Source organism: Muntiacus reevesi, chromosome 4 (assembly GCF_963930625.1).
Source record: "Muntiacus reevesi chromosome 4, mMunRee1.1, whole genome shotgun sequence".
In the NCBI taxonomy this organism is placed as follows: Eukaryota; Metazoa; Chordata; class Mammalia; order Artiodactyla; family Cervidae; genus Muntiacus; species Muntiacus reevesi.
In genome coordinates, this window is record NC_089252.1 from 493,854 (window position 1) to 631,950 (window position 138,097).

Consider the following 138,097-nt stretch of genomic DNA (forward strand, 5'->3'; position numbering starts at 1 on the left):
GACCGCGCCTGGGAACCTGGGAGCCTGGGAGGCTGGGGGCATGGGGTCCGCAGCACCCTAGCCCGCGCCTGGGAGCCTGGGAGCCTGGGGTACGCAGCACACTAGCAGCGCCTGGGAGCCTGGGAGCCTGGGAGCCTGGGAGGCTGGGGGCCTGGGGTCCGCAGCACCCTAGCCCGCGCCTGGGAGCCTGGGAGCCTAGGGCCCTCAGTTCCCGAGCCCGCGCCTGGGAGCCTGGGAGCCTGGGAGCCTGGGGTCCGCAGCACCCGAGCCCGCGCCTGGGAGCCTGGGAGCCTGGGGTCCGCAGGACCTGAGCCCGCGCCTGGTTGCCTTTGAACCTGGGGGAAGCAGCTCCCGGGCCTGCACTCGAAGCCAGGGAGATGCAGCTCACGAGCCCGCGCCTGGGAGCCTGGGAGCCTGGGAGCCTGGGGTCTGGGGTCCGCAGCACCCTAGACCACGCCTGTGAGCCTGGGAGCCTGGGAGCCTGGGGTCCGCAGCACCTGAGCCGGCGCCTGGGAGCCTGGGAGCCTGCGAGCTTGGGATCCGCACCACCCTACCCCGCGCCTAGGAGCCTGGGAGCCTGGGAGCCTGGGGCCCTCAGCTCCCGAGCCCGCGCCTGGGAGCCTGGGAGCCTGGGAGCCTGGGGCCCTCAGCTCCCGAGCCCGCGCTTGGGAGCCTGGGGTCCGCAGCACACGAGCCCGCGCCTGGGAGCCTGGGAGCCTGGGAGCCTGGGAGGCTGGGGGCCTGGGGTCCGCAGCACCCTAGCCCGCGCCTGGGAGCCTGGGAGCCTGGGACCCTCAGCTCCCGAGCCCGCGCCTGGGAGCCTGGGAGCCTGGGAGCCTGGGAGCCTGGGGTCCGCAGCACCCGAGCCCGCGCCTGGGAGCCTGGGAGCCTGGGAGCCTGGGAGTCTGGGGTCCGCAGCACCATAGACCGCGCCTGGGAACCTGGGAGCCTGGGAGGCTGGGGGCATGGGGTCCGCAGCACCCTAGCCCGCGCCTGGGAGCCTGGGAGCCTGGGGTACGCAGCACACTAGCAGCGCCTGGGAGCCTGGGAGCCTGGGAGCCTGGGAGGCTGGGGGCATGGGGTCCGCAGCACCCTAGCCAGCGCCTGGGAGCCTGGGAGCCTGGGATCCGCAGCACCCTAGCCAGCGCCTGCGAGTCTGGGAGCCTGGGGCCCTCAGCTCCCGAGCCCGCGCCTTGGAGCCTGGGAGCCTGGGAGCCTGGGGTCCGCAGCACCCGAGCCCGCGCCTGGGAGCCTGGGAGCCTGGGAGCCTGGGAGTCTGGGGTCCGCAGCACCATAGCAGCGCCTGGGAGCCTGGGAGCCTGGGAGCTTGGGAGCCTGGGGTACGCAGGACCTGAGCCCGCGCCTGGGAGCCTGGGAGCCTGGGAGCCTGGGGCCTTCAGCTCCCGAGCCCGCGCTTGGGAGCCTCGTGTCCGCAGCACACGAACCCGCGCCTGGGAGCCTGGGAGCCTGGGGTCCGCAGCACCATAGCAGGGCCTGGGAGCCTGGGAGCCTGGGAGCTTGGGAGCCTTGGGTACGCAGGACCTGAGCCCGCGCCTGGGAGCCTGGGAGCATGGGAGCCTGGGGCCTTCAGCTACCGAGCCCGCGCTTGGGAGCCTCGTGTCCGCAGCACACGAGCCCGCGCCTGGGAGCCTGGGAGCCTGGGAGCCTGGGAGCCTGGGGCCTTTAGCTCCCGAGCCCGCGCTTGGGAGCCTCGGGTCCGCAGCACCCTATCCCGCGCCTGGGAGCCTGGGAGCCTGGGAGGCTGGGGGCCTGGGGCCCTCAGCTCCAGAGCCCGCGCTTGGGAGCCTGGGGTCCGCAGCACACGAGCCCGCGCCTGGGAGACTGGGAGCCTGGGAGCCTGGGAGACTGGGAGGCTGGGGGCCTGGGGTCCGAAGCACCCTAGCCCGCGCCTGGAAGCCTGGGAGCCTGGGGCCCTCAGCTCCCGAGCCCGCGCCTGGGACCCTGGGAGCCTGGGAGCCTGTGGTCCGCTCCACCCGAGCCCGCGCCTGGGAGCCTGGGAGCCTGGGATCCTGGGAGTCTGGGGTCCACAACACGATAGACCGCGCCAGGGAGCCTGGGAGCCTGGGAGGCTGGGGGCCTGGGGTCCGCAGCACCCTAGCCCGCGCCTGGGAGCCTGGGAGCCTGGGGTCCGCAGCACCCTAGCAGCGCCTGGGAGCTGGGAGCCTGGGAGCCTGGGAGTCTGGGGTCCGCAGCACCATAGACCGCGCCTGGGAGCCTGGGAGCCTGGGAGGCTGGGGGCCTGGGGTCCGCAGCACCCTAGCCCGCGCCTGGGAGCCTGGGAGCCTGGGGTCCGCAGCACCCTAGCAGCGCCTGGGAACCTGGGAGCCTGGGAGCTTGGGAGCCTGGGGTCAGCAGAACCTGAGCCCGCGCCTGGGAGCCTGGGAGCCTGGGAGCCTGGGGCCCTCAGCTCCCGAGCCCGCGCTTGGGAGCCTAGGGTCCGCAGCACACGAGCCCGCGCCTGGGAGCCTGGGAGCCTGGGGACCTGGGGTCCGCAGCACCCTATCCCGCGCCTGGGAGCCTGGGAGCCTGGGAGGCTGGGGGCCTGGGGGCCTGGGGCCCTCAGCTCCCGAGCCCGCGCTTGGGAGCCTGGGGTCCGCAGCACACGAGCCCGCGCCTGGGAGCCTGGGAGCCTGGGAGTCTGGGGTCCGCAGCACCATAGACCGCGACTGGGATTCTGGGAGACTGGGAGGCTGGGTGCCTGGGGTCCGCAGCACCCTAGCCCGCGCCTGGGAGCCTGGGAGCCTGGGAGTCTGGGGTCCGCAGCACCATAGACCGCGACTGGGATTCTGGGAGACTGGGAGGCTGGGTGCCTGGGGTCCGCAGCACCCTAGCCCGCGCCTGGGAGCCTGGGAGCCTGGGGTCCGCAGCACCCTAGCAGCGGTGGGAGCCTGGGAGCCTGGGAGCCTGGGAGGCTGGGGGCCTGGGGCCCTCATCTCCCGAGCCCGCGCTTGGGAGTCTGGGGTCCGCAGCACACGAGCCCGCGCCTGGGAGCCTGGGAGGCTGGGGGCCTGGGGTCCGCAGCACCCTAGCCCGCGCCTGGGAGCCTGGGAGCCTGGGGCCCTCAGCTCCCGAGCCCGCGCCTGGGAGCCTGGGAGCCTGGGAGCCTGGGGTCCGCAGCACCCGAGCCCGCGCCTGGGAGCCTGGGAGCCTGGAGTCCGCAGGACCTGAGCCCGCGCCTGGTTGCCTTTGAACCTGGGGGAGGCAGCTCCCGGGCCTGCACTCGAAGCCAGGGAGATGCAGCTCACGAGCCCGCGCCTGGGAGCCTGGGGTCCGCAGCACCCTAGCCCGCGCCTGGGAGCCTGGGAGCCTGGGGTCCGCAGCACCCTATCAGCGCCTGGGAGCCTGGGAGCCTGGGAGCCTGGGAGTCTGGGGTCCGCAGCACCATAGACCGCGCCTGGGAGCCTGGGAGCCTGGGAGGCTGGGGGCCTGGGGTCCGCAGCACCCTAGCCCGCGGCTGGGAGCCTGGGAGCCTGGGGTCCGCAGCACCCTAGCAGCGCCTGGGAGCCTGTGAGCCTGGGAGCTTGGGAGCCTGGGGTCCTCAGCACATGAGCCCGCGCCTGGGAGCCTGGGAGCCTGGGAGTCTGGGGTCCGCAGCACCCGAGCCCGCGCCTGGGAGCCTGGGAGCCAGGGAGCCTGGGGTCCGAAGCACCCTAGCCCGTGCCTGGTAACCTGGGAGCCTGGGAGCCTGGGGTCCGCAGCACCCTAGCCCGTGCCTGGGAGCCTGGGAGCCTGGGAGCCTGGGGCCCTCAGCTCCCGAGCCGGCGCCTGCGAGCCTGGGAGCCTGGGAGCCTGGAAGCCTGGGGTCCGCAGCACCTTAGCCCGCGCCTGGGAGCCTGGGAGCCTGGGAGCCAGGGGTCCGAAGCACCCTAGCCCGTGCCTGGTAACCTGGGAGCCTGGGAGCCTGGGGTCCGCAGCACCCTAGCAGCGCCTGGGAGCCTGGGAACCTGGGAGCTTGGGAGCCTGGGGTCCGCAGCACACGAGCACGCGCCTGGGAGCCTGGGAGCCTGCGGGCACAATCTCCCGAGAACGCACCTGTTAGCCTATGAGCCTTGGGGTCCCAGCTCACAAGCACGCGCTTGGGAGCCTGGGGCACGCATCTCCCGAGCAAACGCACGGGAGGGCGGATACTGGTTTTCAGCAGCTTTCGATCTTCGCCTGGGAGCCTGGGAGCCTGGAAGCCTGGGGTCCTCAGCACACGAGCCCGCGCCTGGGATCCTGGGAGCCTGGGAGCATGGGGTCGGCAGCACCCTAGCAGCGCCTGGGAGCCTGGGAGCCTGGATTCTGGGGTCCGCAGCACCCTAAACCACGCCTGGGAGCCTGGGAGGTTGGGAGGCTGGGGCCTGGGGTCCGCAGCACCCTAGCCCGCGCCTGAGAGCCTGGGAGCTTGGGAGCCTGGGGTACGCAGCACCCTAGCCCGCGCCTGGGAGCCTGGGAGCCTGGGAGCCTGGGGTCCGCAGCACCTGAGCACGCGCCTGGGAGCCTGGGAGCCTGGGATCCCGGGGTCCGCACCACACTACCCCGCGCCTAGGAGCCTGGGAGACTGGGAGCCTGGGGCCCTCAGCTCCCGAGCCCGCGCCTGGGAGCCTGGGAGCCTGGGAGCCTGGGGGCCTGGGGTCCGCAGCACCCTAGCCCGCACCTGGGAGCCTGGGAGCCTGGGGTCCGCAGCACCCTAGCAGCGCATGGGAGCCTGGGAGCCTGGGAGCTTGGGAGCCTGGGGTCCGCAGGACCTGAGCCCGGGCCTGGGAGCCTGGGACCCTGGGAGCCTGGGAGCCTGGGGTCCGCAGCACCCGAGCCCGCAGCTGGGAGCCTGGGAGCCTGGGAGGCTGGGAGCCTGGGGGCCTGGGGCCCCAAGCTCCCGAGCCCGCGCTTGGGAGCCTGGGGTCCGCAGCACACGAGCCCGCGCCTGGGAGCCTGAGAGTCTAGGAGCCTGGGAGTCTGTGGTCCGCAGCACCATAGACCGCGCCTGGGAGCATGGGAGCCTGGGAGGCTGGGGGCCTGGCGTCCACAGCACCCTAGCCCGCGCCTCGGAGCCTGGGAGCCTGGGGTCCGCAGCACCCTAGCAGCGCCTGGGAGCCTGGGAGCCTGGGAGCTTGGGAGCCTGCGGTCCGCAGGACCTGAGCCCGCGCCTGGGAGCCTGGAAGCCTGGGAGACTGGGGCCCTCAGCTCCCGAGCCCGCGCGTGGGAGCCTGGGGTCCGCAGCACACGAGCCCGCGCCTGGGAGCCTGGGAGCCTGGGAGCCTGGGAGGCTGGGGGCCTGGGGTCCGCAGGACCTGAGCCCGCGCATGGGAGCCTGGGAGCCTGGGAGCCTGGGAGCCTGGGGTCCGCAGCACCCGAGCCCGCGCCTGGGAGCCTGGGAGCCTGGGGTCCGCAGCACCCGAGCCTGCGCATGGGAGCCTGGGAACCTGGAAGCCTGGGAGCCTGTGGTCCGCAGCACCCTAGCCCGCGCCTGGGAGCCTGGGAGCCTGGGAGCCTGGGAGTCTGGGGTCCGCAGCACCATAGACCGCGCCTGGGAGCCTGGGAGCCTGGGAGGCTGGGTGCCTGGGGTCCGCAGCACCCTAGCCCGCGCCTGGGAGCCTGGGAGCCTGGGGTCCGCAGCACCCTAGCAGCGCCTGGAGCCTGGGAGCCTGGGAGCCTGGGAGTCTGGGGTCCGCAGCACCATAGACCGCGCCTGGGAGCCTGGGAGCCTGGGAGGCTGGGGGCATGGGGTCCGCAGCACCCTAGCCCGCGTCTGGGACCCTGGGGTCCGCAGCACCATAGCAGCGCCTGGGAGCCTGGGAGCCTGGGAGCTTGGGAGCCTGGGGTACGCAGGACCTGAGCCCGCGCCTGGGAGCCTGGGAGACTGGGAGCCTGGGGCCTTCAGCTCCCGAGCCCGCGCTTGGGAGCCTCGTGTCCGCAGCACACGAGCCCGCCCCTGGAGCCTGGGAGCCTGGGAGCCTGGGAGCCTGGGGCCTTTAGCTCCCGAGCCCGCGCTTGGGAGCCTCGGGTCCGCAGCACCCTATCCCGCGCCTGGGAGCCTGGGAGCCTGGGAGGCTGGGGGCCTGGGGCCCTCAGCTCCAGAGCCCGCGCTTGGGAGCCTGGGGTCCGCAGCACACGAGCCCGCGCCTGGGAGACTGGGAGCCTGGGAGCCTGGGAGACTGGGAGGCTGGGGGCCTGGGGTCCGAAGCACCCTAGCCCGCGCCTGGAAGCCTGGGAGCCTGGGGCCCTCAGCTCCCGAGCCCGCGCCTGGGACCCTGGGAGCCTGGGAGCCTGTGGTCCGCACCACCCGAGCCCGCGCCTGGGAGCCTGGGAGCCTGGGAGCCTGGGAGTCTGGGGTCCGCAACACGATAGACCGCGCCAGGGAGCCTGGGAGCCTGGGAGGTTGGGGGCCTGGGGTCCGCAGCACCCTAGCCCGCGCCTGGGAGCCTGGGAGCCTGGGGTCCGCAGCACCGTAGCAGCGCCTGGGAGCTGGGAGCCTGGGAGCCTGGGAGTCTGGGGTCCGCAGCACCATAGACCGCGCCTGGGAGCCTGGGAGCCTGGGAGGCTGGGGGCCTGGGGTCCGCAGCACCCTAGCCCGCGCCTGGGAGCCTGGGAGCCTGGGGTCCGCAGCACCCTAGCAGCGCATGGGAGCCTGGGAGCCTGGGAGCTTGGGAGCCTGGGGTCCGCAGAACCTGAGCCCGCGCCTGGGAGCCTGGGAGCCTGGGAGCCTGGGGCCCTCAGCTCCCGAGCCCGCGCCTGGGAGCCTGGGAGCCTGGGAGCCTGGGGTCCGCAGCACCCGAGCCCGCGCCTGGGAGCCTGGGAGCCTGGGATCCTGGGGCCGCAGCTCCGGAACCCGCGCCTGGTTGCCTTTGAACCTGGGGGAGGCAGCTCCCGGGCCTGCACTCGAAGCCAGGGAGATGCAGCTCACGAGCCAGCGCATGGGAGCCTGGGGTGCGCAGCACACGAGCCCGCGCCTGGGAGCCTGTGAAGACCAGCTCACGATCCCGCGCCTGGTTGCCTGTGAGCCTTGGGGTCCCAGCTCACGTGCACGCGCCTGGGAGCCTGGGGTGCGCAGCACACGAGCACGCGCCTGGGAGCCTGTGAGCCTGCGGGCACAATCTCCCGAGAACGCACCTGTTAGCCTATGAGCCTTGGGGTCCCAGCTCACGAGCACGCGCTTGGGAGCCTGGGGCACGCATCTCCCGAGCAAACGCACGGGAGGCCGGATACTGGTTTTCAGCAGCTTTCGATCTTCGCCTGGGAGCCTGGGAGCCTGGAAGCCTGGGGTCCTCAGCACACGAGCCCGCGCCTGGGATCCTGGGAGCCTGGGAGCATGGGGTCGGCAGCACCCTAGCAGCGCCTGGGAGCCTGGGAGCCTGGGTTCTGGGGTCCGCAGCACCCTAGACCACGCCTGGGAGCCTGGGAGGTTGGGAGGCTGGGGCCTGGGGTCCGCAGCACCCTAGCCCGCGCCTGAGAGCCTGGGAGCTTGGGAGCCTGGGGTACGCAGCACCCTAGCCCGCGCCTGGGAGCCTGGGAGCCTGGGAGCCTGGGGTCCGCAGCACCTGAGCCCGCGCCTGGGAGCCTGGGAGCCTGGGAGCCTGGGGTCCGCACAACACTACCCCGCGCCTAGGAGCCTGGGAGACTGGGAGCCTGGGGCCCTCAGCTCCCGAGCCCGCGCCTGGGAGCCTGGGAGCCTGGGAGCCTAGGGGCCTGGGGTCCGCAGCACCCTAGCCCGCGCCTGGGAGCCTGGGAGCCTGGGGTCCGCAGCACCCTAGCAGCGCCTGGGAGCCTGGGAGCCTGGGAGCTTGGGAGCCTGGGGTCCGCAGGACCTGAGCCCGCGCCTGGGACCCTGGGAGCCTGGGAGCCTGGGAGCTTGGAAGCCTGGGGTCCGCAGCACCCGAGCCCGCGGCTGGGAGCCTGGGAGCCTGGGAGGCTGGGAGCCTGGGGGCCTGGGGCCCCAAGCTCCCGAGCCCGCGCTTGGGAGCCTGGGGTCCGCAGCACACGAGCCCGCGCCTGGGAGCCTGGGAGTCTAGGAGCCTGGGAGTCTGTGGTCCGCAGCACCATAGACCGCGCCTGGGAGCCTGGGAGCCTGGGAGGCTGGGGGCCTGGGGTCCGCAGCACCCTAGCAGCGCCTGGGAGCCTGGGAGCCTGGGAGCTTGGGAGCCTGGGGTCCGCAGGACCTGAGCCCGCGCCTGGGAGCCTGGGAGCCTGGAAGCCTGGGGCCCTCAGCTCCCGAGCCCGCGCTTGGGAGCCTGGGGTCCGCAGCACACGAGCCCGCGCCTGGGAGCCTGGGAGCCTGGGAGCCTGGGAGGCTGGGGGCCTGGGGTCCGCAGCACCCTAGCCCGCGCCTGGGAGCCTGGGAGCCTGGGGTCCTCAGCTCCCGAGCCCGCGCCTGGGAGCCTGGGAGCCTGGGGTCCGCAGCACACGAGCCCGCGCCTGGGAGCCTGGGAGCCTGGGAGTTTGGGGTCCGCAGCACCATAGACCGCGCCTGGGAGCCTGGGAGCCTGGGAGGCTGGGGGCCTGGGGTCCGCAGCACTCTAGCCCGCGCCTGGGATCCTGGGAGCCTGGGGTCCGCAGCACCCTAGCAGCGCCTGGGAGCCTGGGAGCCTGGGAGCCTGGGAGTCTGGGGTCCGCAGCACCATAGACCGCGCCTGGGAGCCTGGGAGCCTGGGAGGCTGGGGGCCTGGGGTCCGCAGCACCCTAGCCCGCGCCTGGGAGCCTTGGAGCCTGGGAGGCTGGGGGCCTGGGGCCCTCAGCTCGCGAGCCCGCGCTTGGGAGCCTGGGGTTCGCAGCACACGAGCCCGCGCCTGGGAGCCTGGGAGCCTGGGAGTCTGGGGTCCGCAGCACCCTAGCCCGCGCCTGGGAGCCTGAGAGCCTGGGAGCCTGGGGTACGCAGCACCCTAGCCCGCGCCTGGGAGCCTGGGAGCCTGGGAGCCTGGGGGCCTGGGGTCCGCAGCCTGCTAGCCCGCGCCTGGGAGCCTGGGAGCCTGGGAGCCTGTGACCCAGGGGTCCGAAGCACCCTAGCCCGCGCCTGGGAGCCTGGGAGCCTGGGAGCCTGGGAGCCTGGGGTCCGCAGCACCCTAGCAGCGCCTGGGAGCCTGGGAGCCTGGGAGCTTGGGAGCCTCGGGTCCGCAGGACCTGAGCCCGCGCCTGGGAGCCTGGGAGCCTGGGATCCTGGGGCCGCAGCTCCGGAACCCGCGCCTGGTTGCCTTTGAACCTGGGGGAGGCAGCTCCCGGGCCTGCACTCGAAGCCAGGGAGATGCAGCTCACGAGCACGCGCCTGGAAGCCTGGGGTCCGCAGCACCCTAGCCCGCGCCTGGGAGCCTGGGAGCCTGGGGTCCGCAGCACCCTAGCAGCGCCTGGGAGCCTGGGAGCCTGGGAGCCTGGGAGTCTGGGGTCCGCAGCACCATAGACCGCGCCTGGGAGCCTGGGAGCCTGGGAGGCTGGGGGCCTGGGGTCCGCAGCACCCTAGCCCGTGCCTGGGAGCCTGGGAGCCTGGGGTCCGCAGCACCCTAGCAGCGCCTGGGAGCCTGGGAGCCTGGGGCCCTCAGCTCCCGATCCCGCGCCTGGGAGCCTGGGAGCCTGGGAGCCTGGGAGCCTGGGGTCCGCAGGACCTGAGCCCGCGCCTGGTTGCCTTAAAACCTGGGGGAGGCAGCTCCCGGGCCTGCACTCGAAGCCAGGGAGATGCAGCTCACGAGCCCGCGCTTGGGAGCCTGGGGTCCCCAGCACCCAAGCCCGCGCCTAGGAGCCTGGGAGGCTGGGGGTCTGGGGCCCTCAGCTCCCGAGCCCGCGCCTGGGAGCCTGGGAGCCTGGGAGGCTGGGGGCCTGGGGTCCACAGCACCCTATCCCGCGCCTGGGAGCCTGGGAGCCTGGGAGGCTGGGGGCCTGGGGTCCGCAGCACCCTAGCCCGCGCTGGGAGCCTGGGAGCCTGGAGTCCGCAGCACCCTAGCAGCGCCTGGGAGCCTGGGAGCCTGGGACCTTGGCAGCCTGGGGTCCGCAGGACCTGAGCCCGCGCCTGGGAGCCTGGTAGCCTGGGAGCCTGGGGCCGCAGCTCCGGAACCCGCGTCTGGTTGCCTTTGAACCTGGGGGAGGCAGCTCCCGGGCCTGCACTCGAAGCCAGGGAGATGCAGCTCACGAGCCAGCGCCTGGAAGGCTGGGGTCCGCAGCACTCAAGCCCGAGTCTAGGAGCCTGGGAGCCTGGGAGCCTGGGATCTGGGGTCCGCAGCACCCTAGACCACGCCTGGGAGCCAGGGAGCTTGGGAGGCTGGGGGCCTGGGGTCCCCACACCCTAGCCCGCGCCTGGGAGCCTGGGAGCCTGGGAGCCTGGGGTCCGCAGCACCCAGGCCCGCGCCTGGGATCCTGGGAGCCTGGGAGCCTGGGGTCCGCAGCAACTGAGCCCGCGCCTGGGAGCCTGGGAGCCTGGGAGCCTGGGGTCCGCACCACCCTACCCCGCGCCTAGGAGCCTGGGAGCCTGGGAGCCTGGGGCCCTCAGCTCCGGAGCCCGCGCCTGGGAGCCAGGGAGCCTGGGAGCCTGGGGCCCTGGGGTCCGCAGCACCCTATCCCGCGCCTGGGAGCCTGGGAGCCTGGGAGCATGGGGTCGGCAGCACCCTAGCAGCGCCTGGGAGCCTGGCAGCCTGGGAGCCTGGGAGCCTGGGGTCCGCAGGACCTGAGCCCGCGCCTGGGAGCCTGGGAGCCTGGGAGCCTGGGGCCGCAGCTCCCGAACCCGCGCCTGGTTGCCTTTGAACTTGGGGGAGGCAGCTCCCGGGCCTGCACTCGAAGCCAGGGAGATGCAGCTCACGAGCCCGCGCCTGGGAGCCTGGGGTCCGCAGCACCCTAGCAGCGCCTGGGAGCCTGGGAGCCTGGGAGCCTGGGAGCCTGGGGTCTGGGGTCCGCAGCACCCTAGACCACGCCTGGGAGCCTGGGAGCTTGGGAGGCTGGGGGCCTGGGGTACGCAGCACCCTAGCCCGCGCCTGGGAGCCTGGGAGCCTGGGAGCCTGGGGAACGCAGCACCCTAGCCCGCGCCTGGGAGCCTGGGAGCCTGGGGTACGCAGCACCTGAGCCCGCGCCTGGGAGCCTGTGAGCCTGGGAGCCTGGGGTCCGCACCACCCTACCCCGCGCCTAGGACCCTGGGAGCCTGGGAGCCTGGGGTCCGCAGCACCCTATCCCGCGCCTGGGAGACGGGGAGCCTGGGAGCCTGGGAGCCTGGGGGCCTGGGGTCCGCAGCACTCTATCCCGCGCCTGTGAGCCTGGGAGCCTAGGAGGCTGGGGGCCTGGGGTCCGCAGCACCCGAGCCCGCGCCTGGGAGCCTGGGAGCCTGGGGCCCTCAGGTCCCGAGCCCGCGCCTGGGAGCCTGGGAGCCTGGGAGCCTGGGAGCCTGGGGTCCGCAGCACCCGAGCCCGCGCCTGAGAGCCTGGGAGCCTGGGGCCCTCAGGTCCCGAGCCCGCGCCTGGGAGCCTGGGAGCCTGGGAGCCTGGGAGCCTGGGGTCCGCAGCACCCGAGCCCGCGCCTGGGAGCCTGGGAGCCTGGGAGTTTGGGGTCCGCAGCACCATAGACCGCGCCTGGGAGCCTGGGAGCCTGGGAGGCTGGGGGCCTGGGGTCCGCAGCACCCTAGCCCGCGCCTGGGATCCTGGGAGACTGGGGTCCGCAGCACCCTAGCAGCGCCTGGGAGCCTGGGAGCCTGGGAGCTTTGGAGCCTGGGGTCCGCAGGACCTGAGCCCGCGCCTGGGAGCCTGGGAGCCTGGGAGCCTGGGAGCCTGGGGCCGTCAGCTCCCGAGCACGCGCTTGGGAGCCTGGGGTCCGCAGCACACGAGCCCGAGCCTGGAAGCCTGGGAGCCTGGGAGTCTGGGGTCCGCAGCACCATAGACCGCGCCTGGGATCCTGGGAGCCTGGGAGGCTGGGGGCCTGGGGTCCGCAGCACCCTTCCCCGCGCCTGTGAGCCTGGGAGCCTGGGGTCCGCAGCACCCTAGCAGCGCCTGGGAACCTGGGAGCCTGGGAGCCTGGGAGGCTGGGGGCCTGTGGCCCTCAGCTCCCGAGCCCGCGCTTGGGAGCCTGGGGTCCGCAGCACACGAGCCCGCGCCTGGGAGCCTGGGAGCCTGGGAGGCTGGGGGCCTGGGGTCCGTAGCACCCTAGCCCGCGCCTGGGAGCCTGGGAGCCTGGGGCCCTCAGCTCCCGAGCCCGCGCCTGGGAGCCTGGGAGCCTGGGAGCCTGGGGTTCGCAGGACCTGAGCCCGTGCCTGGTTGCCTTTGAACCTGGGGGAGGCAGCTCCCGGGCCTGCACTCGAAGCCAGGGAGATGCAGCTCACGAGCACGCGCCTGGAAGCCTGGGGTCCGCAGCACCCTAGCCCGCGCCTGGGAGCCTGGGAGGCAGGGGGCCTGGGGTCCGCAGCACCCTAGCCCGCGCCTGGGATCCTGGGAGTCTGGGGTCCGCAGCACCCTAGCAGCGCCTGGGAGCCTGGGAGCCTGGGAGCCTGGGGCCCCAGCTCCCGAGCCTGCGCATGAGAGCCTGTGAGCCTGGGGCCGCAGCTCCCGAGCAAACGCCCGGAAACCGGGTGACTGGTTTACAGCAGCTCTGGAATCTTCGCCTGGAAGCCTGGGAGTCTGGGGCCTCATCTCCCGAGCTCGCGCCTGGTAGCCTGAAGCCTGGGGGCCACAGCTCCCGAACCCGCGCCTGGTTGCTTTGAACCTGGGGGAGGCAGCTCCCGAGCCCGCGCCTGGGAGCCTGGGAGACTGGGAGCCTGGGAGTCTGGGAGACTGGGTCCCTCAGCTCCCGAGCAAACGCCCGGGAGCCTGGAAACTGGTTTACAGCAGCTCTCGTCTCTTCGCCTGGGAGCCTGAGAGTCTGGGGCCCTCAGCTCCCGAGCCCGCGCTTGGGAGCCTGGGGTACGCAGCACACTAGCCCGCGCCTGGGAGCCTGGGAGCCTGGGAGTCTGGGGTCCGCAGCACCCGAGCCCGCGCCTGGGAGCCTGGGGTCCGCAGCACACGAGCCCGCGCCTGGGAGCCTGGGAGCCTAGGAGCCTGGGAGGCTGGGGGCCTGGGGTCCGCAGCACCCGAGCCCGCGCCTGGGAGCCTGGGAGCCTGGGAGCCTGGGGCCCTCAGCTCCCGAGCCCGCGCCTGGGAGCCTGGGAGCCTGGGAGCCTGAGAGTCTGGGGTCCGCAGCACAATAGACCGCGCCTGGGAGCCTGGGAGCCTGGGAGGCTGGGGGCCTGGGGTCCGCAGCACCCTAGCCCGCGCCTGGGAGCCTGGGAGCCTGGGGTCCGCAGCACCCTAGCAGCGCCTGGGAGCCTGGGAGCCTGGGAGCTTGGGAGCCTGGGGTCCGCAGGACCTGAGCCCGCGCCTAGGAGCCTGGGAGCCTGGGTGCCTGGGGCCCTCAGCTCCCGAGCCCGCGCTTGGGATCCTGGGGTCCGCAGCACACGAGCCCGCGCCTGGGAGCCTGGGAGCCTGGGAGCCTGGGAGCCTGGGAGGCTGGGGGCCTGGGGTCCGCAGCACCCTAGCCCGCGCCTGGGAGCCTGGGAGCCTGGGGCCCTCAGCTCCCGAGCGCGCGCCTGGGAGCCTGGGAGACTGGGAGCCTGGGAGCCTGGGGTCCGCAGCACCCGAGCCCGCGCCTGGGAGCCTGGGAGCCTGGGAGCCTGGGAGTCTGGGGTCCGCAGCACCATAGACCGCGCCTGGGAGCCTGGGAGCCTGGGAGGCTGGGGGCATGGGGTCCGCAGCACCCTAGCCCGCGCCTGGGAGCCTGGGAGCCTGGGGTACGCAGCACCCTAGCAGCGCCTGGGAGCCTGGGAGCCTGGAGCCTGGGAGTCTGGGGTCTGCAGCACAATAGACCGCGCCTGAGAGCCTGGGAACCTGGGAGGCTGGGGGCCTTGGGTCCGCAGCACCCTAGCCCGCGCCTGGGAGCCTGGGAGCCTGGGGTCCGCAGCACCCTAGCAGCGCCTGGGAACCTGGGAGCCTGGGAGCTTGGGAGCCTGGGGTCCGCAGGACCTGAGCCCGCGCCTGGGAGCCTGGGAGCCTGGGTGCTTGGGAGCCTGGGGCCCTCAGCTCCCGAGCCCGCGCTTGGGAGCCTGGGGTCCGCAGCACACGAGCCCGCGCCTGGGAGCCTGGGAGCCTGGGGACCTGGGGTCCGCAGCACCCTATCCCGAGCCTGGGAGCCTGGGAGCCTCGGTTGCTGGGGGCCTGGGGCCCTCAGCTCCCGAGCCCGCGCTTGGGAGCCTGGGGTCCGCAGCACACGAGCCCGCGCCTGGGAGCCTGGGAGCCTGGGAGGCTGGGGGCCTGGGGTCCGCAGCACACTAGCCCGCGCCAGGGAGCCTGGGAGCCTGGGATCCTGGGGCCGCAGCTCGGGAACCCGCGCCTGGTTGCCTTTGAACCTGGGGGAGGCAGCTCCCTGGCCTGCACTCGAAGCCAGGGAGATGCAGCTCACGAGCCAGCGCCTGGGAGCCTGGGGTGCGCAGCACACGAGCCCGCGCCTGGGAGCCTGTGAAGCCCAGCCCCCGATCCCGCGCCTGGTAGCCTGTGAGCCTTAGGTTCCCAGCTCACGTGCACGCGCCTGGGAGCCTGGGGTGCGCAGCACACGAGCACGCGCCTGGGAGCCTGTGAGCCTGCGGGCACAATCTCCCGAGAACGCACCTGTTAGCCTATGAGCCTTGGGGTCCCAGCTCACGAGCACGCGCTTGGGAGCCTGGGGCACGCATCTCCCGAGCAAACGCACGGGAGGCCGGATACTGGTTTTGAGCAGCTTTCGATCTTCGCCTGGGAGCCTGGGAGCCTGGGAGCCTGGGATCCTCAGCACACGAGCCCGCGCCTGGGAGCCTGGGAGCCTGGGTTCTGGGGTGCGCAGCACCCTAGACCACGCCTGGGAGCCTGGGAGTTTGGGAGGCTGGGGGCCTGGGGTCCGCAGCACCCTAGCCCGCGCCTGGGAGCCTGGGAGCCTGGGGTACGCAGCACCCTAGCCCGCGCCTGGGAGCCTGGGAGCCTGGGAGCCTGGGGTCCGCAGCACCTGAGCCGGCGCCTGGGAGCCTGGGAGCCTGGGGTCCGCACCACCCTACCCCGCGCCTAGGAGCCTGGGAGCCTGGGAGCCTGGGGCCCTCAGCTCCCGAGCCCGCGCCTGGGAGCATGGGAGCCTGGGAGCCTGGGGGCCTGGGGTCCGCAGCACCGTATCACGCGCCTGGGAGCCTGGGAGGATGGGGGCCTGGGGACCTCAGATCCCGAGCCCGCGCCTGGGAGCCTGGGAGCCTGGGAGCCTGGGGGCCTGGGGTCCGCAGCACCCTATCCCGCGCCTGGGAGCCTGGGAGCCTGGGAGCCTGGGAGTCTGGGGTCCGCAGCACAATAGACCGCGCCTGGGAGCCTGGCAGCCTGGGAGGCTAGGGGCCTGGCGTCCGCAGCACCCTAGCCCGCGCCTGGGAGCCTGGGAGCCTGGGGTCCGTAGCATCCTAGCAGCGCCTGGGCGCCTGGGAGCCTGGGAGCCTGGGGCCCTCAGCTCCCGAGCCCGCGCTTGGGAGCCTGGGGTCCGCAGCACACGAGCCCGCGCCTGGGAGCCTGGGAGACTGGGAGTCTGTGTTCCGCAGCTCCCGAGCCCGCGCCTGGGAGCATGGGAGCCTGGGAGCATGGGGTACGCAGCACCCTAGCCCGCGCCTGGGAGCCTGGGAGCCTGGGAGCCTGGGGCCCTCAGCTCCCGAGCCCGCGCCTGCGAGCCTGGGAGCCTGGGAGCTTGGGGGCCTGGGGTCCGCAGCACCCTAGCCCGTGCCTGGGAGCCTGGGAGCCTGGGAGACTGGTGTCCGCAGCACCCTAGCAGCGCCTGGGAGACTGGGAGCCTGGGAGCTTGGGAGCCTGGGGTCCGCAGGACCTGAGCCCGCGCATGGGAGCCTGGGAGCCTGGGAGCCTGGGAGCCTGGGAGCCTGGGAGGCTGGGGGCCTGGGGCCATCAGCTCCCGAGCCCGCGCTTGGGAGCCTGGGGTCCGCTGCACACGAGCACGCGCCTGGGAGCCTGGGAGCCTGGGAGGCTGGGAGCCTGGGGTCCGCAGCACCCTAGCCCGCGCCTGGGAGCCTGGGAGCCTAGGGCCCTCAGTTCCCGAGCCCGCGCCTGGGAGCCTGGGAGCCTGGGAGCCTGGGAGCCTGGGGTCCGCAGCACCCGAGCCCGCGCCTGGGAGCCTGGGAGCCTGGGAGCCTGGGAGCCTGGGGTCCGCAGGACCTGAGCCCGCGCCTGGTTGCCTTTGAACCTGGGGGAAGCAGCTCCCGGGCCTGCACTCGAAGCCAGGGAGATGCAGCTCACGAACCCGCGCCTGGGAGCCTGGGGTCCCCAGCACCCAAGCCCGCGCCTAGGAGCCTGGGAGCCTGGGAGCCTGGGGTCTGGGGTCCGCAGCACCCTAGACCACGCCTGGGAGCCTGGGAGCCTGGGAGCCTGGGGTCCGCAGCACTTGAGCCGGCGCCTGGGAGCCTGGGAGCCTGGGAGCTTGGGATCCGCAGCACCCTACCCCACGCCTAGGAGCCTGGGAGCCTGGGAGCCTGGGGCCCTCAGCTCCCGAGCCCGCGCCTGGGAGCCTGGGAGCCTGGGAGCCTAGTGGCCTGGGGTCCGCAGCACCCTATCCCGCGCCTGGGAGCTTGGGAGCCTGGGAGGCTGGGGGCCTGGGGCCCTCAGCTCCCGAGCCCGCGCTCGGGAGCCTGGGGTCCGCAGCACACGAGCCCGCGCCTGAGAGCCTGGGAGCCTGGGAGGCTGGGGGCCTGGGGTCCGCAGCACCCTAGCCCGCGCCTGGGAGCCTGGGAGCCTGGGATCCTGGGGCCGCAGCTCCGGAACCCGCGCCTGGTTGCCTTTGAACCTGGGGGAGTCAGCTCCCGGGCCTGCACTCGAAGCCAGAGAGATGCAGCTCACAAGCCAGCGCCTGGGAGCCTCGGGTCCGCAGCACCCGAGCCCGCGCCTGGGAGCATGGGGTCCGCAGCACCCGAGCCCGCGCCTGGGAGCCTGGGAGCCTGGGAGCCTGGGGGCCTGGGGTCCGCAGCACCCTATCCCGCGCCTGGGAGCCTGGGAGCCTGGGAGTCTGGGGTCCGCAGCACAATAGACCGCGCCTGGGAGCCTGGGAGGCTGGGGGCCTGGGGTCCGCAGCACCCTAGCCCGCGCCTGGGAGCCTGGGAGCCTGGGGTCCGCAGCACCCTAGCAGCGCCTGGGAGCCTGGGAGCCTGGGAGCTTGGGAGCCTGGGGTCCGCAGGACCTGAGCCCGCGCCTAGGAGCCTGGGAGCCTGGGAGCCTGGGGCCCTCAGCTCCCGCGCCCGCGCTTGGGAGCCTGGGGTCCGCAGCACACGAGCCCGCGCCTGGGAGCCTGGGAGCCTGGGAGCCTGGGAGCCTGGGAGGCTGGGGGCCTGGGGTCCGCAGCACCCTAGCCCGCGCCTGGGAGCCTGGGAGCCTGGGGCCCTCAGCTCCCGAACCCGCGCCTGGGAGCCTGGGAGCCTGGGAGCCTGGGAGCCTGGGAGTCTGGGGTCCGCAGCACCATAGACCGCGCCTGGGAGCCTGGGAGCCTGGGAGGCTGGGGGCATGGGGTCCGCAGCACCCTAGCAGCGCCTGGGAGCCTGGGAGCCTGGGAGCTTGGGAGCCTGGGGTACGCAGGACCTGAGCCCGCGCCTGGGAGCCTGGGAGCCTGGGAGCCTGGGGCCCTCAGCTCCCGAGCCCGTGCTTGGGAGCCTGGGGTCCGCAGCACACGAGCCCGCGCCTTGGAGCCTGGGAGCCTGGGAGTCTGGGGTCCGCAGCACCCTAGCCCGCGCCTGGGAGCCTGGGAGCCTGGGAGCCTGGGGTACGCAGCACCCTAGCCCGCGCCTGGGAGCCTGGGAGCCTGGGAGCCTGGGGGCCTGGGGTCCGCAGCCTGCTAGCCCGCGCCTGGGAGCCTGGGAGCCTGGGAGCCTGTGACCCAGGGGTCCGAAGCACCCTAGCCCGCGCCTGGGAGCCTGGGAGCCTGGGAGCCTGGGAGCCTGGGGTCCGCAGCACCCTAGCAGCACCTGGGAGCCTGGGAGCCTGGGAGCTTGGGAGCCTCGGGTCCGCAGGACCTGAGCCCGCGCCTGGGAGCCTGGGAGCCTGGGATCCTGGGGCCGCAGCTCCGGAACCCGCGCCTGGTTGCCTTTGAACCTGGGGGAGGCAGCTCCCGGGCCTGCACTCGAAGCCAGGGAGATGCAGCTCACGAGCACGCGCCTGGAAGCCTGGGGTCCGCAGCACCCTAGCCCGCGCCTGGGAGCCTGGGAGCCTGGGGTCCGCAGCACCCTAGCAGCGCCTGGGAGCCTGGGAGCCTGGGAGCCTGGGAGTCTGGGGTCCGCAGCACCATAGACCGCGCCTGGGAGCCTGGGAGCCTGGGAGGCTGGGGGCCTGGGGTCCGCAGCACCCTAGCCCGTGCCTGGGAGCCTGGGAGCCTGGGGTCCGCAGCACCCTAGCAGCGCCTGGGAGCCTGGGAGCCTGGGGCCCTCAGCTCCCGATCCCGCGCCTGGGAGCTTGGGAGCCTGGGAGCCTGGGAGCCTGGGGTCCGCAGGACCTGAGCCCGCGCCTGGTTGCCTTAAAACCTGGGGGAGGCAGCTCCCGGGCCTGCACTCGAAGCCAGGGAGATGCAGCTCACGAGCCCGCGCCTGGGAGCCTGGGGTCCCCAGCACCCAAGCCCGCGCCTAGGAGCCTGGGAGGCTGGGGGTCTGGGGCCCTCAGCTCCCGAGCCCGCGCCTGGGAGCCTGGGAGCCTGGGAGGCTGGGGGCCTGGGGTCCACAGCACCCTATCCCGCGCCTGGGAGCCTGGGAGCCTGGGAGGCTGGGGGCCTGGGGTCCGCAGCACCCTAGCCCGCGCTGGGAGCCTGGGAGCCTGGGGTCCGCAGCACCCTAGCAGCGCCTGGGAGCCTGGGAGCCTGGGACCTTGGCAGCCTGGGGTCCGCAGGACCTGAGCCCGCGCCTGGGAGCCTGGTAGCCTGGGAGCCTGGGGCCGCAGCTCCGGAACCCGCGTCTGGTTGCCTTTGAACCTGGGGGAGGCAGCTCCCGGGCCTGCACTCGAAGCCAGGGAGATGCAGCTCACGAGCCAGCGCCTGGAAGGCTGGGGTCCGCAGCACTCAAGCCCGAGTCTAGGAGCCTGGGAGCCTGGGAGCCTGGGATCTGGGGTCCGCAGCACCCTAGACCACGCCTGGGAGCCAGGGAGCTTGGGAGGCTGGGGGCCTGGGGTCCCCACACCCTAGCCCGCGCCTGGGAGCCTGGGAGCCTGGGGTCCGCAGCACCCTAGCCCGCGCCTGGGATCCTGGGAGCCTGGGAGCCTGGGGTCCGCAGCAACTGAGCCCGCGCCTGGGAGCCTGGGAGCCTGGGAGCCTGGGGTCCGCACCACCCTACCCCGCGCCTAGGAGCCTGGGAGCCTGGGAGCCTGGGGCCCTCAGCTCCGGAGCCCGCGCCTGGGAGCCAGGGAGCCTGGGAGCCTGGGGCCCTGGGGTCCGCAGCACCCTATCCCGCGCCTGGGAGCCTGGGAGCCTGGGAGCATGGGGTCGGCAGCACCCTAGCAGCGCCTGGGAGCCTGGCAGCCTGGGAGCCTGGGAGCCTGGGGTCCGCAGGACCTGAGCCCGCGCCTGGGAGCCTGGGAGCCTGGGAGCCTGGGGCCGCAGCTCCCGAACCCGCGCCTGGTTGCCTTTGAACTTGGGGGAGGCAGCTCCCGGGCCTGCACTCGAAGCCAGGGAGATGCAGCTCACGAGCCCGCGCCTGGGAGCCTGGGGTCCGCAGCACCCTAGCAGCGCCTGGGAGCCTGGGAGCCTGGGAGCCTGGGAGCCTGGGGTCTGGGGTCCGCAGCACCCTAGACCACGCCTGGGAGCCTGGGAGCTTGGGAGGCTGGGGGCCTGGGGTACGCAGCACCCTAGCCCGCGCCTGGGAGCCTGGGAGCCTGGGAGCCTGGGGAACGCAGCACCCTAGCCCGCGCCTGGGAGCCTGGGAGCCTGGGGTACGCAGCACCTGAGCCCGCGCCTGGGAGCCTGTGAGCCTGGGAGCCTGGGGTCCGCACCACCCTACCCCGCGCCTAGGACCCTGGGAGCCTGGGAGCCTGGGGTCCGCAGCACCCTATCCCGCGCCTGGGAGACGGGGAGCCTGGGAGCCTGGGAGCCTGGGGGCCTGGGGTCCGCAGCACTCTATCCCGCGCCTGTGAGCCTGGGAGCCTAGGAGGCTGGGGGCCTGGGGTCCGCAGCACCCGAGCCCGCGCCTGGGAGCCTGGGAGCCTGGGGCCCTCAGGTCCCGAGCCCGCGCCTGGGAGCCTGGGAGCCTGGGAGCCTGGGAGCCTGGGGTCCGCAGCACCCGAGCCCGCGCCTGGGAGCCTGGGAGCCTGGGGCCCTCAGGTCCCGAGCCCGCGCCTGGGAGCCTGGGAGCCTGGGAGCCTGGGAGCCTGGGAGTTTGGGGTCCGCAGCACCCTAGCCCGCGCCTGGGAGCCTGGGAGTTTGGGGTCCGCAGCACCCTAGCCCGCGCCTGGGAGCCTGGGAGCCTGGGGTACGCAGCACCTGAGCCCGCGCCTGGGAGCCTGTGAGCCTGGGAGCCTGGGGTCCGCACCACCCTACCCCGCGCCTAGGACCCTGGGAGCCTGGGACCCTGGGGTCCGCAGCACCCTATCCCGCGCCTGGGAGACGGGGAGCCTGGGAGCCTGGGAGCCTGGGGGCCTGGGAGCCTGGGAGCCTTTGGGCCTGGGGTCCGCAGCACTCTATCCCGCGCCTGTGAGCCTGGGAGCCTAGGAGGCTGGGGGCCTGGGGTCCGCAGCAACCGAGCCCGCGCCTGGGAGCCTGGGAGCCTGGGGCCCTCAGGTCCCGAGCCCGCGCCTGGGAGCCTGGGAGCCTGGGAGCCTGGGAGCCTGGGGTCCGCAGCACCCGAGCCCGCGCCTGGGAGCCTGGGAGCCTGGGAGTTTGGGGTCCGCAGCACCATAGACCGCGCCTGGGAGCCTGGGAGCCTGGGAGGCTGGGGGCCTGGGGTCCGCAGCACCCTAGCCCGCGCCTGGGATCCTGGGAGACTGGGGTCCGCAGCACCCTAGCAGCGCCTGGGAGCCTGGGAGCCTGGGAGCTTTGGAGCCTGGGGTCCCCAGGACCTGAGCCCGCGCCTGGGAGCCTGGGAGCCTGGGAGCCTGGGAGCCTGGGGCCGTCAGCTCCCGAGCACGCGCTTGGGAGCCTGGGGTCCGCAGCACACGAGCCCGAGCCTGGGAGCCTGGGAGCCTGGGAGTCTGGGGTCCGCAGCACCATAGACCGCGCCTGGGATCCTGGGAGCCTGGGAGGCTGGGGGCCTGGGGTCCGCAGCACCCTTCCCCGCGCCTGTGAGCCTGGGAGCCTGGGGTCCGCAGCACCCTAGCAGCGCCTGGGAACCTGGGAGCCTGGGAGCCTGGGAGGCTGGGGGCCTGTGGCCCTCAGCTCCCGAGCCCGCGCTTGGGAGCCTGGGGTCCGCAGCACACGAGCCCGCGCCTGGGAGCCTGGGAGCCTGGGAGGCTGGGGGCCTGGGGTCCGTAGCACCCTAGCCCGCGCCTGGGAGCCTGGGAGCCTGGGGCCCTCAGCTCCCGAGCCCGCGCCTGGGAGCCTGGGAGCCTGGGAGCCTGGGGTCCGCAGCACCCGAGCCCGCGCCTGGGAGCCTGGGAGCCTGGGGTTCGCAGGACCTGAGCCCGTGTCTGGTTGCCTTTGAACCTGGGGTAGGCAGCTCCCGGGCCTGCACTCGAAGCCAGGGAGATGCAGCTCACGAGCACGCGCCTGGAAGCCTGGGGTCCGCAGCACCCTAGCCCGCGCCTGATAGCCTGGGAGGCTGGGGGCCTGGGGTCCGCAGCACCCTAGCCCGCGCCTGGGATCCTGGGAGTCTGGGGTCCGCAGCACCCTAGCAGCGCCTGGGAGCCTGGGAGCCTGGGAGCCTGGGGCCCCAGCTCCCGAGCCTGCGCATGAGAGCCTGTGAGCCTGGGGCCGCAGCTCCCGAGCAAACGCCCGGAAACCGGGTGACTGGTTTACAGCAGCTCTGGAATCTTCGCCTGGAAGCCTGGGAGTCTGGGGCCTCATCTCCCGAGCTCGCGCCTGGTAGCCTGAAGCCTGGGGGCCACAGCTCCCGAACCCGCGCCTGGTTGCTTTGAACCTGGGGGAGGCAGCTCCCGAGCCCGCGCCTGGGAGCCTGGGAGACTGGGAGCCTGGGAGTCTGGGAGACTGGGTCCCTCAGCTCCCGAGCAAACGCCCGGGAGCCTGGAAACTGGTTTACAGCAGCTCTCGTCTCTTCGCCTGGGAGCCTGAGAGTCTGGGGCCCTCAGCCCCCGAGCCCGCGCTTGGGAGCCTGGGGTACGCAGCACACGAGCCCGCGCCTGGGAGCCTGGGAGCCTGGGAGTCTGGGGTCCGCAGCACCCGAGCCCGCGCCTGGGAGCCTGGGGTCCGCAGCACACGAGCCCGCGCCTGGGAGCCTGGGAGCCTAGGAGCCTGGGAGGCTGGGGGCCTGGGGTCCGCAGCACCCGAGCCCGCGCCTGGGAGCCTGGGAGCCTGGGAGCCTGGGGCCCTCAGCTCCCGAGCCCGCGCCTGGGAGCCTGGGAGCCTGGGAGCCTGAGAGTCTGGGGTCCGCAGCACAATAGACCGCGCCTGGGAGCCTGGGAGCCTGGGAGGCTGGGGGCCTGGGGTCCGCAGCACCCTAGCCCGCGCCTGGGAGCCTGGGAGCCTGGGGTCCGCAGCACCCTAGCAGCGCCTGGGAGCCTGGGAGCCTGGGAGCTTGGGAGCCTGGGGTCCGCAGGACCTGAGCCCGCGCCTAGGAGCCTGGGAGCCTGGGTGCCTGGGGCCCTCAGCTCCCGAGCCCGCGCTTGGGAGCCTGGGGTCCGCAGCACACGAGCCCGCGCCTGGGAGCCTGGGAGCCTGGGAGCCTGGGAGGCTGGGGGCCTGGGGTCCGCAGCACCCGAGCCCGCGCCTGGGAGCCTGGGAGCCTGGGGCCCTCAGCTCCCGAGCGCGCGCCTGGGAGCCTGGGAGACTGGGAGCCTGGGAGCCTGGGGTCCGCAGCACCCGAGCCCGCGCCTGGGAGCCTGGGAGCCTGGGAGCCTGGGAGTCTGGGGTCCGCAGCACCATAGACCGCGCCTGGGAGCCTGGGAGACTGGGAGGCTGGGGGCATGGGGTCCGCAGCACCCTAGCCCGCGCCTGGGAGCCTGGGGTACGCAGCACCCTAGCAGCGCCTGGGAGCCTGGGAGCCTGGAGCCTGGGAGTCTGGGGTCTGCAGCACAATAGACCGCGACTGAGAGCCTGGGAACCTGGGAGGCTGGGGGCCTTGGGTCCGCAGCACCCTAGCCCGCGCCTGGGAGCCTGGGAGCCTGGGGTCCGCAGCACCCTAGCAGCGCCTGGGAACCTGGGAGCCTGGGAGCTTGGGAGCCTGGGGTCCGCAGGACCTGAGCCCGCGCCTGGGAGCCTGGGAGCCTGGGTGCTTGGGAGCCTGGGGCCCTCAGCTCCCGAGCGCGCGCTTGGGAGCCTGGGGTCCGCAGCACACGAGCCCGCGCCTGGGAGCCTGGGAGCCTGGGGACCTGGGGTCCGCAGCACCCTATCCCGAGCCTGGGAGCCTGGGAGCCTCGGTTGCTGGGGGCCTGGGGCCCTCAGCTCCCGAGCCCGCGCTTGGGAGCCTGGGGTCCGCAGCACACGAGCCCGCGCCTGGGAGCCTGGGAGCCTGGGAGGCTGGGGGCCTGGGGTCCGCAGCACCCTAGCCCGCGCCAGGGAGCCTGGGAGCCTGGGATCCTGGGGCCGCAGCTCGGGAACCCGCGCCTGGTTGCCTTTGAACCTGGGGGAGGCAGCTCCCTGGCCTGCACTCGAAGCCAGGGAGATGCAGCTCACGAGCCAGCGCCTGGGAGCCTGGGGTGCGCAGCACACGAGCCCGCGCCTGGGAGCCTGTGAAGCCCAGCCCCCGATCCCGCGCCTGGTAGCCTGTGAGCCTTGGGTTCCCAGCTCACGTGCACGCGCCTGGGAGCCTGGGGTGCGCAGCACACGAGCACGCGCCTGGGAGCCTGTGAGCCTGCGGGCACAATCTCCCGAGAACGCACCTGTTAGCCTATGAGCCTTGGGGTCCCAGCTCACGAGCACGCGCTTGGGAGCCTGGGGCACGCATCTCCCGAGCAAACGCACGGGAGGCCGGATACTGGTTTTGAGCAGCTTTCGATCTTCGCCTGGGAGCCTGGGAGCCTGGGAGCCTGGGATCCTCAGCACACGAGCCCGCGCCTGGGAGCCTGGGAGCCTGGGTTCTGGGGTCCGCAGCACCCTAGACCACGCCTGGGAGCCTGGGAGTTTGGGAGGCTGGGGGCCTGGGGTCCGCAGCACCCTAGCCCGCGCCTGGGAGCCTGGGAGCCTGGGGTACGCAGCACCCTAGCCCGCGCCTGGGAGCCTGGGAGCCTGGGAGCCTGGGGTCCGCAGCACCTGAGCCGGCGCCTGGGAGCCTGGGAGCCTGGGAGCCTGGGGTCCGCACCACCCTACCCCGCGCCTAGGAGCCTGGGAGCCTGGGAGCCTGGGGCCCTCAGCTCCCGAGCCCGCGCCTGGGAGCATGGGAGCCTGGGAGCCTGGGGGCCTGGGGTCCGCAGCACCGGATCACGCGCCTGGGAGCCTGGGAGGATGGGGGCCTGGGGACCTCAGATCCCGAGCCCGCGCCTGGGAGCCTGGGAGCCTGGGGGCCTGGGGTCCGCAGCACCCTATCCCGCGCCTGGGACCCTGGGAGCCTGGGAGCCTGGGAGTCTGGGGTCCGCAGCACAATAGACCGCGCCTGGGAGCCTGGGAGCCTGGGAGGCTAGGGGCCTGGCGTCCGCAGCACCCTAGCCCGCGCCTGGGAGCCTGAGAGCCTGGGGTCCGTAGCACCCTAGCAGCGCCTGGGCGCCTGGGAGCCTGGGAGCCTGGGGCCCTCAGCTCCCGAGCCCGCGCTTGGGAGCCTGGGGTCCGCAGCACACGAGCCCGCGCCTGGGAGCCTGGGAGACTGGGAGTCTGGGTTCCGCAGCTCCCGAGCCCGCGCCTGGGAGCATGGGAGCCTGGGAGCATGGGGTACGCAGCACCCTAGCCCGCGCCTGGGAGCCTGGGAGCCTGGGAGCCTGGGGCCCTCAGCTCCCGAGCCCGCGCCTGCGAGCCTGGGAGCCTGGGAGCTTGGGGGCCTGGGGTCCGCAGCACCCTAGCCCGTGCCTGGGAGCCTGGGAGCCTGGGAGACTGGTGTCCGCAGCACCCTAGCAGCGCCTGGGAGACTGGGAGCCTGGGAGCTTGGGAGCCTGGGGTCCGCAGGACCTGAGCCCGCGCATGGGAGCCTGGGAGCCTGGGAGCCTGGGAGCCTGGGAGCCTGGGAGGCTGGGGGCCTGGGGCCATCAGCTCCCGAGCCCGCGCTTGGGAGCCTGGGGTCCGCTGCACACGAGCACGCGCCTGGGAGCCTGGGAGCCTGGGAGGCTGGGGGCCTGGGGTCCGCAGCACCCTAGCCCGCGCCTGGGAGCCTGGGAGCCTAGGGCCCTCAGTTCCCGAGCCCGCGCCTGGGAGCCTGGGAGCCTGGGAGCCTGGGAGCCTGGGGTCCGCAGCACCCGAGCCCGCGCCTGGGAGCCTGGGAGCCTGGGAGCCTGGGAGCCTGGGGTCCGCAGGACCTGAGCCCGCGCCTGGTTGCCTTTGAACCTGGGGGAAGCAGCTCCCGGGCCTGCACTCGAAGCCAGGGAGATGCAGCTCACGAACCCGCGCCTGGGAGCCTGGGGTCCCCAGCACCCAAGCCCGCGCCTAGGAGCCTGGGAGCCTGGGAGCCTGGGGTCTGGGGTCCGCAGCACCTGAGCCGGCGCCTGGGAGCCTGGGAGCCTGGGAGCTTGGGATCCGCAGCACCCTACCCCACGCCTAGGAGCCTGGGAGCCTGGGAGCCTGGGGCCCTCAGCTCCCGAGCCCGCGCCTGGGAGCCTGGGAGCCTGGGAGCCTAGTGGCCTGGGGTCCGCAGCACCCTATCCCGCGCCTGGGAGCCTGGGAGCCTGGGAGGCTGGGGGCCTGGGGCCCTCAGCTCCCGAGCCCGCGCTCGGGAGCCTGGGGTCCGCAGCACACGAGCCCGCGCCTGGGAGCCTGGGAGCCTGGGAGGCTGGGGGCCTGGGGTCCGCAGCACCCTAGCCCGCGCCTGGGAGCCTGGGAGCCTGGGATCCTGGGGCCGCAGCTCCGGAACCCGCGCCTGGTTGCCTTTGAACCTGGGGGAGTCAGCTCCCGGGCCTGCACTCGAAGCCAGAGAGATGCAGCTCACAAGCCAGCGCCTGGGAGCCTCGGGTACGCAGCACCCGAGCCCGCGCCTGGGAGCATGGGGTCCGCAGCACCCGAGCCCGCGCCTGGGAGCCTGGGAGCCTGGGAGCCTGGGGGCCTGGGGTCCGCAGCACCCTATCCCGCGCCTGGGAGCCTGGGAGCCTGGGAGTCTGGGGTCCGCAGCACAATAGACCGCGCCTGGGAGCCTGGGAGGCTGGGGGCCTGGGGTCCGCAGCACCCTAGCCCGCGCCTGGGAGCCTGGGAGCCTGGGGTCCGCAGCACCCTAGCAGCGCCTGGGAGCCTGGGAGCCTGGGAGCTTGGGAGCCTGGGGTCCGCAGGACCTGAGCCCGCGCCTAGGAGCCTGGGAGCCTGGGAGCCTGGGGCCCTCAGCTCCCGCGCCCGCGCTTGGGAGCCTGGGGTCCGCAGCACACGAGCCCGCGCCTGGGAGCCTGGGAGCCTGGGAGCCTGGGAGCCTGGGAGGCTGGGGGCCTGGGGTCCGCAGCACCCTAGCCCGCGCCTGGGAGCCTGGGAGCCTGGGGCCCTCAGCTCCCGAGCCCGCGCCTGGGAGCCTGGGAGCCTGAGAGCCTGGGAGCCTGGGGTCCGCAGCACCCGAGCCCGCGCCTGGGAGCCTGGGAGCCTGGGAGCCTGGGAGTCTGGGGTCCGCAGCACCATAGACCGCGCCTGGGAGCCTGGGAGCCTGGGAGGCTGGGGGCATGGGGTCCGCAGCACCCAAGCCCGCGCCTGGGATCCTGGGAGCCTGGGGTACGCAGCACCCAAGCAGCGCCTGGGAGCCTGGGAGCCTGGAGCCTGGGAGTCTGGGGTCTGCAGCACAATAGACCGCGCCTGGGAGCCTGGGAACCTGGGAGGCTGGGGGCCTTGGGTCCGCAGCACCCTAGCCCGCGCCTGGGAGCCTGGGAGCCTGGGGTCCGCAGCACCCTAGCAGCGCCTGGGAACCTGGGAGCCTGGGAGCTTGGGAGCCTGGGGTCCGCAGGACCTGAGCCCGCGCCTGGGAGCCTGGGAGCCTGGGTGCTTGGGAGCCTGGGGCCCTCAGCTCCCGAGCCCGCGCTTGGGAGCCTGGGGTCCGCAGCACACGAGCCCGCGCCTGGGAGCCTGGGAGCCTGGGGACCTGGGGTCCGCAGCACCCTATCCCGCGCCTGGGAGCCTGGGAGGCTGGGGGCCTGGGGCCCTCAGCTCCCGAGCCCGCGCTTGGGAGCCTGGGGTCCGCAGCACACGAGCCCGCGCCTGGGAGCCTGGGAGCCTGGGAGGCTGGGGGCCTGGGGTCCGCAGCACCCGAGCCCGCGCCAGGGAGCCTGGGAGCCTGGGATCCTGGGGCCGCAGCTCGGGAACCCGCGCCTGGTTGCCTTTGAACCTGGGGGAGGCAGCTCCCTGGCCTGCACTCGAAGCCAGGGAGATGCAGCTCACGAGCCAGCGCCTGGGAGCCTGGGGTGCGCAGCACACGAGCCCGCGCCTGGGAGCCTGTGAAGCCCAGCCCCCGATCCCGCGCCTGGTAGCCTGTGAGCCTTGGGTTCCCAGCTCACGTGCACGCGCCTGGGAGCCTGGGGTGCGCAGCACACGAGCACGCGCCTGGGAGCCTGTGAGCCTGCGGGCACAATCTCCCGAGAACGCACCTGTTAGCCTATGAGCCTTGGGGTCCCAGCTCACGAGCACGCGCTTGGGAGCCTGGGGCACGCATCTCCCGAGCAAACGCACGGGAGGCCGGATACTTGTTTTGAGCAGCTTTCGATCTTCGCCTGGGAGCCTGGGAGCCTGGGATCCTCAGCACACGAGCCCGCGCCTGGGAGCCTGGGAGCCTGGGTTCTGGGGTCCGCAGCACCCTAGACCACGCCTGGGAGCCTGGGAGTTTGGGAGGCTGGGGGCCTGGGGTCCGCAGCACCCTAGCCCGCGCCTGGGAGCCTGGGAGCCTGGGGTACGCAGCACCCTAGCCCGCGACTGGGAGCCTGGGAGCCTGGGAGCCTGGGGTCCGCAGCACCTGAGCCGGCGCCTGGGAGCCTGGGAGCCTGGGAGCCTGGGGTCCGCACCACCCTACCACGCGCCTAGGAGCCTGGGAGCCTGGGAGCCTGGGGCCCTCAGCTCCCGAGCCCGCGCCTGGGAGCATGGGAGCCTGGGAGCCTGGGGGCCTGGGGTCCGCAGCACCGTATCACGCGCCTGGGAGCCTGGGAGGATGGGGGCCTGGGGCCCTCAGATCCCGAGCCCGCGCCTGGGAGCCTGGGAGCCTGGGAGCCTGGGGGCCTGGGGTCCGCAGCACCCTATCCCGCGCATGGGAGCCTGGGAGCCTGGGAGGCTGGGGGCCTGGGGCCCTCAGCTCCCGAGCCCGCGCCTGGGAACCTGGGAGCCTGGGAGCCTGGGGGCCTGGGGTCCGCAGCACCCTATCCCGCGCCTGGGAGCCTGGGAGCCTGGGAGCCTGGGAGCCTGGGAGTCTGGGGTCCGCAGCACAATAGACCGCGCCTGGGAGCCTGGGAGCCTGGGAGGCTGGGGGCCTGGCGTCCGCAGCACCCTAGCCCGCGCCTGGGAGCCTGGGAGCATGGGGTCCGCAGCACCCTAGCAGCGCCTGGGAGCCTGGGAGCCTGGGAGCTTGGGAGCCTGGGGTCCGCAGGACCTGAGCTCGCGCCTGGGCGCCTGGGAGCCTGGGAGCCTGGGGACCTCAGCTCCCGAGCCCGCGCTTGGGAGCCTGGGGTCCGCAGCACACGAGCCCGCGCCTGGGAGCCTGGGAGACTGGGAGTCTGGGGTCCGCAGCTCCCGAGCCCGCGCCTGGGAGCCTGGGAGCCTGGGAGCCTGGGAGCCTGGGAGGCTGGGGGCCTGGGATCCGCAGCACCCTAGCCAGCGCCTGCGAGCCTGGGAGCCTGGGGCCCTCAGCTCCCGAGCCCGCGCCTTGGAGCCTGGGAGCCTGGGAGCCTGGGGTCCGCAGCACCCGAGCCCGCGCCTGGGAGCCTGGGAGCCTGGGAGCCTGGGAGTCTGGGGTCCGCAGCACCATAGACCGCGCCTGGGAGCCTGGGAGCCTGGGAGGCTGGGGGCCTGGGGTCCGCAGCACCCTAGCCCGCGCCTGGGAGCCTGGGAGCCTGGGATCCGCAGCACCCTAGCAGCGCCTGGGAGCCTGGGAGCCTGGGAGCTTGGGAGCCTGGGGTTCGCAGGACCTGAGCCCGCGCATGGGAGCCTGGGAGCCTGGGAGCCTGGGAGCCTGGGGCCCTCAGCTCCCGAGCCGGCGCTTGGGAGCCTGGGGTCCGCAGCACACGAGCCCGAGCCTGGGAGCCTGGGAGCTTGTGGACCTGGGGTCCGCAGCACCCTATCCCGCGCCTGGGAGCCTGGGAGCCTGGGAGGCTGGGGGCCTGGGGCCCTCAGCACCCGAGGCCGCGCTTGGGAGCCTGGGGTCCGCAGCACACGAGCCCGCGCCTGGGAGCCTGGGAGCCTGGGAGTCTGGGGTCCGCAGCACCATAGACCGCGCCTGGGATCCTGGGAGCCTGGGAGGCTGGGGGCCTGGGGTCCGCAGCACCCTAGCCCGCGCCTGGGAGCCTGGGAGCCTGGGGTCCGCAGCACCCTAGCAGCGCCTGGGAGAATGGGAGCCTGGGAGCCTGGGAGGCTGGGGGCCTGGGGCCCTCAGCGCCCGAGACCGCGCTTGGGAGCCTGGGGTCCGCAGCACACGAGCCCGCGCCTGGGAGCCTGGGAGCCTGGGAGGCTGGGGGCCTGGGGTCCGCAGCACCCTAGCAGCGCCTGGGAGCCTGGGAGCCTGGGAGCCTGGGAGTCTGGGGTCCGCAGCACCATAGAACGCGCCTGGGAGCCTGGGAGCCTGGGAGGCTGGGGGCCTGGGGTCCGCAGCACCCTAGCAGCGCCTGGGAGCCTGGGAGCCTGGGAGTCTGGGGTTCGCAGCACCATAGACCGCGCCTGGGAGCCTGGGAGCCTGGGAGGCTGGGGGCATGGGGTCCGCAGCACCCTAGCCCGCGCCTGGGAGCCTGGGAGCCTGGGGTCCGCAGCACCCTAGCAGCGCCTGGGTGCCTGGGAGCCTGGGAGGCTGGGGGCCTGGGGCCATCAGCTCCCGAGCCCGCGCTTGGGAGCTTGGGGTCCGCAGCACCCTAGCAGCACCTGGGAGCCTGGGAGCCTGAAGCTTGGGAGCCTGGTGTCCGCAGCACCCGAGCCCGCGCCTGGGAGCCTGGGAGCCTGGGAGGCTGGGAGCCTGGGGGCCTGGGGCCCCCAGCTCCCGAGGCCGCGCTTGGGAGCCTGGGGTCCGCAGCACACGAGCCCGCGCCTGGGAGCCTGGGAGTCTGGGAGCCTGGGAGTCTGTGGTCCGCAGCACCATAGACCGCGCCTGGGAGCCTGGGAGGCTGGGGGCCTGGGGTCCACAGCACCCTAACCCGCGCCTGGGAACCTGGGAGCCTGGGGTCCGCAGCACCCTAGCAGCGCCTGGGAGCCTGGGAGCCTGGGAGCTTGGGAGCCTGCGGTCCGCAGGACCTGAGCCCGCGCCTGGGAGCCTGGGAGCCTGGGAGCCTGGGAGCCTGGGGCCCTCAGCTCCCGAGCCCGCGCTTGGGAGCCTGGGGTCCGTAGCACACGAGCCCGCGCCTGGGAGCCTGGGAGCCTGGGAGCCTGGGAGCCTGGGAGGCTGGGGGCCTGGGATCCGCAGCACCCTAGCCAGCGCCTGCGAGCCTGGGAGCCTGGGGCCCTCAGCTCCCGAGCCCGCGCCTTGGAGCCTGGGAGCCTGGGAGCCTGGGGTCCGCAGCACCCGAGCCCGCGCCTGGGAGCCTGGGAGCCTGGGAGCCTGGGAGTCTGGGGTCCGCAGCACCATAGACCGCGCCTGGGAGCCTGGGAGCCTGGGAGGCTGGGGGCCTGGGGTCCGCAGCACCCTAGCCCGCGCCTGGGAGCCTGGGAGCCTGGGATCCGCAGCACCCTAGCAGCGCCTGGGAGCCTGGGAGCCTGGGAGCTTGGGAGCCTGGGGTTCGCAGGACCTGAGCCCGCGCATGGGAGCCTGGGAGCCTGGGAGCCTGGGAGCCTGGGGCCCTCAGCTCCCGAGCCGGCGCTTGGGAGCCTGGGGTCCGCAGCACACGAGCCCGAGCCTGGGAGCCTGGGAACTTGTGGACCTGGGGTCCGCAGCACCCTATCCCGCGCCTGGGAGCCTGGGAGCCTGGGAGGCTGGGGGCCTGGGGCCCTCAGCACCCGAGGCCGCGCTTGGGAGCCTGGGGTCCGCAGCACACGAGCCCGCGCCTGGGAGCCTGGGAGCCTGGGAGTCTGGGGTCCGCAGCACCATAGACCGCGCCTGGGATCCTGGGAGCCTGGGAGGCTGGGGGCCTGGGGTCCGCAGCACCCTAGCCCGCGCCTGGGAGCCTGGGAGCCTGGGGTCCGCAGCACCCTAGCAGCGCCTGGGAGAATGGGAGCCTGGGAGCCTGGGAGGCTGGGGGCCTGGGGCCCTCAGCGCCCGAGACCGCGCTTGGGAGCCTGGGGTCCGCAGCACACGAGCCCGCGCCTGGGAGCCTGGGAGCCTGGGAGGCTGGGGGCCTGGGGTCCGCAGCACCCTAGCAGCGCCTGGGAGCCTGGGAGCCTGGGAGCCTGGGAGTCTGGGGTCCGCAGCACCATAGAACGCGCCTGGGAGCCTGGGAGCCTGGGAGGCTGGGGGCCTGGGGTCCGCAGCACCCTAGCAGCGCCTGGGAGCCTGGGAGCCTGGGAGTCTGGGGTTCGCAGCACCATAGACCGCGCCTGGGAGCCTGGGAGCCTGGGAGGCTGGGGGCATGGGGTCCGCAGCACCCTAGCCCGCGCCTGGGAGCCTGGGAGCCTGGGGTCCGCAGCACCCTAGCAGCGCCTGGGTGCCTGGGAGCCTGGGAGGCTGGGGGCCTGGGGCCATCAGCTCCCGAGCCCGCGCTTGGGAGCCTGGGGTCCGCTGCACACGAGCCCGCGTCTGGGAGCCTGGGAGCCTGGGAGGCTGGGGGCCTGGGGTCCGCAGCACCCTAGCCCGCGCCTGGGAGCCTGGGAGCCTAGGGCCCTTAGTTCCCGAGCCCGTGCCTGGGAGCCTGGGAGCCTGGGAGCCTGGGGTCCGCAGCACCCGAGCCCGCGCCTTGGAGCCTGGGAGCCTGGGGTCCGCAGGACCTGAGCCCGCGCCTGGTTGCCTTTGAACCTGGGGGAAGCAGCTCCCGGGCCTGCACTCGAAGCCAGGGAGATGCAGCTCACGAGCCCGCGCCTGGGAGCCTGGGGTCCCCAGCACCCAAGCCCGCGCCTAGGAGCCTGGGAGCCTGGGAGCCTGGGGTCTGGGGTCCGCAGCACCCTAGACCACGCCTGTGAGCCTGGGAGCCTGGGAGCCTGGGAGCCTGGGGTCCGCAGCACCTGAGCCGGCGCCTGGGAGCCTGGAAGCCTGGGAGCTTGGGATCCGCACCACCCTACCCCGCGCCTAGGAGCCTGGGAGCCTGGGAGCCTGGGGCCCTCAGCTCCCGAGCCCGCGCTCGGGAGCCTGGGGTCCGCAGCACACGAGCCCGCGCCTGGGAGCCTGGGAGCCTGGGAGGCTGGGGGCCTGGGGTCCGCAGCACCCTTTGCCGCGCCTGGAAGCCTGGGAGCCTGGGAGGCTGGGGGCCTGGGGCCCTCAGCTCCCGAGCCCGCGCTTGGGAGCCTGGGGTCCGCAGCACACGAGCCCGCGCCTGGGAGCCTGGGAGCCTGGGAGGCTGGGGGCCTGGGGTCCGCAGCACCCTAGCCCGCGCCTGGGAGCCTGGGAGCCTGGGATCCTGGAGCCGCAGCTCCGGAACCCGCGCCTGGTTGCATTTGAACCTGGGGGAGGCAGCTCCCGGGCCTGCACTCGAAGCCAGGGAGATGCAGCTCACAAGCCAGCGCCTGGGAGCCTCGGGTCCGCAGCACTCAAGCCCGCGCCTGGGAGCCTGGGAGCCTGGGGTCCGCAGCACCCTAGCAGCGCCTGGGAGCCTGGGAGTTTGGGAGGCTGGGGGCCTGGGGTCCGCAGCACCCTAGCCCGCGCCTGGGAGCCTGGGTTCTGGGGTCCGCAGCACCCTAGACCACGCCTGGGAGCCTGGGAGTTTGGGAGGCTGGGGGCCTGGGGTCCGCAGCACCCTAGCCCGCGCCTGGGAGCCTGGGATCCTGGAGCCGCAGCTCCGGAACCCGCGCCTGGTTGCATTTGAACCTGGGGGAGGCAGCTCCCGGGCCTGCACTCGAAGCCAGGGAGATGCAGCTCACAAGCCAGCGCCTGGGAGCCTCGGGTCCGCAGCACTCAAGCCCGCGCCTGGGAGCCTGGGAGCCTGGGGCCCTCAGCTCCCGAGCAAACGCCCGGGAGCCCGGAGACTGGTTTACAGCAACTCTCGTGTCTTCGGGAGGGGGTTTCATAAAGTGCCGCTTTTTTGGCTTGAGAGTCTGCTAACAGGTTACCGGTGGCTACTTTACTCCCATCCCTGCTGTGCCCTTTGCAATGCATAACCGCTACTTCTTTAGGACAATAGATAGCAGTTAAAAGTCTCTGGATCTCTCTGAAATGCTTAATAGGTTCCCCTGTTGCTGTTTGAAACTGTCTTTCTTTCCATACTGCAGCATGAGCATGCAAAGTCAAATAAGCATACTTAGAATCAGTGTAGACATTTACTCGCTGCCCTTTGCTTAACTCTAGAGCTCGGGTCAGAGCCACAAGCTCCGCTAACTGGGCGCTGGTTTCCTGGGGGAGAGATTTTGCTTCTAAAACCTGTTCAGCCGTCACCACAGCATAACCTGCTTTACGCTTTCCATCCCGAACAAGAACTGCCATCTGTAAATATTTCCATGTCAGGATTGTCTAATGGGGTATCCATTAGATCTTCCCGAGCTGCATAGTTTAAAGTTAGAAATTGGGAACAATCGTGATCAGGTGTTTCATCTTCCTTCTCAGGAAGGAAAGTAGCAGGATTTAAATTTCTACAAACTTAAAGCTTAGTTACTGGTCCTTCTAACAACAGTGACTGATATTTAAGAAGCCTACTGTCTGTCATCCAAATGTTAACCTTAGAATTTAAGATTCCACTCACATCATGAGAAGTCAGTACAGTAAGGTTTCGTCCAGTAATTATTTTTAAAGCTTCAGGTGCTAATAAAGCAGCTGCCCCAATTACTCTTAGGCAGTGGGGCCACCCACGTGCAATTACATCTAATTCTTTGCTTAGATAAGCAATAGGTAGCTGGTGAGGCCCCCGGGGTTGTGTCAAAACTCCCAAGGCCATACCTTTCCTTTCAGTGACAAACAAGTTAAATTCTGACCCTGTGGGCAAACTCAAAGCTGGAGCTTGCAGGAGAGCAGTCTGAAGAACCTTAAAAGCCTTTTGAGTATCTGGAGACCAAACCAGTTTGTCAGTTTGGGCCTGCTGAGTTTCAGCTATAAGTTTATATAAAGGCCGGGCAAGTTCTCCATAACCCGGAATCCAAATACGACAGTAGCCTGTGATTCCCAAAAATCCTCTCAATTGCCTTAAAGTCATAGGTAGGGGATGGTTTAGTATAGGTTTAATTCTCTCGGGGCCTATGGCCCTAGTCCCTTCTGATATGATTAGGCCCAGATATCTAACAGATTGTTGACAAAGCTGAGCCTTTTCTCTTGATGCCTTGTAACCGCAGCCTGCCAGAAAGTTTAAGAAATCTTCTGAGGCTCGTGAACAAGCTTCCTCTGTCTCAGCACAGAGCAAAATATCATCTACATATTGTAACACTACTGCTTTAGAGCTATTAAAGTTTTGTAGATCCCGTGACAAACTTTGTCCAAATAAGTGGGGACTGTCACGAAATCCCTGGGGCAAAACTGTCCAGGTTAACTGAGAAGCTGGCTGAGTAGGGTCTTCAAAGGCAAATAGAAATTGACTTTCCTCTGCCAAAGGCACTGAAGAGAAGGCATCTTTTAAATCAATTACTGAAAAATATTTGGCTCGTTCAGGAATTTCAGACAGTAGCGTATAAGGATTAGGCACCACGGGGTGTAAAGGAACCACAGCCTCATTTATTATTCGTAAATCTTGAACTAATCTCCACTTATCATTTGATTTTTTTACACCCAAAATAGGAGTGTTGCATGGACTGTTACAGGGAACTAATAGTCCCTGCTCCTTTAAATTTTCAATGATGGGTTTTAACCCTTCCTTAACTTCAGGTTTCAGTGGATACTGCTTCTTATGTGGGAATAAGTGTGGGTCTTTGGAGCTTGACAACTACAGGAATAGCATTTTGTGCTCGACCCACAGATTTTCCATCAGCCCATACTCTAGGATTCACATTTTCTTCAACTAAAGGGAGAGAAAGGGAGGGCTCCATATTCATGAAAACAGAGGCATGGACCTTGCTCAGTATATCTCTCCCCAAAAGGGGTGAGGGTGATTCTGGCACGATAAGAAACTCGTGTGAAAATAGCACAGAATCCCAGTTGCACGATAGAGAATAACTGAAGTAATACCTTTTGGCTCGTCCAGACAGTCCCATTACGGAAGCGGATCGGGAAGAAAGTGGGCCAGGGGCTTCAGTAAGCACGGAGTAAGTTGCCCCAGTATCTAAAAGGAAATTGACGGATTGGCCTCCCACCGTTATCAATACCCGGGGTTCCTCAGGTGTAATTAGGACGGGAGCTTGTGTGGGGACCCCCGGGCACCTTCAGTCCTGATTGTCTTGAGAGTCAGACCCCTGAGACCTACACCTCTGGGGGCAGTCTCTCCTCCAGTGTGGTCCCTTGCAGACCGGACATGGAGCCGGGGGCGGCTCAGACGCCTGAGGGCAATCCCGCTTGAGATGCCCCTCCTTTCCACAGCCATAGCAAGCCCATCCCTTTTCACCTGGGTCCCTCTGGGCATTTTTCTCAGGCTGTTTAAGAACGGTTTTCATAGCCATTGCGAGGGCTTCCGCCTTTTCCTTCGTCTTTCTCTGCCTTTCTTTCTTTTCCTCATATTCCCTACCATAATAGACTGTCTGAGCCAGTTGTAACAGATTATCTACAGACTGATTTGGTCCATACGCCCGTTTTGATAACTTACGGCGAATATCTGGAGCCGACTGAGTGAGAAATCTATCCTTTAAGATCACTTTCCCCTCTTCACTTTCGGGATCAATCTCAGTGAATCTGCGAAGGGCTTCTCTCAGTCTGTCTAGGAATTTACCAGGAGCTTCCTTCTCTTCTTGTTCTATGTCTGCCAGTTTGCCATAGTTTAAAGGCTTAGAACGCGCCTGCCTGAGTCCTTCAAGAATACATCTGACAAAATGACTCTGATCCCATCTTCCTTTAGCAGTGTTAGAGTCCCAGTCTGGTTCTGTAGCTGGGACCGCCTGACTCCCAGTGGGGAGGGCAGTCATCTCGTCCTCCCTCTTTCCCACTGATTCATTACCAAGCCATTCATCTCCATAAGCAACCGCTTTACCCAAAACTCGAGGCTTTGAGTCGGCAGTCAACGTTTGTCCCAAGATATACATCACATCCTTCCAAGTAAGGTCATAATGCAGAGTAACACCTTTAAAAGCTCTAATACACTCTAATATACACTACTTCTACCCAATTCCCTTGCTTTTTACAGAACTGTTTTAATTGTAAAACAGTATTATACTTAAGAGACCCTCCAACTGGCCACCGTTCGCCATCCTCCAGTGGGTACGGCGGCCATGCAGTATCACATAGGAAGACCAGGTGTGTCTTCTTTAAGCCCTGGGGATCAAATCTATCCCAGTTTTGCAGGATACAGTTCAAAGGAGTGAGGCTGGAATTGTTAGCTCCCATCTGTAAGAGAGAAAAAAAGCGACCAGCGCCATTTTTCTACCGGAGGCGTCCCTCCCTGCTCTAGATGGGGGTGTAGACAGACATTACACCAAAAGCTTTTCCTTCCTGGTCGGACTTAGTCTGTCCCTTACCGACGCAGGCGTCACACTCGTCCCTCCCGGTTCTACCACCGAGACGGGGTGGGGATGCACCCAGGGTAGACCTGATGGCATCCCTGACTGACGTCCAGCTCTTCACCTCACTTGCCTCTGATGCCACCCAGGGTGCAATCAGAGTAACCTTCCGGAATGCCTCCCAAGCCAAGACCTCTGGGGGACACATTCGTCACCTGAGTGCCTGTGCACGACCCGGAGTATATTCCTGACCACAATAAGACTGATACAAACATGAAACTGAGATGTTCCTTCCAAGAGTCACCACACCGGTATAAGAGCCTCCTCTGCTCCAGTAAGAGCCAGTGTTACCAAAAGAAAAAAACCATTGCAGTTCCAATCCAAGTAACCTTTAACATCAGAGATGCTCTGGGAGTTAGAGCTCCATCTAGCTTCCAAACTTTCCATGCCTAGCGAGGCTAGGCGCTTCCTAACTACCAATCCAAGTTTGAGACCTAGACCACAGTAGAGTAGCAACATAGGTTACAAGTCTCTTGAAAGCCTAAGATCCGAGAGATAAGGTTAGTACTTTTAATTACCAAGGAGTTATGAAATGGTCAGAGACCGAAAAGTTTGACCGAGAAAAAAGAGTTCGGTCCACATGCTTTGCCCGTTTCTGGTCGGCTCCCAAAGGGGACACTGGTTGCCTCTTGGCATTGGCAGGTCGGTATAAACCCCCGACAAGTTTCTGCCATAAGCCTTATGAGGTCGCCGAGGAAGCGCAGAGCAGGGCCTTTCATTCATTCACACAAGCACACCTTAGAGTTAGTAAAGAACAGCGGAAAACGTGTTCGCTAGGAGAACAAAGAAGTAGAGCTCCAAGCATCCTTACCTTGTCCTGAAGGATCCCGGACGAGCCCTCAAGATGAAAGGTTGTTGCTGAACGATAAGACGCGGGATTCTTGGCCTCCGGAGGAGACGAATTCAATCCGGGGCCAGAGACGAGGCTGGATCGCTCAGAGCTTTTGTGTAATAAAGTTTTATTAAAGTATAAAGGAGATAGAGAAAGCTTCTGACATAGGCATCAGAAGGGGGCAAAAGAGTACCCCCCTCCTAGTCTTTAGCTGTATGGTATATAGTCACTCACAGTCTGTTAATGAAAAGAAAGGAATGTCATAAAATCTAGAATGGCACCAGATAATTCATCCCAGGCCATAAAACTATTGACTTGCACCTTGTACCAACAAATAGTTTCGTTTACATAGATTAGGGGAACAATACCTGAACAAGTAAGTTAGGCCCTTTGGCGGAACCAACTTGAAGATGGAGTCTGGGGTTCATTAACATAGCTTAAGACAACATTTCCATACGAAAAAGAAATGTATTGGTTAACTCAAGGTTTGGGAGTAGTTAGCTTTAGGTGAGACCAGGTGTCATGGCCACACAGAATGTTAGGAGAAACCTCCTTTTAATTTTGTATAGAGAAGGAAAAACAGATCGCTGGTTTGTTCTTTTTGTTATAGCCACGCTTTCCGGGAAACAGACTCACTCAGAAGGACAATGCAGATAGTGGAGTGCAGTTTATTACACCGGCGGGCCCAAGGCAGAGTCACCTCTTAGCCAAGGACCCCGTCCAGCATTTGTGAAAATCTTTTATACCCCATGTGTACGTGTCCAAACCCACCACCTCAATTCCCTTGAGACTTACATAAACAAAGGCAGGGTAAATACAACTACAATAACCCCATCATTCCCGTGTTATGTGTTCAAACAGTCAATAATCAATCAGCCTGCAGTTACATTCCAAACAGTTAATAACCGATAAGCCTGTGCTTACATTCTGATAGATAGTGTCAGGGGTGATTAGTGTCTCTTTTCTCTTAGGCGATGAGTAACCTGGATATGATCTTCAAGGTTCCCCTGTCCGGAGGGGGTCTTATCCTTCCATTGTCGTTCCCACAGGCACTAAGCAGAGAGTTCAGAGTCCACTGGAGAGGCAGCCGAGCACGATCAGCACGGACAGGCCTGAGATGGAGTCCAGGCCCTATGAATTCCTTCTTCATTTTCTGCCGGTTAGGAGAGATAAAAATGTCTGGCACTTACAGCCTCATTCCTCCATTTGGAGACCCTTGGCCTTCCCGCCTGTTACTCTCTCAGTCTCATAGTAAGAAAGCCATAAGAAAGATTCTGATTTGAGGCTCTCCATTTTTCTCTTGCTTGCTTTCATTTATTTTTTAAGACCATGGGGGCTTCCCTGGTGGCTCAGCAGGAAAGAAATCTGCCTGCCAATGCAGGAGCCACGGGTTCAATCCCTGGGTTGGGAAGATCCCCTGGTGAAGGAACTGGCAATCCACTCCAGTATTCTTGCCTGGGGAATCCCATGGAGAGAGAAACCTGGTGGGCTACAGTCCACGGGGTTGCAAAGAGTCAGACACGACTTAGTGACTAAATAACAACAAATATACATTAAAACATCATTGTAATTTTTTAATTCTATTTACTTTTTCTTGATCACTAAAACAATAAATTTGCTTTTTAAAAATATTTTTTGCCAAGTAAACTCAGACATTTCCCCCACTCATCAATTTGGAGAATGTTTAGGCCTAAGATAGTCTAGAATATTGGATTAGATGCCCAAACACTATCCTTTTTTTTATTATCTTATATGATAAAAATTACTTAAAAAATCCTTACAATGTAAATTCTTTCTGTTCTGATATTGAAATTATGACAACATAATGATTAGGCTAATTATGATATAGATCACAAATATGAGCTAGTAAATAAATGTCACCCATACCACAGTTCCAGGCATACTCTGATGTCGCTGTAGTTTGAAAAATTTACTTATGAAGTCTTGTTCTGCCAGACACAGGGGCTCCAGTTCACTCAGTACCTGTTCAAAGATCTGAAGAAAACCAAAATGATTCTACAAAGAACTGAACAAAACGCTTAAAATAACATTCCACATTTAATCACTTTTCTGCAGCAACCAGGGAAGCTTTATCTATAATCTTAATAGAATCCCCCAAACAAATACTTCCAAGATTGACAAGACAATGCAGTATTGATGAGGCATAACAGGGTCAGAACATACCTAAAACAAAACTGACAACAATTACTCACTTGGAATCTGGAAAGAGGAACAGAGTGATAAAACTTTATTTAAACAATTTAGCTTCATAAAAGTTGTTTCCTCTTTGTAGTCACTCAAATAACTGGATTGACAATGCAAGCTCTTTATGATTTATAACAAATTTTAATAAAGCTGTTATGTCATTTAATTGATGAATCACATTTCAGTTGCCATTTGACCAGTTATTATTTTTTTTTTTTTAGATTCAGAAATGGAAAGTAAGACACGGTTAATTAAAAGAGTCAATAGAGCCCAAATCTTTGAACACAATTAAAGCAGTAACAAACTGGTGCTAGAAAACTGACAGTAATGTTTAAGAAACATGCGTCATTTTATCTTACCTTATCAAACCTGGCTCTGTCGGCGACATCGAGATCAGAGGCCGACATGTTTCCCATGTCCAGCAAGGAAGATGACTGAGACCGGTGGTTCCCGGAGCTCTGAACACTGAGCTTATTTAGACTGGAAGTAGACCCGGTTAATTTCCCGGAACTCCCGTGAAGACCTGGGAAATGATAAACCTTTAAAAGCTGTGACCTTCACGAATGAAAGGTTCATGGCATCCATCAGGGCTCCCTTCTGCTGTCCTGCTCTTCTGGGGCTCATATGGGTTAGGGCACAACTCTGCCACATGAAGAGGATGTAGAGTGTCTTCCTCTTTCATTAAGATTTGTGTTCTACTTCTGAGCCTATGTAAAGACAGGTGAAATCATACAGAATCACAGAATAAGACTGAAAGGGATCTTAGAGATCACACTGTGCCCTGCCCAGTCTCATCACAGTTGTCTGATGATTTTTCAAAAGTAGATGAGGAGTTCTTTTCCACTCAGAAGACATGACTATGGATGAAAGTCACTGACCCCCTAGAATACTAGCTAACATAATGATTGTATTTCTAGAAAAAAACTGCCATATTCCAATATTATTTGCCTCTACATTGAATCAACATATTAGGCTGAACCACATGAAACTACCAACACTCAATTAATCTTGTCCTACTAAAAACGTCAATTACACATGACTCAACTTAATACATTCCTGAACTCAGACATTCCTGTTTTTTCAGCAAGTGAATTGATTAAAGTTCTTTTAAAAACTAAACAAAACGAAAAGAGAAAAACTAACAACAAAAACAAAACCCTGAATATTTGTTGTATTTAAAATACAACTAACATAACACATACATAGTTAACTATATTAATATGGGACATCTGAGTTTAGGTATAAACATAGGTATCTATCATAGCTATGAGGAAAAATGAGAACAATATGTCTGCACAATATCCTACATACACCAAACTATTAAAGGATTCTATTTTTACAAGAAAATGTGATGTTTCTATTCAGAATTAAATTTAAACAGTAAAACATTTTTATTCTTCTTGACTATTTCTCAGCTAAACCTGTATTATTCACTGATGGTCAGAAGGGACAAATAATAAAATAAGTGATAAAAAATATGATATACAAATCATATTTGTATATGTAAAGTAAAAAATAACAACAACAAATATGATATACAGTTAGTTAGAGACAAACTTTGGTTTCATTATGCAAAATCTGACCATACGTACAAGAAATTTTATAGTTTCTAAACACAGCCTGAAAACAAAAGTATAACGGTTAAGACTTTTTATAAGTTTCTGACTACCCACCATACATGTTTAACCATGCCACACATTTCTTGGATGCAGCCATCCCACGTCCTTTCTGTTGGTTGTCTTTCTGGCCAAGCCCTGGCAACCCAGAGCAAGCAGTGTTTCTGGCGCAGCTTCTCCAGGATGAACGACTGGCTCCTAGACACACACACGCACTGAGAGCACCTGCTGACACGCCGAGCACGCCCACTCTCGGCTTCCCGTCTGACAGCACTGCCTTTCCAGGCAGTGTGGCTGCCACGGGTTAGGCTGCAAGCGTCACAGACAAAGACAAGTTAGCAAGCTGCAATCTGCACAAACCGCGCACAAGAGGAAGTTAAAGCTCTAGTTGAAAAGACACATGCAAAGAACCAGGAGCACCAAGCAACGAGAGAGGCAACATATGTTTAGTTGGTCAGCTACTGCTTGAGAAATTACATGACAGAAAAACCTTTACTAGTCTTTTAATGTACTATTTGATGCAAATATTCAGGTAAAAATATCTACATTTGTAAACCTCCCCCACACTTTTAAGTCTCCTAAGCTGATGTACTTAAATTTAAAGACTACACTTCCAAGTTCTGATTTCTGAAGAAAACAGAGTTCAAGTAAATAATTTAATACAGTGAAAATTTAATAGAATGAACTTGCACATTTATACATTAAATGCATTAACAATCCTGTATTCACTGAAAGCTCTTGGAAGGAATCTCCACTGTACTAAATAATTTTATACTCCCTCTGATAAAAAAAATTATGAGTAGAGTTTTAAAACCATTTTAGAAATAATAAGCTAAACTGTTTAGTAACTTAGCTGGCTCTGTGAACACTGAGAATAAAACACATGTATCAAAACACTAATTATTGGGAGATGGGTAGGTAGAAGGGTAAAGCTGAGAGACAGGTCTAATGTGGGAATTGGAGTTCTTTTAGGGTCATTTGGCATTTCCTTTATCTAAAACCTCTCTTTAGTATTTGTTCGATCAATTGTAGAGATCGTTTTGTGAAACATTCTAAACCCAAATGAGAATCTAACTTGAATGGCAAAGAAAGAAATTATAGAATAAAACAGAAAATTAATGAATATAACTCTAGAAATATTTAAGAAACGGAAAACAAGGTGTCAACTCCTGCCAAACAGGGATAGTGATAGTTGCTATTGCTAGGCAAAAGCTCGAGTATAAACTACTAATTTGCCACACCAAAAACATGTCAATCTCCCTAGCCTTGTCTGCCTGAAGTTTAAAGGAATATGAAATGATAAGGCTGGACACACAGCAACCAGGAGCGGGGGATGCACTGGAGCCACTAGCTTGTCAATCTGAACAGTACCTGCTGGCGATCTTAAGGTGTCGCTCTACTAAGTTCACCAGTTTCAGAGCAAAGCCTGATTCTGCATATAGTTTTCTTTTTTAAAGTAGTTAATAAATACTACTAGTGCCCTATTTGGGCTCATAAAAAAGTCTATATTATTTATCAGCAAGAAGTAACAATATTCTGGTAAATTTTAAATATCCTTAAACAATTTCTGCTAGAGTACAAGCACCAAGAGGGTAGGGTCTTTGCTCATTGCTGCATTCTCAGTATCGAGCAGCGATTATCATGTAATAGGTAATTAATAAACATTTACTGAATGAATCATCCACTCAGGACTGAATGTAGTCTTGTGTTCAAGACTCCCTTTGGAGTCAACAAGATTTCTTAATTTCAGTGGACAAACACTGGAAAAAATGTGCTTGGCATATCATTTTTTAAGTTTTGGATTACTAAAGATAAGGAAGTTATTATGTAAATGGACTCAACTAATACTTGTGTGTCTTATCTTAGTAGTAAAAAGAAAAAAAATGGGCAATTAAAAAAATTATTACTAGATATCCTTTGCCTGTCTTTTCATTCAGTACATCTGAGGAATACAGAAGAAAAACAAAACACCAAAGTATCAATCTCGGGAGGACAATCCCACACCTCTGAGAGTATCAGGGTAACCTTCTGACCTTAGAAAGGCAAAGGTTTTATAAAAACCTTACCACAAAGAAAAAGTGCTTTACTGGCATTTTAACGTTGTTTTAAATTATCTAAACTAAGTAGATGTTAAAGACTTGAGTAAAGAATGGTTCAAAAAGAGAGAATTCCCCTGAATCTCTATGACTATACACAATTTCCTTTTGTAAAATACATTCAATCTGACTTTCTATTCTTTTTTTTTTTTTAACCGCCCGCCGCTGACTTTCTATTTTTATTAGTATCTCGGATGCAGCATTTTCAGAGCAAGGAAAAAACAAAACAAATTTAAAATTTTATTCATAATTCCTTAATTTTGAGCCATTGAAAATTTACCTTCCCCAAATTTTAGGTTTCTCTTTTAACTGTAATTACTATTAAGAACTGATTTAAACATAATTCGAATCCTTGAAAAGGTATCTTTAAAAAGTTTACATTCTATCTATTTAGAACTTCTGAAGTCATTTGTATTTAACTTGAAATTTATTTTTAAATGTTGACCAACAAGCTACATTTTCAAAGATGAACAAAATAGTTTTTATCCTCTGAATTCTGTTTATTATTTAGTTTTTCCTTTCTTGTAACTGATAACATCAAAGTAATAGAAACTATAATTTTTTGGTTACTCTCCTATTTCTTACTACTTAATGGATACATACGAGAGATGTAATCTTAACCCTGTTTTAAAAGTATCTTCTAAACTTGTCTTAGGTTAATTAAAAATTTTTTAACAAGATAATTTAAGAACTTCAAAAAATAAGAAAAAAAAATTAAGGTTTTAGGTTAATGCAATGATACCATTAAGATAGTATTGTATTTGATTTAAATTATATTCCAATTATGTCATTTATCTCAATGAGAATCTTAAGCTTGATAAATTAATATTATGACAGGGGCATTAATAACCTCCCAAGGAGGTAGTTTTAGAAAGATTTCCCTTTTACTGCAGTAGCAAGTGATGACAAATATACTAAATGAAAACATTAAACATGTAACTGTATTAATATGTTGTTTACTAAAAAGAAAAACTGATTTTGTTATAGCCACGCTTTCCGGGAAACAGACTCACTCAGAAGGACAATGCAGATAGTGGAGTGCAGTTTATTACACCGGCGGGCCCAAGGCAGAGTCTCCTCTTAGCCAAGGACCCCGTCCAGCATTTGTGAAAATCTTTTATACCCCATGTGTACGTGTCCAAATCCACCACCTACCCCATGTGTACGTGTCCAAACCCCACCACCTACCCCATGTGTACGTGTCCAAACCCACCACCTCAATTCCGTTGAGACTTACATAAACAAAGGTAGGGTAAATACAACTACAATAACCCCATCATTCAAGTGTTGTGTGTTCAAACAGTCAATAGTCAATAAGCCCGGAGTTACATTCCAACCAGTTAATAATCGATAAGCCTGTGATTACATCCTGATAGATACAGGAAAAGTTTATGACCTGTCCGGAGACAGGGGTGATTACGGTATGCTTCCTCTTAGGCAATGAGCAACCTGGATGTGATCTTCAAGATTCCCCTGTCTGGAGGGGGTCTTATCCTTCCATTGTCGTTCCCACAGGCACTAAGCAGAGAGTTCAGAGTCCACTGGAGAGGCAGCCGAGCACGATCAGCACGGACAGGCCTGAGATGGAGTCCAGGCCCTATGAATTCCTTCTTCAATTTAACATATCCATGGTGAAACATTAACAAGGATATAAACACACCGTTTAAGAACAGGTAACCTTTAGGATGAGTTAGCATTTCTGTTTCCAAAAGCCTATTGTCCCAATATTTTTATCAGTATCTTTACCAAAGTGCAATACACAGATTCAAACCATTTAAAAAATCGGAACTAGTATCACCAATATATTAGTGTTGTATTAAAAACAAAAACAAACCACAAACCAGTGAATCACAAAATAATTACCCACTACTAAAGATAGTCTTCTTTGTCCTAAAGAAAAGAATGGAAAGACGAGCTATCAATTTCAATCAGGGCACAGGCTCCTTTCAACAAGCAAATGCTACACTCATGGTTCTAAAGGGGAGCTATGCAGACACAGAGGACACACTGTAGCCATTTAAGGCCAGGTTCTGACTCCGACAGGCACAGAACTCCATCCAAAAAGCCCAGAGATGGGTACATGCAAGAGCAGAACGTGGCCTCGGCAAATCATTTCCTTGCAACTTGATACTTTCACTGGTTATCCTTTTAAATCAAGTTTTTTGTTTATTTAACATATTTAGAAGCAACAAAAACCCCTCTTGTTTCAAAAATAACTCTTTGGAAAAATAAAGTATAATTACAGGAGAAATTTTGGTGACATTTTTACAGCCCCTTCACAGGGGAGAAAACACTTAGCAACTTTCTTTTTGATTCAAAATAGCCAGTGACAAGTAAGAAGCCAGGCATCACTTCACTTCCCTGTGGAGTGCAATGACTTAAGAGATCACAGACTTGCCTCCAACTGGTACAAAAGGTCTTTTAGGAAATCAGAAACTGAACTTCCAACATCTGTCTCTTAATCTAGTACTTTCTCTCCAGACTGCACTTCATTCTCTGGCCAACTGCTGCTGCTGTGACTATACACAGCTGTCCCTGGTATCTGTGCAGGGTTGGTTCCAGCACCAGTGGTGGACACCAAAATCCATGGATGCTCAAGTCCCATGGTTGGTCCTCCGTATTCACGGGTTCCGCGTCTGCGCTGTACTTTTATTAGACACGGCATGTATATACAATTGCTGTCAAGTTCACATACTGCAGAATTTTAATTAGTAAAAATAAGGCTTTAGAGACATACTTGTTCCATGAAAAACCTATAAATCAAACCAATGCATTAGATTTATTCTTTTACTAATTCTATTGTATCTCCTTCCACCTTGCCTAAAAAGTCTTAAAATTATGTGTCACAGATAAATAATTTTTAGTAGAAGAGAAAACAAGGGGACTGAGGTGCCTAAGCTTACCAAGCTTCTTGCTTTCTTTAGTTGTGCCAGTCATCTTGATCTTTGCAACTTCAAAGACATCTTTAATTTCTCTCTCACAGAGTCATGACAAACAATCCATGCAATTCTTAAAAGTGAAAACAACACATACTCATTAATAAAACAAGTATAACAATTTCCATTTCTCAATCCCCCCATATCCTTTGTGCTTGTTTTCAATTTTGTGGTCTGAAAATATTTGATGCATTTCATAGGACACAAGAAGGCTATTTTCCATCTTTTAAAAAAACTGAACTGGCATCATAATATTAACAGTTTGTAAAAATATGAAGTTGAATAATCACACTCACATTTTCACTTTTATACTTTCAGTTCAGTTCAGTTGCTCAGTCAAGTACGACTCTTTGCAACCCCATGGACTGCAGCATGCCAGGCCTCCCTGTCCATCACCAACTCCCGAAGCCTGCTCAAACTCATGTCCATTGAGTCGGTGATGCCATCCAGCCGTCTCATCTTCTGTTGTCCCCTTCTCCTCCAGTCTTCAATCTTTCCCAGCATCAGGGTCTTTTCAAATGAGTCACTTCTACGCATCAGGTGGCCAAAGTATTGGAGTTTCAGCTTCAATATCAGTTGTTTCAATGAATATTCAGGACTGATTTCCTTTAGGATTGACTGGTTGTATCTCCTTGCTGTACGAGGGACTCTCAAGAATCCTCTCCAACACCACAGTTCAAAAGCATCAATTCTTCGGTGCTCAGCTTTCTTTACAGTCCAACTCTCACACCCATACATAACTACTGGAAAAGTCATAGCCTTGACTAAATGGACCTTTGTTGGCAAAGTAATGTCTCAGTTTTTTAATATGCTGTCTAGGTTGGTCATAGCTTTTCTCCCAAGGAGCAAGCCTCTTTTAATTTCATGGCTGTAATCACCACCTGCAGTGATTTTGGAGCCCCCCAAAATAAAGTCTCTCACTGCTTCCATTGTCTCCCCATTTATTTGCCATGAAGTGATGGGACCAGATGCCATGATCTTAGTTTTCTGAATGTTGAGTTTTAAGCCAACTTTTTCACTCTCCTCTTTCACTTTCATCAAGAGGCTCTTTAGTTCTTCACTTTCTGCCATAAGGCTGGTGTCATTTGCTTATCTGAGGATTTTGATATTTCTCCTGGCAATCCTGATTCCAGTTTGTGCTTCACGAAGCCCAGCATTTCAAACGATGTACTCTGCATATAAGTTAAATAAGCAGGGTGACAGTATACAACCTTGATATACTCCTTTCCTGATTTGGAACCAGTCTGTTGTTCCATGTTCAGTTCTAACCGTTGCTATCTGACCTGCATACGGATTTCTTGAGAGGCAAATAACGTGGTCTGCTACTCCTATCTTTTGAAGAATTTTTCACAGTTTGGTAATCCACACAGTCAAAGGCTTTGGCGTAGTCAGTAAAGCAGCAGTAGATGTTTTTCTGGAACTCTCTTGCTTTTTCAATGATCCGATGGTAATTTACACATTACCTTTCATGTATTTTAAACATAGCTGCATTCATACGATACTGGGTGTTTGGGGCAGCACAATCACGCTTTTCCAGGTCATATGCTAATGACTGCACAGTATTATGCTCTGCTGATGTTCAGTTTAGTAAACCAACCTCCTAACACAGACTACATAATTGGTTTTGATGTTTTGCTGTGATAGACAATGTTACAACAAGCTTTTCATCTCTAATGAACTGCTTTCTTGGAATAATTTCCTAAGGGTAAAATTACAGTGCTAAAGAATAAGGGAATCTTTTAACTCTTCTTCCATAATGCCATGCTGTTTCAAAAATTATTATACCAACAGACAGGATCAATGACACTGAAGCAGGACACTGAGTTTTACCATACCTTGCCAGCATGGGGTAGTAAATTAGCCCCAAATAGGTTACTCTCATAAGAATTTAATTACCACATCTTACAGTTTTCATAATCAAATGATTTCTTTTTAAAAAACAAAATTTATTCTAGTTCAAATGAAAACATCTATTATTTAACATGCAAACTCATTCCCTCATCATCTATGCTTATTATCATACAAAAATATTTTATACCCTGATGAAAGAGTCAACAGCGGGAGGCCATGTATTTTTCCAAATCCTATGTTAAATGCCTTATGTAGAGTTTCACTAAATTTAAATAAATCCACAGCAGAAAAACTCCTATGCCTAGTTATTCTTTTAAATTTATCATGAAATCTACACTTCAATTTCAAACACATCCAGTTTTAGAACAGTTTACTTTGCTTTAAACATCAGATGTAACTTTCAAAGGGATATCACTTAAATTATTTGTATACTGACTCATAGTTCATTATTGATTTTTTTAAGTTATTTTATAAGTATATAAAAATATATTAGATATATTTATATATATTTAGATATTTTATTGATAGATATGTCCTTATAAAAAATTTTTGGATGAAACATAATATAGAGCCTTCTTTTTTCCAATTTGCATGCCACATACATTTCCCACAGATTCTCCGTAAGGAAAGTTAAATAGGAAATTTTTTCCTGTGATCTTTGTGTGTAACTTTAAAAGCAAATCTAAAGCTAAAAAGACACTAAAATTATTCCTATTTCATTCAGCTATTTCACTTTTCAGCATCTCATTCGTTGAATTTTAAATTATCACAAAAACACTGATCACTGGAAATCAATGTAAATGGCTGACCAACTTATAATTCATAAAATCTTCATTAGATTTCTACTCAACTCACTCAATATAACAGACTGCATTCCAATACCCAAACTAAGTGCACACTACTACCCAAGCAATTTAAACAGTCGCTATTTTTAAAACAGTGATTTGAGCAGACTACTGAAAATCACCTTCTTTTTCAATACAATTGAAATGACTGAACACCTTCCCCCAGGTTCTCAACAGAACCCACAGGTGGGGAAGCCCACAGACAGGCGTGACTCCCAGCTCATTCACTTACTGAATTCAGAGAGAAGCTTCTCACTGGGAGTATTTATTTCTCTTAGCATCCTGTATACAGCACCTAACTTAAAATCCAACTATCTTGAGCTTAAATACTGTTATCTCAGGCAGTATTTCCAACTTTTTCTTGTGCTCACTTTAGAGTCTTACAGATAACACCATGTTTTATTTTCTATATTTACAAATATAGGACTGAGGCTGAGACAATGTGTCGGCCTCAAGGGGCTATTGGGAGAGGAAAGATTGTTCCTACCTAAACAAGGATAAACCATCTCCCTGCTCAACTGCTCTACATGCTCTACTGCCCCAGCTAGGCAGAAGGGATTCTGGGCAGCCGAGCTTATTACATGCCCAACGCACCTCTATTTTCCTTAGGCTCTAAATTACATACACCCCAAATCAGGGGTTTGCTTAGATTCAGCCGTAAGTAGAGTTGGGGCAGGGCCTAGTTATTCTTTTCCCTAAAGAAATGAAGACAAGCTTTTCCTGGTCCTGCCAAAAAGTGTGAGCTGGGTACAAATAACCAAGTACAAAGGTGAGTGCTACGTCACTTCAATCAGGTTCAACTCTTTGCAGCCCTATGGACTAGAGCTCACCAGGCTCCTCTGTCCATGGAATTCTCCAGGCAAGAATACTGGAGTAGGTTGCCATTTCCTTCTCCAGGGGACCTTCCTGAGCCAGACACTGAAGCTGAATCTCCTATGTCTCCTGCATTGGCAGGCGGGTTCTTTACCACTAGCACACACTACATGGAAAGGATCAAGTACAAATAGCATCTGGATTTAATTATTATTTCTTACCAAAGAAACACTGATTTGTCAGGTTCCTTTTTTCATTCCTTTCCTTCCATTTCCTTTCATTCCTTTCTTGGTCATATTAATAAGATTCCTATTTTTGAAAACACTTGAGCAACCAAATTAGATTATCAGGCATAAAACTGCATGGTCTGTCACAAGTTCAAACACAAGACAAAGCAAGATTCTTTGGAAATAAGATAATTTCATTTAAAAAAGCACATCAATACTGTCAATTGAAAATATACCATGAGCAGAGAATGATTCCATACTTCAGCACTAGACTGGCTACTGGCTTGCTTCTTCACTTTATTTTTTTTTTTTTTTTTTTTTTTTTTTTTTTTTTTTTCTTTGAAACATTTATTTATTTATTTATTTTTTTTTTTTTTTTTGTATTCTATTTTTTTTTTTTTTTTTTTTTTAATATTATTTTATTAGTTGGAGGCCAATCACTTTACAACATTTCAGTGGGTTTTGTCATACATTGACATGAATCAGCCATATAGTTACATGTATTCCCCATCCCGATCCCCCCTCCCACCTCCCTCCCCTGCTTCTTCACTTTAAATTACATTCATGAAGCTACATATATATAAAGATACGGCAATAATACTCACTGAGAACACAATCAGGCAAAAAGCTTATTGATTATTTTACTCATTTGAATATTCACTAGGGGACAAAGCACTTGTTGGCACAAAACTCTTAAGATGTAACGATATTTAATCATTCAAAATACAGTATTAATCCTCTTAAAACTTCAGAAGGCAAAGATTCCAGTCATGCAAATATTCTTCTGTAAACTATCTCCAAATCAGAATTCTGCTGACTCAAAACTAACCAGAATACAACACAACAGTAGAGTCCTGAGCCCAAGGGTTCCTGCTACAATGGCCGTTTACTAAATGAGAGCATGTCATTCTGCTACTCAAAGCCCATCAACACCCCTCCCTCATCTCTCTGCAAGTAAAAACCAAATTCCAACACCGGTGCCCAGTCCCTTCCAGATCTGCCCTGCCCCGCCCCCCGCCCCCCACCGCACCTCTCACGCCCGCCCTCCCATCCTGAACCTGACTCGCCGTGCTCCCACCACCACGGCCTGGTTGCTCCTCCAGTGCTCCAGGTTGCTCTTGCCTTGGGGCACTTGTGCTGTGCTGGGAAAGCTTTCCTCGGAAATTCCCACTGCGCACCCCTGCTTATCTTTAAAATTTGTGCTCAAATGTTGCCTTCTCGGACCACCCTTTTTGAAACCGCAACCTTTCTGATGTCCTAGCATTCCCTGCTTTATTTTCTCTAGAGCTCTCAGCAGTACCTTCCAGCAGACTATGAAGTTGACTTTTATGTTGGTCCTTCTCCACTGGAATATGTACTCTGAACAGGCAAGTGTTCGCCTGTCTCCTTCAGCGCCGTTCTCTTTCGTGCATACAACAGTGTCAGCACACAGCAGATGCTCAGCGCGTTTGCTAAGGGAACGTGTGAATGGCTCTTTCTTGTCCAGCTGTGGCCATCCGTGTGTGTGTGTGCTCAGCCACTCAGTCGTGTCCCACTCTGCGACCCCACGGACTGTGGCCACCAGGCTCCTCTCTCCACGGGATTCTCCAGGCAATGGTACTGCAGTCGGTTGCCATTTCCTTCTCCAGGGGATCTTTCCAACCCAGGGATCAAGCCTGCATTTTCTACATTGACAGGTGGATTTTTTTTTTATCATTGCGCCACCTGGGAAGCCCAAGTGGTATTTATCACTGTTTTAATCTCTGCGTCTCACAAGTCTGGCACCATCCTGTCCCTTGTTTTGGGATTCTCTCTTGTGACTTATAATCTCTATTCCTACTATCATCCTCTTCGTCCAAGATTTCATTTCAGTTCATTATTGTATTAGGTTCTTAGTTTCCCCTATCAAGTCTCTTCCTGTGTCTGAAGAATGCTGCTAGGACTCACGACTCAGATTTTTCAACCTAACTTCTCACTCTTCTAGAATATGGAATTTCAGCTTCAGTCAGGCTGGTCTTCTTAAAGTCCCGGGAAAAGAGTCAAGTCCAATGTTTTCTATGAAGTTTTCTCCTGTGGCTACAGGTCATGAATTTCCTTTCTCTAACATGCTATACATTTAAACTCATATCCAGTTCAGCACTTAACTCTGGCCGGCTGCTAAGGATAGTTGCTCTTCCCGGGCAGACCTGACGCTCTCTGGAAGTAGGAGCATGTGTGGGAGCCACTTCTTATTCTTACATATGGATTAGTGAGTACAAAAGAGGCACACAGTGAAAATCTGGTGAGTGACAAAGAAATGTACCATAATATGATAATCCAATTTTTCCAGCTAGTGTGTCCCACAATCAGGAACAGAAATACCCATGTTCCTCTGTGCCTGGAACAATGGAATGTCTGCTTAATAAAGAGGCACACTGCATGTGCTTAAAAGAACAGATTACAGGTTCTTATAAAGCAAATGCCTCATTGAAAATATAACTTCATACTCTCTAGTTTTTATATTGCACATAAAGCAACTCAGGAAATAATTATTTAACTAACTAAACTAAATGATGCTTCAAGCTACAGTATGGCCTAATACTATATTGAAGTTCAAAATTTAGCTATTCTCCATCTAAGTACATAAAATAAATGTTCTCCAGAATTGTAGACTCTGTGGGAGAAGGCGAGGGTGGGATGTTCAGAGAGAACAGCATTGAAACAAGTATACTATCAAGGGTGAAAGAGATCACCAGCCCAGGCTGGATGCATGAGACGGGTGCTCAGGGCTGGTGCACTGGGAAGACCCAGAGGGATGGGATGGAGAGGGAGGCGGGAGGGGGGATCAGGATGGGGAACACATGTAAATCCATGGCTGATTCATGTCAGTGTACGGCAAAAACCACTACAATATTGTAAAGTAATTAGCCTCCAACGAATAAAAATAAATGAAAAAGAAAAAAAATGTTCTCCATAGCTAATGAGCACTAAGAAATTCAACTACTTGCTGCTTTTTTAAGAACATACAACAGTGCTTCAAATGTCACTTGCGTAACTGAACACACGACCTCTCGATTCTAAAAGATAATGCTCTATACTCAGTGAGTAACTGACGTCAAATCCATACCTTTGTTAGTCCCTCATATTTTCGATAATCCGTACTCTCTAGCCACTCCATCAGCTTGGCATATCGGAGTAAGTCTCTATGAAATGCATGATGATTAGGTAAAGTCAGTTCAATAGAGCGCTGAGCAAGAGTTGAACTCTGATCACGACCCTAGAGTGAATAAATAAGGACATAACTATCACTGACAGTATAAAGAAACACTGTTGTAACTAAATATCCTTAATAATGATCAAGCATGGCCAAGCAAAAACAACAGAACATAGAAATATAAGAACTGAGTACTTACTTGTCTTTTTTTAATCATCCTGTGTATACAAACTGAACACCACCACCATAAAATAGTCATAAACACACAAGAATGACTCTCTGATAAGTCGACTCATTTTATCTTTTAGAGTAGTTGAGAATGAATAGTTTAATCAACTTTACCTCTCCCATAACATTTTACAATTGACTAAGCAAATAAATATCATGATATAAACTGTTACTAAGAAACACACACCGAACAGGGGAAGTCATTCAAAACAAATTGTCTCCATCTATGATATCTCCATTAGAGTCTACGATATTTAAACAGCAGGTGAAAATGCACAGGACACAGAATGTCAGAACTAGGAAGGACTGCAGATGACTGCTTCCTGGGCTTTCCAGGGCAGCGCTCAGTGCTCAGTTGCTGGATCATATCCTATTCTTGGCCAACCCAATAGATTGTCTGTAGCCTGCCGGGCTCCTCTGTCCATGGGAGTTCCCAGCAAGCGTACTGGTGTAGGTTGCCATTTCCTCCTCCAGGGGATCTTCCCCACCCAGGGACTGAACCTATGTCTTCTGCACTGCAGGCGGATTCTTTACCACTGAGCCACCTGGGAAGCCCTTTCCAGGATAACCCCTAATAATAATGTAATTTTAATTTTTCCATTAATTTTCTACAGAAGCAACTATATAATTTTGTTTTTAATCCTTGACATGACTTATATAAATGAGCACGTTTTCAATCAGCCTGAGGCAGACGATGCATCCTGACTTTTGTTCTAGAGTATATGGATCCAGTAGATCAGCTGACCCAACGGAACAAACTGAAATTCAAAGGGCTAAGTGATCCACACAGGCCACACAGGCGGAAGGCTAGAATCTGAACCTCAGCCATGTGAGTCTCACTTCTGTTTTCTTTTAAAAACATGCCAAACAAAACCATTCTAACCAGACTCAAAAACTGCTGAAGGTCATTACAAACATTACATTTCAGAAATGTTTACCACATCAGAAGGATGACTGAGATTCCACTGACTCACAGATATTAGATACTGTACACAGAGAGAGATTAGTTTTAAGTCTGCTAATGTCTCCAAATTGTGCCTTAATTAAGTTACACTAACTAAAAGGAAGGAGTATTTGACAAACTTGTTATTGCTGATAAATGTTTTCCAAATATTTTACCCTTATTAACAATAACATTAGATATATTTCCATTATCCTTCCTCATTAATTTTTTCAATAATTCAAGACTCAAAATCATGGTTTATGTTCTTCTATAGCTGTTTACTCAGGTCACTGCATGTTAAGTTGTACTATTTAATTTAATGTCAGGAAAACTCTTCAATTAAAAACCTTCATCTCTCCTGCAAAATGGAAGAACCAACATTTATAGAGAATTTTACGGTTTACAAAGCTCTTCTACATATATTACTATTCAAAACTTTCTACTGTAAGTAGCATTTCCAGATCATCATCATGTGAAAATTCACTGATATAAAAACATTATTACCTTCAGACTATTAGGATATATTAAATATTGTTAGTGTTAACAGAAAGATTTTAAGAGAAACTGGTTTCAAAATATATAGGAAGGAGAAAAAATACTTAAATTGCTTAATTCAATCAATAATATAGATAACTATCATATCTAGAATTCAATCGTGCTAAGAATTTTACTCTTTATATACTTTAAAAATTAAGACATTGTTTAAAGTTTCTTATTAGAGATAAATAAATTAGTAATGATGACTGAAAACCTTTTGAAAAGGACTGGCCATTCTAGATGCCTTTAAGAACACCATGATTCATGAGAAGAGGTCAAAATATCAACATTAACAGGAGTTTTGGAAGAAGCGGATTCCAACCCTCATGAATGACTTTGAGGGGTATGACTTCAGTACAGGAAGTAACTATAGATGTGGTAGAAAGCAGAACTAGAATTAGAAGTGGAGTCTAAAGATGTGACTGAACTGTTATAATCTCATTTAACAGATATTTAATGGATGAGAAGTTGCTTCTTACGGATGAACAAAGAAACTGGTCTCTTGAAAGAGAATCTACTCCTGATGAAGATGCTGTGAAGGCTACTGAAATGACAACAAAGGATTTAGACTATAATTAATACATAAACTAAGTTGATAAAACAAGTGGCAGGATTTGAGAAGACTGACTCCAATTTTGGAAGAAGTTCTACTGTGGGTAAAATGCTATCAAACAGCATTGCATGCCACAGAGAAATTGTCTGAGAAAGGAAAAGTTGATCATTACAGCAAACTTCACTCTTGTCTTATTTTTAAAAATTGACATAGCTACCCCAATCTTCAGCAATCACTGCCTTGGTCCTCCAGCACCTTCAACATTGAGGAAAGACCCTCCACCAGCAAAAAGATGATGACTCAGATGGTAGGCTCAGAGGGTGCTTAGCAATTTTTAGCAATGAAGTATTTTTAAAATAAATGTGTACATTCTTCTGTTAGACATAATGCTATTGCACACAATAGGCTACAATACTGTGTAAACATAGCTTTTTTACGCACTGGGAAACCAAAAAATTTGTGTGACTTGCTTTACTGACACATTCACTTCATTGTGGTGTCCCTAAGGTAGCCCCTATACACTGCTGTAGAGTTTTAAGTACATTACCTTTACCACATCCTCACAAGCATCTTGAGGGTAGCAGCCATTTCTTACTCTTACATATGGAGGACAGTGAGTCCTGTCACACAATGTAACACACAAATCAGACACACAATCAAAATTTGATGGTGAACAAAGACATGTAACCCAGTGCGGTAATCGAATCTTCCCCGTGTGTCCCACAACCAGGAACAGAAATCCCCTTGTTTCCCAACTCTTTGCTAGGTGACACGAAGTATTCAATTTAACACACAGAAAATCTCTTTTCTGCACTTGGGACACTGTCTTTCATCTTCTTCAGCACATTCCAGGTTGTTGCAACATTCTGGTTTTTAACATGCATTACTCACATGTAACAATGCATATTAGATTTTCAGAACTGGGATGCATTCATTTTAAACAAAGCCATTAGTTTATAAGGCAAGGAAGCAAAAATCACAAATAATAGCATGTTATAACAAACAATTAAGGGTGGAGAAAGGATTATCATTTAATGACTGGTATTTTCCATACCATTTACAAATGTGGACTATAGCCTGTCAACAGGATAATTTAAAAAAACTAGGGAATTGTGTAAAAATAGATATTATTGAAATAATAGTGTAAGAAAAATGTGCATTAGTATTTCCTATGTGATTCCTAGGTTTACTTTTTTCCTGAAGCTTTTCAAGTCAAGTGGAATGTTAAGAGAGTCTTCCCCTGGTTCCCCCTTGCGCGGTTAGTTAGCTGGTCTTCCTTTACTCCCATGGTACCACCATAACATACACCTTCCCTCAGTCTGTTTGTCGCCCTTCTCTAGATCGTGAGCAACTAGAGCAAAGAATCAGCCTCTCATCTATTCCAATGAAACGTCTGGAATGCATCTTTAATCACTTGGCAAATGACTTCCAAATAAAGGAGTGAGTGAGTGAATGAAAATGACAGAAAGAAAGGCAAGCAGAATGAGATTAAATGCCTTTGGATCTAAATAAACTTTCTGTTATGGGACATTAAAAAAACTGCCACAAATATGGTTAACAGGTAGCTCAAATCAGTAAATTATAACTATAAAGATTCTGCTGCTATTAAGCTTAGTAAACCTTACAGGGGAAAAAAAAGAATCGGAGAAGCTGGAGCCAAAGTTGATGTACTCACAGGCACGGAAAGAAAGTAGGACCTGTTATAGAGTTGAAGGAGGGCCTGAGTAAACTAATCAGAAATAAAATAGAGTAAATACAATTGTTTCAGAATACTACAAAGTGAAAACAAAATAAGAACCTGGAATATCAGTCAGCATTTCTTGATGAACAAAATTTCACTCAACTTTTTTTTGGCCCCAAATCCCTATTAAAGAGATCATAAATACACAAAATCTAATTTATGACACCTAATTTATTCAAGAAATATTAAGTCTAATTTATTATTTATTAAAAAAAAAGCACCTTCTAGTCAAATCCCTCTAAGGTATACTTAACAGTAACATTTATATCATTGCCACAACCTTAATTATAACACCCTTTCCACATAGAAATAGAGATAAAGGTTTTCTATAAGAGTAAATCAACTAGAATTTACAATTGAGTTAGTCATTTTTCTCATATTTATAAGTATATGGAGCCAATGAAATACTGAAAACATGGAATCAAGTCCCTGTTCTCACTTGAAAATACTGAAAAATAAAACAGGCCAAACATTAAAAACGTAACAAGTTTGGACTTATTTTTAGAAACAAGATTGTCTAAATGGGGTATATGTAACATGCAAGCACAATTATTTAAAACTTAGGGAATTTTGGCTAAAAGGAACTGTCTTCATAGGAGACCACTGAGGCCCCCAAAACATCTATGAGCAAATACATACATATCTAAAAATATTAAAATCAAATAAATATAGAAAGGAACATATTGTGCTCCCAATTAAATACATTAAAATTTTTTTTCTGTGACCATTTCATTTCAAGCTACAGGAACATGCCAGTACTATAATAAGATAAAATTACCTGTCGAACAAAAACATTGTTGAGGTGACTGGCCAGTCTCCGGGCAAAATTCTCTCGCAAATCACTGAAACGCTGCTGCTGCTGCTGCTGAACTGCCAGAAGCACGTCATGGCCTGAAATCGTGACAGCTTATTCAACGGGTTAAAGAGCTCCCGGATGTCTAAGGAGTGCATTTATAACAGAAGCCGTATTTCAGTTCTGAAGAACTCAACCTTTTGCTGGTTTATGCGTGTGTTTATAAAAGAAAGGTAAGGGGGAAAAACAGTGTAACTCAGCGATCCTCACGCTGCGGTCTTGCCTCAGCCTCACCTGGGAACGGTCAGAAACATGGATTCTAAGGCCTCAGAGCGGACCTACTGCTTCTGCGCTGGCCCCTAGCCGTGATCCCGATGCAAGCTCAAGTTTAGGAACCGCTGGTCTAGCAAAGCCTTACGGCATCTACTTTGTGCTAGGTCCTGTGAACAGCGCTGAAGAAAAATGCTGGTGTTAACGTAGAGTCACTGATGGTCAATCAGAAGGTACTGAAATGAACAAGTTCTTCGTGCCAATATAAATTATGTTTGAGAGTAAGTGAAACTTGTTTCAATAGCTAATAATCTAACCCTAAACCACCTGCCTCATGGACTTTTTGTCAAAAGCTTTACACTAAGTCAGAAGCTTAGTCCCAGGTTCTTGGGCAGATTTTATGGTCATACCTGGTCGAAGAGCTACATTCACGCACTGCAGCAGGGCATCTGCAGCATTGGTGCAGGCCTCAATGCCCCTGGAAGAAGAAAGATCTCCTTCCTGAAGTGCCTTTATATGACCTTTGGCCAGGTCCATGTGGCTCTGGAAAGTAAACAAACACACCATTTGTCTGTGTACTCTTAGGAAGTTTACAGGTAAGATGCTACGCAATCCTATTACTGGGTGTTTGAAACTTCAGTATTTTTAAATCTTGCTCTCCTAAGGAAACTAGAAAATACTTGCAAATGGGCTTTAGAGATCATTAGTTTTGTTTTTTTTTTTTAATTGTTGCTAGTAGTTTATAACCATGCTTACCACAAGAAACTCTATCTCAGACAGGAGTTTTACGTTATTAGTGTTACTGAGATGAATGAGGTGGTTGCTTTCGGAGATCTGATCCATCTGTTCTTTTACACTTTGGAGCATTTCCTCATAACTGCTCAGTTTCAATTCAATCTGATCCACCTCCTTGAGAGGCTCATCCAGTAACTTCATTAGGATGTTGACTTGCTTTTCAGAGGCCATGATAGACTGGATGTTGGCCTACACAGTTAAAAAGAGAAGTAATACTTCATATTCTTCAAATGAAATATCCATAAATCTTTGACAGCAGCGTGACTCAGCAGCAGCGGCAACAAAGGCTGACACACACATCTACACGTCTACTTTAATTGGCTGCTTTGTGTTTACACTCCACTTTTTCACACAGTATTTCAGGGAAGCACACGTCCCCTTATGTGGAGGTTAGGGACCAGATCTCAATACCGCATATTTAGGGCATGCGCCATGATGTATCATCAGCAATGGTGGACTCTCATTAGTGCCGTTAGGTTATACCACCTCTGACGCTGCTTCCAGCTCTATCAACTATAGACATTTTCTATAATCTGCAACATTTATGTAAAATCCTAAACAAAAGCATAATAATCACCTATGCTAATACCTTAGTTAAGAGGGTAGCAGTAGCATGCCAGTCTTTAACAGATACATGGAACTAATTTATAACTGTAGCATGATTTGTACTAATAGGATGTGGAAGAGTCTATTGCCATAAGATAGCTCCTTCTACAATATTCTTTCTTTTCTCTTTCATTTGCAACTACTTTTTTTTCCCAGACAAAGTAGCAACAAACCACCGACCCCTTATTAATATTTTCTAAAGACTCTATTGATTCTCAATTCCCTGAAATATGGAAGCTTTCAAACCCAAAATTAAACTGCAAAGTAATATGATGACTTGAAACACAGAGGCAACATTAACTAGAAAATACAAACCACAAAGCCACATTAAGAAGGCAGATAACATGATATGAGGAAAAAATTTGGATAAAGAGTTAAAATAATATCATTGTATGGGTGATGCTAAAATTTCACATGTTATTTTATATACTATTCATAATAACTCCCATGGAGGTGCAGCCCAACTGTAAAGCAGCAGAGCTCTGACCCACTGAATCTTAAGCAGCAGAGCTGTGACTTGAACTGATCCAGGACAATTTTCACTTCAACATCTTGAAGTCTCTTCTAGGCTTTACTTCCAGAGAGTTCTACAAATTTGTAAGCTTGGGCTATTGGTGTAATCTCTGGACCTCAGTTCAACCTTACAACTTCTGTACCTTTCATGTATAAAATGCCAACACTCTTTTAAGTCTTAAAAACATTCCTTATTCTCAGAGTTTTTCTTAAATTCATACTTTGCCTAACAAAATGACACCCCCCTCACAAAACACTCTCATTTTAGATTTTTCTCATAAGACAGGTGCTACTTGTAGCTTTTTACTTCCTAAAGATGTACATGTAGGTACAAGCTCAGATATGTGCATACAAATAAACAGCATCTATTCCACAGCAGTTCAGAGGAGTCGTCAAACATCCTTTTGCCCTGGCTCTCCTGTTTTCACTACACTATTTTGCTCTCTTTGGGTAAAGGATTCGCTTCTTTCAGCTCACTCTCTCTCCTTCTAACTTGTACCTATTTTTTTCCCCCCAAACCACAAAAATGTTATTCTCTTGCCTTGAACTATTCTGAAGTGTTCCAGAGGCTGGGGGAATCAACCCCCAGGGTGGTTTCAGGTTGGCTACTTTCTACTTCCATCACTTCATATCAAGAACCTCCCCAAATCCAGAACCTCAGCCAACTGCCTTCACTGGCCTAATAGGAATGGTTCTGTCTCTGGACCAAGAACAGTGAAAGACAGAGGGAGGCAGCTGGTGATGCGCTTCTAGGGAAAGACAGCAACGATCCCACCGTCTAGGCTCAAAGGCAGCGGCAGCAGAATATGAACATCACCAGTCTCCTCAGCTTACCACACATCACTAGCCACACGTTACAAGAAAGGCTGACCCCATCTAACACCTGCAGCTCTCTGGACAACCTTTCTGCAAAGGCCTCGGCGCTAGAAATTGCATATTCACAGCCTTCCATCATTATCTCAATATCCCGCTCTTCTCTTGCATTTAACTCTTGGCATTCATCCACTGCCTCTTCCTCACCTCCTGTCACACTCTGATGTTCTCCACTTGGAACAGATTCTTAAAAGAGGGTAAAAATTAAAAATAAAGTAGTAAAAAACTAGGAAGGACAACAGCATTGTACTTACAGGTAAGGTCAGTTATAAGCACAGGTCACATTTAGAGGCTGAAAAATAGGAAAAAAATGATTCAAAATATATGAAAAAAAACTTATTTTATGAAGAACCGCATATGTTAACATGTCTATTATAACAAAAGCATGCAGTCTAATTTATTGACTTGTGTTAAAACAGGCCTTAGTCACACTTTCCCAAAACATAATTAAACTATAAAACAAATATACAACCGGAAACGAAACACGTGTACAAGCCTAACCTTTTTTTTTCTCTACCTGAGATAACTGTTGCTCTAATACAATAATGCTTATAATTCAGGACACATGAGGAACAATTTGCTTTCCTTTTTTTTCCAGGTAACACCTTCTTCTGTTATTTTTGTTCTTTCTATCTTTGTTATGTTTTGTGTTTTCCTCCAAATAACTTTCAATTGAAATTTTAAAAATGCATCTACAATTCATAATTTATTTTGGGCAATGAAAATATTAACTGAACTTTCCATTTCTCTCTGTAAAAATTTTTCACATGTGTTTATAAAATTTCTAAGGATCAGCTAATAGAAACTTTCTCAATATCTGTATAGTAAGAACAACATCATGGCTGTGTAAAACTACAAAAATTTCAGCTGTCTTCCTGCTTCAAAACAAAAGACCAGGAGGTCAGAACTGAGATGCTTTCTAGATAAATGTTTCAGTTCACTTTCTGGAAAGAACAGACTCAGCATATGGGATTTTACATAAATCTTGAGATCGAGAGATAAAATGAAAAAAATAATTTTACCCTTAAATAAACCTCGAAACAAAGTTACTGATTTTCAACAATTCACAGGACACGCTTTAAAACACAAATTCCAAGTGTTTTAGATATTCATTATTTTGTATGAAAATGAGAATCTACATTCAGCATGACTTGACATATGTTAACTTGTCCTTGAACAAAACACACCTAATTCAAAGTAACAAATGATTTACTCTTAAGAATGCTAATTAGCCAGCTTTAGATAACATGCCAGAAAAAAAAGAGGGGCTAAAACTTTCGGCACAGGCAATTACAGACTGCAGTACACAAACGCAAGTCCCTTAGAGCGGCGTCTCCCAGCTCTCAGCCCTTTCCAAGTCACTCTGGAAATGTTAAAAGTGTTTTGTGTGCAGCTTTTTAGCCACTAGGGGGCAGGGGATGCCCAGTTCATTCTGCACAGCTCCTTACACAAGTAAACATTTAAAATAAACAAATATTTTAAATGATCATAATTGTTTCAGAAGGCATCTTCTCACATAAGCAAGGTCATGAATCACTGTCAAGTAAAACTGAAGTAGCACCAAATCAATAACAAGAAACATTTTTATGGACTTTGAAACTTTAGAAAGCATTTGTATGTTCATTATCTAATGTAATCCTCAAATAAATTCCATGAAATAGTTATTATTTTCCCATTAGAAATTACCACATACTATGTCCTTAGTGACTGCCCAAGAAAAGCTGAAATCTTGAGTGTTACACCTATTAATGCCAAGGTCCCCGCCCCACCCCATGGGAATGCTGGATGCTAAAACTGACAGGGATTTTCAGCTCAAGATGGCAGACTAGGACACATTTACTTTCTGTTCCTTCTGAAACCATACTTAAATAAAAGTGTAGAAATACCAAAATTAATAAGCCAGTAAAAGCCAAGAGGTTGTGGAAGTCATCAACTACAGAAAGATTTCAACATATTTCGAGAAGGCAAAAAATGAAACCGAGTGATGAATAAAATAACTAAGGAAAGACTGTCCTAAGGAGGGTCTGCACAAAGCCAGTTAGCTTTCAGTGAGTTCTGGTTATAGCAAAGGGCAAGGAAAGAAGAGGAGCTGAAAAACAAGGAAATTAAAGTTATTTTAGGGAAAAAAGTTAATTGTATGAGCTCCAGAGACCACTCAGCCTGCTGCCATATCAATCCATGGATTACAATGGATTGTTGGTAAGCAAGACAAGAAAATAAGGAAGAAACAAAAATGAAGAGATTGTTCCTTACTGAACTCTTCTCAAATGAGATCAAGGAATTATGGTTAAATGCCACAGCTGTAAATCATTTCTGCTCCTAGAGAGGTCAGATAGGGCTTATGATATTTCTCGCTTTTTTCAGACATAATTTAGGTCTGAGAAAAACCTTTTGTGTCCTCCAATCTCAAATCTTCTTGGGGATGGAAGTCCAAATTTACTCTGACATACTATAAAAAGAATCTCAAGAGCAGAGGGCAAACTAATTTATAATATATGAATTATGTCCAGTGTTATTTTAAATAGATTTTAAACTAAAATATATAAATAAAGTTTCACTGATCAATACAATTCTGGGTTCTGAAACCTCTACATGTCACATGCCTGCTGTGTAACACACAATGTCAGCCCAGGAGAAAGAAAACACTCCAATGAAGTAAGCCAAAGAAACAAGATTCAAACTCGATAAAGCCATGTTAGACTAGGAGTTTTCAGTCCTATCCTATTCTTTTGAAGCTTCTACCTTGTGAATAATAACATGTCTCCCTTGTCCTAGACACCCAAGAGTGTGACTTCTCTCCTGGGCATAAGAATCTTTAGAATTATATATGGTAGTAAAGAGTGGACCCAGCTGACATGCTCACAGTGACCAAACTGTACTGACTGACTGAAGCTGAAACAGGGCTCCACTATGAAGCTGCAATAAGTGATGTGTTTGCTTTCTCAACATGAATGAGCTGCCTTACTGAACACACTCCAGGAAGGCCACAGAAACAGGCTTCTAATCCATACAGAATAATGCACTGGTAAATTTCTTTCAGGAAAGCCCATGATTTATCTAGACTATCATCTTTACATATCTGGATCCTTCAAACTATACCAAAGGGAAAACCTCCGCTGGTGCTATGCTGACAACTGGTGGTCCTTAACCTGCCTCTTCTGAGATCAGAACCCAACGCAGCAGGTGATCAATTCATGAATTGAGCAAAAGAAAACCTACAGGGTAGGATATAGACTCATTATAGGTATGACACTTAGGGCTAAGTGCCATAAGGAGGACAAGAAAAGAACAGTAACACGTGAAGCATGTATGGCGGGGAGGCACCACAGCCCAGAGCAGGTTTGGGTCACATCCTGGCTAAGCCATTACCATCTGCACACCCTGAAGAACAGTCTAAGATTTAACTGTTGTACCAAATTTCTAAAAAGAAGTGAAGAAAGAGGCTTACCCGCCAGAAAAGGACGTGGTGGGGTGCAGCACCTGGCCAGGTGAGGGCTCTGCATTCCGGCTGGTGATGATGGCAGAGGAGCCGCGGCGGTGAAGCTGCTCCTGGCCTCGCAGAGAAGCTGGAGAGGTCCCCACAGGTGCTGGACCACCCCCGGGAGGGTGGGTGGCTCCTGCAGTCAGCTTTGCACAGGTCTCTGAGACCCAGGCAGGGAAGGGCCGGCAGATACACACGCAGGCACCAAGGGGGCTGCATGATGAGGAGCTAGATGGGATGAGCTCTGGAGAAGGAGGCCCCCACGGTCCTGAAGAGTCTCTGCACGGTGGCCCATCTGGTGCCAAACACCTGCCACCCACAGTGGGAGGTCTCAGCGGCTAGAGAGCCCGGGAGGGGTCGTGCACTGGGCCCCGCCCTTTGCCCCGGAATTTGCAGTTTCTCTGTGACACGTATACCATGGACGAGTCACAATTGCCAGGCTGAGTCCTCCTCTCTCCAGGACGTGTTTCACCGCGAGAGGAGTAAGAAGCTAGGGAGACGCTCTCGCAGTTTCACATTCTATTCTCGGGTTATTTGGCGCACAATACGGGCAATTTACTGTGTAAACTTCTTTCTGTGCTCCGCCGCCGGCGCCCGCTGGGCCGGGGCTCGCTGGTTTTGCGCCCTCGGGGTGCCACCACATCTGGCCGGGGTCACCCCGCCGCCCCAGCTCCTGCTTTACAACCTGGTCGCAGGCTGCTCAACCAGGATCCAGTGCCCTCATCGTCCGGGTTTTACAGCATGCCGAAAAGGTGGTACCCAATCCAGGAGGCTGGGTACTCCCGTGTGGGCGGGCTACCCCTGGCGAACTTGAGGGAGTGGCCGAAGCAGCAGCCCGTCCTGTCCACTCGTAATTCCATGATGTTCGGACCTTCGAGAACCGTCAGAATTCCTCCACCGGGGCGCAAAATTACTCTCCTGCGTTCACTCCCTGAGCTACCTGTTCAGGTAGCCAAGGCTGGGAAGCCGGTACCAGCCAGTCACCGCCCACTTCCTCGCGCAAAGGAGAGTAAGGCCATGGTCCAGGAAGATCAAAGGGAAGGCGTGACAGAGGAGGAAGGTCACACAGAGGCCGAAGGAGAGGACAACGGAAAGATGAGTCCGGACCGCAGCGGGGCTATGACAATGACACCTAGGCCCCAGGAGACCGGCGGGCTCCTCCCGCCCCTCCACTGCCCTCCCGAGCCTCCCAAACCTCCTTCCGGGGCACCCAGGAGGCAACTTCAGTGAGAAAGCCCAGGTGTCTCGGACGAAGCCTTCCTCCCAAAGCCCCGCCATCTGCTCAGACGGCACTGCTGGAGACGGCCGGCCTCCCTCGCAGCCTGGCCCCCTGGCCACGGTGCTCTCTGCCCCAAGTCCGCGCTGCAGCCTGCTGCCCGAGAGGCCAGGAGAAGTGGTGCTGGGTGAAGACCACCAACCCGGCTGCCCAGAGTCACCGATGTCCGGGAAGGCGCTGCAGCGTGAGCCACCTTCAGACACCCCGCGGAGAAGCTCTTCTCCCCTGGGAGCCGCCGGCAGTGGGCGCCCCCGCAAGAGGACGATGCCCCCGCCGCTTTTTCTGCCACTGCCGCCCCCGCTGCCGCCACTGCCGCCCCCGCTGCCGCTGCTCTGGGGTCGCAGTGACCTTCCCCCGCCTCCGAAGCTTCCAGCCATGACTCGCGCCAAAACCCGGGGCACCCTGAAACAAAACAGGGACCGTCAGAGGAACAGAATCCTGAGGGATCCAAGGCAGGCCATGCGACGCCGCAGCGCCGCCCCGCCTGCCCCAGGGACCACAGGCTCCCTGCCTCCGGTCAGTCACACGTTGCAGGTCCCTCCTACCACCACCAACTTGGCCGACCTGTCCTCCAGATTCCCCAATCTGGCTGGCCTTCCACCTTGCCTGACACCTTATGTGGATCGGGTGGCAAGACACACAGCCCCCGTGGACTCTCATTCTGCTAGTCCTGCAGATGCTCTGCCTCCAGTTTCCAATCCCACTGTGGGAACTGCCCTCAAGGAGGATGCGGGCACTGCGTGTGCAGTCAGAGCAACACCACCTTCTATTTCTGACCTCTCCACACCCCTGAGCACCCCAACCCTCCCCTTCCAGCCACCCTCCGACAAAAATGAACCCCCAACACCCATGTGTGTAGATTCTCCCCCTCCCTCATACTTACTCACCCCTCTTCCAGACCGCCCCATCGCTCCCCCTGCTACAACTTCTACTGGAGTCCCTTTTACCACCACAGTCACAGCATCTCCAAGTGTAACCTTCCTGTCTCCTTCAGATCAGGACGTCACTGACATGGACACTACTCCCCCGGCTCATGCTGTAACCTTTCAGTCTCCCCCAGGTATTGGGGTGGAGCAGACACGCACTGCAGGGAGACCAGACACCACCAGCGCCATTTGTGCCGACGGTCTCCTGCCCTGCTTCAATCTTTAACTATGCCTTTCACTCCCAAACCAACCCTCACCCTACATCTGCAGCCACTGATGGGCAGCAGAGAGCCTCTGTTTTTCCCAAGCCCCCATCTGGGGCTCCGGCTGCTGTCTTCCCCGGGCCCCCACCTGGGGGTCAGGCTGTCGTCTTCCGCGGGCCCCCACCCGGAGGTCAGGCTGCCGCCATTCCCGAGCCCTCATCTGGGGCTCCGGCTGCCGCCTTCCCTGGGCCCCCACATGGTTATCAGGCTGCCGCCTTTCCCAGGCCCTCATCTGGGGCTCCAGCTGCCGTCTTCCCCGGGCCATCACCTGGATATCAGGCTGCCGCCTTTCGGGGGCCCTCATCTGGGGCTCCGACTGCCATCTTCCCCGGGCCCCCACCTGGGGGTCAGGCTGTCGTCTTCCGCGGGCCCACACCCGGAGGTCAGGCTGCCACCTTTCCCGGGCCCCCACCTGGGGGTCAGGCTGCCGCCTTTCCCGGGCCCCCATCTGGGGCTCCGGCTGCCGCCTTCCCCGGGCCCCCACCTGGGGCTCCGGCTGCCGCCTTCCCCGGGCCCCCACCTGGGGGTCAGGCTGCTGCCTTTCCCAGGCCCTCATCTGGGGCTCCGGCTGGCGCCTTCCCCGGGCCCCCACCTGGGGGTCAGGCTGTCGTCTTCCCCGGGCCCCCACTCGGAGTCAGGCTGCCGCCTTTCCCGGGCCCCCACCTGGGGCTCCGGCTGCCGCCTTCCCCGGGCCACCACCTGGGTATCAGGCTGCTGCCTTTCCCGGGCCCCCACCTGGGGGTCAGGCTCTCGTCTTCCCCGGGCCCCCACCTGGGGGTCAGGCTGCTACCTTTCCCGGGCCCTCATCTGGGGCTCCAGCTGGCGCCTTCCCCGGGCCCCCACCTGGGACTCTGGTTAATGTCTCCCTTGGAACCCCATCTACGGCCTTGGGTCCTGTCTTCCCCGGCCCCACTGTGTAGGACTCCAGCCAGTGTCTTCCCCATCCCTCCATCTAGGGTTCTGCCCACTCTCTCCCCTAGCCCCCCATCTACAGCTTTTGGTCCTGTCTTCCCTGGCCCCCTCTCTAGGGCTTTGGCTCTTTCCCTCAGTCCCCAAATTATGGCTTTAGGTCCTGCCTCCCCCAGCCCCCCATCTATTGCTTCAGCTCCTGTTTTCCCCAAACCCCCATCTATGGCTTCGGCTCCTGCCTCCCCCAGCCCCCCACCTATGGCTTCGGCAGTTATCTATGCTTCAGCAGTCAGCATCTCTACAGATGTCAAACCAGTCTTTGACATCAAAGCTATGGATGCACCTCCTCCTCAGACTTTACTTTCTAGTCTACCTCTGACTCCAAGGACAACCACTACTCATACCACATGGCTCTTCCTGGTTCTGAGAACACAGCACCCAGTGGCAGCGATGCCTGGACCCGAGCCTCGACTTATTTACCTGTGGACGTGGTCAACAGAGGTACCCATGTTTCAAGTGAAGCTTGAAACCCAGAACTCACCATTGAACCCACATCTGGGGCCAACAACAGGAAGAAGCCTAACAAGTCTATTCCACTGGGAAACCCATTAGCCCTAGCACAAGATGAAAAGCTAACCTCTTCTGCAGTCCAGCCACCCAGAGGAAGGATAATGGATTCGGGTTTACCAGATCCCCTGTCTTCCACCACCACCATCAACATGCAGCTGCCCTCTGTCTACAGCTCAGGTATTTTCCCCAGGGATGTATCTGCTACTTCTGGTTTTGGAATGGATACCACAGTGCCCAGTCCTGGAGACAGTAGCTTGTTGTCTTGCTAGTACCACATGAGGCCCACTGTTGATGGGGCTGCAGCCTCTATGGCTGGTGGGAGTTTTGGGTTGGTGTGAATGCCCTAGGCCTCACTTATTCAGAAGCATCTGGCCCACCTCACTTTTGCACAGAACTGTGTGGGACACCCAGCACCACCTGTGTTCCTACTGTGGCCAGATCACCTTGGGCTCATCTCATTGCAGCTGGCTGCTGCAGTAGGAACAGCAAGCCCCCATCCCAGCATCCGGGCACATATCTGGTTCCAACTTGAATCCAAACGCCTGGGGTCTCCTTCAGCCAAGTCCAGGTGGTAGAGTCACGGCAGGGGAAACCACCATCCTTATGGTTAGAGGTCGGGGTGTTACCACTTCCCATCACTGCACCCAGGACCCACATGAGTGTAGACAATCTACAGTTACAAATCCCATCACCATGAAGAAGAAATTTGTGTCAAGGGACAAGTCAATTTCAACTTTTCACTAGAACAACACTGCATCCATTGGATTTGCAACTGTGAGACCCACCCCTGGCTTGAAACCCACTAGAAGTTCCACCTGACTTCCAAACACAAGGGGTCCACCTGTCCAAGATCCAAGTGGTGGTGGTATAGGAGGGAACGTCATCATTCCCAGGAATGGAGGACCTGGTAGCCACACTTCCCATCAGTACAACTGGGACCCACCTGGCCAATACACCATGGGTGAACACATGGAAGGAGCCACATCTCATCTCGGATGGGAGGCCCCAGTGTCAGCACCTGCCACTGGGCTCGGAACTCATATATGCAAAGCACAGAGCGGGTGACGGGGGCCAGCACCTCACCCGCTGTGACTGGGTACACTTCTGCTGTCCCATTCACACAAAGCACCCAGGCCTCCCCAGCCCAAACCCACGTAGTACGATGGGGGATAGCACCATATATATTTAGAGAGGAATGTCTGCACTCAGAACTCCTGGGACCCCAACTCAGGGCACCCCTCTGACTTTGGAGGAGCACGATGTTGCCTTTAGCAGCAATGAGCCAAAGGACCACACGCTCAGCGATATGCACGAGTAGGTGTGTGTTGTATGTGCATGGGTGAGGAAGGTGGGTGTGTGTGTCGTGCAGGCTGAGAAGTATCTGAGCCCAGTTCAGAACTACATACCAGAATTGAGAAGTTCCATGTGGAGGATGGAAAGTAATCTGCATGTATCATCCACTATGCCATCCCTGGTTTGACTGTAAACTTGGCCGACCCAAACTTCTGGATATTTTCCCTACACTTGGAACTGGCAAGTTCTACAGCTGTCTTTAGCTGCTTCCTCTCCCCCTACCCATTTGCCTCAATGGACACTTATCTTTCCCAGCTTTATGGACAAATATGTATATAGGTAATTTATATATAAGTAAAAACTTATTCCTGTTAATCTACTACTGTTTGTGTGTCTTTACCCATTGATATATATGAGTCATGATGTGTTGAGGCAGACTTAAGGTTGCAAAATTTTCTGGGTCCCAGTGACTGGGTTGTGGAGCTAGGCATACATTATGACCATGTGTGCTGACTTCTGAAATCTGCTTTGAGTGTAAGGAGTGACAGTCCAGGAAGAACTAAGGTCCAGAGGAGGGAGAGACAGGGCAGCTCATCCTTACTTCTCTATGTCTCTCTCTCTCCCCCTGCACCACTCGAACCACACCAGAGGCCAGACAATCCCTGATGTGTGAAGAGGAAACACACTTGATGGTTTTCGTTTTTGAAAACGTTTAAATGTCTCTTTTGTGCATCTTTTGATCCAATTGAAACTTAGGCCAGTCATCTCTGTATGTTCCCACTTCACCCAGAGAGGATGGACTTTGTATCCAGGTTCATGTGTCTGGAGAAACAAAGGAAGAGTCCATGCCTGCTCTGTAATTGTTGAAAATTTAAGTTTACTTCAAGTTGATCATACTGCTTAAAGTATCAGAAAAGATTCTCTTCAATAACTGGCTTGGCTCTGAGATAGGCTGCTAAAATACCAAACATAAGAGGTATAACTGTGTCCAGTTCTAGCAGACCCTAGAGTTTTGCTGGGCCTCCAGGAGGTTCAATAAAGGCAAAACTCCTGACTCTCTGTAGCCTATCCTGTAGTCAGAGGGGAGAACAGAAATCAGTGTAAATTATCTGACAAGCTGGTGGTGTGGTTTAGTTGCTAAGTTGTGTCAGACTCTTTGCAACCCCAGGGACTGTAGCCCACCTGTAGGCTCCTCTGTCCACAGGATTTTCCAGGCAAGGATACTGGAGTGGGTTGCCATTTCCTTCTCCAGGGGGTCTTCCTGACCCAGAGATCGGGCCAGGTCTCCTGCATTACAGGTGGATTCTTTACTGACTGAGCCTCCAGGGAAGCCTAGTAACAAACGCAACAGAGATTGAGCAGTGTATGGGCAGAGAAACAAGGTGTTCCAGTTAAACAGTAGAACAGGATAAGTCTTACTGGGAAGGTGGAGTTTGAACAGTGTAGCGGGAGGGAACTGAGTCAGATATCTGAGGAAAAAGCATTCCAGATAATGGGAATAACCTCTGCAAGGCCCAGAAGAAGGACACCAATGTCCTAAGGGAAAAGCTAGTAAATAATGCGGCTGGAAGAAAGTCAGAAAGTGGGAAGGGAGAAGAGAAGAGGAAAGGAGGGTGGAGAAGATGTGGATTGAATTGTGGCATCATCATTTATTGATTGTGTGATCACAAAGTTAATCCAACCTTCAAACGTTTCAGTGAAATCAGTGATTTTCCTATGGCCAATTTACCTCACACGAGTTTTGGAAGGATAAAATAACACAGGGAAATGAATTATAAGCCACTGTTATTATTCTACACATAAAGACAGATAGACAGACAGATATAGAGAGTTAAGACAATTTTTTTGTCCCCCTCCACAGATTCATATATTGAAGCCCTATCCCCTTATGTGTGATGGAATTAGGAGATGGAGTTTTTAGGAGGTAACTAGGTTTAGAAGAGGCCATGAGGGTAGAGCTGTCATGATAGGATTAGCTCTTATAAGAAACAGAAAAAACACGAAAGCTTTCTCTCTCCACCATGTGAGGAGGACACAGCAAGGAGATGGCCATCTACAAGCCAAAAATGGAGGACTCACCTGGAAGTGTTTCTGCCTTGCTCTTAAGACTTCCCAGAAGTGTGAAATGTCTCTTGTTTAAGCCACTTAGTCTATGCTATTCTGTTATAGCAGCCTGAGCAGACTAATACAGGCAGGTGAGTAGGGAAAGGATAACTGATAGCTACATAGATGGAGATAGAGCATGCATATGTATGCTTTATGAATTACTTCAAATGTCCTCACCAGGCAATTCAAATAGGAGATTCCCATTTTAAAGGGAGCATAAAAGTGCTTGCTTTCATGAAGTATACAGATGGAAAAATACTGCAGCCTAAAAATGCACAGCACTGAGCCTAATGCAACATTTCTGAGATTAGTCCTGCAAAACAAAGAACACCATCACAGAGAGGCCGACAGCCTCCTCCCGGCACCCTGCCGCCTGATTCATTTACTCCAAGTTGTTCCTTCCGACTCCAGAGGATCAAAGCTCCTGTTGCCTGACTTCAGACACTCTCCTTCCCTACCAGAAGCAGGGTTGAAATACAGTTTGCTTCTAATAGTTCCACACCTTCTCTCGGCCATGCAGGACAACATCACCAGGGACAATTTTTAACTTTTAAAATTTATAATGCTTTTCATTAAAAAACAAAAATCCTTCAAAGCTGAAAACAACAATTCTGATAAGGCAAGCACTTAGCAAATGTATGAGATATAAAGATGATTTTGAATTTCATGTTTTAATGCATTTACACAGTTGAAGCTTCATCTAAATAAATGGAAATATTGTTATGAAAATACTATGTGGACATGATAGCATCTCAAATACAGAAATTCAACTTTTCTAACCCCAGTTCCCCTCTCCAGAGACAGTTTTTGGCCACAGGAATGTTGCCCCCATAATTCTAGACATTATGTTTATCTGCTGTATCCATTGTAGATCCATTTTAGCACCCTAGCATGAGGCAGGAAGATAAACTCCTACCCCCACTACTTCTCATCCCTCTTCCCTCCAATACATCATATTCATTTCATCACTTCTGCTGCCTCTCTTCTGTAATGCCATGCAATTTTTGCTGGCTTTTATTGAAGGGAGAAGTAGTAGTCTAGTGGCTAAAAGCCTTGGTTCTGGAGATGGACCACTTGGCTTGGAAGCTTTGTTCTTCAGTATATTATTAGCTCTGCAATCCTGAGCAATTTACTCAACCTTCCTGGGCCTCTGTTTCCTCACCTGTATGATGAGGAACTGGATGATAACCACCACTGCGTGGAGTTGCTCGTGATGATGCAAATAATAACACATCTGCAGCCTTCAATGTCCAACACACGGAAGCTCTCAAGAAATATTAGCTATAGGACATAGCTACAGTACTCACTTTCACTCTAATCTCATCATTTTCTTTATGCCTGAGACTGCTTCTGCCCCCAGTTCTGTCTTTCCCCTTGTACAGCTCACCTTTGGGCAATAGCATGTTTGCTTTACCTGTGATGATAATATTTATAATTTGTTATGCAAACACAACAAAGTGTCCTGTGTTTTATTTACAGGTTGATGCTATGGGTTGAAAACCAGTAAGTTAAATTAACTAAGTTCTGCTCGGTCCTGGGGACAACAGAATGGTAGAACTGTATTTCCCTCTCTGTAGGCATGATGCTCCTACTTCTGTCTCTATCATCAACTGTTTAAACTCATGCTGTATTTCAGTTTGCTTTTTCCTTCAACTGCTATTTTCTCACAAAATGTCATCACTTCTCCTAAAATCTGACCCACCTTCTTTTGTTCTCTTGAACCATTTCCCCAGAATAAACTATTTTTAAAATGTTCAAAGGCAACACTGTTTCCTTGCCTGGATCCCCTCCTCTTTCAGAACCCTTGCCCCTCCCCCTCCTCAGTTTGAAGCTCTAAGACCAAAGGAAGCATAAGACCCTGAAAGAAAAGAGACCAAATTGCTTTCAGGTTAGACTGGAAATAACCACTAGTTACTGATCATGAAAACGGCATAATTCTGGCCCCATCACTCCTAATTTCCTTGCCTTGTGGGAGAGTTAACAATCTGGATTTCAACCAGTACTTCAGGTCATTATGAGCCAGGTAGTCCTTATTCCATACTATGCCCAATACTGGTCTAGGCCACGAGTGAGATCTCACCTAGGGCCTCTTACATTTCTTAAGATTAGAAATTTTGTGTGGAACTTCAGGCTAAAACTCTCGTTATTATCAAGCAGGGCATTTTCCCCACATATACCTCTCAAGAATTAGCAGGCGGCTTGTGGAAGATTTGAGAATCCCAGACTCATGAATGCATGTCTTTCTTGTCGCCGATATTTTCTTCTCAGAGATCCAGAAACACCCTTGCCTATGCTGAGCCCACCCAGGCCCTCCCTGGACCGGGCGCTGCCGTCACCCAGGGTGACGAGAGGCGAGGGGCTGCCTGAGCAGCAGCTGACGCCTCACGTGAGACGGAGCCGGGCGCGGTCCCTCAGCAGCCCCGGGACAGGGGTGCCGCCCTCAGACGCTCCTCTCGGGCCTGGAGAACGCCGCGGGTGCTAAGTGTTGGAGCCACAATGTGGACCTCCCGTATTTGCCCAAGGTGGAAAGGCTAGGAGAGACAGAAAAACAAAACAACCTTGAGAAACAGAACCAGGCTTGAAAAGTTCTCTCTCTGAGACAAGTGGCACTATTGTCTTAAATTCACGCTAAGTTGGAGATCACACACCTTTGGTTTTTAAACTGGCAGATACTTGTTTTACAATGTTGTGTTGGTTTATGCCATACAACAAAGCAAATCAGTCATAATTATATATACATATATAATATATACGTTATATATAATATAAACATATAATTATCTATATCTGTATCTCCCCTTCCTCTTGAGCCTACCTCAGCCCTCCCCTCACTCCCCTCCAGGCCATCACAGAGTACCAGGCTGGGCTCTCCGGGTTATCCGGCAGCTTCCCACTAGTAGCTATTTCACACGTGATAGTGTCTATATGCCAATGCTACTTTGTGGCGACATGGATGAACCGAGACACTTTCTTAGAAGTAGGTTTTCAGAACATGGAGGAAAAATGAAAGCTTATGTCCAAAGAGATGGGGATGTGTGTGGGGGAGGCGGGGGGACAGTGAGATAAAGGGTGCAAAACATAAGCTCTGTCCATTTTTAATTTGCTGCTGGACTAGCCCAGGCTGTTGTACAGAAATCTGAAAACACTAAATGTGGTGAAATAGCCACATGGACAATTGCTCAAAAATACTTTTCTGTTCCCCTTGAAACAGAATGATTTTACTGATTTCATCAAATACATACCTCAAAGTGATGACAGAAAGTTGAGTAAGTTATGTGCTGGGAATTGCACTTACGATTATTAGCAAGCACAATTACAGTGCTTACACTACAACAAGTACTATTTTAAGTGCTTAGCAAGTGCTTAAGCCCATTTAATCCTCACAATTGCAATCTTAGGTAGGTATTATTTATAATACTGACTTATTTTTTTGAAACTGAGGCCCAGAGAGGTTAAAGAGCCTGTCCAATGTCGCACAGTAAGTAGATGGCAAAAACCCAGGATTAAAACAAACCATCTATACTTTCATCACTTTGCTATGTCACCTTATTACAAGTTATGTTTAGGGAAGGGACAAAAATGACAAGACTCAACTAAAAGGAAAAGGGAGAAATGAGAAAATGACTGATCCTAGAAGCTAGGCAGGGTTTAGGCTCAGGAATTTCTGGTGATGAGGTCTAGAAATAAGAATAAGAACTTTTGGGGAATATTAATTTGGGGTAGTATCTGAATCCATTGAGAAATGACTTTGTTTTCTTTAAAATTTATAAAGACCAGTTGGATGAAGAGTCATAAAGGAGAGGAAAAGAAGATGGTGGCTTAAGTAACGTCTTACTTAAGTAACCTCTTCCCTCTCGTTAGGACTTCCTGGGTAGCTCAGTTGGGAAACAGTCTGCCTGCAATGCAGGAGACCCCAGTTCAATTCCCGGGTCAGGAAGATCCCCTGAAGAAGGGAAACTGCCCACTCCAGTACTCTTGGGCTTCCCTCGTGGCTCAGTTGGCAAATAATCCGCCTGCAATGCAGGAGACCTGGGTTCGATCCCTTGGTTGGGAAGATCCCCTGGAGCAAGGTATGGCAACCCACTCCAGTATTCTTGCCTGGAGCCTCCCCATGAACAGAGGAGCCTGGGGGGCTATGGGGTCTCCAAAGAGTTGGACATGACCGAGCAACTTTTACTTTCCTTCTAATTAATAGAGGTGAGAGGACCTGTGGAGAAGGACAGAGCTCTCTCTACTAGCTGTCCAGACATGTTACCAGGATGAACAAGGAGAAAAACGGCAACCACTGTACTGGATCTGATGATCCCGCAAAGCCAAGGATTCAGGTTTTTAAGAATGGCTTATGATGGCAAACCTGCTGCATGCCGCTATTCCACTAAGTGTGCTTCCAGGCACACATCTTAACTGGGGTAATAGTTCCTAAGAGGTGCACATTTGTTCGGTACGGTTGCTGTAATATTACTACAAACTTGGTGGCTTAAAACGAAACACATTTTCTTACGGTTCTGGAAGACAGAGGTCCAAAACCAGTTTCACTGGACTGAAATCAGGAGTTGGTAGGACCATTCATGCCCCCTCTAGAGGCTCTAAGACAGAATCTGTTTTCTTGTCAGCATTCCTTGGTTTCTGGCTGCATCAATCCAAACCTAGCTTCATCATCACTTTCTCTTTGGAGTCAAATCTCCCTCTACCTCTCTCTCGTGAGGACACCAGTGATGACTGAGTGCCCATCCAGGTAACCCAGGAGAATCTTCCTATCAATAACCTTAATTTAATCCCATTGGCAAAATCCCTTCTGTCATTTAATGTGACATTCACAGGTTCTGGGCATTAGAATATGGATATTTAGGGACAAGGGTGTTATTCAGTACACAACAAGGAAGATACAGTTTTGTTTCTCGGTTGCAGGAAATGAAGTTTAGGAGAGCAATTTTTCCCAGGTTTTACAATCTCCAGAGTTGAGGTTTAAATCCTGGCAGTCAGAGTTTAGGACACACTCTAAACAATTTCAATCTGTGTCCTTAACTACTGCATACTACTTGGTTAAGAGTCACACACAGGTATCAAGACCCAATTGAATAAAACATGATGTACTGTCTCATCTTTCACTTGTGTATTTCTGAATCTGGCCCAGCGCAGAAGAGTCCAGAAAATTGTTAAGCAGGGTTACTAAGAGAAAGCATTTCCTGTTTGATTTGCACTGAGTAATGAAAGGTTGCTATTTTTTTTTAATTGAATATGCCACCAAGTAGTGTTATCACCATTTTATATACTCAAACAACCAAACAACAACAAAAAGCTATGGATGCAAAGGTGTCAGGGTCATGTCTAAAGGCATCCTGCTGGAAAAAGAGCTGGGTACCAGATGCCGAGACCCGGATTCAGCCCATCCGTCCTGACTAAGCACCTATTCAGAGATTGTGACTCACCACCCAGCACCTGAGTCTTTATATCCCAGCTTCAAGATGGAAATTAGTTGAGGGATCACAGACACTTGTACTAATCACCAATTCATAATCTGCTAACCCCTTCCTTTGTGGGAGAGAACCTGACATTTCTAAAATCCTTTTCTGCCTGAGAGCGAGCAGAGCTGCCCTTGCTCCTCTGGCCATGACCTACTGTGCTTTGAAAAGGAGATTTGGCAAGTGCAGCTGCAAACACATCTCCAATATCACACATCTATGGAAAATTCCAACCAGGTTTTAGGCCCAGTCACATTACATTTTTCTGAGGATCAGTAATGATTTGCTGCCGGGGTCCAGCCTCGGCAGGATCCAGGGGATACCCTCAGGATGAACGGCGTCGGCGAGAGAGAGAGAGAGAGAGAGAGAGACGAGAGACTAGCATTGATAGGGCCAAGTCTGCGAGAGAGAGAGAGAGAGAGAGAGAGAGAGAGAGAGAGAGAGACAGAGAGAGAGAGAGAGAGAGAGAGAGAGAGAGAGAGAGAGAGAGAGAGAGGGAGAATGACCAGACGCGGGTGCAGAGAGTCTGGAAGAGTCTGGCAATGCTTTATTTTTTACCATAGCTTTTATACCCTAAGTTTGTACATTTCTAAGGGGAAGATAGTTTAACATTACGTCAGCTTGTCCTTCATGAAACCAGGGTGTTTTCTGCATACTTCTTTGTTTATGAGGGTCTTGTACATTATCTTCTGGCCTTGGGGCCTATTGACATTTTATGACCTAGGTGAATGCAAAGCTGTTTTCCGTAATCTATTCTTTAATGAACACAAAGGTCAATCCTTTTGCAGAAGTTATCAGTTAAATTTATCTAAAAGGTTTACCAGACAAAGACTCTGCAGCTCCAGTCAGGCAGCCCCTGTTTAGCATTCCTGGTTAAAATTAACAAATTTAAACTCTTATTTTTCTAAATCTTTAACTATAACCACTTTTAGAATAATATTTTTATGTTCTCTCATAGGGCTTCCTCACCCCCGAAGGGCTCTGTGCCTACTAAAGACTTTAGGTGATCAGGTTCTTTATGCTGTTTTATGATTAGGATATTATAAGCAATCATGCATATTAGTACCAAGGACCTAAACGCATTTGCCAAACAAACTAAAATACCAGCAAAGGAGTTTAAATTAAAACACTCCTTTCACCCTAAATAATCTCATAAAATACCACCACCTGGGAAACTTATTGATTAAAATTCTAAATTGATTCTTATTTGGGAAGAGACCGGGGAAGGCCTTCCTGCCTGTGTCAGAGAAATTAGGGAGTAGTCCATTGAGGCAGGCATCAGAAAGACAGATATCATCTTTAAGGTGAGAGCCGGGGGCAGCTTTCCAAAACCCCTGAAAACCTGATTCGCCTTGCCCGTCAGGTTTTCTCCCCTATGGCCTCTTTAGGGGTAGGGTCTCGTGTGTTGGCTCCCGGTAATTTGCTGAGGATCAGTAATGCTCTCCGTATGCTAGCTGACAAGGGCATGATCTCTGTGCTTATTATATTCCATTTGTCAGTTCCTCTCTGACACAGTTGTCCGCAGGATTCCTTAGGAATATTTGAGTTATTTAGGCACTATTTCAGGAGTTGCTCCTGCCTGTATCCTCTCATTTCTTAATCAACAATTCCCAATAAGTAATTCAGCTGAGGTAGGTTATGAGAGGCATTCTTCCCTACTCCATGTGAATCTACACCCTGGACATCTGAATCTTCATGCCCTGTAAGTTTCAGATATGTGACATCTCATCCTCCCCATCATCACTATTTTCAGGAGTCAGGACCACAACGGTGACTGGCAAGTTCATCAACCTTTCCATTTCTTTCCCTCTTGATTGTTTCAGAGTGATTGGCGAGAGACTGTGCGTTTCGATTTTTTGAAAAGCTCAGTGGTCCAGAGACAATACTAGAATTCGGCCCTGGAGAAACACACATTCTGCTCATTGTTCTCTCTCTCTTATAGAACAGAAAAGAGACTCACCCATCACGCAGTTACGCAAGGTTTACCTGCGTGCACTGCTAAGGATTTGGATAAGACTGCTAATACTCCGTGTTTCCTACAGGAAGATACTTTGCATTCCATAAAATTAAATCCACACCATATGAGAAATTTAGTCTAACCTCTTATCTATTGATTCATGAGGTTTGGCTCACTGAGATTTCCCCCTCATTCTACGGTGAAAAAAGGGAATTGCTGGCCAAAGACATCATCAAATGTTTATGTTTCCAAGTTTGCCAGTTATCTTTAACTCTATTTGGGTTGCCTTTTGCTATGCAGAATTCTTTCATTTTTCTGAAGTCAAAGCAACTCTCTTTTTCCTTTATATCTCAATTTCACACTCCGCTTAGAGAAAGACTTCCTCATAACAAGATACAAATTCTCATCCTACAGGCCTCTAGGTATTTGTTTCTTACCATGGGACATTACTCAACATATGCTATACAGGCAGTTCTCACTCTGAACAGTTTGCTCATGCATGAATTTCAGTTCAGTTCAGTTCAGTTCAGTCGCTCAGTCATGTCCGATTCTTTGCAATCCCATGGACTGCAGCACGCCAGGCCTCCCTGTCCATCACCAACTCCCAGAGTCCACCCCAACCCATGTCCATCGAGTTGGTGATGCCATCCAACCATCTCATCCTCTGTCGTCCCCTTCTCCTCCTGCCCTCAGTCTTTCCCAGCATCAGGGTCTTTTCAAATGAGTCAGCTCTTCGCATGAGGTGGCCAAAGTATTGGCGTTTCAGCTTCAACATCAGTCCTTCCAAAGGACACCCAGGACTGATCTCCTTTAGGATGGACTGGTTGGATCTCCTTGCAGTCCAAGGGACTCTCAAGAGTCTTCTCCAACACCACAGTTCAAAAGCATCAGTTCTTCTGCACTCAACTTTCTTTACAGTCCAACTCTCACATCCATACATTACAGTTATTTAATTAAATAATGCCTATCCCACAACAGAACAAACAAATTTCAGATACCGGCATGTATTAACTGTGAGGAAGTGCCAAACTTCACAGCTGTTATCAAGTTCACAAACCACCACGGTGATGATAGATGTATATCACAATTAGAGAACAGTCAGGCCCCATCTTTCAAAGTCTCTGGGCTAATTTGGCCTTGGAGTACAGAATGAAACAGGGCAAAGGCTAACAGAGCTTTGCCAAGAGAACACACTGGTCAGAGCAAACACCCTCTTCAAACAACACAAGAGAAGCCTCTACCCATGGACTTCACCAGATGGTCAATACCAAAATCAGACTGATTATATTCTTCACAGCCAAAGATGGAGAAGCTCTATACAGTCAGCAAAAACAAGACCAGCAGCTGACTCTGGCACAGATCATGAACTCCTTATTGCCAAGTTCAGACTGAAATTGGACAAAGTAGGAAAAACCACTAGACCATCCAGGTGTGACCTAAATAAAATCCCTTAGAATTATATAGTGGAAGTGACAAATAGATTCAAGGGATTCGATCTGATAGTGGCTGTAGAACTATGGATAGAGGTCTGTGACATTGCAGGGAAGGCAGTGATCAAGAACATCAACAAGAAAAAAACGCAAAAGGCAAAATGGCTGTCTAGGAAGGCCTTACAAACAGCTATGAAAAGAAGTGAAAGACAAAGGAGAAAAGGAAAGATATCCCCATTTGAATACAGAATTCCAAAGAATAGCAAGGAGAGATAAGAAAACCTTCCTCAGTGATCAATGCAAATAAATAGAGGAAAACAATAGAATGGGAAAGACTAGAGATCTCTTCAAGAAAATTAGAGATATCAAGGGAACTTTTCATGCAAAGATGTTATAAACAGTGACACATCCCAGAAAAGTCAAGTCAGAAGCACTTCTAGAATAGTGATGTGAGGAACTCTGTGGATCCTCTTCCCAATAAAAAACAAATGATCAAAGTATGGAAAACAATTTAAATATGTCTGGAAGCCATCCTAAGGTCATATAACAAATGGAGAAATACTTATTCAAGAAAATCTGCTAACTTTTAGAAGAACAGAGTCAGTGCCATCTGAACCATGCCTTGCCCCCTTCCTTTCCCAGGTATAGTGACAGGAGGTCTAATCTAGGCTTGGGAAGTTAAGAAGATGGAGTAAGTCTTTCATGACAGTCCAAGCCTAGGGTTATGGTATCTGCCAAGAGGAGCAGACCACCTATTTCTCATCCCTTCCTCTCCCAGCTTCATGTGGCTAAAGCTCTATTTCAGGCAAAAATGACTGAGAAGGTAGAGGCTCTCTTCCTCTACCTGGGCCTTGTTGTAGGACAAAAGTTCCACAGCAGCCATGACAGGCTGAGAATACTAGACCTTAAGCATCCTCGTCTTAGTACACGAGTATAGCTGAGGTTCCATGTTAGGAGGAGAAAGCCAAGACGACCATACAGTATCTTTGCCTAGAACTCTGCTCATAGAACATGGGTGTCTCTGCAAGAGAAACAGGGTGCTGTCCTCACCTTAAACTCTGAAGCAGTAGCAGGTACATTCTGCCCGGGAAGAAGAGGAAGCCTAAAAGCACAGAGCACTCCATACTTCTCCTTAAGAGGACTCATCTTATATTGAATGGAGTGTGGAGAAGTTCAAGCCTAAGGACACTGGAATCACCAGTGGTGATTTTGGTGATAAGTAAATTAGTTGGGGCTTATAGCTCTGTAACAGCAATACGAGAAAAGGCAGAACAGCTAGAAGGTTAGTAGAAATAACTGAGGAAAGAAGTAGCAGGGTCCTCCTGGGGGTGGCGGAAGCCTTAAAATGTGACCTCAAAGACAACTCCTACAGAAGTTGTAGAAGCACTGGAATCAGATTGTTTCTGTTCAAGCAGAATCAGATCAGACTTCAGAGTAATTTATTTACCAGGGTGTTGTCAAAACAATAGAGCAATCAGCTAGAAATTAGCATAGGCTAACTGTGGCATCTGATACCAATGCAGATATGCCATCTGCAACTAAAGCAGTATCCTCAAAGGGAGTTCACTGAAAGAGATAATCAAAGAGGACAGAGATAAAACCATTTTAACCCAGTGGGGTAGGAGGAGTCATACTCAAGCCTGCACTCTCTAAGCTCAACATTAAGGGTTGCACATTTGGGGAAAAACTAATTTCACTCAGCTAAAACAAGCAACTAACTAGAAAATAAATGCCAACAAACAAGTAGACTAGTTAACAATGATAGCCCTAGAAATAGGGAGTTAGTATCAGAACTGCTACAATGTATTATCAAATATCCAGTTTGGAACTAAAAAAGTACCAACTATGAGAAAGGCAAATAAACAAGAAAGCATAGTTTCAGGATTTAAAAGAACAGGCAAAGGAAACTGCATTTTAGAGAGCCCAAATGTACTTTGAGGAGAGAAACTCTAAAGTAGCTATTACAAACACCTTCAAAGAACTAAAGAAAGTCACACTTACAGAATTAAAGGAAGATATGATGATAATGTCTCATCTATTAGAAAAGATCAATGAAAAATAGAAATGATAAGTTGAACCAAAAGGAAACTTTGGAGTTCAAAAAGCCCAATAACCAAACAAAAATTCTGCTTCAGGGGTCAACAGGAAATGGGAGTTAGGAGAAGAATAAACCAGTAAACACGAAGACAGGTTGATAGAGATCACAGAATCTGAGAGCAGAAAAAAAATAAGAATGAGGAACAATGAAGAGAGCCTTGGAGAAATGTAGGACACTATTGAGCATACTAACGTACGGATCCATTCTTCATGGATTCTGCATTTGCAAATTTGACGACTTGCAAAATGTGTTTGTAACCCCCCAAACGGACACTCAGCGCAAGTTCACAGTCATTTACAAACTTATATAAAAAGTAATGAATCATCTGAGTCACCCAAAACATGTTCTAACTGAGGTCAAATCAGGCAACACACTGCCCTGTCATTTCAGCTCTCACACGGAACAAGTTTCTTTTCTGACGTATACTTAGTGTCAAGTTTTTCATGTTCTTGTGCTTTTTTGTGATTTTGCTATTTTAAATGGCCTCAACTGTAGTGAAGTGCTGTCTACAAGCACAAGACGGCTGTGATGTGCTTCTTAGGAAAAAAGGTGTGTTAGATAAGCTTCATTCAAGCATGACTTATAGTGCTGCTCACTATGAGTTCAATGTAACAAATCAACAATACTTTACATTCAGGAAAAAGAAGAGGGGATTTGTTTTGTATGTGACACTGCTCCATAAAGTGCTAAGGTAATATCCATAGTATGTGATGAAGCTACGGAAAGGTAGAGTTTTACAGATAAACTTTTCAGATAACTTGTAGATTTGTGAGTTGATGAACAATTTTTTAAAAATGCAGTGTACAGATTGCTTTGAGGCTGAATTCCAAAGAATTTTATGGTCAAACAGTTAATGAAAACACGACCAATTCCTTACACAGTCTTCTAAAAAACAGAAGAGGACAGAACACTTCTCAACTCATTCTATTATTTCAATTTACCCTGATGCCAAAACTGGACAAACACAAGAAATACCCATACATAATTTGAGATAATGTGGGTGTGGGATTTGATCTATTCTCAAGAATGAGGACTATTTCTGGCTTAGAAGTGAACCACAGTTCTGATGATAATAATTCATATTAGTATGTGTCTGTGTTGTAGTGCTCAATTGTTTAATCTTCAGTCTTAAATATTGTTTCATGGCTGCAATTCCATCAAACAATATGTATATAATAAATTACCTGCCCCCCAATAGAGAAGAAAATCTTAAACAGCTGCAGTGATTATTATCAGAAACTTTATATGCAGCCATAACATCAAACAGTGCTGCTGGTGTTTAGTCGTTCAATCATGTCCTACTCTTTGTGCCCTGAAGGACCGCAGAATGCATCCCTGCTCTTCACTATCGCCCAGAGTCTGCTCAGACTCCTTGAACTGGTGACGCCGTTCAACTGTCTCATCCTCTCTGGTCTCCTACTCCTCCGGTACTCAGTCCTTCTCAGCATCAGGGTCTTTCCCAAAGAGCTGGATAGCTCAAACAGTGATACATATATAATTTATCATGTGATCAGATGATAATAGTCTTCTTCAGCCAAAGCTGATAAATCACAAAAACGAAGGACTGAAACCTGATGCCAAAATAATTTTCTCTTCCTGTGTTAAACAATACAGAGACTGAGCAAACTTCCTCTGACTATGTTAAACAATACTGAGAATAAGCAAAGTAAAATTAGGTTTTTGCTCCAGGGAATACTCCCTCCTAGAAGAGAAGGCTGAGCAAATAAGAGCAGTTGACTTGTGGAGACGAGACTTATTTGTCACACCGTACTTCAAAACCCTCACTTCCCTGTACGTGCCAACCCAAAGCAGTTACAGCATAAACTCTGCCCGGTCCCAGCTGGTTCCCTCTCTTGCAAGATTCACCTGAAAATTACTCTCTAAAATTCTAAAACCATGCAACTATTCCCCACCTCCCCGGTTTTCCCCTTCAGAGATGTTACCAAGAGTGTGACAGCTATAGTGTATTTTCCCTTATTGCAATATGTCAAATAAATTTAGCTTTACTGGATTCAGGATTTTCTGTTGATCTTTAGGGGCTGTTGGCACACCCCTTAAGATTTTTATATTCTATTGGACAGTGAGTTTTTAAAGACAGGCTCTTATACTCTACTCTCCAAGTATATGTCAGAAAGTACCTCCCAAAAGAATGACTGCATTCACCAGGCAGTTAAGAGAAACCTATGAAACTGAAACACTGCCTTTTATTTTAAAAATAACTATAGTGGAAGAACAAATGCACTACAGTCTCATGCTTTAGAGACTAAAAATAATAGTATGTTTTTCATTGCTTTCTAATTAGTGTAGAAATTATCTAAAATGGAAAAATGAAACTCAGAGGATCATATCAGCCTAGAGAAGCAGTAAAATTTGCCACATTTTATAAAGACAGCATTTTAAAGAGAAAAACAGAGGAACATGTAGAAGGGCTTTGAACTAAATCATTCACAATATGATAAGTAATCTACTCCTAAAAGAGGTTTAAAGGTATTTGACAGTATGGGAATGTACTTATTTATTCAATAAATATGTTTTAAAAAAATTTTTTTTTAATAAATATGTTTTAATAACTACTATAGGTTGAGTCAAGTTTTTGGAACTGGTGCATAATGGTTAACAAAGCGAATGTTCTCTAAATACATGGGACTTGTATTCTAGTTGTAAGAAGGCAAATCTTTCAGAAGTTAATGCATACATAAATATAGAATTAACCACTTGCGGGAGGAAATACAAAAGTGAAATTTCAAGTATCTTACATAATGGAAATAATAGATGACAGGAATGAGATATGTTTCATCGATCTTAAATAAAACAACACACTCGATCTGAGGAGGAAGGACTGAGACCATGTGAAACTCAGTGCTCCACGGGGCCACAGAGAGCTGGACAAAACTGAGCCCACGACGCACAGGAGACACAGCTCAGCGCCCGAAGCTCTGTTTCCACACGGCGTCTCCAGAAGCGTCAGACAGAGTGACTCTGAGAGAAGCTGCAGCTGGGACTGGTTATGGAACCCTAACAGAGAGCAGCTACTGCAGGAGACAGCATTCTAACTCACTGACTGCACTGGGCATTTTCAGTAAACACACATCACAATGCTTACCTAGAATGTACAGGACATAACCTGGTCTGCATTAATACATTTAGGTATCTAAACTCCAAAAGAACACACAAGTGGGATAAAAATCACTTAAGCATGAAACATACACACTTACCCAATCATAATTCAGTACTAAATAAAGAGTTTGAGTTGTCTCAAGGCCCTCTGTGCTGAACTAATTCTTAGAAAAGCACATTTTCCCAAGTCTGAGTCAGGAAGAAATACAAAATAGGAACAGGCCAATTGCCAGTAATGAAACAGAACAGATAATTTAAAAACTGCACCCAAAACAAAATGCCAAGACTAGATAGCTTTTACAGGTGAATTCTACCAAACAGAGAAAAGTTGTCATCTATACTTTTCAAGTAGACTCAAACACTGTTAGCCCACAGGCCATACTTTGAGCAACAAGTGTGTAGGGACTATAGCGATAGCTATGTGTAAGCCAGTGTCAGTCTCCAAGGAATTTCAATAGCAATCAGCAGGAAATGATTGAGCAGGTCTGCAAATCATTTTCGACTCTTCCTGCAGAGGTCTTAATCTTCACTGGGAACATGCAGGTACCCAGAGTCTCTGTCCTGGTCTAAGTAAGGCAGACCAGAGGAAACAGGCTTTACGTAGCGCAAGCTCAACCACCATAAACGCTGCGGATGAGGTCGGCAAGAGTCGGCTTTTTCTGTTTGTTTTCGTTTTATTCATCTATATATGCACAGTCTCTGAAACAGAACCTTCCTTTAATAAGAGTTCAATAAGTGTTTGTTGAATTAGATTGGAAGTAAATGAAATCTTTCTGGTCTTATTTTCTAGTTCACCTTAAATATTAAGACGTCTAGTGACATATGGGCTGATTCTCAAAGAGTGTATTTGCTGGAATTATGCTTTCAGATTCTTGCTGTTCATACAGATAAGAAATGGCTCAATATCTTTACTAACTTGAATTCAGCAGCTTACTCTTACTGGGTTTCTGACATCAGAAATACCTAACTTGACTACTTTTCAAAATCATAACATGGATAAATCTAAAGAGCTTTTCTATTTAGTATATCATGATCATAAAATTCTTGTTGGAAAGATTATTTATTAACAATCCAGCAGCACTCGGTAACCACATTAACACGTCTTAATAAAAAGTATAATTAAATAAGATTTTAATGATGCTAGTATCTCCTTAGAATTTTTAATGTGATAGAAAACTCAGTGCCCTGAGTTTATCATGGAAGCCTAGATTAAAAGCCTAGCTGTCTCATTCTTCAGCAGTGTAGACCCTCTGTAAAATAAGAAAACAAACATTATATATATGCATATATATTGGTCAGGGTCCGAGTGTCTGACACAGATCTCTTGAACTTGTAGAGAGAGATACTATCATTACTCTTTGACCCAAGTTCCTGACACAAAGCTCTTGAGACTTTCGTTAATTTACTGAGTGATGGGACCATCTGACACAGAGCTCCTAAATCCTCTGTGATTTCCTAGGTGATAGGAATATCTTTCTGTTCTCTTGGATGGAGGATGGTCACCAGAAAGAGCAAGCTGGGAGCAGAACTTTGGGACTTTTGGTCCCATCTCCTATTCTCCAGGAAGGGAAAAGTTTGGAAGTGCAGTTTGTGATCATGCTAACATTAGGAATCCTCCATAAAAACCTTAAAAGTACTGGGTTCAGAGTATTTCCCCGTTAGTGAACACACCTACGTGCCTGGAGGACAGCGCATTTCAATTATAAAAGGTAGACTCTTGCACTCAAGACCTTTCCAGACCTCATCCTATGTATCTCTTCATCCAGCTTTTCATTTGTAACCTTTATAAAATATAAAATCAGTGAACTGTTTTCCTGAGCTCTATGAGCTGCTCGATCAAATTACTGAATCCAGGGAGGGTACTGTGGGAACCTCCAATTTGCAGCCAAGTTGGTCAGAAATTTTAGGCAACCCGAGGATCTACTACTAGTGATTAGTATCTGAAGTTAGGGGTTGGGGGAGGGGCAGTCTCACAACCCTTAACCAGCAGCCTCTATGCTACCGCTGGTTAGTGTCAGAACTGAATAAAGGATATCAAGCTGGTGTTGGAGATTCAGCGTGGGAAAAATCCCAGACATCTGGTGTCAGAAATCTTATGAACGAGTTGGCCTCTGCTGCTGTTGTTGCTATTTAGTCGCTAAGTCATGTTGAACTGTTTAGAGATACCACCAGGTTCCTCTGCCCATGGGATTTTTCAGGCAAGTACACTGGATTGTGCTGTCATTTCCTTCTCCAGGAGATCTTCCCGACCCAGGGACTGAACCTTCAGCTCCTGCCGTGTCTCCTGCATTATCAGTGGGTTCTTCACTGCTGGGCCACCAAGGAAGCGCTCAACACCCACATATCAAGTGGAAATCACAGCTCACTTGAGACTCTCATGTCAAGCAAAAATAATCACAAAAGTCATTCTAAAAGTCAACAGATGTAAAGAGTATACCAAACTCAGGGGGGTGGCACAGGAGTCAAAGCTTTTTTTTTTTTTTTTTTTTAGCTTGCAAAGCACTTTAACATTCGTTATCCTGTTTGAATTACCCTAAGAGCATTTTCTAGTGCCAGTGTAAGGGAAGGAACAATATGAACAACCCTCTTTATTTGTAAATATACACATACAAGCATACCTCATTTGACTGTGCTTAGTTTATCAAGCTTCACATACATTGTGGTTTTCACATATTGAAGGTTTGTGGAAAGACTGCGTTGTCAAATGATGGTTAGCATTTTTTAGCAATAAAGTATTTTCAACTGAGGTATGTACTTTTTTAGACATAATACTGTTGCACACTAGACTACAGTATAGTGTAAGCATAACTTTTTTGTGCACTCAAGAGACCAAAAAAATTCATGTGACTCACTTTATCATATTTGCTTTACTGCAGTGGTCTGGAACTGAACCTACAGAATCTCTGAGATATGCCTATATATAAATACACTGAAGCCCTAAAATCCTAAGGCTAAGGGCAGAGGACTTCTCTTTGAGAATTATAGCATTTTGGTGTTTTGAAACATGTGAGCAATGCCTTGTAATTAATTTTCCCACCATCACTATTTTATGTTTAAAAGCTTTAATGTGTGCCCAGATTTCTAAGTTCAATAAACAAATAATATATTCTAAAAAGAAATGGCCCTGAGACAAAAACTGCTTGCCAGTTTGTTTTCTATGATTGATATCTATTGACAAATATGCCAATGGTTGTGCTAATCAATGTCATTTCAAATTTGTATCCTTCCATTCTCAAACACAGACTAGAGTAGACATTTTATTCATATAAATGGAATCTTTTCAAGTACTTTTAAACTTGAAATCATAGGACTTATAATAGTGAGAAATCTACAGTTTAAGTAATTATAACACAATTCATTGAAAACTTTTTTTGAGAAACTCAATTTTTTGAAATGTTAGTGTGAGAATCATATAAATCAAGCTCCCCTCTCCTGTAGAATTTTGGCCTGGAGTTTTTAGTAATTATTTCAGGAAATATGATAAGTGAGAGAAAGTATAAACACATTTCACAGAACTTCTTATATATATGGCATTATAGTATATCAAACTAAGAAAACGATTCTGCAACAATAAGCAATAGTCTTATGACTTGAGATATGCTTACAGATCATTTCCGATCAAGTATGTAATATTTAGTATTTTGATAACAAGAATGGTATAAGACCATCTCTGTTCCTCTCTTAAAATGGAAAATAAAATATTATACATGTCTCCTTCTTATTTCTGTATAATGCTTCCCCCGCATGCATTGCGGAGCCACAACCTGACATGAAAGTTTATGACAGAGTGAGATTGTAAAAATATATTTTTTATCTGAGACAATTTTGCAATAAAAGCACATTTCAGTCCTTTAAAATAACAGTCGACAAGATTTGCTGTATCAAATGTAAGTGCCACACCTCAGTCAGTGGTTAAGATTTCAAACAAACCCCAGCCGCTAAGCTGAAATTGGCTTTTAAAATCTTTAAGTTAGTTTGTTCCCAGATGAACATTTTTTTTTTTACATGAAAAACCACACTTATCATACAGCTTGCAAATTCTCTGGTTTCCATTTACCCATTTTATTATCTTTTTATTACTGACAGAGACAGGAGCCAGGTCCAGAAACCAAAAGTAAGTAGACAATATTGTGAATATTAATGCAAGGTGGCAGCTCTTATTTTTCACCATCCCATCCTATTTTTCCTTGGAACCAATTTGTACAAAATGTATTTAAAAATCAGAAAGTTAAAGACAACCAATTTTCAACTCATTGACCTACAAATTTGTCTTTGATTGCAGGGGACTTCTGTTGTAGCAGGGAGATTAGGAGTGGGTGCTTGAAAGTTCAGGACCCTTGGGGAGGGTGTAATCACGGCTGACAATGCACCCGAGCCGTTTTATGTCTGGGGTAGAAATTGGAGGACATCTAGCCAGTTTATGAGTCCCAAGAGAGGGGGCAACGGATGTCCATAACCGTAACACCTCACTCTGTGGGGAGCCTGTCTAGTTCTTGGCAAGAATTTTAAGCTTCATTTTTCCTGGATAGCGTTCCCTTCTCTCTTTTTCTTTCACTCTCTTGTCTAACTAAATAAAAGTAGACCTAAAAGTACATTCATACACACACACACACACACACACACACAGAAAAGAAAATTAAATGAAGAAAATCTCAACAAATTCGACCTTAGATTTGTTTCAGCTATTATGAACACTCAGACTTAGCACCCACTTTCTTTGCAAGTTTATCCCTAATAATGACCAATATTTGTGTACTGCCCTTAGGATTACCAAAGGCATTCACAAATGTAACATCTGCACAAGAAAAAGTTTCTGCAGCAGGAATATAGCTCCATCACGCAGATTGCAAATTTTAGTCTTGAAGATGGTTTTTTTGAAACAAAGTCCCTGAGATAGAAATTAAATCTACTTTTCCAGAATTCAAAGTCCAATGATCTTTTCTGTATACTAAATTGATATTTTCAACTTTGAAATGCTTATTAATTGTTTTAATATTGTATATAAAGAATAAATTAAAATTAGACTTCCTACATTCAGCATACTCAAAAAGGTAAACCTATACAGAGTATCCAAGGAGTAAAAATACCAAAACACACAGTGTAAAATCAGATAGAAGGTGGATGCCAAGGGTCCTCTGGTTCCCTTTCCTTTAAGAGTCCGACCAGCGAAACGAGAAGGGCTGGGACGCAGGGGAGGCGGCAAGCAGGAGACACTGCGCCCTCTGGTCCTGTCACTTGTGTGCTCCCTTGGGAAAATGTGGGACTCACTGAGTATGATTATTTCCAATAAACCCAAAGTGAAGACTACCCAAGTGCCCGTGAGTAGAAGGATGGATTAACAGATTGTGATTTACACAAACAAGAAGAAAACACAAGCAATGAAAAAGAATCATCTTCACTTCACCCAACAGTGAGGCTTTCTTAAATACGCTAATCAGCCACAAAAAAAAAAAAAAAAAAAAAAAAAAACAACAGCCAGACACCAAAGAATACACACTATATTACCAAATTTATATAAAATGCAATGCAGTCAAACTAGTCTCTAGGTTAAAGGAGGCGAGGAGCTGCTGAAAGGAACTAGTGCAGGGGGTATGGAGGGCTCCGCCTTCATCTGCATGATGGGTGCACAGTTGTGCTTTATTTGTCACAGTCTTTGAAATGAAACATTCATGATATTTGTACTTTCCTCTACATAGAATACACCTCAATAAAACTTGCAAAGGAAGGACATAGTTGGACCTTAAGACTGCATCTGTACCACCATGGATCTCTTGGATTAACTAACTTGTAGGCTTTTTCAGGCTGAAGAACTTTGGAAAAGTGTGGGCTTTGGATCCATTTGCCTGAGTTACAAATCTCCACTGCACTGTGACACTCACTGGCAATGTGTTCTAAGGAAGTCCCCTAAACCCTCGGTTTCTCCAGTAAAGTTTTTATGGATTTGTGCCCCTCAACTCCCCAGTAGGGACAAACAGCATAAACAGGACAAAAACATAAACGTAAACCATATAAACTGAGAGACTGCAAACAAACTGATGGTATCATTCTTCCTCAGCCCTTAAATATCTTTGAGTTAGTGCTATCACTAGCAAAAAAAAAAAAAAAAAGAAAAGAAAAAAAATCAAATTCTGTATTAGGAAGGTCTGGTAATAATTCAGTACGGCCAGCAACTCTCCACAGTTTAGTGCCTTCACACAACAGATGTTATTTCTGACACTTGAATGGCCAGGTGGGGTTTCCTCATTTAACGGCCTTCAGAAATCCTGTCCTCGGCTCAGTCTTTGGGATCCTCTCACTGTGTATTTGGAGAAAAGAGACCTTAGGAAAGGTGCATCTGTCCTTAACTGCTTTGGCCCTGAAGATGTGTGTGTTGCTCTCATTTACATTCATTTTAGGGGGAAGCAGCCACAGGGCCCCATCTCTCTGCAAACAAGCTCAGGAAAGTATGACTTTTCATTATCAGTCCATTAGCCACATCTGCCACATTGTCCTTATGTTCTCCTACACAAACTACAGGTAATTTCTGAGGCTCTATCAGTTAGGCATTTCACAACAAAGTCACAGAAATCCCAGGATCATTTGATCTACAAACGCATGTAACTTTGTGAAATATATATTCCAACTGGTTGACTTTAAACTCAATCTAAATACCAACGGATCTACTCACATTTCTGAGAGACAGCTTACATTCATTAACAAATGTTAGTTAGCCTGAGTCTCAACACCAAGGTGTCAGATCAGATCAATCTGAATTGAACACACTTTACTTTTTTGATCTTCAAGGTGAGAGATATCTTGGTGTTGTAGAAAGTACCCAGCACTGGTAACTGGGGTCATGATCCACCTTCTAAATTTATAATCAAATGTCAATATAATCAAATCTAGAGGGAATTCTTATATAGGACTTTTAAAAAATCTTCATAAACTTAAACCCACTGTAAATATTGTTCTCTAAAACTTTGGAAATGGAAGTTTTACTTTTACAATAGAAGGCTTATATAAGATACAGGACTTATTCCAAATCACAAACTTGGAACCAAAACTTGAGGCTCTATATTACCAGTCTAATATATATTTTCTTTCTTAGCAAAGCAGGAAAATGTCAAAAGGAAAAATGTAATAATGGTTGCATGTAGGAGACACTAATGATCAAGTTTAAGAAAAAATTTGATAAATCTGATAAGACTGTTTTACTGCCGAAATTCTCCCTGCTCCTTGATAGTTGACCCAAGTAGTACCAGGAACTGCAATTATATCAATAATCATCATAAACTGTATCTATTTCTCACTCTTCAATCTTTTTTTTGTACTTGCAGGCTTAGGATTGCAAAACATAAGGCAAAAGGTATCACTTTGAAGAGTTTTCATCATTATAACCTTTTGGTCCCAGGAAGTGGTTATTTCATTTTAATAGTCCTCTTTCTATATATATAGGTGTCTTATGCCTGAAATGAATTTTCAAGACTGTCTTTATGTGAAGTATTTGGCAATCCAAAAACTACTGTTTCTGAAAATATGTATAGACCAGGAATGAAGTGTTCCATTTTTACAATGAGATGCAGATTTCCCATTAAAAAGTAAAGCTTTCATCTCCAATGCTATCAAGGACAGTATTTGAGTTTTGGTGAATTAATTTAAGAGGCTATAGAAGTCCTATAAAAGAATTTTTGCTAGTCTATTTATTACTTACTGTTGATTATAAATTTGAGCATTACTATTAGTGTCCAGCTTGTGACTTTGAATAGTAGCAGATAAATATTGCTAACTGGTATTTAATCATTTTCAGTAACACTCTTTTCAATTAAACTTAATCTCATACACGTTTATACAATTTTACAATTTAATTATACAATTATCTCATACTATTTGTACAATTTGAGGGATCAATTATCAAAATGCATTGATACTATTTTTTTACTTGTCTCTATCTCAATCACCCTGTTTACTGTTTTAAGTGCCCTTTCTTCCTTAAAGCAAAACAGGACAAAAAAAAAAAAAAAGAAAGAAAGATAGATACAGGAGAAAATGTGGAGGTTATTTCAGGGCTGAAGTAAGATATGAAGAATTGTTCTAATCTTTCCTCCAGCTTTTAACAGTGTTTCAAACTCTATCAAGTAAGAATAGATGACTGTTATGCGATGTAGGGCATTGTGGGCCTGGGGTCTTCAATATTTCTCTAAGTTTGTAGATTTCATGGTCACAAGTAAGCACAAGTAGTTAATAAGTTCTATGCACCATCTTCGCTAACCCTACATACCTATGAACCGGCACAATGCCTAGTACATAATACTTGATTAAAAATTAATGAAGTATGGTTGGCAGCAGTTCCTCTATCTCTTGGCCAATCCTGACTTGTACATTCTTCTCTCAATATTATAGGTAAGCCAAATAAACAATCACCCTGAAAGCTCTTCAAATGGCTAAGAAAACTTCTGTCCCAAACTATACTGTCATCTGAAATTCCACTTTTGAGTTTCATTCATTTAGCTAAAAATGTCGGTCTTGTTAAAATGCAAAACAAATGCAGCAACACAGAGTCAATCACACTTGAATCCCTTTTAAATTATTTAAACTCATGACAGATGAATATCAGATTTGTTTTTCCCTAGTGCAGTCTGGCCAGAGGAGGGAGTCATTCTGTGGTCATAGAAGTAGGATGAGAAAAACCCAAGTCAGTAAGATGAGTTTAGATGAGTCAGAACAAAGAAACTTATCTCACACTGTTGCCTATAGATGAAATAATACTAAGAGCATACATATTATCTGATTATTACCAGTACTCATACATAATGAAAGTGAGATCCACTGCTGTGAACTAGTTAAAAGCTAATCATTGTCAGAGTCAAGGTTAGTTTCTAAGAGACTTGACTTTTAGTTTTGTGCTCCTTCTTTCAACTTTGATTACTTCTTTATAAATGCGAATCCTACTTCAAAGTAACCTAAACCTTATAAAATATTTTGGAAATTCAAAAGAACCTTAAAAGGAGTATCAACAAATTTCCTGCCTCTGTAATTTTCTATAGTATACATAAATAACTACTTAGGCTCCTTAAGAGTGATTTAATTTTCCAAACATGTAAACTATGATTAATTAAGTGTGAAGGTTTATGATTATGTAATTGGAATTTGGTTTAAAAATATTCTCCATCATTTTCATCAATACTAAATCAGCTAATTGAAATAATCATTGGGATCTACATCTATAGCAAAAAAGAAAAATCTGTATTGCTGCAAAAAAGAAAATATCTTTCCTCCTACTTCAAAAATGTATTCAATAAGGTAATTACTGCTAAATAAAAATTATACCATGTTCCATAATAGAGTGCTGAGGTCAACAGAGTCAAAATTAAGAATATCAGGCAATGCATTAGAGTTCTCGAGAGAAATGGGACCAATAGGGCATAAATATGTATATATGTGTGTTTATAACAATATATGTATATATTTATACACAAACACATTCATTACAGGGAATTAGCTCCCATGATTAGAGAGATGCAGAAGTCTCAGTATTTGCAGGGTGGTAAGTCAGAGCTGAAGACTCAAGCCTAAGTCCACAATTCTGAGAATCAGGAAAGCCAATGATGATGTTCCATTCTAAAAACTAGCAGGCTTGAGATCAGGAAGAGCTAATGTTTTAGTTTGAGTCTAAAGGCAGGAGCAAAGTCAGTGTCCCAGTTCAAAGGACACAAGTTGGCAGAATTCCCTCTTCACAGGGGAAGGTCAGCTTTTCTGTTCTATTTAGGCATTCAGATGATTAAATGAGGCCCACTCACATTAGGGGGGGGGGGGGCAATCTGATTTACTCGATATGCCGATTTAAATTTTAATCTCATCCAAAAACACTCTTAGCAAATACTTGGTGTCTTAATCCACTTGGGCTGCTGTAACAAAATACTATAAATTGGACAACTTATAAATAACAGAACTTTCTCAGAGTTCTGAAAGTTGTACATCAAAAGATCAGAGTGATAACATGGTTGGCTGCTGACTTTTTCTGGATTGTAGACTTCTTATTGCATCCTCACATAGCAGGAAAAACAAGGGATCTCTGTGGGGCCTCTTTTATAAGAAAACTCATCTCATTCATAAGGGTTCACCTCTTGACTCTTAAGTCACTTCCTTACACCCTTAACTCTTGATACTATCATTCTTGTGGGTTGCCATTTCCTCCTTAGGGGAGCTTCCTGACCCAGGGATCAAACCTGTCCATCTTATGTCTCCTGCTCTGACAGGCGGGTTCTTTACCACTAGTGCCAGCTGGGGAGCCCCCTACGGTGCCTGGCATCTACATTAGTCAGGGAGCACTCTAAGGGAGCCCTCTGTGACATCCTAGTAGGGTGACTGAGTCAAAATTTTACGTAGTGAAATAGTCTACTGATAAATCCATTTTCATTTTGTGTTTTACTGCTCTGTACTCACAAAAACATATAAAAATGAGCTTCCCTACAGTCTCCAACCCTAACTCCCTTCTCTCCAGAAGCACAGTCAGCCCCACAGTTCTAGTTCTTAACTCTCCATGTGACAAGGTGCATAGTAGACAGGATCCTCTTCACACCTCTTTAAAGAAATCAGACCCAGGACCATGGACCACGACGCTGTCAGTTCTTACAACGGCTCTTTCTGTGTGGAGACTGGGGACACTCCAGGTCTTCCCTGGTAGCTCAGAGGGTAAAGCATCTGCCTGCAGTGCAAGAGACTGCGCTCCATCCCTGGGTCCGGAAGACCCCCTGGAGAAGGGAACGGCAACCCACTCCAGTGCTACTGCCTGGAGAATTCCATGGCGGGAGGAGCCTGGCAGGCTCCAAGAGAATCTAAGGAGAGAAAGACAAATGGTAGTGTACTACAGAGAGCTCATATTCTCTTGCTTATCTTTTTCAGGAATTTTGTGTTGTCAAATACAGTCATCATTAAAATTTAAATGATATAAACTTACTGTGAAACTAATTTTATTAACAACAATACTAACGGATATTCAAAACTCATCACTTCCTAATTATTATACTGCATTTTATTATAATCTGTGCTCTTTCTTGAGGTTATTTACATGTCTTAAATTTGTATGGTGGAAATAATAAAAAAAATCCGTTCCCAACTCTGCCTTCACTGACATCATGTTGGTAACATGAAACTGACCACCATGGGAGCAGTCCCACTACAGAAATTGGCAAACACTACACTGTGGCTTCAGTTTCACAGTGAGTCCATTACGAAGCTGGCATATCACTTGGCTGACAGAGTGAGTGCCAAGGTCTAACAAGGATGATCTGACCCTAGCTATTGTGAGGTCACTGAGGATGAAGCAGAGGACAGTGGTTACAAATTGAACATGGCACCCATGTATGGAAGGATTTCTAAACGTGCTGTGTCTATGGAGTGGATTCTAAATCATGATATTCTGAAATCCCCTCCACCTTCAAAGGGATCATTCCTGGTCTGATCAAAAAGTATTGGCAGGCATGACCTTTGCAAATGAGGACCAAGTCTCTCTTCACTTTTTCTGGTATAGAAGAAGCCTCCGATCTCTTCTACAAAATAATGGAAGGGTTTCCCACTATTAGATGACACTGTACATTTGCCCAACTAGGTGGTTTGTGTCTGGATCCAAAATAAATGGTATTTATATGAAAAATCTGATATTACTTGTACCCCTACGATTGTGTAATGATTCATGTTTGTTATTGCATGGGGAAATGCCTTGTTAGTAAAAATTAAATGTGGCAGTAGGCATATCTCATAGGGACACTGATTATAAATTGCATTTATTACTAAGTTTCATATAGGCCAAATATTTGAAATATTCATATTGTCTTAGAAAAAACAGGTGTGATTAATGTTTTAAATGTTTGCATCTGATTCCAGAAACTATGTTGCAGAGTTATAATTCCCCCTCTATCCCTCAGATTTTGTGAGACTAAGAAATGATTATACATGTGACATTGGAAGGAGAATTGATGAAGTTGGTAGAAAGGTCCTACAACCTTTCTCAAGACCCCCCAAATCATGCTACCTTAAAGATACTCTAAGGATGGCTCAGATATTACAGTTAGTCGAATGCAGCTAATGAGTTAGTAAAATTAGGATATTAATGTTACTGGGAATTGGTTGATCCTCACTGATTAGTGAGTTAGTCATGAGAAAAACTGCCCTATCCATTGTATCCCAGGGGCTAGCCAAGGAAAGAAAACCATTTTACAAGCAAGATTAAAGGGAATTAAGTACAGAGAATTGGTTATACCAGTCATGGAAGAGCCATGAGACCAAATAAGGGATGTGTGCAATCCACAGATTATCACCAACAGAAGACTACTATTCTCTTAGGCTGGAGGTCAAAGGAAACAGGTGATATCACCAAGAGTCAAGACAGCATCTATGGTCACCTGGCTGACAGGCTTTTTAGGACCTGGAGTCAAAGAGTTGAAGACATTCCTGCCAGAGATGCCAGCAAGATCAAGATAGAGAAAAAGACTCTGGTTTCTCCCTTCCTCCTGCTCCTCAACTACATATCAAGGATTCTCATTAAATCTAATCATGTGAACAGTATGTGGCTTCTAGGGGTCAGCAGAGCAAGAAAGGGAGAGGGAATACATCTGAGGGGAAACAGGTACAGGAATAATAAATCTAGCAAATCCAAAATATGTATCTATATCTAGATGGATAGACAGATAAACACAGACTCCCCCCAACATCCATTAATGCTATGACAAGGTAAAGAAAAATAGGGTTTTTTTCCCCTTACCCAGGTATATTATCTAAAGGAGCACTTAATTAGTTACTGAATTAGAAGTTGGTACATTCTACTGCTATTTAGCGTCCTAAATGAGCACAAGATTGGCCAACTATCATGAGAGTCTATTACTGATCCAAGAGACTCTTTTTTTCCCATTATTCCGAAGCTCTCTATCTGTTCTCAAACTGGGAGAGGTACTATAAAACAGAAAATGAGACTGATCTGACAGTTAACCCACTCTTTTCACCTTGCCTTCTTTTAAATATGCTGAGAAAAGTAAAATGGTCAAAAGGAAAGGAGGAGGAGAGGCACAAGTATGCTCACAAACTAGGTGATGGATGGCTGAGAGCTGACTCTTTCTCAAGTGCTTTTATTGTCCCACGTGCTTACCCCTGCATCCCAGGAGACAGCTTGATGTAACACGCCAGTATTAGTGTCACTTCCTTGCCATATCCTCTTTTCACCATCACAAAGATAAGAGTCCATCAGAAAATACATGTTTCCTAGGGTTACTTCTGTTTTACGCAGATCCTCTTTATGAAGCTATTCTTAGAGTCCTCTTCAGTATCATAAGCTTCAACTAAGAAAACTACCTTTCCTTCCTTTCTGAACATTGTTTCATGAGGAATGAGTCCTGTTACTTACAAAGATAGGCAGAGGTCTCTCAAAGCAGAAAAGTCATCTCTTTTGCTTGCTTTCCACGTGCCATCTAGGTACTACAGTTAAGAACTTCAAGCACACAAATTTGTTCTAGAGAACTGGCAACTCAAAAATACAAATAATCTTTATAGTATTCAAGTAACCCTTAAACTTTTTGAAAAATAACCTTGCTTTAAAAGTCAGAGTGCAAAAAAACTCAAAAGAGTTGGCACGTCCCTCCAAAAGATTCTCTAACGTTTAGCAAAACTGAATTCACACTAAATCTGTTTATGAGTAAAAGACAAGTCAACTTTAAAACCAATCATAGATGACAATGTTTCTTTTCAATGTGTCTGCTTTGGAGCCATATTTCTGCTAAACACTCAAAAATTTCTTCTTGAGTATTTAGTGATATATTAGAACCAGAAATAAGGGATGATAGTGCTAGAAGGCAGTCAACGGTCTGTAATTTAATTCACATATTCCTTCTGCACCAGACTCTGTAAGATCACTGAGTCAGCTTAAGAACTTTGAAGCTGTAGAGTCCAGGGCAGGCCATTACAGTATGCCGATATCACTGTCCTCCTGCTCTGACGTTCTCCACTGAGTGACAGGGGAAGGAGAAGGAAGCGCAGTCACCATCAACTGAGAGTGATGAGACTGGAATATTAAAATTCAGGCTTATCTGAGCTGACTGAATTGGCTGGCAGAATGTTCTCCAGTTAAAGGTGGGGAAAGGTTAATTCTGCACATGACACCGCTACTGCATTTATACAAGTCTCCTAGGACAACTGTTTGCCTTGAATTGTTTTCTTCCTTTATTTCAGTCAGACAGTTGTGTTGACTGATTTTTCTTTTTGATGTATGAAATGACTGTTTGACTGAATTTACCGTTTGATTTCTACTAACGCACTGTAAAAACAATAGTCAACTTAGACTGGCAGGTATGAAAAATTCTACCGCAGAACCAGACAGAAATATTGCGTTCTATAGGTACATATGTCATATGCCCTGGGTTTTGGAAAATTGTTCCAATTTCAACTATTTTGCCCCATGTTTCAAAAGAGTGGGGCCACTGATTTAATAGTAAAAATAAGATTTGTGAAGTTCATATAAAAATAATTTTGTGTGAACCTGAGAATCACATAATGGGATCAGAAAAGAACTATTATGAGAAATTTTACTGTTTCTTACTTATCAAGAGGTGTTTCTATGTCAAACTTTTCAGTCTTCTTCTAGAAGATGTTTAGGAACAAAAGGTTTGAATATATTCATAGCAAATCCTTATTTATAGTTTTGTTTTCCCAATAATTATAGTTACTAAGATAGGACATGGAAAATGGCCTATCTCATGATTCTAAGCTCCTATTGAACATGTGGGAATTGGTAACATGAGTAGGAAAGTGAAGCAACTTTTGAGATTGTTACTGAGTAATGCTGATTTTATAATGAGTGCTTCCTTACATATCTGACTAATTTATCATGGTGCAGATGGCTGATTCCCATGCTTAGAAATGACAAAGGTCTTAAGAAATTCTCCATATTCCATTCATCAATCTGTGTTCTTCTTCAAAGCAAAATTAATCCCTTGACTATTAACATATTAGCTTAATTATAATTTTTAATTTTAAAATTAACTGTGAGAATCGGAATTTCTGGTAGGAAAAAGTGATGGAAGATGGGACAAAAGAAAATAAATCAAAGAACTCATAGAAAGCTAAAACAGAATTTTTCAATAGTAGGTAAGGACTTCTGCTTCCAACTATATCAGTTTACCTTAGGAAACCATACTAGAAAGGTCAGATAAATCATAAGCAACATTTGACTGTGAGCATTATAAAGCTAATGAGGTAGCCATGACATAGAAAAATAAAATAGAAAAGAAACTCATAGAAGTAAGAACAGTATTCTGCACATGCTTTATCTAATCCAGTCATTTAGAAATTATTGATGAAAATCAAAAGCATGAGAAACCAAATATGGCTCCTAAGAGGCAGAAAAGCCAGTAGATCTTAGGACAATATTGGAGGACTGAGGAGAGAGCAGGGTTGGACTTTAGAAATAACAAGGCAGCTAGAATTTTAAGGATCAAAATCCCAGAGATGGGAAAGATTCAGAGACTCGAGCTCAATTCAGCAACAGTGGTCCCTTGACGTTATCACATTTTCCACGTAGGTAGACAAGGCAAGATGTTAAGAAGTCAAACAAAAGCTAACTGAAGTCAAAAGCAAAGACTCAGGAGTCTTGTAATGCTGAGGAGATAAAACTGAGGTTCAGAACCCACCAAAGAATAGTGGCCCGGTGGAAAGCTAATGATATGAATTAGGACACTGGAGGTTTCTATATGTATCTGTGTCCACGTGAATGTGTGTTAGGAAGGTTGATGAAACAGCTACCTTGATGGAAACATCTATAAAGAAGGAAAATGAGTATGAAGCTTGTGCAATGACTGAAGATCAATAAGCTGATCTTTCCTTCTGCTCCTTACCTGGGAATAGGAAATTCTCTCTTGAAAAAAGGACAGTTGACCGTTCAACAATACAAGACTTAGAGACACCGACTCCCTATGCAGTCAAAAATTCACATATCACTTGATAGGCGGCCCTTCCTATCTATGGTTCTGCATCTGAGGATTCAACCAACCACAGATCATGCAGTGCTGCAGTTGTTGGGAAAAAATCCATATATAAGTGGATCTGTGCAATCTAAATCCAGGTTGTTCAAAGGTCAACTGGAATGTCATTATGATTCTCTACAACTTGTCATATCCCAAGTCTGGTGTTCATCAAAGAACCACCAAGACTCCCAAGAAAAGGAGAATTAGAATAAAAAACAGAATCAGAATCATGGATGACCTAGATATTAAAGTTCAAATATATTTTGATAAATATTACCAAGTTCAGGAAAATAGATGACAAGGTAGAGAATTTAACTAGACAACTAGAAACTGATTAAAGTTGAACTGACAGAATTCAAAATTAAACTCAGTAGTGGGCCGAACACAGGTGAAGAAAGATAAATGAACTGGAAGACAGAGTAGCAGTAAAAATAGGAAGACTAAACGTGGAAAACAAAAAGGATAAAAAAGTACAGAAAAGAGCATTTGAAACATATGGGCCACAGTAAACATTTTCATCATATGTTTACATTGGAGTCCAAAGGGAAAAGAAGAGAGAGATTCGGGCGAGAACAATATTTAGAAATAATAGCTGAGAGTTCTCAAAAACTAAAAAGAATATATCAAGCCATAAATTCAACAAGCACTAAAAAACGCAACAAGAGTAAATATAAAGAAACCATATCTAACACCACCAGAGTACAATTTACAAATAGCAAAGAAAAACAGAACACCTTAGAAGTAACCAGAGGAAAAACAACAGTTGACCTTTCAACAACGCATGAGATTAAGATTACTGCTTACTTCTCAACAAAAATGATTAATACTAGAAAATAATGGAACGTGCTAAAGAAAATAACTGCTCACTGAGAATTCTAGAGGCAGAGAAAATGTTGTTTGGAAGATGAAATAAGGAAATCTGCAAACAAACAAAATTTAGAGAATATGTTCTCATCAGAACCAACTGAAAGGGAGACCCGCAGGCAGAAGGAAAATTATCATAGAGGAAAATAAGGACTTGACAAAGGAATTAAATAGAACAGAAAGGAAGCGTAAGTGAATAAATCTGAATAAAATCTAACTGCACATAAGAGTAATAATGAAATATATAAAAATTAGAATGCATTAAAACAAGAGGAAGAGGAAAAAGTAATAAAATAAATTTAAGGTCTCAGCACTGCTTGAGAAGCAGTAAAGGAGCTAATAAGTCACGGTGCATGTGTAACTGCTACCTATATAAGCATTGTGAGCTAATAAAGGGAAAATGGAGTTTGATGAATTTAAAAGGAAGAGCCAGAGGAACATAAAAAGGAAGGACAAGCAGAAAACAAGGAGTAAAAGGTCTATAATAAGATACGTTAACTGTAAATAGTCACATTAAAGGGCAGAGATTTTTTGAAACAAACAAAAATCTTAATTCTATGCCCCTTACAAGACACCATAGTCAGACTGCAAGTTAAAGGATGCAAAACTTATGTCATAAAAACAATAAGCAAAACTGAAAAAAAAATAATGGGAGATTTGAAAGCAAAAAGTATCACTGGAGATAAGACAGGATAATAAAACCAACCATTACTTTACAAGGAACATGTCATAAAACTAAACTTCGAGGCAATATATGAAGGGAAATTCTGAAAACTAACTAGAAATAAAATCTAAATTACCTAGATCAATAATTCAGAACAACAACAAATCAGTAAACTACAGAAGATCTGAATACCATTGTTAAAGTCTTTGGCCTATACACCCCGAGGAAACCAGAATTGAAAGAGACATATGTACCCCAACATTCACTGCAGCACTATTTACAAAGCTAGACAAGGAAGCAACCTAGATGTCCACCAGCAGATGAATGGATAGGAAAGTTGTGCTATATGCACACAATGAAATATTACTCAGCTATAAAAAGGAATGCATCTGAGTCAGTTCTAATGAGGTGGATGAACCTGGAGCCTATTATACAGAGTGAAGTAAGCCAGAAATAGAAAGACAAATACTCTATATTAATGCATATAGAGAGAACTTAGAAAGATGGTACCAACAATCCTACATGCATGGCAGCAAAGATGACACAGATGTAAAGAACAGACTTTTGGACTCAGGGGGAAAAGATGAGAGTGGGATGATTTGAGAGAAGAGCATTGAAACATGTACATTACCATATGTAAAATAGATGACCTGTGCAAATTTGATGCATGAACCAGGGCACCTAAAGTCGGTGCTCTGAGAAAACCCAGAGGAATACAGTGGGGTGGGAAATGGGAGAGGAGGTTCAGAATTGGGGGGGACACATGTATACCTGTGGCCATTTCATGTTGACCTATGGCAAAAACCATCACAATATCCTTAATGTAACTATATCCAATTAAAATAAATTAATTGAAAAACTCTTTGGCCTACATTTGCATAAAACACTGCATTAACAAGAATGAAATGCACATTTACATACAAATTTTGAGGTGTACATGGCACATTTTTAAGTTGACTGAATGCTGGGTATAAAACAAGACTCAGAATAATCAAGAAATTTTAAAATGTATAACCAATATTTTATCAAATATTTGGACATTAAAAACACACTTCTGGATTTCCATGGTGGTCCAGTGACTAAGACTCCATACTCCCAATGCAGGGAGCCTGAATTCCATCTCGAGTCAGGGAACTGGTTCCCACAAACAAAGAGTTTTCATGCCACAACTAAACGACCTTGCATGCTACAATGAAGACTGAAGATCCTGAAAGCCACAACTAAGACCAGGTGCAGCTGAATAAACAAATTAAATTAAAAAAAAAAAAAACAAAACATACTTCTGATAAATATGGATGTCAAAGATAAAGTCATAATAGGAATTAGAATTTCATTAATTGAATGATAATGAAACACTGACCTAGAGCCAGACATCCTGGAATATGAAATCAGGTGGGCCTTAGTAAGCATCACTACGAACAAGGCTAGTGGAGGTGATGGAATTCAAGTTGAGCTATTTCAAATCCTGAAAGATGATGCTGTAAAAGTGCTGCACTCAATATGTCAGCAAATTTGGAAAACTCAGCAGTGGCCACAGGACTGGAAAAGGTCAGTTTTCATTCCAATCCCAAAGAATGCTCAAACTACCGCACAATTGCACTCATCTCACACACTAGTAAAGTAATGCTCAAAGTTCTCCAAACCAGGCTTCAGCAATACCTGATCCGTGAACTTCCAGATGCTCAAGCTGGTTTGAGAAAAGGCAGAGGAGCCAGAGATCAAATTGCCAACATCCGCTGGATCATCGAAAAAGCAAGAGAGGTCCAGAAAAGCATCTATTTCTGCTTTATTGACTATGCCAAAGCCTTTGACTGTGTGGATCACAATAAACTGTGGAAAATTCTGAAGGAGATAGGAATACCAGACTACCTGACCTGCCTCTTGAGAAACCTGTATGCAGGTCAGGAAGCAACAGTTAGAATTGAACATGGAACAACAGACTGGTTCCAGAATTAGGAAAAGGAGTACGTCAAGGTTGTCTATTGTCACCCTGCTCATTTAACTTACATGCAGTGTACATCATGAGAAACGCTGGGCTGGAGAAAGCACAAGCTGAAATCAAGACGGCCTGGAGAAATATCAATAACCTCAGATATGCAGATGACACCACCCTTATGGCAGAAAGTGAAGAAGAACTAAAGAGCCTCTGGATAAAAGTGAAAGAGGAGAGTGAAAAAGTTGGCTTAAAGCTCAACATTCAGAAAACGAAGATCATGGCATCTGGTCCCATCACTTCATGGCAAATAGATGGGGAAACAGTGGAAACAGTGGCTGACTTTATTTTTCTGGGCTCCAAAATCACTGCAGGTGGTGACTGCAGCCATGAAATTAAAAGACACTTACTCCTTGGAAGGAAAGTTATGGCCAACCCAGGCAGCGTATTAAAAAGTAGAGACATTACTTTGGCCACAAAGGTCCGTCTAGTCAAGGTTATGGTTTTTCCAGTGGTCATGTATGGAAGTGAGAGTTGGACTATAAAGTTGAGCACCAAAGAATTGATGCTTTTGAACTGTGGTGTTGGAGAGGACTCTTGAGAGTCCCTTGGACTGCAAGGAGCTCCAACCAGTCCATCCTAAACGACACCAGTCCTGGGTGTTCATTGGAAGGACTGATGTTGAAGCTGAAACTCCAATACTTTGGCCACCTGATGTGAAGAACTGACTCATTTGAAAAGACCCTGATGCTGGGAAAGATTGAGGGCAGGAGGAGAAGGGGACGATGGAGGATGAGACAGTTGGATGGCATCACCAACACAACAGATATGGGTTGGGGTGGACTCTGGGACTTGGTGATGGACAGGCAGGCCTTGCATGCTGCAGTTCATGGGGTCGCAAAGAGTCAGATATGACTGAGCATCTGAACTGAACTGAATGAAAATATACTGTAGCAAAACCTGTGGGCTGCAGATAAAGCTGTGGTCACATAGACGCTTAAGTATTAGAATTATATAATATATGTAATCATATACGTGTGTGTGTGTTGTGTAAATGGAAAAAGAATAAAGCTTCCAAAAGATACCCTATTACCTTGAGGTAGACAACTACTGAACTATACCTAATAGTGGAGGCAGGGCAGACTTCAGAACTTCAGGAGACCAGCAGAAGGCAGCATTTGGAAACAGGAGTAGCTTCCAAATTAGGCAGTTTGAGAGCACAGTGAACGCCAATGTCAGAAGCAGTCTCCAGGAAAAAGCATTTAATGTATAAAGTGGTGGAGAAACTAAAATATATTTAAGATTTGACACTCTAATTCCTTTTAAGGATGATTTATGTTTCTAGGGAAAAAATAAGAAGTACTTGATGTAGAAGGTGAATAACTTTATAATTTCCAGGAGAATCTTGGTACCAGGATGACACAATGAAGAACTTGGGAGTCCCCTGACTAATCTAGCAGCGAGAAAATGAAAACAGAGATGAGAGAGAGAAATAGAAAGACATATTTGTGCAATTGGGCACTGCTGCACTTTAAAGTCTAGGTATGCACTCCAAATCATAAACAAATGCCACCATGTTCAGAGCTAACCCTGAGACAGTGATTAGTGTCTAAGAGATTAATTAGGGACAACTCTTGGCATCAACAACGTATGGAAGAAAAGGACATCAGATTGGGCAAAGGTAGAAGTAAAGTTGTGTTGCAGCCTCAGGAAACCTCAGGTGACCCTTTGGGGGAGAGTTCTTAAAATGAGATGACCCCTTCAGGGGGATGTCCCAATTCAGGAGGATGTCTTAACTTTTATATTCTTACACCTGTCATTGGATGAAGGGCATTGTACGAAGGGGTGATGTGACCCTGGGCTAAGTGGCTCCCTTTAGCTGAGATTGGCTGTCTGCAGCATTTCCAGGGCTGGGGCAAAAGCTCTAGAATCTGAAAATTGTTCAACTTTCCTTGTCTGGGTTGCCAAAGTAAAAAATACAGGCAGGGTATATTACAAATAGTTCTTTAGCCTGGAGAAGAGGTCTTGAAGCTGTGAGCCACTCACTGGGAAGCAGCAGGACATGAAGGATTCTTGAACAGATCGGAAGCTACTGGAAGGCCTTTCAGGAGTTCAATCCCATAATAAATACTGTACCTTCAGTGTAACTTTGCCCTCTCTGCCAGTCTTCCTCAGTTCCCATGTGGGCCCTTTTGGACTTGAACTTGGTGTTCCCAGAACTTGAGCTGGAGACTTCCATGAAGTCTGCTTTCCATCTACTGGCTCAGCTTTCTTGCTCTCTCTGCTCCAGGCTAGTCTCTTCAAACTGCCTTTTCCATTTCTGGCAATAATACCCCTCTCTAGACCTAACTAATGCTTTTCTGGGGCAAAAGGAAGAGAATTAATAAGGGTAACTTTTATTTCTAGGAGGGAAGTTACCATATTCCTTCAGAGTATTCATCTCCTTGATTATTTAACTTTTACTCTAGATTACTCATGGGTATTTCTGCTCCCCTACCTTCAACCCAAGGAGGTTTTAGAACATTGTCCTCTCTCAGCATCAAGTCTCTCTCCATCCTCCCTCTCTCTCTCTAAGACCCACCTTTATCCACACACTCACAGGCTTTCTGGACCTCCGAGGAAGATAAGCACTTCACAGAATCTCTGCTACAGGACCAAACATACTGAAATGACTTTTTATGAAGATATTGAAGCAACAGAAAAAGAATACATGAGGATTGTTTCTCCTGAGGGTTCAATTATTTAGAGGGCCTTTATCACACTTCGATTGATAAATCTAACCTTTCCTTTCTTGACTACAGTTGATCACACTGTGATGAAAACAAGGTAGAAAATGGAAAAATAATACTTGGATTTTAATGAAATAATAAAAATGCAGGGCCTATCTTTGACTTTTGCCAAGAGAGAAAAGAGTTCACATTTCGACTATGTGGTGGCAGGAGTCCCTTTTAAAACAGGGCCAGTCTGCATGATGCATTGAAAAATCAACCTTTTCAAATATAGCCATAACCCCTCAAGATTGTTTCATTTCTTGGGGCCAGGCAAACCAAACTTCGGGTTTGGTTTGAGTGGTGCCCTGTATACTAAAGTGATAAACATAATCTGGAAGCACAGCACAGGCTAAAAATATGGAGCTGGCAGCCTTTGATTGAAATTGAAATATTTTTCTGCTTTTAATTCACTGCATAAAATTTTAACTGTCCAAATTCAATCAGGTAGGTCGTCCTAATGATCATGAGCTTCAACCCTGCTAACAACTAAGCCTGCACTGTTAAACTCTACTTTATCTGTTCCAGAAACCTCCTGGGTTTCTTTAATGCCTCTGTTATTACTTGCTTTGCATCATTCTGCGTTTCTTTAAAAACACAGCTGTGTGACCTCTGGAAGTTTTATTACTTCCTTGAGACTTGGTTGCCTCCTCTATGAATATCTGGGTATATATTTAGTATTGCTCAATAGATTTTTTTATGATAATGAAAATGTTTTGTATCTGTACTAGCCAATGCAGTATTCACTAGCCACATGTAGCTAATAAACATCTTTAAAATATGGCAAATCCAACTGAGAAACTGCAGTTTTAATTTTAAAATTTGTTTAAATACAAATAACCTCATGTAGGTAGCATCTACTGACAGTATAAATCTATGTAATATTTTAAGGATATTCTCCACTCTAAAACTCTACCATTCATTAGCTCAACCTAAATATTTCTGCCCTTTGACAAGCAGAAAATAATTTATGCCGCCCTTGAAATTATTTTTCAAGACCTTTGTCAGTTTGGGGACATCATATTCTTAAAAGTGACTTTGCTTTGTGAAACTTTAATAACGTTGACGTTTCCTGCCCTTGGAAGCACCTCTGTTATTATGGGAAATGTTGTGGACGAACAAGGACCATTTCAAGAGATGTGGGAAAACTCCTTCTGGACTTAATTTCATGATGAGGATGCTCAGAATGTCAAAATGCTAAATTGCTTATAGTAAGAACCATACCTCTTTCACACTATTTTCTGCATGTAGCTGGAAAATGTTTAAAATATTTTAAAATAACTGCACATCTATTTCTGAAGCTGATTTGGCTGTTCAAGGCTTACTAGAACTTTATCCATCTCACTATTTCACTCAGTAAACAAATGCAGTTGTTACATATGTGTCTGTGTTCCCTTCTAGATTATGTGTTTATGAAGTTAGAAACTAGATTTATGTCACAGCCCTTATGTATAGCACAATATTCATTGCTAATTCAGATCGTATTTTAAGATGAGACAAAAGTTAACATTTTTAATGTAGTCACAAATATCTAGCAAACCAATCAGAAAAAAAAAAAAACAATTTTTTTAATTGGTCAAGAACAAAAAGAGAAATACTTCATGCAAAATCATATCTCTAATAACTACCACTGGAATTAGAACACACACATGCTAAAATTATTTTAAAATATCTTATCAAAGACTTTAAGGCTGTACCTAAAAAGATTATATCAGAAGTGAACATAATCACGTTGTCTGACCAGCGTGAATCACGCAAGGCATATTATATATAAAATAAACAATAAGAACCCACTGTATCGCACAGAGAACTTACTCAATACCTTGTAATAAACGGTAATGGAAAAGAATACACACACACACACACACACACACACACACACACACACACACAACTGAATTACTTACCTGTACAGCTGACATACAACACTGTAAATCAACGACACTTCAATTTTTTTAAATAAGTGTAAAAGGTCGTATAGCTTCATAAACTCACCTCTGGTACCCAAGGGACTACCTGAAACAACAGCAGCTACAACTTTCCTGGAGACAGGACATGGCCAGCAAACTGGGCTGTTACACTCGGTAATAGTCATACCTGTAAAAAATATACAGGCTCATTAACACATAGGAATTCCTCATTTTTCTGGCAGTATTAGGCAATGAGGTATGCATATGAGAATTTTTTAAATGACAAATTTAAGAAGAGTATTTTAACCTTCACTCATTAATTTTTTCTAAAATTAAGAAATGTATTCATCAGTGTATTTAATGTTTCCTTGATGACTTGGGGTCATCAGTTCAATCAACGTTTGCATGAATAATACAAATGGAAGCAAGACAAGCACTCACACTGAAACTGAAGATGACATAATGTTCTATCAACTGGAATAACTGATGAAGGAGTAAGAAAAAAAAGACAAAAATGAAAACAAACCATGATCAAGAAACAGTCACGTTCTGACTTCTTCTATTTAGTTTCAAAAAGTGAATTGAAAGTGCTCCGTTGTGTCCGACTCTTTGTGACCCCATGGACTGTAGCCCACCAGGCTCCTCTGTCCATGGAATTCTCCAGGCCAGAATATTGGAGTGGGTAGTCGTTCCCTTCTCCAGGGGATCTTTCCAACCCAGGGATCGAACCCAGGACTTCTGCATTGCAGGTGGATTCTTTCCTGTCTCAACCACCAGGGAAGCCATTTCAAAAAGAGACCACAAATCCCAGTGGTATCTCCAACATTATTAGCTGTCTTTATCCCTTGTTTCCATTTTCCTTTCCTTTTTCTTCTACCCTAGAGGGGTTCCAGGAAATGTTTATAGCTGCTCTCAAGACAAATTCTAATACCTGCTTCTTCTCAAAATTTCACAATGTGTCCAGGAGATAAACAGTGTGGAGGTCAAATACAATTCACCACAGGGAGATCTGTGGTGAAAATAACATCAGAAACTAGCTCCTAAACATGCAAAGAGCAGAGTATGGTGTCAGGCACTAATTTCCTTCCAAATACCTCTCCATTTCTAAACGATGTCTTTATTTATTTACCAAGATCCCTTTTTATTGGTTCCCTCTTCCAGACTGCTTCACTTCACCTGTCCTCACATTAAATACATTCACACTCTTTTTGATTCCAGTTATTTGCTCATTAAGTAATCATAGAACACACACATGCTAAAATTATTTTAAAATATCTTATCAAAGACTTTAAGGCTGTACCTAAAAAGATTATATCAGAAGTGAACATAATCATGTAGTCTGACCAGCGTGAATCACGCAAGGCATATTATATATAAAATAAACAATAAGAACCCACTGTATCGCACAGAGAACTTTGGAATTAAATACTGAGTAAAATTAAAATACTGGAATCACTTGGAGGGTTTAAGCACTTCCACCAATGAATACTGGGTGTGGAATTCAAGAGGCTGCACTTGACTTGGCCTTGTCCAAGTTCTTTCTTAAGAAGTATGTAAGATAAACCTAAACTCAGAGTTATTCAGATTGGACTGCTTTCTCAGGTGGACTAGAATTCACTGCTCATTCCACCCACTCTGAGGTCAGTGGCACTTTTCGGAGATGGGGTGGCCTCCTCTGCCCACTGCGGAGGCTCAGTTCCCCCTGGGCCCACTCTCTGTCTCAAATCCCACACTGAGGCCAGATGCCAGCCTTCCCAGAACATTAGTGGTCTCCTTTCAGTGTTTGAACTGCTCAGACTGAGTCCCCGTGGACTCTTTCTCAGCTTGAAACCTGATCTTCAACCCCTTTACCTGACCTGGATGGTCACCTTCCTACTCTAGGCTTCAGCTGCTTTAGCTGTAAAATGATATATCTCTTCTTAGTTCCATGGAGTCGCAAAGAGACCGACACAACTTAGCAACTGAACAATGACGACATGATATTCTTTATGATACCCTGTATCGCAGGACCTGTTTCTACGGCTCCTGATGCCAGCTTCTTTCACAATCATATCTTGTTCATCTCTGAAAGTGGAATCCAAATCAATCATTTCCAGGCAGCTTTCAAATCTAGAATCATTCCCTGAACTTTCAAAGCAGGTTCTCTTAATCCCTTTCTCCTAGGATGGCAGGCACTTCATACTCTGTCTTCTCTCCTGAGGATTCACAACTCCTCCAAGATCAAGATGCTGCTCAACCAATTCTCAGGTCACACTCTGCACAGCGCTTGGTGTATGGCAAACAGCCAATAAAGATTTGAAAACGAATTAAATCGAAATGAATGACTCACGGTTGCTGACAACTTTAATTGTTCTCCCTTCCTGGGGAGAACAGTTGGAAGAATCCCCAGTCTCTCTTGTGGCCACAGAAATGGACTGTGGCCAAAACAGCAGCAGAGAAACTGACCTGGATCCTTCCAGAGCTGGCTCATCAGAAACTTCCATATGCATTTCTCCATATTCTTCACCCCTTCTGCTGATGGATGCAGATGGGGATGAGGTCTAAGGGAAGGGAGACGGTATAGGATGGGAGGAGTCTGGGTTCCTGAATGACCATCTGAAGGAGTGCAGTCTCCCCAAAGTGAATACCCACCCAGGGCTGTGATGTGGGAACCATAGTGCTGTGCTGCTGAAATTTGGGGAGTTGTGTGGTAATTTAGCATAAACCATTATACGCACAATTATGCTAATTATACGATCCACTTAAATGGCCCTCAATCTAGTACATTTAAAATGACAGACATCAATTTGTGTTATTGACACTTTTACCCTCCAATTTAACCCTGCTCTTCTGAATCAGTCATTTGACCTCAGAGAATATCAATTCCTCAAAAGATTTTACTCTGAGATTCATACACACTGCAATCAGAATTACAATATTTGAAAAATAATGTTGAGAAAGTACTTTCCAGAGAAAACTTCAGTAACTTTTAATTCCTTGATCCTGCTTTGAAAACACAGCATAGTAAACTACTTGCAGTTTATCCATATTTATTGCTAATTAACAAAGTATTTTAGTTGGGATTAATTTTTAACAAATAAATAGCAGGTTTCTTGTCCACATCACAGCTGAATGACTAAATTCTCTCTCTGGAAGATTTCTTGACTGACCTTTATTTGTACTCAGTCAACTGATCTGGGTCAAATGCCAGATATTAAAAATCTTCAGCATGTTCTTTTTCTTTCATTACTTTTCATCCAATAAGCATTTGACCACGTGGATTTTTCTCTGGTCTGGAGTATTTTTACTAACAAGCTACATGATGTTGCAAAAGACCTTAAGGCCCAAATGCTGGTATCTAATGAGTCTGTTCCTTTGAAGAGACTGATTTACTTTTGCTCCAACTTTTGGAAAACTTGCCCCAAAAAGCTCCACCACCCTCCTATTCTGCCCACTTCATCCATTAGAGAAGACGATTTTCTCAGTGTTACTTCCAAGGTACAGGCAGATGAACGCTTATACAACGGATTCAGTTACCTGCCTGGGAACTGAAAGGACCTTTCCCATTCAAATATCCTGGTTAGGAACCACGTTTTTTAATTTCTCTGGGAATTAAGAAACAGCAAGGAACGAGGGTACGTGGTTGATAAATGAACGTCAGTTCTTCTGAAAATCACTCTGTCTCCTCCCGTTCCTCTTGGTGTTCAAGGTAGGGAAAGAACCCTGGTCATCACCATGTGGTTATCGCTCTCCTTCTCTTCGAAGAGACAAGCCGTTTCATTGAGGACACTAATTCACCAAACTCAAGGCTCGAATTCCTTTTATGTACCCGATGCCTATCTTTATAGTATATGCCATTATCTTCAACAGTGAAATGATATGCTTTATTCCTCATTACAGAGACCAAAGTGCTATAGCAAAAGTCACTCCTGAGAGTTTTACGTGGAAATTTACTGACTCAAGAACAAATTTCTGTAGAAAAAGACAACCCATCTCTGTGTTACAAAGCATTGTTCCTTGCATCAACCACCAGTGTTAACTACAATCTATTATGATTTGAAGCATGCTAAATAAGCAGATTGTACTAAAAAAGAAAAGCACATAAAAAACCCACAGAACAAAACCCAAACTATTCTCAATAAAAATATCCATTTGCTGGAGCCAATCTGAGATTTAACCAGGATTAGATACTTTAAACTGCAACACTGCATACCAGAACACCATGAAATAAACATTTCTCCTGATTTGGATACCATCTCCTCCTGATGCAAACTCTACCCCGACCCAAAGAAATCCAAAAATCCCAAAACCAGCCAACCAACAACAAAAAATAACCAAAGACCCAAAACCAAACAAAAAACCAAAGAAACCACGCCCATTACTATAACTAAAATTCTCAAATATTTGAGCGTCTATGGTAACTGCTCAAAGAAGTATTTTTTAAATGCTCATTTAACTTAGGAGCTTCCCTAGTAGCTCAGTTGCTAAAGAATCTGCCTACAATGCCAGAGACTCGGCTTCGATTCCTGGGTTGGGAAGATCTCCTGGAGAAGCAAATGGCAACGCACTCAAGTATTCCTGCCTGGAGAATTCCACGGACAGAGGAGCCTGAAGGGCTACAGTCAGTCCACGGTGTCCCAAGAGTTGGGACATGACTTAGCGACAATACTGTCACCATTTAAGAGCAGTGCAGCTCCGCCAAAAGTCGCCAAAAGTCGTTAGGCTTGAAAAGCCTAACGGAATCAAGAAAAACTCTTCACCATACCCCAAAACATACAAAGGCGGGAATAGTTTTATTTCAAACTTTGCTTAGATGTTAGTATGTCACAAACTGCCCTCCAAGACGCGCTCTTAGAGTCAGTGACCGTCAATAAAGCCTGAAAACGCTGAAAGTGAACGTTAATAACCTTTTGTAGCCTATCCTCCAGAAGGCTTTAGCAAAGAGCACGGAGTCCCACCTGAACACCCGCTGTTGGCGGCCAGCGAACAGGATCCCGAGCTGGGCGCCCCCATCACCGGCGCGCATCCGGGAGCAGAGACCTCTTCACACCCGCGGACCCAACGCGCCCGACGCGCACCCCGCGGCCCCGACTTCGGGCTCCTCGGAGGCACCTCCCCTTCCCGAACCCGCGAGCCCGCGGCGACCGGGTCCAGGCGGCGCCCACAGACCCAGAGGCCGCCCCCCGCGGTCGAGGGGCGCCGAGTTAGGGAGGGCTGCGAGCGCGCGGGGCGCCCACAGTTCCACGACCGTCTTGGGCCCCGGCCCGGGGTCCTCACCCTGCGGCCGGTGGCGGCGACCCCGGACCCGAGGACCCAGCGAGGCTCGCGCTCCCCGAGGCTGGAGGAGTCGGGGGCCGCTGGCCGTTGGGCAGGCGGGGGCGCGCGGTGAGGGGCTGCGGATAGAGCTGCACTTACTCGTGTCTGCGCTGCTCCCCGGTCCGGGGCCTTTCGCAGTGGGGACCGACCCAGTCTCCACCTTCCCTCCCCTCAGGAGCGGTCCGGGAGCTCTGGCGTCCCTGTGCCTCCGCCCACTCGCCTGTGGCCGCTCGCGCCTGCGCACTCGCACCTGCAGCCTCTCGCGCCTGCGCACTCGCTCCAGGCCCAGTGGGGGCGGGGAGGGGCGTTTGTCAGCCCCAGGACTCCTGGCTGGAAAATCCTGACTTTACATTTCCTTAGAGTGTTGGACTTGATATCAGTTGTTTAAAAAAATAAATGTCAAGTTTTCTTATCCTAATCATCATTTCATGACTATAGATTCTGTCTTTGTAAGATTTAAGAATAATAATTTCTACTTGGTCAACTGAGTCAGATAATAGGTACCAAACTTATCTATTGCTTCTATAAATTTTCAGTCAATACGTTTTAGCCTGTGAAGTTTTATTTAGTGTGTGTGTGTGTGTGTGTGTGTGTGTGTGTGTGTGTGTTACTACTAATCAGCCTCGGCAGGGGCAGAGTCTTGAGATGAAGGGAGAGTTAGGATCTCCTAGGCTAGCGCTGTCTCCCTGCCACGTAGTTTGCCGTGGGAACTAGAGGTCCTGAGACCCCAGGATATTTTGGCAATGTGGAGCAGATTCTCTGCGTGTGCACACAAGTACACACTGACATACGTCAGAGGAAGGGAGCATAGGCAGTGGGGTCAGGGGAGGGGTGGACCTTGGGGTGGCAACGGTGACAGAAACATGCGTCATTTCTCCTGGACTGAGGCAAAGACCACCTTGTTGGACCTCGTATGGAATCAAGGTCAGGACATCTGCACTGGCTGTGGTGAGGAGTCCTGAGAAGCGAATGAGACACCCCCCGGCTGAAGTGGACAAGAGGAGGCTGAGGGTCCTCTTCAAGGTCCCTCTCAAAGCCCCTGCTTCCTGTGGATCCTCTCACATTCCCTCCTGGGGCCCACGGAATGCTGGTGTCCTGAAGTCTCTCAGAGGTAGGGTCTGTGCTGTGCTTTCCCTGCTGGGTGTGCAGTATGAGAGGTTCCCATCAAAGGGGTCATGTGTCCAGTGCGGGGGCGAGGAGAGTGGCCCTTGCACTCCTACACATTCCCCTGCCCCTGACCTGGCCTATACCTCCTCCTACTAGCATCCGAGCTTCTCAGTGGAGGAATGGAGCCTCTGATCTATTCACTTACCAGCTGTGCCCTGAGCATTCAGTGGGGGCTGTGATGAAAAGAAGCACCAGGGTCACAGGCTGGAGGGGGAAGTGGAGAAACACAGGCCCTCGTCTATCAGATCTAGTCCGTTAAATCTATTTCTCACTTCCACTGTATAATCATTAGGGATTTGATTTAGGTCATACTTGAATGGTCTAGTCGTTTTCTGTACTTTATTCAATTTCAGCCTGAATTTGGCAATAAGGAGTTCATCATCTGAGCCACAGTCAGCTCCCGGTCTTGTTCTTGCTGACTGTATAGAGCTTCTCTATCTTTGGCTGCAAAGAATATAATCAGTCTGATTTCAATGTTGACCACCTGGTGATGTCCATTTGTAAAGTCTTCTCTTATGTTTTTGGAAGAGGGTGTTTTCTATGACCAGTGCATTCTCTTGGCAGAACTCTATTAGCCTTTGCCCTGCTTCATTCTGTACTCCAAGGCCAAGTTTGTCTGTTATTCCAGGTGTTTCTTGACTTGCTGCTTTTGCATTCCAGTCCCCTATAATGAAAAGGACATCCTTCTGGGTGTTAGTCCTGGAAGGTCTTGTAGGTCTTCATAGAAGCGTTCAAGTTTCTTCTGTTCTTCTGCTGAAGAAACTCTTCAAGTTCAGTTTCTTCAGCATTACGGTTTGGGGCATAGACTTGGATTACCGTGATATTGAATGGTTTGCCTTGGAAACCAACAGAGGTCATTCTGTTGTTTTTGAGATTGCATCCAAGTACTGCATTTCAGACTCTTTTGTTGACTATGATGGCTACTACATTTCTTCTAAGGGATCCTTGCTCACAGTAGCAGTTATAATGATCATCTGAGTGACATTCACCCTTTCCAGTCCATTTTAATTTGCTGATTCCTCAAATGTCGACGTTCACTCTTGCCATCTCCTGCTTGGCCACTTCCAATTTTTCTTGATTCATGGACCTAACATTCCAGGTTCCTATGCAATATTGCTCTTACAGCACCAGACCTTTCTTTCATCACCAGTCACATCCACAACTGGCTATTGTTTTTGCTTTGGCTCTGTCTCTTCATTCTTTCTGGAGTTATTTCTCCACTGATCTCCAGTAGCATATCGGACACCTACCGAATGGGGAGTTCGTCTTTCAGCGCCATATTTTTTGCCTTTTCATTCTGTTCATGGGGTTCTCAAGACAAGAATACTGAAGTGGTTTGCCATTCTCTTCTCCAGTGGACCACATTCTGTCAGACCTCTTCACCATGACTCGTCCATCTTGGGTGATCCTACTTGGCACGGTCTATAGTTTCATTAAGTTAGACAAGGGTGTGGTCCACGTGGTTAGAGGAACCATGTGATTAGACCTGGTTCATGTGGTTAGATGCACCAGTCTTACTGGGGTAAGCTTATAATCCATGTTTATAATTCTAAATTAGGTGAAGGATACTGGTTGTTGTTTTTTTTTCCTCACAACATTGATTATACCTATCATATAATTGTTACTATTCCTAGGTGAAGGAGGCCATAATTTTTCCTCATGATGTTGATCATATCTATCATTTTTCCTCATGACATTGATTATACCTATCATTCCTCATGACATTGATTATACCTGTTATAGACTTCTTATATCTATGCCTACCTAAATTAAGTGTTACCATTTGTTTAATACCTGTTTCTCTTACTTGTTAAAGATATGGTCATGTCCATTTCATCTTTACATTTTCTAAAACATTTCCAGACATTATATTAATGTCTATCAATGGGGAAATCAATACATATTTCTTGACTATTACATTGATATATCTTGTTTGTCAAACATTTTAGGCAAAATTCATAGTACCAAGAGTAAATTTTTCTTCCTTAAAATTATTTTACAAAGATCATTTACTTATGTAGATCAAATTCACATTTCTCAACCGTGTACCCTGCCTACATAATCTTAACATGCTATTAAAATGTGTACTATCCACGAGATTTTTCTAGTGTTCCTTGGTCCTTTTAAGATGGTGCTCTTGATGTGCAGGGGAAAGTATGTAAGTGACTCATTTGAAATGGAGCCCTTTTCAAAGAGCCAGGATTCATTGGATATATCTTATAAAAGCTCCACCCTTACCGGGGTCTAACAGCTTTTGTAAGCCTGTTTCTGATGCTCCTGCTTAAACATTTTCAGCATTCAAAATGCTTTAAACTGTCATCATTTTTTTTACACATTGACACTTATTTTACTGTGCGACTTTTAACTTCTTGGCTTTTACCTCCCTTCTATCAACTTTGTTTGAACTGTCCACTGACATGGCATAGAGGGACTCCTCATAGAATTGAACTTAACCCTGACCTAACCTCAGTCCAAAAGTTGTTTCAAGTGACATCATCCACCTTTAATTAAGTCCCATCATTCTTCTCCCATGAATTGGCTCCTGTGACACTGCAGGCAGGCATAGTTAGCATCCCTCCATTCTGCCAGGGCATTGGCCGCATGCGATGTTAGCTTTAGTTCAGACGCCTTTTAAACTTCATTTTGCAACATGGGGAGTCGCTTTAATTTTTTTACACCCCTTAGTGTATGTTCCCAGTGTAGTTCAGTGAGAATGATTTCTTGATTTCTCCCCCTTTTTCAAAAAGAGAGTGCAATTCCACCTTAAATGTAAAACATGTTAAAGAATAATAAGTATAATAAATATAGAAATGTTCACAAGTGGGGCTTGATCAAGACAGGGAATTTTTCTTTTCCTGTGGTTTTTCCACAATTATAAGAACAATGTTGTTTTATGAGCTCAAATTCTTAAGAGCATAAAGACCGAAGATGAAGTAGTAATTGCCAACTAGGAAGTGCCAGATTAAAAGCATCTGAGAGGTTCCAAAGTGCCTCAGTGTATAAAATAACAATGAACTCTGGGATTAGAGGAAAAGAGGAAGCTGCTGAAATTATGTTCCTTTAATTCTGCCTTCGAAACAGCTATCATGTTGAATCAGTAATATCATGTTTCTTTTTCAGTCTTTAGAGGAATATGACATTTTTTTCCCTAATACCCTTCAGATGGTATACCAGAGAGGTTCATCCAACAGAAATGATCGATGAGCTTTTAATCTGAAAAAAAAAAAAAAAAAACCAAAAAAAAAAGTCATGATCCTTGGTGGTGAAGAAATTCATCAAAAGCTCCACAGTTCTGTAAAAGTGTACAAGTCTTTCTCCCTTCTGAAGCCAGAAGGGAGCCCCGCAGAGGGTGGGAAAATCATATTGATAAGTGTGTTCATGTTTATTTCTTCCTTACTGAACTTCTAGACCAATTTTGGAAGGTCCTAGATCTACTTTAGCTAAGGAATTCCTTTTGAATGTCAGGGCAAGCCTAAAGTTGGGCTTCTGGCAATTCTGCCAACAGTGACCACTAGTTCTTTGTACTAAAGTTTATATCAGAGCTATAATTTAAAATAACTGCTATTTCACCCATAGCCTATTCTTATGACAATCAATAATGTCTCCAAGATTATCAGATGTCCTTTGGGGAACAAAATTGCCTCATGAAAATGTGTAATGTCAACCTTTTTTCTTGCCGATATCCTTATGTCTGTTTACCCATTGTCCATCTGTCACAGACACCCTGAGACACACCAATCCTGAACACTCAACATTTTATCTTCTTTATTCCCATTGCTGGGTTTCTGAGTGATGCTTAAAAAAACAATCACACAATGGTTTCAACATTTATCGCTGCCTAGCCAAGTGTCCTTGTTTCTTTACTCTTCACTCTTCAATTCTCTATAGCATCTGTTGAAATAGTTACCCACTCTTATTATGATTCCATTTCGTCCCTCATCACCCACCTTCTAATTCACGGAGAAAATCAAAGCATCAGAAGATAAGTCTCTCAAATTTCTGTCCTGGAACCTAAGAACATATCTGCCTGACATTTTCTCTTTTTATATTATTAAAGAACGACTCTTCTTCCTGTCCATTGATAGCTTCTGCCTATGCCATCTCCAGCCCTTCTCAGGACCCTTACTCTATGAATTATATAGTTAACAACATTTATGAAGTTTCAAACATGTCAGCATAACACAGTTTCTTTTTCCAGTTATTTATTTACTCTTTCCTGTCTCTTAATAACTTTCCAAAATTAAATTTGTATCACCCCATCAGTGCCATCCAATCATTCCTCAAAGAGCTTGAACACATTTTGTGTTCCTACGAACATCTCTAGCCAATATCTTCTTATTTATTATACTTCATAGCAATATTTTGCCTCTGTTAAATTGCTTAAAAGAATATTTGACAGTCCTGCTCATCTTAAAGTTTTCTACTTTTTTTAACACTACAGATTCCTTTGATTTTATTTTAGTCCTATGGATATTCTCTCTTGGGATCCTTGCAATGGTCTTCTACTCATACAAGTTCATGTTCCTCGGGGCTCTCTTCACAGTGCCTCAGCTCATTACTTACATCTTTTGTATTGTTTTAGCTGCCTTCTCATATTTAATCCCACAGGTCTACCTTGATTCATGCAGTTTTGAATGAGTTCTATAGGTTGTCTTGCTCAGACTAACATTTATGTTAGTTCCTAGAATCTGATTACTTGTTGTAACCCCCCCCCCTTTTTATTGTATTCTGCCATCTTTTTACCTCAGTTTTTTCTTTCTCTTTCTTTGCCAACAAGTAAATATTTTCATGTTTCTGCAAGGTTAGGGCCCTCTAAGCAAGGAATTAATGGAACAAGAGTTAATAAGCAAGCCATGGACGTTAAAGATGTGTGACAATATGTAGTTTTGATCACCACCTCCTATATAGTCTTATAAACCTGTCCATACATACTTCTTTCAGGCATTCTAGTGAGAAATCTAGAAAGCTTTTGTTGTTCATCAATGAGTTGTGTCCGATGCTTTGTGACCTCTCAGACAGTAACAAGTCAGCCTTCCCTGTCCTTCACCATCTCCCAGAACTTGCTCAAACTCATGTCCATTGAGTCAATGATGTCATCCAGCCCTCTCATCCTCTGTTGTCACCTGCTCCTCCTGCCTTCAGCTTTCCCAGCATCAGGGTCTTTTCCAGTGAGTCAGCTCTTCACATCAGGTGGCCAAAGTACTATAGCTTCAGCTTCAGTACCACACCTTTCAATGAATATTCAGGACTGATTTCCTTTAGGACTGATTGGTTGGATATCTTTGCTGTCCAAATGACTCTCAAGAGTCTTCTCGAACACCAAAGTTCAAAAGCATCACATCTTTGACACTCAGCCTTCTTTATTGTCCAACTCACATCCAAACATGACTACTGGAAAAATCACAGCTTTGACGAGACAGACTTTCGTCCGCAAAGTAGTGCTTCTGCTTTTTAATTGACCATCTGGGTTGGTCATGGCTTTTCTTCCAAGGAGCAAGCGTCTTTTAATTTCATGGCTGCAGTACCATCTGCAGTGATTTTGGGGCCCAAGAAAAGAAAGTCTGTCACTGTTTCCATTGTTTCCCCATCTACTTGCCATGAAGTGATAGGACTGGATGCTATGATCTTCATTTTTTTGAATGTTGAGGTTTTTTTTTTTTAAATCCATTTATTTTGAATGTTGAGTTTTAAGCCAGTTTTTTTCACTTTCCTCTTTCACCTTCATCAAGAGGCTCTTTAGCTCCTCTTTGCTTTCTGCCATAATGGTAGTGTCATCAGCATATCTGAGGTTATTGATATTTCTCCTGGCAATCTTGATTCCAGCTTGTACTTCATCCAGCCGCCTGACATTTCACATGATGTACTGTGCATATAAGTTAAATAAGCAGGGTGACAATATACAGTCTTGATGTACTCCTTTCTAAATTTGGAACCAGTCCATTGTTCCATGTCTGGTTGTATCTTGCTTCTTGACCTGCATACAGATTTCTCAGGAGGCATGTAAGGTGGTTTGGTATTCCTGTCTCTTAAAACATGGTCCAGGTTGTTGTGATCCACACCTGAAAGCATGTGCATAGTCAATGAAGCAGAAGTCGATGGTTATCTGGAATTCTCTTGCTTTGTCTATGATTCAGTGGATGTTGGCATTTTGATGTCTGGTTCCTCTGCCTTTTCTAAATACAGCTAAAATATCTGGAAGTTTTGGATTCATGTATTGTTGAAGCCTAGCTTGGAGAATTTTGAACATTATTTTGCTGGCATGTGAAATAAGTGCAATTGTGTGGTAGTTTGAACATCTTGGGGATTGCTTTCTTTGGGATGGAATGAAAGTTGACCTTTTCCAGTCCTGTGGCCACTGCTGAGTTTTCCAAATTTGCTGGCATATTGAGTTGAGCACTTGAACAGCCTCATCTTTTAGGATTTGAAATAGATCAGCTGGAATTCCATCACCTCCAGTAGCCTGGTTTGTAGTGATTCTTCCTCAGGCCCACTTGACTTCACACTCCAGGATGTCTGGCTCTAGGTGAGTGATCACACCATTGTGATTATCTGGGTCATTAAGATCTCTTTTGTGTAGTTCTTCTGTATATTCTGGCCATCTACTCTTAATATCTTCTGCTTCTGTTAGATCCATACCGTTTCTGTCCTTTATTGTTCTCCTCTTTGCATGAAATATTCCCTTGGTATCTTTAATTTTCATGAAGAGATCCATAGTCTTTCCCATTCAATGGTTTTCCTCTATTTCTTTGCACTGAACACTGAGGAAGGCTTTCTTATCTCTCCTTGCTGTTCTGAGGAAATCTGCATTCACCAGAGGATATCTTTCTTTTTCTCCTTTGCCTTTCACTTCTCTTCTTTTCTCAGCTATTTGTAAGGCCACCCCAGACAACCATTTTGTCTTTTTGCATTTCTTTTCTTGGATATAGTTCCACCTCCTATATAGTCTTACGAACTTCTGTTCATAGTTCTTCAGGCACTCTCTCTCTCAGATCTAATTCCTTAAATTTATTTGTCACTTTTACTGTAAAATTATAAGGGATTTGATTTAGGTCATACCTGAATGCTCTAGTGGTTTTCCTACTTTCTTCAATTTCAGTCTGAATTTGGCAATAAGGAGTTCATGGTCTGAGCCACAGTCAGCTCCTGGTCTTATTTTTGCTGACTGTATAGAGCTTCTTTATCTTTGGATGGAAAGAATATAATCAATTGGATTTCGGTATTGACCATCTGGTGACCTCCACATATAGATTCATCTCTTGTGTGGTTGGAAGAGGGTGTTTGTTATGACCAGTACATTCTCTTGACAAAACTTTGTTAGCCTGGTTCATTTTGTACTCTAAGCCAAACTTGCCTGTTACTCCAGGTATCTCTTGACTTCCTACTTTTGTATTTCAGTTCCCTGTGATGAAAAGGATATCTTTTTTTTTTTTTTTTTTTTTGGTGTTAGTTCTAGAAACTCTTGTAGGTCTTCATAGAACTGTTCAATTTCAGCTTCTTTGGCATTAGTGGTTGGGGCACAGACTTGGATTACTGTGATATTGAATGGTTTGCATTGGAAACAAACAAAGGTCATTCTGTCATTTTTTAGATCACCTCCAAGTACTGCATTTTGGACTCTTTTGTTGACTGTGAGGGCTACTCCGTTTCTACTAAGGGAGTCTTGCCCACAGTACTAGATACAATGGTCATCTGAGTTAATTTCACCCATTCCGGCCCATTTTCGTTTACTGAATCCTAAAATTTCACTGTTCTCTCTTGCCATCTCCTGTTTGACCACTTCCAATTTACCTGGATGTGTGGACCTAACATTCCAGGTTTCTATTGCAATATTGTTCTTTACAGCATCAGAATTTACTTTCACCACCAGACACATCCACACCTGGCTGTTTCCACTTTGGCTCATCCTCTTTATTCCTTCTGGGGCTATTACTCCGCTCTTCTCCAGTAGCATATTGGGCGCCGAGCAAAATGGGGAGTTCATCTTTCAGTGTCATAGTTTTGGCTTTTCATATTGCTCATGGGGTTCTCAATGCAACAATCCTCAAGTGGCTTTCCGTTCCTTCAGGGACCACCTTTTGTCAGAATTCTTCACCATGACCCGTCCATCTTGGGTGCCCTACACTGCATGGCTAATAGTTTCATTGATTTAGACAAGGCTGTGATTCATGTAATCAGTTTGGTAAGTTTTCTGTGATTGTGCTTTCCATAAAGAGAACTTTACCTCCCCAAACTATATATTTACATTCCAAAAGGGAAGGAAACCTGGAACCTTGGGTGTATACCAGGATATATAAACCTGGAGACACTTGACTTACAGTTCGTCTAGAGACCACTACTTACTTCCCACAAGGGAACTTCCCTTTCTCTACCCTAGGAGAGTTTGTTTGCATAAGGGAGAATCATTTCTCTTCTCAGGAAGGAAGGATGTTAACTGGACAGCATGTGTATTGAATCCCTGATTCTTAATTTCATGGCTTCTCTCCTGTTATGTGACACCCAAACACACCAGCTTGTCCATATAGCATCACCCCAGAAGAAGGTAGAAATTGTTGTGTAGTGAACTGACACAAGTATTACTGTCAGTAATAACAATCTGTCTTGATCCAGAAACCTCATGTTTGAATTGATGGTAACATAAACAAATATAGACATTAAAAACTTAATCTTCTTTTTCATGAAAATCATGCCATTTTATTTACTACAGGGATAGTGAATAATTTTATTATCATTTCTTTTGTTTTTTTCTGGTATCGTTCTTCAAACACATAGAAAAGGGACATTTGAATCAGGGCAAACTTGAGTGCTCATGGGTTCCAGCTATATGACAGGTTCCCCCTGGTTACTCTGAGAGCTGAAAAGAATAAATTTCTGCCACTTGTAGTCTGCGTGCCACATCTAGATGAGTGCCAGCACACTGGCTGTAATCTTGGCTATAGACACTCATCTCGAATCGTATTTATTTTCCCTTGTCGTATGGAAATTTCATAGCTCACGTCTTTGTTGTTATTGTCATTTTTCTTTGTGACACCAGATTCTTGAAGCAATCCATCCAGACCAAATGCTTTCCCATGGACAGAGTTATGTGTGTTCTCAGTCTGCTGTCTCCTGCCACAACTACAGTGCAGCCCTTGTTGATACATCCCTCAAAATGTATTGTACCAGTAGTGGCCACCGCTTTCCCCTTGAGTTTCTTCCTTTCTCCCTTCAGTCATTTCTACTTTGTTTCTTGTGTGTGTGTCCATGTCCATCTGTCTCTCTTTCTTGGGCAGAAAGTCAGAGCATCAAAGATCAGAGGAGAAGCATTAAACTTTAAGACAGGCATAGACAGCATTCTTCCCCCCTCAAGAAACTGACCATCACATGAAAGGATGACTTTCCTGTATTTTAGGAGAAATAGACTGAATGGTTCTAAACGAGGAAGAGAAAGTGAAGAGGAACATGGTAATTTTCCTGCTTTGATTAGTTTTTAAGCATTAGTAGACAAAAAACACAGAGAAGGGATGGGTATGTAGCTCTTCAAACATTCTTTTATCCCATTAAAATTATTCAATGAGTAGTTCCCTTATTTATTCTCTTCAAAACTACTTGACTGGAAGAATTCATATGGACCACCATCCTACCAATGTGGAGCTCCAGGTTCTTAACATCTCAGTGTTTCAAATAATCTAAATGTGGTATATATTTTGGCATGTTGTTTTTCCAACTACTTTGAAGCATAAATATTTCTAGTTGACATTCTACTATGCCTAAAATTAAATGTTAACTGATTTTATGCTCTGTAGGAAGGGTCTTGGAGGGTCTTAAAGAATTTTAATTTGTCACAATTTGCTTTGAAAGAATCCAGAATTGTACTTGAGTTATATCCCAATTTTCCAAGTATTGAATGAAGTATTTTAAAATCAAAATGCAGTCTTATTATTTAAAATGTGTCCTCATCAAATTAAGAATAGATAATTTAATGATTCTGCTTAGTGTTGGTGGGGAATACGTGTAACTCTATGGCTGATTCATATCAATGTATGACAAAACCCACTGAAATGTTGTGAAGTAATTAGCCTCCAACTAATAAAAAAAAAAAATTTTTTTAATTTTTTTGAATGTCTTCAATATTAGAATTGGGGAGGACAATCTGTTAACAAAGAAAAAGAAGTTGTAATTATTTTATAGTAAGCATTTTTTCAGGTATATTTATTAAGTTACTACTCTGAGAAAGGCAGTATGCTAGCTCTTCTGGTATATCAAAATGAATATATAAGTCAAAAGGGAAATATGGGCTTCTCAGATGACTCAGTGGTAAAAAATCTGCCTGCCAATGCAGGAGATTCAGGAGATGCAGATTCGATGCTTGGGTCAGGAATATTCCCTGGAGAAAGGAATGATTATTCCCCTGAGTATTCTTGTCTGGAAAATCCCGTAGACAGAGGAGACTGGTGAGATACAGTCCATGGGGTCACAAAGAGTTGGACTCGACTGAGCACACATGTATGCAAAAGAGAAATATAATCTCAAATTATTTATTGAAAAACTACTTTGTGTGTGTTGTTACTTAATCTTAAGTTTATTTGAAGAAACTAAATATACACAAAGAATTCATATCCATTTAAAGTCACATAGGGGATTCCATGGCAGGATTTTGGCTGCTTTAAAATCAGGTCATGATGGAGAATTTTGACAAAATGTGGCCCACTGTAGAAGAGAATAGCAAACCACTTCAGTATTCTTGCCTTGAGAACCCCATGAACAGTATGAAAAGGCAAAAAGATAGGACACTGAAAGATGAACTCCCCAAGTTGGTAGACGCCCAGTATGCTACTAGAGATCAGTGGAGAAATAACTCCAGAAGAATGAAGAGATGGAGCCACAGCAAAAACAACACCCAGTTGCGAATGTGACTCATGATGGAAGTCAAGTCCGATGCTGTGAAGGGTAATGCTGCATAGGAACCTGGAATGTTAGGTCCACGAATCAAGGCAAATTGGAAGTGGTCAAACAGGAGATGGCAAGAGTGAACACTGACATTTTAGGAATCAGTGAACTAAAACAGACTGGAATGGGGTAATTTAACTCAGATGACAATTATACCTACTACTGTGGGCAAGAATCCCTTAGAAGAAATGGAGTAGCCATCACAGTCAACAAGAAAGTCCAAAATGCAGGACTTGGATGTAATCTCAAAAACAACAAAATGATTTTGTTCCTTTCCAAGGCAAACCATTCAGTATCATGGTAATCCAAGTCTACGCCCCAACCAGTAATGCTGAAGAAGTTGAAGTTAAACAATTCTATGAAAACCTACAAGACTTTCAGGAACTAATACCCAAAAAAGATGTCCTTTTAATTATAGGGGACTGGAGTGCAAAAGTAGGAAGTCAAGAGATATCTAGAGTAACAGACAAGTTCGGCTTGGGTGTACAAAATGAAGCAGGCTAGTGGAGTTTTGTCAAGCGAACACACTGGTCATAACAAACACCCTCTTCCAACAAGACAAGAGGAGAGTCTACACATGGACATCACCAGGTGGTCAAAACTGAAATCAGATTGATTACATTCTTTGCAGCCAGAGATGGAGAAGCTCTTGTTAGCAAAAACAAGACCCGGAGCTTACTGTGGCTCAGATCATGAACTGCTTAATTCCAAATTCAGATTTAAATTAAAGAAAGTAGGGAAAACCTCTAGAACATTCAGGTAGGACCTAAATCAAATCCCTTAAAATTATACATTGGAAGTGAGAAGTAGATGCAAGGAATTAGATCTGATAGACAAGAGTACCTGAAGAACTATGGATGGAGGTTCTTGACATTGTACAGGAGGCAGGGATCAAGAACTTCCCCAAGGAAAAGAAATGCAAAAAGGCAAAATGGTTGTCTGAGGAGGCCTTACAAATAGCTGTGAAAAGAAGAGATGCAAAAGGCAAAGGAGAAAAGGAAAAATATCCCCATTTGAATGCAGACTTCCAAAGAATAGCAAGGAGAGATAAGAAAGCCTTCTTCAGTGATCAGTGCAAAGAAATAGAGGAAAACAATTGAATGGGAAAGACTATAGATCTCTTCAAGAAAATGAGAGCTACCAAGGGAATGTTTTGTGCAGAGATGGACACAAGAAAGGACAAAAATTCCATGGACCTACAGACACAGAAGATATTAATAAGAGGTGGCAACAATACACAGAAGAGCTATACAAAAACATCTTCATGACCCAGATAATCAGAATGGTGTGATCACTCACCTAGGGCCAGACATCCTGGGGTGTGATGTGAAGTGGGCCTTAGGAAGCGTCATTATGAACAAAGCTAGTGGAGGTGATGGAATTCCAGTTGAGCTATTTCAAATCCTAAAAGATGATGCTGTGAAAGTGTTGCACTCAATATGCCAGCAAGTTTGGAAAACTCAGCAGTGGCCACAGGACTGGAAAAGGTTAGTTTTCATTCCAATCCCACAAAATGCTGACAGCCACACAATTGCACTCAGCTCATATGCTAGCAAAGAAATGCTCAAAATTCTCCAAGCCAGGCTTTAACACTACATGAACCTTGAACTTCCAGATGTTCCATCTGGATTTATAAAAGGAACAGGAACCAGGGACCAAATTGCCAACATCCGCTGAATCATCGAAAAAACAAGAGTTCCAGAAAAACATCTATTTCTGCTTTACTGACTGCACCAAAGCCTTTGACTATTTGGATCACAACAAACTGTGGAAAACTCTTAAAGAGATGGGAATACCAGACCACCTGACCTGCCTCCTGAGACGTCTCTATGCAGCTCAGGAAGCAACAGTTAGACCTGGACATGGAAAAAAAGACTGGCTCCAAATTGGGAAAGGAGTACATCGAGGCTATATATAGTCACTCTATTTATTGAACTTATATGCAGAGTACATCATGAGAAACACTGGGCTGGATGAAGCACAAGCTGGAATCAAGATCGCTGGGAGAAATATCAATAACCTCAGATATGCAGACGACACCACACTTATTGCAGAAAGTGAAGAAGAACTAAAGAGCCTCTTGATGAAAGTGTAGAGTAGAGTGAAAATGTTGGTGTAAAACTCAACATTCAGAAAACTAAGATCATGGCATCTGGTTCCATCACTTCATGGCAAATAGTTGGGGAAACAATGGAAACAGTGAGAGACTTTATTTTGGGGGGCTCCAAATTCACTGCAGATGGTGATTGCAGCCATGAAATTAAAAGATGCTTACTCCTTGGAAGAAAAGCTATGACCAACCTAATAAGCATATTAAAAAGCAGAGACATTACTTTGCCAACAAAGGTTCGTCTAGCCAAAGCTATGCTTTTTTCCCATCAGTTCAGTTTAGTTTAATCAGTCGGTTATGTCTGACCTACTCTTTGTGACCCCATGAACTTCAGCGCGCCAGGCCTCCCTGTCCATCACCAACTCCCGGAGTCCACTCAAACCCATGTCCATCGAGTCAGTGATGTCATCCAACCATCTCATCCTCTGTCGTTCCCTTCTCCTGCCCTCAATCTTTCCCAGCATCAGGGTCTTTTCCAATGAATCAGCTCTTCGCAGACATGTATGGATGTGAAAGTTGGACTATAAAGAAAGCCGAGCACTGAAGAATTGCTGCTTTTGAACTATGGTGTTGGATAAGACTCTTGAGAGTCCCTTGGACTGCAAGGAGATACAACCAGTCCATCCTGAAGGTAATCAGCCCTGAATAGTCATTGGAAAGACTGATGCTGTAGCTGAAACTCCAATACTTTGGCCACCTGATGCGAAGAACTGACTCATTGGAAAAGACCCTGATGCTGGGAAAGATTGAAGGCGGGAGGAGAAGAGGATGACAGAAGGTGAGATGGCTGGATGCCATCACTGATTCAATGGACATGAGTTTGAGGGAACTCCGGTGGTTGGTGGTGGACAGGGAGGCCTGGTTGCTGCAGTCGGTTGGTTCGCCAAGAGTCAGACATGACTGAGCGACTGCACTGAACTGAACTGACAATTCCTAATGAGGTAATTGTTATGGGAGTAGGAGACCACAGGGACCACAGGCGCCAGTGAAGCCTTTGTATGGAGGAAATAAAATTAATTAGACTTGAATAGGCTGAAAGGGCGGAGACAATCCAAAGAGGGCTGAGACTGATGTGAGAACAGAATTTTAAAAGCTCATTTGGAAACTTGCTGTGAGTAGAGGAATGAAAGTGGGAAATGGGGGACAGATTGACCATGAATGAATGAAAGAGTCTTGCTGGAGTGACTAATGGATAGAGTTTGCTTCCTGATGTTGACTGTTTTTAGAAAGGATGAGCCAAAATTCCAAAGAAAGAAAAATGTGGGCTTGATGCATCTATCTTTTAGGGATCATGGCTGCTGGAAATAATTAATTAAAAGTAAATTTTTATTCAAGCAATTTTGCGTTTCAGCTTTTCTTCTATTTTCTACTTTAATATGATGCTAATAAATCCCACCTTCATTTAATTCTTTCTGTAGCAGCTCCCTCTTTCGTGTATTCTTTTAATATTGATTCCATGAGCCACTCCTAATACCAGTTGAAAGATTTGAAAAGGAATAATTGGCTAAAGGCAGAATTAATGAAAGAGTATATTAAATAATCCCAGAAAGTAGTGATTACAGAGGTTGGAATATCTGGACAGCTTGAAATCCACAAAGATGATTTCAACATTTCATTTTTTACTGTGTGCCAGTTTAAAAAGTCTTCTATAGGTATTTACCTCTAATTTTCGTTAAACATTAAACCTTTTTTTTGTTCTAGATATTCCTTCCTAATCCTTTTTTATATTTCATTCCATTTTCTCCTCAATGCTTTAGTTTCTACTCCATACCTTTTCTAAATTTTCTAAATTGGAAATATTTAGTATTAGCCACTTCTGTAATTTCCTCCTGTTTCCCCTTTGACTTCCTTGTGTATGAAGTTTTTAATTAAGTTTCTTTTTTTCTCATCATTTTCTTTTGTTTGCAATTTTTAAATGTCTATTCCTGGTTATTTTTTCTGAGACAGTAAATTAAGTGAAAGTCTTTCTCTTAAAGGGAAGGCTCTTTATAATCTAAAATACACAAATACATTAGAAAATTATTAATACTGTATACATTCTCTTGATACTAAGAGCATGAGTATTATAGTGAGAAAAATTATACACAGTCATATATTATACTATTATTCTAGCAGATGTATATAGTTTTCATTAGACTGTTCTACCCATATCTTAAGCATTTGGTTCCATGATCCTCAACTGGGGGCAAGACTTGTTGCAAACAAATATCCCCTTTTTAATAAATTAATGCTAAGCCCTCTTTGCTCTTTGGGAATGTAGTTTTGTTCAGAAAGGAAATTGACCTTGTTTATTGCTTTCTTTCTTTTGCTGCCCCGAGTGGATTTTCATGCTTGTGAAAATGAGATACTGGCAGGGGCCAGATTAAAAGGAGGAGGATATTGGGCCCATTTCCTCCTCTGACTCTGCCAAACCAACTGCACTCTTATAAGTAACCGTCCTGCTCTTCCAGGCTTGAGCCTCTCCTGTGCAGAAAATTAAGACAGCATCTGAGGAGGTCTAGGACAAGGACAACCGTCCACCAGGGACCAAGCTAAGATTGGCAGACCAATTTTCACTTGTGAACAATGCCAGAATTCAACCCATACGTCTCCCATGGTGAAGCACTGTAGCATGTCATTAACCCACTGAGCCACTTAGCAGCTTCTCTCTGCTTGCTGTCTTGTGAATTAACATCTCAGCTGCCACCACACAAGACCCCGGGTTGATTTCTTTTAGGAGTGTGGCTGAATGAATAGCAGTTCTCTGTAACAAGTGATCAGGGCATAGCACTTTCAAATTTTCAACTGAAAGCAATAGCAATTTGCCATTCAGTCCTATCTTGTCATCATCATTAGGTTGGGAAATCGCAATCCTAAGGCTCCTTGCAATGTGCTGTCAACCTGATATCTTGTAATTTTAATATGTCTCTGGTTAATAATTAATTACTTTAACTCAGTAGGTGGGATCTGAATTTGGCTTCGAAAAAGAAATCCCTCTGAGCTGAAATATTCTTTGAGACTCCAACATCTTATGAAGTTCCCCCTCAATCAGCCTCCTTGCCTTCTTATTTAAATGATCTGCCATATAATAAAATCTGCATCAAAAGCTCCAAGCTTAAAATATACAACAAAAAGCTGCTTCTGGGTGAAGAGTTTGGATCTAAATCAAAACGTTTCTGTGTGCTGGCCATTATCACATGCAGTTAACTGCTGGGAAATACTGATGTTCAAAAGATATGGGGGAAAAAGGCATCTGCTTTCTCACGCTGGTGTATATTTGTCGTCTTGATAAAAACGCAAGGCAGCATATGCAGAACTTGTGCGGAAACGCCATTCACAGGTCATTCCTTTGTATTTGAATAATTTCTTTCCAGGTGCTGGAATGAATAGCAGACTCGGGGAGGGTTTGAGCACCTCCCTGTCTTAAGTTCTTCCATGACCATATTTTAGTGTCTCATTCATTTTTTGATCAAAGTAAACCACTTTGTCAGGTCTTCAGAATGAAGGTACTGTCCCTTGACTTTCCTGGATCATAAGCTATAATGTAGAAAGGTTTCTCACATTTTTGTCTGATGAATTACTGAAAATATAGCCAAGGTAAGAACTTACTAACTCTTTCTCTCAGCCCAGATATTTGGTCTACTACATTTAACAAGTGGAAGGATATGTGGGTAAATTAAACGATGCCTACCATAAATCAAGCCTGTGATAAATCTGAGTGATATTTCCACTTGCAGGTTCCAACTGTGCTCTGCATTCCCATAATATTAGGTGCACTGGCTGCTTGCTCTCATATATACCTGCCCAATGTTGAAATTCAGGAACTCTGAGCATTATTTTATTTCTATCAAGAAAAGCTTAAGACTTTTCAAAAGTTATTCTGGAACGATACAAAATCCTTAAAAAGTCTACAGCATATTGAAAACAGAAAAAAAGTCTATATGTAAATGCCTATGTGATATTATACCCAGAGATGGTCCCAAGGCTTAATCTCATATTCAGTTACAATTAAGTACTAGTGATGTGCTTGAGGATCCACGTTGAGGCGGACAGGCTATGACCAGCCTCTGAAAGTGCAAGTTCATTGGTAAACCAATGGTGTTTGTTATTTAGTAGAAGGTGGAACTATAGCTCATACCCCACAGCCTTCACTCGGACCCTAGGAAACTGCTTGTGATAGACCTGTGGTGAAGTGCATATGGTAACCAGCTGGCAAAAAGAGAATTTCAAAGTCTCAATACATATTTTTTTTCTTAAATTCGTCAATACCTCCCCTCAACCAAGTCTTCTCAAATCTCAAAGACCCTTCAGAGGTAGCCAAATTGTTCTTTTTCTGCAAGAGGCACTTTTATGACTACGTATATTCTTTTTTTTTTTTTAATAAAGATATATTAAACATTAAAATATCTACATTAAACATTACATTAAAGTATCTTATGAACTCTGGTAAGAAACATGATTCATCATCATCCTAAAAATGCTGACATAAATATGACAGTAGTGATGATAAAAAAGATTAAGATGAAATTTCTTCTATAGAATTCCTTTACATATTTGATCTGTTGAGAAAAGATTAGAGATCAATTAGAATTACTCTGAGATTTAATTTATGACAATTTAACATTTTAATATCTTTGAACTTTAATTTTGTGAACAAAGTTTTAATTATACTGTTTGATCAATTTGCATTTATTGAACATCTACTATATAGCAAGTACTATACCAGGCTCCCACAAAAAGCTTAAAAGAAATGACCCCTGAAATCTTAACTCACATTAAAACATCCCACAAAGTAATTGACAAAGGCATAATATGGGGGGAAAAGTTTTCTACAATGGAATATTACTCAGCCATAAAAATAATGAAATAATGCCATTTTCAGTAACATGGACGGACTAGAATTTGTCACACGAAGCGAGGTAAGCTAGACAGACAAAGACAAAAAGTCATGTGATATTGCTTATATGTGGGGTCTAAAAAGAAGTGATACAAATGAACTAACTTACAAAACGGAAGTAGAACCACAGGCATAGACAACAAACTTTTGGTTACCACAGGAGAAAGTCGGGGGATAACTTAGGAGTTTGGGATTAACATATACACACTACTATTTAAAACAAAATACTGCTAAGCATCTTTTGCAGCACAAATACTGCCAAGATAATAACAAGAGGATATAACACAAGAAAATTAAATGCCTTTTTAAGTGGAAAAATTCAGAGAACTCACAGTAGCATATAAACTCTACACAGGGCTATTATGTTTTCTCCTGCAACGTATAATTTTTACAATGTGTACAAACCCACAAGTGATAGTTTAAGGCAGAGAAGCTGCTTCCAAAGTGAGAATAGTAAACTGAACTGAGATTTACTACTTTGGTAGTCATAATGCTGAGGTTAATGCTGCCTGGGATGAAAGGAGTGTGCTCAGTGAACCTTCCAGGATACCCAGGATGCAACGCGGCTTTTTACAAGAATGTGCACAGTGCCTCTGATGCTAGGAAAAGACAGACTCACACCACGTGCTTTACCTATTGGCGCTGACACATTTACTGTTTTCCCAAGCACTCCATATTTATAAATACAAATGGTTTACAAGAAGACTCTCAATTAAATAAAACATTTCCTATCTGGAAGAGTAAATACTACAAACAATCTGAAGCCTTAACTCAAATGGGGACAAGCAGAGGTTACTTGCTCCAGTAGCAGCTAGAATTCTGGGGAGAGGCTCCAGAGCAAAACAGGAATACATGAAGAAGGCAGGAAATAATAGGAAGGCAAAGAAAGGGATGTGGAGAGGTACTGAAATTCCATGGATGAGGCTGTACTGTTAGCTCTTCCTACTTCCCTGTTCTCTGACAAAGCCCTGCATGTGATGCAAGGCCCAGCAGAGATTTGGTGCTGCCAGGCTGCTCCAGCCACTGTGGCCTCATCTTTTCTCTGCCATCACTGTGGCCCTCACCCAGATTCCTTTCTTGTCAAACTTGTATCCAATCACCCAAGCCCTGTGAGTCTATGACCTCTTGGTCAAACTGTCTGTTACCCAGGACACAAATAGATTGACGGTGTCAGATAACATGGTAATTTGGTGAGGGAGGAGACAGTTGGAGCACAGTAATGCCCCTTTCCCCCACCATATGCATCCTTTAAAGTATCAATAAATGTCCTTTATCCATCTATGTTTCTCTGTATCTCCAAGTCACCAGAGGGCAATTGAGTGTGATTCCTATCTTTTAAAAAATTCATTTCCTTTGATCTGTTCATTCTCTCTGGGAAGCTAATGGCTAGAACATTTGAGTCAATTCTCTTTGTCTTGGGGGAAGAGGAGTAACACAAAGCTGGGTGATGATAAAGTGGGCTGTATTGCTCGATGGGCATCACAAAGAATGTCGTGTGCGCTGAAGTTAGAGCTGTGACACTGCATGAAGCAATGGACATCCTGCAACCACATCTTAAATTCAAAACCATTTCTTCTGGAACTGATTAGTACCCAACTAATACATACACATAATAATACTCCCACATGCTTGATGCCTGCTGACTCTCTGAAAAACCTTGTTCACCCGTGTCTCAGCTGCCACCCTCCCCCACCCCTGGAAACTCTCGGGATCACTATGAACACACTGAAGGAGAAGCAGTGGCCTTTCACGAAGCTAGGACACGACCGTGAGAGTAATGGAATGATGCAGGGTTCACCCCAGACACCCAAACCACCACAGCCACTTTATCACACACCCAGACACAAAGATTTGGGTGAATGCTCTCAGTAAAAATTATGAGCTCATACGGTGGAGGTGGGGAGGGGAGGGAAGTTTACCTGTTCAAAAAATATTTTCTGAGAGGTTATTATGGGTCAGGCACTCTATTTTGAGTAAAGCAGCTATTTTACATAGAAATAAACCAATCTTCTTAAGAGGTTCAAGAACTGTTGTGCACGTTGGTTGGCGATTCCTGAAAGCTTTTGTAACATCACATCTTTCTCCTGCTTGTACCCACTTTATCTCTTTCCTTGAATCGGGGAGAGAGAAAGGAGTCAGAGAGGCAGAGACAGACATACAGAAAGGGAATCACCTTTGCATTCAGGGATTTGCTAACGTTTTCAGGTGAGGGCACAAGAACTCAGGAGGTGCACCGCTTCTCCAGCTCTTGTTATCTTCTTGCAAGTTCTGTACATTGGACTGGGCACGTGGATCTAACACGCAAGTCAGTACCCTTGTAACTTTCTATCATGTATGTTTAAAGAAACAAGAGGTCTGAGTAGGAAAACGGCAGGACCGGGCGAGTGCGGCTTGCGGTGGGACCTGAACTTGGGATTTCAGCCCGAAACCTCTGGCCAGGGCTTGCGCGGTTTCAAGACTCGGGACCGGACACCCGCCCCTTGCGCCGCCCACTGCACGCCTCCACTCGGGCCCAGCTCCCGCTCAGCTCCCTGCACACCCAGCCCTGCCTCCGGGGTCCACCTGGAGGCGCCGGAGCTGGGGCTTGATCTCCGGAATCAACCGCTCAGCCTGGGCGGTCCAGATCCCCTGGGCTGCGGCTCCTCCTGGAACCGTAGCTGCTCCCACTAACCTTTGGAAGAGAGAAAAAACTGTTCCAGACCTTTCTGTGTACCTCAAGTGTGGGAGGAAAGGACGTGAGCTTGTGTTAGAAGGTGTAGACATTGGGCTCCTCAAGGAGAGAGACTGATCCGGGAACTCTGAGCCCTGCAGCCCCCACTAGACCCCGGCCGCCGGCAGCCGTCCTTGGGGAAGTGGCCGCCAGGAGGGTCGGTGCGTCGGACCGGTAACATGGCCGAGGCAGCACTGGACGCCGAGCTCGCTATAGGTGCTCTTTCCCAGGATCTGATAGATGATTCATTTTTATACGTAATGTTTTACCCCACTCTATAGCTCCGACTGGTTAATGTTCAACCCCGGGGCTTCGAGGGGCAGCTTGGAGGGAGGCAGCCAGGGAAGACCCATTCAAGGAATTGGCCGCTTGGGAGGAAGGCGAAGAAGCCCCAGAGAGGGTGAGGGGGATGCGGTGTGGCGGGGTCGGGGGGCTCTCCTCCGGCCAGGGCCTCGCTAAGCCGACTCCCAGAGGGCAGACAAGCAGGCGGATCCGCGGTCAGAGCCCAGCGCGCGTCCCTGGAAGCGCAGCCGGGAGGCCGCGCCCTGGCCGGCCC

The 138,097-nt window shown here is 48.8% G+C and overlaps 1 protein-coding gene across 1 annotated transcript; it reads right to left on the bottom strand.

The window, feature by feature from the left end:
* Positions 1 to 37,947: 37,947 nt before the first annotated feature.
* LOC136166218 (exocyst complex component 1-like) lies at positions 37,948 to 115,966 on the bottom strand. The gene is given in 14 exon segments (XM_065932241.1): positions 37,948 to 38,984; positions 39,719 to 39,826; positions 40,396 to 40,559; positions 45,612 to 45,638; positions 46,652 to 46,757; positions 53,506 to 53,655; positions 57,529 to 57,582; positions 58,373 to 58,485; positions 59,068 to 59,200; positions 59,414 to 59,641; positions 61,699 to 61,736; positions 64,925 to 66,603; positions 110,543 to 110,644; positions 115,852 to 115,966. Coding segments are annotated over 10 exon segments (1,251 nt in total). The 5' UTR covers positions 59,624 to 59,641; positions 61,699 to 61,736; positions 64,925 to 66,603; positions 110,543 to 110,644; positions 115,852 to 115,966; the 3' UTR covers positions 37,948 to 38,798.
* Positions 115,967 to 138,097: the final 22,131 nt, after the last annotated feature.